The sequence below is a fragment of the Mytilus galloprovincialis genome, chromosome 14, assembly GCF_965363235.1.
Source record: "Mytilus galloprovincialis chromosome 14, xbMytGall1.hap1.1, whole genome shotgun sequence".
NCBI classification, from domain to species: domain Eukaryota; kingdom Metazoa; phylum Mollusca; class Bivalvia; order Mytilida; family Mytilidae; genus Mytilus; species Mytilus galloprovincialis.
Genome location: NC_134851.1, coordinates 9,947,221 through 10,091,399, shown reverse-complemented (window position 1 = coordinate 10,091,399; position 144,179 = coordinate 9,947,221). Strand labels below are relative to the sequence as shown.

At 33.7% G+C, this 144,179-nt stretch overlaps 1 protein-coding gene and 2 long non-coding RNA genes across 5 annotated transcripts; all 3 read right to left on the bottom strand.

Moving 5' to 3' along the window:
* Positions 1-23,730: 23,730 nt before the first annotated feature.
* On the bottom strand, positions 23,731-85,276 carry LOC143058326 (uncharacterized). Of its 3 annotated transcripts, XR_012973006.1 has the most exons (9): positions 84,839-85,276; positions 80,734-80,886; positions 68,401-68,463; positions 65,502-65,583; positions 62,008-62,097; positions 54,940-54,996; positions 38,495-38,605; positions 26,667-26,796; positions 23,731-24,663 (listed from the first exon to the last, which is right to left on the bottom strand). It is a non-coding gene; the product is annotated as an uncharacterized LOC143058326 (long non-coding RNA). The 3 variants fall into 3 exon arrangements; XR_012973008.1 differs by lacking the exon at positions 68,401-68,463; XR_012973007.1 differs by lacking the exon at positions 26,667-26,796 and having other exon boundaries at positions 23,732-24,663.
* A 3,384-nt stretch (positions 85,277-88,660) lies between these two features.
* LOC143058622 (frizzled-2-like) lies at positions 88,661-96,062 on the bottom strand. Its single transcript, XM_076232098.1, has one exon. It carries the CDS (start codon positions 95,807-95,809, stop codon positions 94,091-94,093), a length of 1,719 nt encoding a protein of 572 aa, XP_076088213.1. The 5' UTR covers positions 95,810-96,062; the 3' UTR covers positions 88,661-94,090.
* Positions 96,063-119,332: 23,270 nt separating this feature from the next.
* LOC143058865 (uncharacterized) lies at positions 119,333-121,662 on the bottom strand. The gene is made up of 2 exons (XR_012973263.1): positions 121,386-121,662; positions 119,333-119,594 (listed from the first exon to the last, which is right to left on the bottom strand). It is a non-coding gene; the product is annotated as an uncharacterized LOC143058865 (long non-coding RNA).
* Between the last annotated feature and the right edge of the window lie 22,517 nt (positions 121,663-144,179).

Below are 144,179 nucleotides of genomic sequence, written 5' to 3'. Positions count from 1 at the left end.
TACTAATGTGTAAACATTAGTTTTGTTTATTTCTGAGTATTGAACTTACAAAAATACGTTAAGATGCTTCAATTTGAAATCTTTATGCAAATTCTCAATATCTAAAGTATTTTGCAAGATCAACTATATCAAAATATATAGCAATAAGGCAATTAGGGACGACATCAAAAGTTCAAGGTAGGATAAAAAAAAATTAATTCACATAGTTTTTTCACTGACCCCCACCCCCCTCCTAACTTAATTTGGGAAAAATTGATTAATCAATAGGGATATACGTAAAAATCGATTTTAAATATACAAAACTTGCAGAATTTTAAACCCCCCTCCCCCCCCCCCCCCCCACAAACTATTTGATTTAAGTTTTTTTATCCTACATCGATCTTTTGATGTCGTCCCTTAATAAATAGAGCTGAAAGACATTTCAATTTGATAAGTATTTTTGAAAATGTTATATAATTGATAAACGTTAGAGGCGTTGATCACTCACTATAAAGAGCTCTGCCATGATAGCATGATACGCCCGTCGTTTTTGCAAAGAATAAAAGTTCCATAACCCATAACTCCTCAATGTCATAGCAGAAAATAATCAAATAAACAAGAATGTGTCCAATGTGTCCATAGTACAAGGATGTCACACTCGCACTATCATTTTCTATGTTCAGTGGATCTTGAAACTGGGGTTAAAACTCTGATTTGGCATTAAAATTATAGCATATCATAGGAATCATGTATTGTTGGGTTGTTGTCTCATTGTGTTTAATCTTAATTGCATTTGATAGCATAGCATAGGGGACCTGTGTACTAAGTTTAAAATTGAATAGACTTCAACTTCATCAAAAACTACCTTGACCAAAAATGTGCTACTGAAAAACTTTAACCTGAAACGGGAAAGACGCACGAAAGGACAGGACAGACTTACGGATTGACAGATGGACGTACAACGGTATACAATAATACGTCCCGTAAACGGGCGTATAATAATGTTTAAACCTCTATACCCTTTGTGTGTCGAAATCAAGCTAGGATCCTGCAGTCCACTGGTTGTCTTTTGTTACTGTTGCGTCTGTCCTTGTTTTTTCTTATACTATCCCGTGTCTTGCGTAGCTTTACATGCAGTACTGGTTTCGGCGAATGTCTGTACGTTGACCTGTATTTCTAAACGTTGTTCTTGCTCATCCTCAAAATCAACAGACAAACACTTTAATTAGAAAAACTATAAATTCAGAACTTATTGCGTGCATTCATTAAATTGCGATTTTGTTATTAAGGTGGTACCCAACACTTTCACTAAAATTAATTTGGCTCGTTTAATTTTCATAAAATTTTGTTAAAGTATTTACTTTTACACTTTAACAATAAAATAAAAATTAAAAAAAAAAAAATGAACCAACCGTTTGGTCAGAAAAATTACACTGATTATATAGCAATTTGACAAACACCAATTTTGATCATTGAGAAGCTTAAAATCCCTTTTACAACACAACGTAATTAAAACGTTTAGCTGACTTTACAGAGTTATCTCCCTGTAGTGTTAGGTACCACCTTAAAGACTTAAATGCGATTTTATTGTTTACGATTTCGAAAAAAAAAAATCCTGTTTAATTCATATAAAATTTTTTTTCAAATTGCGAGTTTAAATTATTGCATTTACAACTCTTTCGCATTTTGGCCTTCTTTTACTTTAGGGGTCCCAACCCTTATAGAGCATTTCTAAACTATCCTAAACCTTAAATCTTACCCTAACCCATAACCTAACCCTAACCTAAAACATTCCCTATCTTAACCATTACCATGAATTCTAATGCAACAACGTTTGTAACGTTCATTTTGATTGGACAACGTCACTTTCTTACATGGCTATGGGACGTATGCGCAAGCGCAGACGACATATGACGGATTTTAAATACATGTCAGTTTCATTAGAATGGAGATAACAATATTGTATTTTAAGCTCCGACGGCATCAATTGGGGATTTGATGGTCGCAAATACCCGTTAACTGTTTCCGCTTTGCGACCATCAAATCCCCAATTGATGCCGTCGGAGCTTAAAATACAATACAGTTATCTCCTAGTGAACCCTACCCCTAAAGTATAGCAACCCTTAAAGTAAAAGAAGGCCCGCATTTTTAGCAATAATTAAAATCTTGCAATAATTTCTGAATTTACACAGTAGTTGGAATAGTTTTCATGTATATGTTCTCGTGATGTGCGGATGAATCACTGTCTTTGGTTCGAGGGAAGGTAAAGCGCTCACAAACAAGTTCACCCCGTAACATTATGTGTATGTCTGTCACAAGTCAGGAGCCTGTAATTCATTGACTATTGTTGGTTGCTGTCGGTCATATTGTTTTTTTTTTAATTGTTTGATATAAATCAGGCCTATGTTTTCTCGTTTGAATTATTTCACATTATATCATATTTCAAGGTCTTTTATAGCATACGTACGGTGCTTGTTTATTATTTGAGGTCGTGCGTTGACCTACACGTCATTTGGTGTCTGACAAATGATGATGATAATGGATAGCTTCTTAGCGTGTAGCGGCAAATTATGCTTATTTAGGACGAGAACCTGTTCATTTAATATATATATATAAATCTGCTTTGAACTAGATCGACACGCGGATTTTAGGGTGCTAGTTCACAAGGGTAACTTTTCGCGGACCGGAGACAAGTTACCTTACCCAGACTCATTCGGTATTATGACTACGAGCCGATCAGTCTTTGTTCCAACTCCTACATGCCGCATTCTTAACGGAGAAGCAGGAAATACCATTTTTTAAGTTCTTCGTTTGATTCGGCTGGGCTTTAATCCCACGATCTACCGCACCCGAGGCGAACACGCTACCACGATATCAGAGAGGCGGTCTCTGGCTAAAAGTTTCTATATTGGCAATCTTACCACAAATCTATATTTATTTCACTTGTTATGCATATCTCATATGTTTAAACCTTTCATAAATTGTTATCAAAATCTATTAGAAAATATGCACGTCATAATAAAACTACAGGTGTTAAATTGAAATTTAATTTAAATTTGTCAAATTGTGACGATGAAATAGTATACCTGTATCATCATTACCGACAGAAAATTAAACAAAATGAGGACAAATTGTATTCTATAAATCATATGCATTATAAATTATAAGAATTTGCATATTATGAAAATTAATAGGTAAAATTACCTTAATAAATTAGATGAAAATCTGCATTTTGGATATTAAGCGCTTAATCATTGATCCCATAAATAACAGTTTTTATTCCTCTCAACACCCAAACCTTCGATATCAATTTATCCTTCACCATAAAAGTATAATTGGAAAGGGGGTTCAAACCATATCTCCCAATTCAAAAGCATTGATCGTCAAAAAAGGGTGAGGTTGAAATCCATGAACACCCTGGATCTGCCACTCACTCCTACTCCAGTGTAATACAACTTTTCAATAATTATGAAAAGGAACAACCTTATTAGTCTTGGAAACCATGCATGGTTTAGTTATTAGATGAAATTTGGGCTTTAATATGATTTTCTGTAATTAACTTAAATTTGTGTTGTTGTGTGCTTATGTACCTTCTAGGGACTTTTAAATGTTGTTCGTATTTTATTAGTTGAGGTTTAGTATTTAGCTCTGAAAAATGCGTGTATTTTTTCCACATGTGTCTGTGTCAAGCCATTGATCTAGTGGTTGTTCTTAGATTTATTATCTGTTTTCTGTTGATTGTTGTGGTATATGTCAGACAGACAAGAAGCTAGGTCTGATCTATATTTAGATGCTTAATCGTTATTGGTGCTGATAGAAACTGTATATTAGGATCTATGAAAAATCAATAATGGTTAGTCTCCTATTGTCAACTTTCCATATTTAAGTAGATACTTAACCTATTGACATCGCATTAATTTCTAGAAATATGTCAAGAAGATGTTATCCCTATTGTCGTGTGTATATCCACATCTCTAGTTTATTGAAATATCGAACTTTTATGAACTTCTATTTAGACATTTAATCGCCTGTTCAAAATTGAGTGTTTAATATATGGCATTTTTTCAATTGTAATATCTGCATCCTAAAATCAGCTGTGATTGACGTATTGGTTGTGCTGCATGTGGTTTCTCATCTCCTAACCAATAGATCCGTAATGCGGATGAAAATTACCAAATTTTTATATAAAAGTACAGTAATTAACCTTTTTATCTTGTTGAACAAATACAGTTCAAAGGAATTTCCCTGACATATGAACACAATACCAACAGTTTAAAAACAAACGTTTATATCAAGTTTGAATTACATGTAATTTTCAACTTCCGACTTATTTGTGAGGATTTGTGTTTGAAACTGTATTAAATTACATCTAAACGGATAAATACAGAAAGATTGATTGTGTAATGAAACAGAGAACGTCAACTGAATAGTTAAGCTTCACAGGTTTTTTTTTCTACGGTGAACAATTTTGTAAGGATAAATAAATAATTGTTTCCGGAGTACAAAGTTCAGGGAGTCAAATTCCTTCAAAATGAATAGAGTTACTTCCCCTTGTACCCAAGTAATGACCGACTCGTCTATAATTGACATCACTCAAGTCGATTCAATAAATATTCCACCAAAGTAATCTCTTTCTCATTAATCATGTTGTGATTGCATCTAGTTATCAATGAAGGTAAACTTTAAGAGTTGAACTTGACGAATATTGCACAAAAACTTTAACTGGCGGATCCAGCTTCATTTGGCCAAACCTGAGTACTATATATAAAAAAAAGAAGATGTGGTATGATTGCCAATGCGACAACTGTCCACAAGAGACCAAAATGACACAGATATTAACAACTATAGGCCACCGTACGGCCTTCAGCAATGAGCAAAGCCCATACCGCAGTCAGCTAAAAAAGGCCCCGATATGACAATCTAAAACAATTCAAACCAGAAAACTATATATATATAACGGCCGTATTTATATAAAATAAATGAACGAGAAACAAATACTTAACACATAAACAAACGACAACCACTGAATTACAGGCTTCCGACTTGGGACAGGCACATACATAAATAATGTGGCGGGGTTAAATAACACAGTTATAACACAGTAGTCGCAGGCCCAAGAATAACCGACCGTGGAAGCAGTGGCGGATCCAGAACTTTTCCTAAGGAGGGGGACGCTGACTGACCTAAGGGGGCCCGCTCCAGTCATGCTTCAATGATTCCCTATATAATCAACCAAATTTTTCCCACGAAAGGGAGGGGCCCGGGCCCCCAGCCCCCCCTGGATCCGCCTATGGGAAGGGCTGAATAGTCAGTCAAGGCTGTTGTAAACTTCCATAATTAACCAAAACAAACATTTTTTTTTAACATCACTAAAACATAAACACATGGAATTTACTGTGTATTGTGTTGATAAGAATGTGTCCATAGTACACGGACGCCCCGCTCGCACTATCATTTGCCATGTTCAGTGGACCGTCAAAACTTTAATTTGGAATAAAAATTAGAAAGATCATATCATAAGAAACATGTGTACTAAGTTTCAAGTCGATTGGACTTCAACTTCATCAAAAACTACCTTGACCAAAAACTTTAACCTGAAACGGGACAGACGGACGGACGAACGAACGGACAGACGGTACGACACACGGACCAGAAACCATAATGCCCCTCTACAATCGTAGGTGGGGCATAACAATGATTTACGTGTTGTAACGATACGTTTTCTCTCTAAAATATTAATATGATTACAAATCAGACAACTATCCACCAAAGTTCAAATGAAGTCAGTGGATGAAAGCTTAGCATACCACAAAAAGCAAAAATGTTTCATGTCTAAAGCTCCAATATTTGAAGGATAGAAATCACCTGAATTCAATGAAATATCACAGAGGTGGATTTAGAGGATTTTTCAGGGGGCCCAGTCTCTCCCTTTTGTGGAAAAAATGGTTGATTATATAGAGAATCAATGAGGCATGACTGGAGCGAACCCCCCTTGGAAGTTAGTGGGTCCCCCCTTAAGAAAATTTCTGGATCCACCACTGTAATATTTTAAAGTAGACTGAGTTTAATTTATAGGAAATTAATAATCTGAATGCCAATATCTATTTCAGTTCAATTCATTTCAAGCCAGCATTTGGCTGACAGACAATGTTTAAAAGAAACTAGTACTAATGATAACACACAAGGCTGGCATTGTTTTCACAGTTTTATTATTTTTTTACAATGTAAATGATCCTAAAACAACTATTTCCTAAACAATGGAGGTCACTTGGTACAGTCTAGAATTCTTTTGATGTAGTTGAATCTTCAGAAGTTTCATGTTATAACCATAACAACGCGTGCTAATTTATCGTCTGCTTAAATTGTCTGTCATTTTCAATCAGTATGTGCAACTAATAACTAATCAAGCTTCACTGAAAAAAACAATGTGTGGACATTATTGATATATTTAAACGAAGACAATATAAACTCCTTTAATACTCATCATGCTCATTTCCGTGTGCTATTTAATTGTATTAACAGCAAAAGCATCCAACAGATTAAAGTAAAACAATTTCATCTTGCTTGAATTATTTTAGGACAAATACCATAGCATATTTCACAGACATCTAATTTTTTTTTATATCATTGAAAGGGATGTTTTCTTAAAATATATATGCATTGTATCTTGTAAGACCGTGATAGCAGTTGTTTTATAGTTTACTTAATAAATAAAAGGATGGATATCAATACGACCAAACATTGCATTTCGCATAAAACATAAAATAATGAGAAACACAAATCTGGCATGAAACAGAAAGTAACTCTTGTGCCACAGCTCAAAGCCAGCAGTGTGAACTCATGTGCTACAATCCAAGGACAGCAGTGTGAATTGATGTGCCACAGCTCAAATGCAGCAGTGTGATTTCAGATGCTATAGTTCCAAGGCCAGAAGTGTGAACTCGAGTACAAGTCTAAGGTCAGCAGTGTGAACTCATGTACCACAACTCAAAAGCAGCAGTGTGAACTCATGCGTTTTACAGTTTAAGGGCAACAGTGTGAACTCATATGCCACAGCTCAAATGCAGCAGCTTGAACTCATGTGCTACAGTTCTGCAGTGTGAACGTGTACTAGAGTTTAAATTCAGCAGTGTGAACTCATGTGTCACAGCTCAAAGGCAGCAGTGTGAAATCGTGTACTTCAGTTCAAGGTCAGCAGTGTGATCTCATGTGCCACAGCTCTAATGCAGCATCTTGAATTCATGTGCTACAGTTCTAATGGCAGCAGTGTGATCTCGTGTACTATAGTTCCGAGGGCAGCAGTGTGAACACATTTGCCAGAGTGAAATGAATGAGTGAACTGATTTACTACAGTTCAATGGCAGCAGTGTGAACTCATGTACTGCAATCCAAGGGCAGAAGTGGGAACGCCTGTACTGCAATTCAAGGGCAGAAGTGTACACACATGAACTACAATTTAAGCACACTCTGAGTGAACTCATGTACTACATTTCAAGGTTCGCCGTGAACTCATATGCTACAGTTCAAAAGCAGCAGTTCACCCGTGTGCTTCATTGTTGTAACTGTTCAGCTCAGTACCTGATAGTTATGAGCAAGACTGGTTCGCCCTGAATATACTATCCGATTAAGCCGACATTGCGCCATTCTGACTGTTACCTTACGATAAACACGTCAACCATTGTCTTTGTCTGTAAGTCCAGAATAGTACTGCACATCAAAACCTATTTCTACAACCATGCTGTAAATTAAGCAGGCATCTGGAACTAAGTCTATAACACATTGTAATACGTCCAATGTTGATTCAAAGGAGATAAGCCATACGTTTACCACAATGGTGTCCATATCGTTTAGTTTATTTTCCGTGGCTTAACATTTTCTGAGGCTTAAAATTTAACATTTCATACCATTAAAAAACTGACAGTAATTTTGGAGGGTTTGTCTGTCTATGGGGTCTTCAAATTGTTTTTAGTTTGACATTCTAACAATACGTGTAAATTTGCTCCATTGTAAGCGCCGTTACCAATGTAGGATACCTCTTTTTATATTAAATTGAGTGGAAAACTTAATTATAGCTATTATAATATCTGGTCAAGATATGATTTAGTAGGTTACTTACTGTAACAGATTTAAATTAATCGGATAAAAATTACAGTAGTAAAATGCTATATAAACATGATTGATATATTTATTTTAAGTAATTTGCTTTTAAGTTGGTTTTAAATTATTGCTTTATTTGTGTCTAATATTTTTTATGTTTTTTTTTATTAGCTTACTACCGAATTTTCGAGTTTAGCCTTATTTAGACAGTTTGTGATTGTTGTTACATCGCTATTAAAAGGGAGGGTTGAACACTCACAACACCACATTGTTGGCAAGTCAGGGTATCTTAAAGCTGATGCTATGGTATAGGCTTTACTCATAGCCATTTACTCCTAATTGGAAATACAACTTTAAAATTTTGATGGATTCAGTTGAGGATTATGCCAGGCAATGGGCTAAGCGCGAGAAGGAAGACGTAGACACTCTTTCCGAATGGATTAAGGCAGTGAGGTCGTTGATACAAATCAGAATTAAGAAACTGAATGGATCTATCAATGCCCATGTTACGTCAATCTTTAAAGACACAAATGTTGCAAAACACCTATCCTACCTCCATGACAAATATGTTGTTGTCCCCGCAGATAAAGCCCCAAACAACATCGTTTTTGTATGTAAAACTCATTACATTAACTGCTTGATAAACGAATTAGGTATTGACAATTCACTTAGAAACTCAACATATACCCTCACGACACTTACCAAAGAGGAAATCCTGGATAATCATAGGTCTGTTCTGTGTTCCTTTGGAATTTCAACCAAAGATGAAGAACTGCATCTGCCATCACTGTATTGGATACCTAAACTACATAAGTGTCCTTACAAACAACGGTATATTGCTGGGTCTTCCAAGTGCTCCACGAAACCTCTTTCTAAATTATTAACATCTACTTTATCAGCAATCAAAGACGGGGTTCAAAGTTATTGTGAAACTGCCTATTCTAGAGGGGGCGTGAATCAGATGTGGATACGTAAAAATTCCAAAGATCTTTTAGAGTACATACAATCTAACTCTCTTTCATCTTGTAACAGTATTAAAACATTTGACTTTTCTACTCTGTACACTAGTATTCCACATTCCAAACTAAAAGACAAATTGAAAGAGTTGGTATTGCTTTGCTTCGTAAAAAAGAATGGCCAACGTAGATACAAGTATCTGTCTTGGGGAGGGATAAATCCTACTTTGTAAAGGATCACTCTGATTCGAACAAAAAATTCTGTGAAACTGATATTATCAAGATGCTTGATTTCTTGATTGACAACATATTTGTTACGTTCGGAGGACGTGTTTTTCAACAGACTGTCGGCATTCCAATGGGAACAAACTGTGCCCCTCTACTAGCCGACTTGTTTCTTTATTATTATGAGGCTGACTTCATGCAGAAACTTCTTAGGAAGAAAGATAAGAAGTTAGCAATATCCTTTAACTCTACTTTTCGCTAAATAGATGATGTTCTTTCTCTAAATAATTCAAAATTTGGTGACTATGTGGAACGCATCTATCTAATCGAGCTAGAGATAAAGGATACTACAGATACAGTTAAGTCGGCCTCATATCTTGACTTACATCTAGAAATTGACAATGAGGGTCGGTTAAAAACAAAACTTTACGACAAAAGAGATGATTTCAGCTTTCCAATTGTGAACTTTCCATTTCTAAGTACCAACATTCCAGCAGCACCTGCATACGGGGTATATATCTCCCAATTGATACGATATTCCCGTGCTTGCATTTCCTATCATGATTTTCTTGATAGAGGGTTGCTGCTCACAAGGAAGCTATTAAACCAAGAGTTCCAAATGGTGAAGTTGAAATCATCCCTTCGTAAATTTTACGGACGCCATCACGAGTTGGTTGACCGTTATGGAATAACCGTTTCACAAATGATTTCGGATATGTTCCTTACGTCGTAACTACAATCCCCTTCCCTTTCATGAATGTGAGCTACCGAATTAGACTATTTACCGGATTTGTTATCACATAAGCAACACGATGGGTGTCGCATGTGGAGCAGGATTTGCTTACCCTTCCGGAGCACCTGAGATCACCCCTAGTTTTTTGGTGGGGTTCGTGTTGTTTATTCTTTAGTTTTCTATGTTGTGTCGTGTGTGCTGTTGTTTGTTTGTCTTTTTCATTTTTAGCCATGGCGTTAATTGTCAGTTTGTTTTAGATTTATGAGTTTGACTGTCCCTTTGGTATATTTCGTCCCTCTTTTACATCTACGTCATTTTAACTTTCATGAATGTTTGCCTCGTTGTCAATCATAGCACATCTCCTTATTTATACTGGTTCATTTTTATAACTCAACACTTTCAGCAACAGGTTAAGTTGGGGTTATTGCCTCTTTTGTGGTAAAAATTTGGTTGGTTATATAGGGAATCACTGAGGGACGACTGAAGCGTGCAGTAAATGGGTCTTCCTAGTCGTATGAAATTTTTTTGATCCGACACTTTTTATTATCTTGCTAGTTTTATGCTCAACTAGAACACACCCGCGAAATCGCGGGCATTCAGAGCGGAGTTAAAAGTATGTAAAGTGTTGTTAGAAGTTTTATACCTCCTCCTTCATTTCCAAAATTCCCAATTTTTGGTTTTCTATCAATTTCAATATGAACATACATTTAGTATGTTATGAACATTTAAGTAAGGAGCCTGTAGTTCAGTGGTTAATTGTCGTTTGTTTGTGTGTTACATATTTGTTTTTCGTTCCTTTTTTGTACATAAATAAGGCCGCTAATTTTCTCGTTTGAATTTTTTTACATTTCGGGGCCTTTTAAAGCTGAGTATGCGGTATGGGCTTTGCTCGTTGTTGAAGGCCGTACGGTGACCTATAGTCGTTAATTTCTGTGTCATTTTGGTCTCTTGTGGAGAGTTGTCTCAACATGGCAATCATACCACATCTTTTTTTTTGTAATCAATGAATTTTGTAAAATTTCAGAAAAGGTATCAAAAGTTCACATGAATAATTTTAGCGCTTATCTGTATATTACTATATAAATAAAGTGTATTTACTTTCAATTCTTAGTTTAGTAATCGATCCATGGTGGTCAATAGACATAGTATACAGACATAAACTCTGAACAGAATTAAAATACACTTTATTCGTACTATTTTTTGTTCAAAGTATACAGAAAAACGCAAACCGGAAGTATAATCTGACTTAAAATTTCGTCCAATGACGGGACAATATCCGGATGCCTTTTTTCTCGTTTTTCTCCCAAAATAACTCAATCTGAATAATCATATGAATGGATGACAAATGCGACTATGCACTGTACATATAGGACACAGAGTCGTGTTGATTAATGTATTGTGGAAAGAAGAGAAGCGACACCAAAAATGAGGTCTTCTCGTTTAATAGTATAGATGTTCTGAAATGTATGCAGGGATATATATATAGTTCATTTCATTTGAGTAAGCATTTTATAATTGGATATTTGTGTTCTAGAGTCGACTGCTATCCAGGGTTGGCAAAAACCCGGGTTTTATGAGTATTGCCCAGCCCAGTGGGAAATACTGGGAAAACCCGGGTTTTACTGGGTTTTAGTGGGTAATACTGGGCAATACTGGGTAATATAAAATATTTGTCTGAATTTTAAAGAGGATTCAGTGATAAACACAAATGCAATACATTTAATAAGATATTTATACCCTATTTTGTTTGTTAAGCATTTGTCTAGATTGGCAAACGGTAAATAGAAAGCAAATAAATCATTTTTTTTCAAATGAAGATAGCTCCTATTAAGAATTAACAATAACATGTATTAAAGAAACATCACATTTAAATAATGTATATGTACTGTCACTAATTAAAAGTAATTATTCAGATCAGAACACAGATTTGTTTATGTAACAATAATCAGTCCTTTCAATTCTATAAGTGTTAACGGCATGACCCTGTAGGGTGTTTATTTAGCAATATGAATGTATAACAATTAAAATTAACAATTCACTTAAACACTGCAATAAAATGCATTTTTCAAATTTTGGATTATTGAAACAATACTTGGTAACTAAAAGGGATTTTGTTAAATGTGCAAATCTTGTATTCTGCCTGCATATAAAATTAATAGAGAAGAGAATGAAATTGAATTTTCTAGAAATGACTGTCAATGGTTATCTGTATAAAAAGTATATATTTAGCTGTTATACTATGAAACTATAACAAGTCTTTACTATTTTGTGTTAAAATAAGCTTAAAAAATCATATTGCCCAGTAATGCCCACTATTACCCATTTCTGGGAGTATTGCCCAGCCCGGGAAAACCCGGGTTTTCCCGCCCGGGAATTCCCGGGTGGGTAATACTTTGCCAACCCTGCTGCTATCCAAAACAAGGGGCGGAGTGGCTCCATTCCTGAAAATGGAATAGGTCAAGTAGAGCGAGTCGAAAATGTAAGCACGATTGTATGCTGAAAAATCATAGAAATCATGATAAAAATGAGATCTTATTTTGAGGTGAGATGAAGGGGCGCCTTATTCTAGACCTGCCTCAGAGAACAGTAAAGATCTCGTTTTTTTCAACAGTAAATTCGACAATACAGTCAGGTATGTATCACAGTAAACTGTATCAAGTTTATCCTCTTGTGATCCTCCTTTTCATTTTCTAAATCAATTGCCAAAGTAAATGATTATATTCTCTATACCAACTGTCACGACAAGATTACATGTAACAGCCACCTATTATCAAATAACCTATAATAAATGTGTCTGGGAATATATTATTGCAGCATCAGGAAGCTGGGAAAGTACACGATCCTGGTAATATGTTTTAACATGAACTCACCTGCATCAGGTGAACAGGTGAAATGAAATAGGTAATAGGTTTAAAGAAAATAAAGGGTAACAAATAGTGGCGGATACCGGAGGTCCGTGGGTTGTATCCCTTTTTCGGACGATCAATGCATTTGAATAGGGAAATATGGCTGGAACACCCCTTTCTCCTGGGTTGGGAACCTCACTTTTAAAATGTGACTTGATCCGCCCCCGACAAATGAAATGTTTCTCATTCTTTGCAACCTCTGGGAATAATAATGGTATAAAAAAATAAGATGATATGTAAATAGGGACGTTAATTCCAATGCTCAAAGTTGAGTAAGTGCCTTGCTGTCCTCACGTTCAAGAACACTTTAACCAAGCATGTGAGGGGTCCGCCCTAAATTTTCCGTTTGAAGGAAATATTTCCGCCGCTATCTATTAAACATATTTATTTTCGAGTGGCAGTCGAAATTCTTGTCCTCTATCCCAGTCGAGCAACTTTGCAAATTGTATACCTATTGAGTAATTGCGTCAAATATCTGTCACTGGACGTAAAGCACACAACTCTCATCGGAGTAATTGTGAAATATGACAAATCATGAAAAAGATGTTTTTTGAATCCAATACATAAACAAGTCATTGTTCGATCAATACAAACGAATTACATCGAATTCTAGATAGTCCAAAGCTTTTTGCATCAAAAAAGTACTGGAATTAGATATTTGCACGTTGCTATATTTTGAATTTCTGTTGTTTAAATATAATCTTCCTTGTAAGAATCATACCAAATAACCATGACAACAGACATTTTATTCTCCTGAGAAAATCTTTTAATAATTATATCACATTAAATTGTCATAAAACTTGTAAAGTTTCACAATGAATTCGATCAGAAAAATAGGCTTCCATCAGCATTAGCTAGACGCTTCATCATCGTCTGGCACTCGGTACCATCGAAAGAAAATTAGCTTCATTTTTTCTCCCCGGTTGAATTTAAATGGAAAACGTTGACAAAATCAAATAATCCGTGTAGTACAGGGAAATAAAATCTGCAAAATTTACGTCTATATGTCAAAAACAGAACTCATTAATTGCACGTTTCTTATATTGTATTGTCTGATTGTGTAATAAAAAAAAAGAACACGATATATACAAAAATATACATAACGGCTAACAACGGTACCGGTTAGCAAACCTTTTCAGTCTGTTGTTTAACTTTTTGGTCAATTATGTCGTATTGTTGCTGTCTCATTGGTGTATGTAATCGCTTTTAACTTATTTCTGCAAACATACATATTTGTTTTCAAGGAATGCACTACGTACCTACAGTAAAAGTATATGTTTATGTCATTTGACCTTGACCTTTTCATGCTTTTCGGTATTTTGTCCAAGCTTAAGGTTATGGTCTTTCTGATATTATTTTACATCTCACCCCTTGTTTTAGTAATATCGTATTTTAATACATTGTGTCATTGATCTAATTTATTCTTTTAGTGTATGTTCCCTTGTTTTTGTAAATATGTCTTTTGATTGAGTTAAGCTATTTCAGTTGATATTTCATATTGTAATATGGAGAATGGAAATGGGGAATGTGTCAAAGAGACAACAATCCGACCATAGAGCAGAAAACAACCGAAGGCCACCAATGGATCTTCAATACAGCGAGAAACTCCCGCATCCGGAGGAGTCATTAAGCTGGCCCCTAAATAAATATCTTACTAGTTCAGTGATAATGGACGTCATACTAAACCCCGAATTATAAACAAGATTAACAAAAGCCAGTGGCTCCAGAATTGGGACAGGTGCAACAAGTGAAACTGCGAGCTACTGCTCATGCACTGATGATACCCCCGCCGCAAGTGGATAATATTAATAGTGTAAAAATATGCAAGTGTTCGGTAAACAGGAAGTTGTTGAGTGATGAATCTGAAAACGCATCACACGGTATAGCTGACTTATAAAAATCCTGAAACCAAATTTCAGAAATCCTTGTATTGTAGTTCCTGAGAAAAATGTGACGAAAATTTTTAACTTGGTTATCATGTGTAAAATCATACAAGTGTTCGGTAAACAGGAAGTTGTCGAGTGATGAATCTGAAAACGCATCACACGGTATAGCTGACTTATATAAATCCTGAAACCAAATTTCAGAAATCCTTGTATTGTAGTTCCTGAGAAAAATGTGACGAAAATTTTCAACTTGGCTATCATGTGTAAAATCATACAAGTGTTCGGTAAACAGGAAGTTGTCGAGTGATGAATCTGAAAACGCGTCACACGGTATAGCTGACTTATATAAATCCTGAAACCAAATTTCAGAAATCCTTGTATTGTAGTTCCTGAGAAAAATGTGACGAAAATTTTCAACTTGGCTATCATGCGTAAAATCAGACAAGTGTTCGGTAAACAGGAAGTTGTCAAGTGATGAATCTGAAAACGCATCACACGGTATGGCTGACATATATAAATGTTGATACCAAATTACAGAAAGGGTGGATGTGTAGTTCCTGAGAAAAATGTGACGAAAGTTTCATGGGACGGACTGACTGACGGACGGACGGACGGACAGACAGAGGTAAAACAGTATACCCCCCCTTTTTTAAAGCGGGGGTATAAAAAGCGGTGTCTTTCTATGATGTTATGTTACACTATTGTTTCAGGTTGGGTGAAAGTTAGCGTTAATTTGCACCTGTCCTAAGTCAGGAACAATGGAGGCTTGTCACACATATTAAACCTAAGTACTTGGGGACAGGACAACATTGTTAAGCCCTCCCCCTTCATTTCTCATAAACCGTTATAAAATAACGGATGATTTCACGGATTCGTAAAAGGGGAGGGCTAAAACAAAATATCCTGTCCCAAGTACCTATGCACAAAAAATGCAAAAGTTATTAAAAAAAAAACATTGATGTTCAGGTCAGATTGATAAAAAAAAAACACCATTTGAATACTTATAAGCAAGGTTCGAAATTAATGTCACATCTCTTCCTGACTTTATGTAATATGGTTAATAAAACGCATTCTCTGCGATGTGACTCAACATACCTCCCGGATATTAAAGTCGTCATTATCGATTATGTGGCTATATTTAATCCAGTAAACAGTAACTTGTATGTATATCACACGTGTGAAACAATAAGATGGCAGGCGACATTACTAGGATCAATACGTAATAACAGACTTATACATATGTCTTTTTATTAAAAAGCCAATTAACTTTGCTGTACAAGAACTTGACAACCTGATGTCATTGCTACAGTACTGTATTTCAGCTATTGCGGGCAATTTAGAACAAAACATTTTATGAACTAGAGGCTCCCATGAGCTGGAGTGTCTCGCCATGGCCAGTATTTACCATTAAGATTACTTTTCACCTTTTTCAACTTTTTGGAACAAGAACGTGTCCATAGTACACGGATGCCCAACTCGCACTATCATTTTATATGTTCAGTGGACCGTAAAATATGGGTCACAACTCTAATAAGGCATTTAAATTAGAAAGATAATATCATAAGGAACATGTGTACTAAGTTTCCAGTTGATTAGACTTCCACTTCATCAAAAACTACCTTGACCAAACTTTTACATAAAGTGGGACGGACGGAAAAACGAACGTACAGACCTAAGAACATATTACCTTTTTTTTATATTGGGCATACGATTGGTCTTTCTATTGGATTGCTTTAATTTTTATACGACCGCAAAAAATGAAAATTTTTTGGTCGTATATTGGTATCACGTTGGCGTCGTCGTCGTCGTCGTCGTCGTCGTCGTCGTCCGAATGCTTTTAGTTTTCGCACTCTAACTTTAGTAAAAGTGAATAGAAATCTATGAAATTTTAACACAAGGTTTATGATCACAAAAGGAAGGTTGGGATTGATTTTGTGAGTTATGGTCCCAACATTTTAGGAATTAGGGGCCAAAAAGGGCCCAAATAAGCATTTTCTTGGTTTTCGCACTATAACTTTAGTTTAAGTAAATAGAAATCTATGAAATTTTAACTCAACGTTTATGACCACAAAAGGAAGGTTGGGATTGATTTTGGGAGTTTTGGTCCCAACAGTTTAGGAATTAGGGGCCAAAAAAAGGGCCCAAATAAGCATTATTCTTGGTTTTCGCACAATAACTTAAGTATAAGTAAATAGAAATCAATGAAATTTAAACACAAAGTTTATGACCACAAAAGGAATGTTGGGATTGATTTTGGGAGTTGAGGTCCCAACAGTTTAGGAATTAGGGACCAAAAAGGGGCCCAAATAAGCATTATTCTTGGTTTTCGCACCATAACTTTAGTATAAGTAAATAGAAATCTATGAAATTTAAACACAAGGTTTATGACCATAAAAGGAAGGTTGGGTTTGATTTTGGGAGTTTTGATCCCAACTGTTTAGGAATAAGGGGTCCAAAGGGTCCAAAATTGAACTTTGTTTGATTTCATCAAAAATTGAATGATTGGGGTTCTTTAATATGCCGAATCTAACTGTGTATGTAGATTCTTAATTTTTGGTCCCGTTTTCAAATTGGTCTGCATTAAGGTCCAAAGGGTCCAAAATTAAACTTAGTTTGATTTTAACAAAAAATGAATCCTTGGGGTTCTTTGATATGCTGAATCTAAATTGTACTTAGATTTTTGATTATTGGCCCAGTTTTCAAGTTGGTCCAAATCGGGGTCCAAAATTACTTTGTTTGATTTCATCAAAAATTGAATAATTGGGGTTCTTTGATATGCCAAATCTAACTGTGTATGTAGATTCTTAATTTTTGGTCCCGTTTTCAAATTGGTCTACATTAAAGTCCAAAGGGTCCAAAATTAAACTAAGTTTGATTTTAACAAAAATTGAATTCATGGGCTTTTTTGATATGCTGAATCTAAACATGTACTTAGATTTTTGATTATGGGCCCAGTTTTCAAGTTGGTTCAAATCAGGATCCAAAATTAATATATTAAGTATTGTGCAATAGCAAGAAATTTTCAATTGCACATTATTCAGCAATAGCAAGAAATCTTCAATTTCACAGTATTGTGCAATAGCAAGAAATTTTCAATTGCACAGTAATGCACAATAGCAAGAAATCTTCAATTGCACAGTATTGTGCAATAGCAAATATTTTCAATTGCACAGTATTGCGCAATAGCAAGAAATATCTAATAGCACAATATTGTGCAATAGCAAGAAATTTTCAATTGGAGTTATCTTTCTTTGTCCAGAATAGTAGTTGAATCAACTTAAATCATTGTTTTATACAATATACAATGTATATTCACTTTCACTACTGATAAATTAAAACAATCTTTACCATTCAGTGATAACAAGCACTTTATTTTACATTTTAATATTTTATGATGTATTTAAATGAGTAGTTATTGTTGCAAACTCCATTAGAAATTTGAATTGAGATCAGTTTTGGAACAAGAGGCTCTCAAGAGCCTGAATCGCTCACCTTAATTCTTTTGGTTAAATCTCTCATCAATGATTAAATTGGCTTTTCAATTTATTTAAATGTTTTTTGGATCGTCCTATTTTCTTCAAAAGCCAAAAAAAATAATCATTTTCTCCTATGTTCTATTTTAGCCATAGGAGCTATGTTTCTTGACATACAAGGAAATAAAATACAAAATTTATACTAGATACTCTGAAACTCATTTAGCCTAAGTTTGGCTGAAATTGATACAGCAGTTTCAAAGGAGAAGATTTTTTTAAAGTAAGTCAAAATGATGAACAAATTGTGAAAAAAGTCTTTAAAGGGCAATAACTCCTTAAGGGGTCAATTGACAATTTTGGTCAATTTGACTTAATTGAAGATCTTACTTTGCTGAACATTATTGCTGTTTACAGTTTATTTCTATCTATAATTATATTCAAGATAATAAACAAAAACAGCAAAATTTCCTTAAAATTATCAATTCAGGGGCAGCAACCCAACAACAGGTTGTCTGATTCATCTGAAAATTTCAGGGCAGATAGATCTTGAACTGATAAACAATATTACCCAACGTCAGATTTGCTCTAAATGCTTTGGTTTTTGAGTTATAAGCCAAAAACTGCATTTGACCCCTATGTTCTATTTTTAGCAATGGCGACCATGTTTGTTGATAGATCATAACTTCGGATACAATTTACAAACTAGATACCCTAAGGAACATTCAGTTAAAGTTTGGAAGTATTTGGCCCAGTAGTTTCAGAGGAGAAGATTTTTGTAAAAGATTACTAAGATTTATGAAAAATGGTTAAAAATTGACTATAAAGGGCAATAACTCCTAAAGGGGTCAACTGACCATTTCCGTCATGTTGACTTATTTGTAAATCTTACTTTGCTGAACATTATTGCAGTTTACAGTTTATCTCTATCTATAATAATATTCAAGATAATAACCAAAAACAGCAAAATTTCTTTAAAATTACCAATTCAGGGGCAGTAACCCAACAACAGGTTGTCTGATTCATCTGAAAATTTCAAGGCAAATAGATCTTGACCTGATAAACAATATTATCCCTGTCAGATTTGCTCTAAATGCTTTGGTTTTTGAGTTATAAGCCAAAAACTGCATTTGACCCCTATGTTCTATTTTCAGCAATGGCGACCATGTTTGTTGATAGATCACAACTTCGGATACAATTTACAAACTAGATACCCTAAGGAACATTCAGTTAAAGTTTGGAAGTATTTGGCCCAGTAGTTTCAGAGAAGAAGATTTTTGTAAAAGATTACTAAGATTTACGAAAAATGGTTAAAAATTGACTATAAAGGGCAATAACTCCTAAAGGGGTCAACTGACCATTTCCGTCATGTTGACTTATTTGTAAATCTTACTTTGCTGAACATTATTCCTGTTTACAGTTTATCTCTATCTATAATAATATTCAAGATAATAACCAAAAACAGCAAAATTTCCTTAAAATTACCAATTCAGGGGCAGCAACCCAACAACAGGTTGTCTGATTCATCTGAAAATTTCAGGGCAGATAGATCTTGACCTGATAAACAATATTACCCCTGTCAGATTTGCTCTAAATGCTTTGGTTTTTGAGTTATAAGCCAAAAACTGCATTTGACCCCTATGTTCTATTTTTAGCAATGGCGACCATGTTTGTTGATAGATCAAAACTTCGGATACAATTTATAAATAAGATACCCTAAGGAACATTCAGTTAAAGTTTGGAAGTATTTGGCCCAGTAGTTTCAGAGGAGAAGATTCTTGAAATAGTTTACGACGACAGACGACGACAGACGACAGACGACGGACGACGACGGACGCCAAGTGATGGCATAAGCTCACTTGTCCCTTCGGGACAGGTGAGCTAAAAAGGGAAAGGGGAATGTGAAAAAAAAAAATCGGGGTGGGGGGTTAAATTTTTCTCATTTCAGATTTCATAAAAAGAAAGAAAATTTCTTCAAACATTTTTTTGAGAGGATTAATATTCAACAGCATAGTGAATTGCTCAAAGGCAAAAAAAATATTTTAAGTTCATTAGACCACATTCATTCTGTGTCAGAAACCTATGCTGTGTCAACTATTTAATCACAATCCAAATTTAGAGCTGAATCCAGCTTGAATGTTGTGTCCATACTTGCCCCAACCGTTCAGGGTTCAACCTCTGCGGTCGTATAAAGCTGCGCCCTGCGGAGCATCTGGTTAAATTTCATAACACCAACCTTAAAGTACTATTTTGCAAATTGTATTTCAAATTCACATAACATAGCGTTTCAAAAGCATAATATTTTGAAAATATTAATGAAATTTAATAAATGACAAAAACAACGTTGTACCAAATTTCGCATTAGATCATAAACACCATGTGAACTAAAAGGGTTCTATAGACATTCAGACAATAGATGAATTGGGACCTGGTGGAGGGGGACAGGGAGAAAGTGTGAGGGCGAGAAAGTGGCGAAAGTGGGTGGGGAGAACTTTGGAGGAAAAAGATGAATGTGGGTTTGAAACAGGGAGCACGTTGGTTGGAAAAAAGAGAAAGTGAGTTTGAGACCGGGAGAAAGTGAGTGTGAGACAAGGAGATAGTGGGTAGGGGACAAGGAGATATTTGGGTCAGAAGCAGTAGTTGGGGATAAGGAGAAAATGGGTAGGAGACGGGGAGATAATGGTTGGGAGACAGGGGTACAGTGGGTGGTACAAAGTGGCATGAAAAAAAGGAGAAAGGTGGGGGGGGGGGGACAGGGAGAAAGTGAGTGGTAGAAAGTGGCAAGAGGAAAAAGGAGAAAGTGGATGTGAGACTGTAACTGGGGAAAATGGAGACCGGGAGAAAATGGGTTGTAGACGGTGGCTGGGGAAAAGGAGAAAGTGAGTGGTAGACGGTGGCTGTGGGGAATGATAAAGTTGGTGGGAGGCAGGATACAGTAGGTGGAAAAAAGGAAAAAGCAGGTGGCAGAAAGAAAAAACCAGGAAGAAAGATGAGGGGAAAATACCTGTCATACTTGTCATCGAAGTAATACAAACAGCTTTACGGTCAATATAAATTTAAAATGCTTTCGTGCGAGTTTTTATGATATTTGTAAGAAACATGTCTGTCATAGTCTATCTTCAATATAAGATTACAATGTTATTACATTAAGTTAATAATAAAACATGATCCTATCAATGACATCTGGTTACAGTATAATCTAAAACAGTCATGAAAAAAACAACAGTATAATCGGTCACAGCTGGTAAAAAACATACAGTACAATCTGAAACAGATAGTGAAAATATCCAACCTTGGGAAGTTACAATATAATCTAAAACAGTCTTGAAAAAAACAACAGTATAATCGCTCATAGATGGTTAAAAACCTACAGTACAAACTGAAACAGATAATGAAAAAATATACAACCTTGAAGAATTACAATATAATCTAAAACAGTTACGAAAAAAAAAAAAAAAACTACAGTATAATCAGTCACATCTGATATAAAACCTACAGTACAATCTTGGAAAGTTACAGAATGAATCTGAAATATGTGATGAAAATATCAAACTTGAGAAGTTACATTACAATCTGTCATATGTGATGAAAGTAAAAACTTATTTGTAATGGTTGTTTAAGGGTCCAGTATTTTGAAAAAGGAGCACTAAGGTGACCTAATGAGTAGGACTTATAAAAAGTCAATGCATCAACTCTATATGTGCTTTTTCGATCTAGGCTGCTTACCAACCCACTTATATAAAGCGTGAAATAAAATAACTTTCTTGTAATTAATTACCAAATAACAAGCTATGTTATCATTACTGGACCAACTATTGATGATACAATTTCCTTCCAGTACACAAGTTAAATAAGGGAAGTAGCAATTTAATTGTAATTTTTTAGGAACTCTCACTACGGTTAATGAAATAATGGAGTTTTGATTATTTTTTCAATATCTGTGCCATTCATCATTTACAATTATAGTATGAATGAATTTATTTATAGATGCTGAAAGGAAATAGAACTTTTCCCCATGTTTTCCATTAGTTTCTGATGTGACCTGTGTAAAGATAGCATTTTGAATGGAGTCATGGACATTTTAATATTTGGTATTTGTGAAGCTATAACAAATATGTTTGTTGCTTTTGAAAATCAACAAAGTTCTAAGAATGAAGAAGAATAAAAGTCTTCCTTTCAAGCATTTATGGAAACATTAATAAAGTTCCATATGAAATTAGACAATGTTTTCTTAATTGCTTGATCCACAGAGGGTGCAGTGTTACATGTATTTCATTAATATTTAATCTTTAACAAGCAAATATTTTGTCCTTGAATATACTTGTCATATTTCCGCATATCTAACCCACAATTATTATGTGGCGAGGTGGGGGTTGGAACCCCCATTTTATCTTGACATTCAATGCCGTTGAATGGGGATATATTTTGAACACTCTCTTTTAAAAAATGTCTGGATCCACCCCTGGGCCTGGTAATAAATTAGAAACCAAGGTTGAAATAATGAGGCTGAAATACCAAAATGTATTTATAGATTAAAGTAAATCTGACTAAAAACAAATATGAGGGGGAGGACAGGGGTAAGGGAGACAGGGAGAAAGGGGGTAGGAGAAAGGAGAAAGGGGGTGGGAGAAAGGAGAAAGGGGGTAGGAGAAAGGAGAGGAAGGCTGGGAGAAAGGAGAAAAAGTTGGAGAAAGGAGAAAAAATAAAATATCTCTCCTTTTAAAAAATGATCTAATATTTCAAGAAAAAATATCTCAAAAGGAGATGTTTTATTCTAATGGGAGAAAGGAGAACGGGGGTAGGAGAAAGGAGTAGAGGGGTGGGAGAAGGGAGAAGGGTACCCCCCTGTCCTCCCCCTCAAATATGTATCAAAAAAATAAATATCTTTGTGTATTGAAATATCTTGTGCATCTTGTACCATATTCCATAATGTGCATTCACAACTTCTCACTATAGCATGCTACAAATGCTCACAGTCAATTAAGCACTTAAAAAAAATCTTTTTTCATCTCATCTGCACATGTTAATAATATTCCAATTATAGAAATACATTTTAAAATCATCATTATTTATACATTATGGACACCACTAGATGTAATTAATGACAAATTGCATGTGAATCTGAATAAAAATTACATTTAGTCATGATTATAAATAATTATAACCTTACTTATTAATGAAACTATATTTGAATATCCATAACATGCTAAACTTTATTAAAATTTCATCATGTGTATTTGTATTTAATTAAATCTCGTTCACTGTCCCTTTTTAATCATCATTATGCAAGAAACATATTTGATTAGAACGATTTTTACTTTTAACAAATACATGTAGTAAAATGCAATGTTTTTTTATTCAACACTCCAAATTCATTCTTCGTGTGTCTGGTGCATTACATAACAAGTAGCAGGATGAAATCACACCATAAAAAAGATTGGGTCATTTATAAGTAAAGGTAGTGCTTTTTTCCAGTTGAAAAAGGTACATATGCAGAAGTAAAATGCAAATTTGCCAACTTTTCATGGAGACTGCAAATTTGCCAACTTTTCATGAAGACTGCAAATTTGCCAACTTTGTATGGAGACTGCAAAATTGCCAACTTTTCCCTTTTTAAAGGGACATAACTTGAGAATAACGAAAGTGATGTCAGATTAATTCAAACTGGATCTGTACTAGGTGGTTATAAGCATTTCATAGCCTTTTATGCGATGCATGTATTGTTTTTTACTAAATGAATTAGGTTCTAGGGTGACCTATAGTTTCTTTTACATCATTTGGTCTCTTGTGAAAAATTGCATAATCAGTAATCCTACCACATCTTCTTATTTTTTTACTGTCAGATCTTTATTGACAAGGAATGCCAGTTTTGTGACAAAGGTTGCAAGTGTGTTCCATTTGCTCCAGCTTCCCTTCAAATGTAAGATGGCCACCATAATATATAGCCAAGATTACTGAAAGTGGCTATAAACAAAATCAAACAAATGATTTCATTTTAATCATTTATTATTCAATTGTTTTCATTATTATATATAGACTTTTATCATATAATAACAAATACAGTGCCATTGTATTGTACAAGAACTTTATAAAACATTATCCCTCTTTAATCAACTAAAACTCTGTTTTCTTGACGCATACACTTTTTCACTCTTTGCTGTTAGCTGTTCTGTGAGATATTCCTAGACCTTTCTATCATATCATACTGGAATTTTTATTTTTCCAAATTTCAATTTTAACGCCTAAAGCAATGAAACTAACATGTTATTTAAAATGATTAACTTTTTTCACCATTTTTCCTGATACCTCAAATCCTTTGTCTAACATCAAAGATTTTTCATCATTCGCTTCCTACAGCTATACAGTCATAATTGTAATGTCAACCCTGCAGGGAACCTCCATGTTACGTAACTGTAATTATAAACAAATCTTTTATAATTACATTTGCAGCAATAAATCATTTTCAATCCATTCTAGCATGTTCAATATAATTATTTAGATACATCTGTACAACCCTGGTATACTTGGTTCATAGTGAATAGTTTACAATGAAAAAAAACAGGAAACAAAGAATAGACAGCCAGCATATATAAACTATTGTTTATAACAGATGGTTACAACATAAAAGTGAAAATAATTCAAAATATCAAACAATATGTACTTCTAAAAATATCAAAAATCCTTAAAAAAAAAGGGGGGAGGCAATTGCCAACATAAGATTCTTAACTTGTGAAAAAACATGAAGCCAGATTGTACAGAAGATAGATTCATTTGAACAGAACATAGAGGAGACAACACCATATCATATCATTGTTGGATCCATAGTTAAGCTGGCATTGCCCTTACCCCCACTTAAAAAAAACCTGATCTGTTCTTATTGATTCACTAGTATTTTTGTAATACAATTTTGGGGTAAAAATGAAAAGGGGATGAGTGAGAGTACTCAGCCGGAAAGGCTGTGTCAGTGAGAGTACTCAGCCCGAAAGGCTGTCAGTGAGAGTACTCAGCCGGAAAGGCTGTGTCAGTGAGAGTACTCAGCTGGAAAGGCTGTGTCAGTGAGAGTACTCAGCCGGAAAGGCTGTCAGTGAGAGTACTCAGCCGGAAAGGCTGTGTCAGTGAGAGTACTCAGTTGGAAAGGCTGTGTCAGTGAGAGTACTCAGCCTGAAAGGCTGTGTCAGTGAGAGTACTCAGGCGGAAAGGCTGTGTCAGTGAGAGTACTCAGCCGGAAAGGCTGTGTCAGTGAGAGTACTCCGCCGGAAAGGCTGTGTCAGTGAGAGAACTCCGCCGGAAAGGCTGTGTCAGTGAGAGTACTCAGCCGGAAAGGCTGTGTCAGTGAGGGTACTCAGCCGGAAAGGCTATGTCAGTGAGAGAACTCCGCCGGAAAGGCTGTCAGTGAGAGTACTCAGCCGGAAAGGCTGTGTCAGTGAGAGTACTCAGCCTGAAAGGCTGTGTTAGTGAGAGTACTCAGCCGGAAAGGCTGTGTAAGTGAGAGTACTCAGCCGGAAAGGCTGTGTCAGTGAGAGTACTCAGCCGGAAAGGTTGTGTCAGTGAGAGTACTCAGCCAGAAAGGCTGTGTCAGTGACAGTCATATAGTTTTCTGCCTGTCCATAGTCAGTTATCTACAGAAAAAAAATTAAGACATTCCAAAGTTTAACCTTAAATTTGAGATCCAGAATTTAGACATTTCTTGTCTTATTCCCAATTTCACTTGTCTTGGGGATGTTTAGAGATCAGCATGGTCTCTTGTTGGAGATAGTATGGTAGCAATCTCTTAATTATTGCTGTTGTGTTGCTCTCTCATTTATGTATTCACTTTATACCCTTTCATTTATTACCAACAATTAAGATAATTATTTAAAAGAGAAGGGAGGGATTCAAGGGGACATTCAAGCTCAAGTCAAAAATAAACTGACACCATCATGGCCAAATAAGTTAAAGACAAACAACACAACAACAGTACATGAATCACCATATAAACCAAAGAATCAGCAACACAAACCCAACCCAAAACTGAGGGTAATCTCCATACCTGCCAACTTTTTAAAATGCCCATGGGGGTTGTGCATGCAAGATGGATGTCCATAAAAAAAACTTTCAAGGGGGCCTTCAAATACATTTTAATGTTGTTTTTTGGCTTCTTCATACTTTTACAAGCCTAAAGTCATTGTAAAATTAATTGTTTTGTTTGAAATTGTAGACAAAATTGCTCTTTCCAAATTTCAATTTTGAAGCCTCCATGGGGGAAATTCCCAGTAAATAGTGACAGTTGGCAGGTATGAATCTCAGGTACTGAGAGGCTTAAAACAGATCCTGCTCATCATGCAGCAACCCTACCAATTCTAAATCTAACAATTTATTTAAAAATTAAAAAAAACTTATAAAAGATGAATTGATGTCCTTTAGAGTAAACTCACTTTAGTTAAGCAGGTATAACAGGGCTGTATTACAGCACTTTCTGGTTTAATGATATAACTGTCTCCACATCATAGGAAACATTTGTTGTTATAACATCTGCTAATTGTGGCTGTCTATATACTCTGGTTACTGTATTTGTTTGGATCATTATGAAATGTAAAAATTATCTGTGTTTTATTACTGCTCGTAAATTGTAATAGCTTTATAGCATTCTTAAATGTTAAGATTATCTGGAATTTATTGTTCCTAATGTTAATTAGATGTAGATTTAGAAATTAAATATTGAGTTAAACAATGAAACATGTTTAAATCAAATTCTGTGATTGGGAGATAATGCCTTTTAGGATTTGGGATAGAGAGGGGAAATATATGGGGCTGTGGGATATAGGGGTACAGAAATGTGGGTAAGTGAAATATAGGGGTAAAAAAGTTAAAGATCTAGAAAAAAGAATGGAAAAATTACAAAAATAGCAGGAAATGGGAAAATAAGCATCATAAGGCCTTGAATTGCTTATATACAATACAGTATAAATTTTGCTCGTTGTTGAAGGCTGTAAGGGGACTGGGACTGTTAACTTCTTTGTCTCTTAGTTGGAGAGTTGTATCGATTACCAAAACATTTTGAAAGTTATTTGAACTAATGCCACCCTACTCTCTGTAAATTAAAAACTGTCTAATGTAAACATGTTTCCATATTATTAGGACATTGGAATATGAATATAAAGGATGCTAACCACGTTGTACATAATATAAAAATACTTTGTACTTGGCTTGTTTAAAAAAAATATTTAAAAAAGATTTAGTTTAGCTATCTCTGATTTAGCTACTGTAAAAAACACACAAATATTGTGTTAAAAATATATTTTCTTGAATTATTCAGAAATTTAGGTCATCTTTTACTTTGAGGGTCCCTATACCTTAGAGTTAAGGATGTAGAGTTAAGGATCATTCATGGTTATAGTTAGGTTAGGGGATGTTTTAGGTTAGGGTTAGGTTTTAGAGTTATGGCTAGTGTTAGGATTAAGTATGGGTGAGGGTAAGGTTTGCGGGGTTAAGAATAGTTTAGTATAGCTCTTTATGGGTTGAGACCCCTAAAGTAAAAGGCCAGAAATTTAGGTCACTTACTCTTTGCCAAAACTGAAACATTTATTTCATTATTTAATAACAATTGCATTTCTAGAGATGCTAGGAAGTTTAAAGTTCAAAGGTTACACAACTTCCATGCAGTTATCATAATATCCAATTAAACATAATAAAAAAGATAAAGTTAAAATTTAAGGAGCCATCTGTACATACTCTGGCCACCCAGTAAATTAATATTAATGAAGGAGGACAGAATTTAAATTGAAGTTACACAGATAATATAAGGCTAAATAAAATAGTGGTTCCAGGTACATCTAAAAAAATATTGGGGTAGGTAGGTAGGAATTTTTTTGTCATTTTGTAATTTTTTATTACATTGAGTCTATTGAGGGTTTCTTATCGTCGAGTTGCAAGTTGCGAGTTAAGAAAGTCGAGTTGCGAGTTAAGAAAGTCGAGTTGCGAGTTAGGAAAGTCGAGTTGCGAGTTAGGAAAGTCGAGTTGCGAGTTAGGAAAGTCGAGTTGCGAGTTACAAACGTCGAGTTGCGAGTTACAAAAGTCGAGTTGCGAGTTACAAAAGTCGAGTTGCGAGTTAGGAAAGTCGAGTTGCGAGTTAGGAAAGTCGAGTTGCGAGTTACGAAAGTCGAGTTGCGAGTTAGGAAAGTCGAGTTGCGAGTTACAAAAGTCGAGTTGCGAGTTACAAAAGTCGAGTTGCGAGTTACAAAAGTCGAGTTGCGAGTTACAAAAGTCGAGTTGCGAGTTAAGAAAGTCGAGTTGCGAGTTAAAAAAATATTGGTTTACACCGAATTTTCAGGTTTGATTCACATTTGATAAACAAAACATGCATGTAACCGAACTTAGTTATTCCCGGTGATTGTGGGATTTGAAACAGTTATATGTGATACTTATTTATAAGAGTCTAATATAAGTTAAGTTCTGGAAGCATTTAAAAAAAATAATGTATCCTTAATGGACGAGATCGATCTTATTTAATCCAATGCGTTTACACTACAACATAAAAAGAACCGATCTGACCATAAATTACCTTTCGTAAACAAATAATCCTAAAAATAGAATAGTAAAGGAAATTCTGCATCTCGCGCGAACTATAACACATTGCAATATCATTGAGAAAATAGTTTGTTCATTGGAATTTCGTATGGACTTATTAATCATTATTTTGGATCATACATCACAATTCATTAAACAAAGATATGTGTGTAGACTATCGCTAAATAACGAACGGCCAATGCGTTTGAAGATGAGGATTTGCAGCAAACAAATAGAACTTATTGATTTAGAAGATAATAAAAAAATAGCCGAATCTATGTTTACTTTTCGTATTCCATCCATCATTTTTAAACACGCCGAACATGCGTAGATTTATTTTCATATCTGAATATAACATTCACCTGAAAAAAGCGATCTATCTAAGCATTTACACTTGAAAAAAGATCGATTCAAATAAGATTGATCTTTTTAAAACTACATCGATATCTGGAAGTAGACTTTTTAAGACCGTTTTCATTATTCCATCCATCGTTTTGAAAAACGTGTGTTTTTGCCGCCAAACATAGGTAGTAATTTCCATGCAATCGTGTGAATTATGTGCTAAAATAGACTATGTGCTTACTTCTAATTTTTATTCCCAAATTGGAGTAAACTAAGGGGATATTTTGAATCCCAACCTTTTCAAGATTTTTATAAATGAATTTTACCGGATGCATTTAATGAAACCCCAGATGCTGTTGATATCAATGGCAGCAGAATTGACTGCCTCGTGTATGCAGAGGATCTTGTTATTTTTTGTCTAGTTCCAAGGCAAGTCTTTCAAAAACGACTTGATAGTTTATCCTGTACTGTAAAATGGTGTTTAGAGGTCAAGCTATCTAAAACCAAAGTTAATATGTTTAACAAACCTGGAAAACTTTTAAAAGAATATTTGTATTGCGAAAAAGATATAATAGAATGTGTCGACAATTATAAGTATCTAGGTTTAAAATGTATATTGACTTTTTAAGCATGGAAAGGGAGAGTTATACACAAAAATCACTATAATCAATATTCAAATTGCGAAACTTCATCATCTTACAATCCAAGTAATTTTACTCTATAACATATATATATACGACCATACAATAAAACCTATTTTAATGAATGGCAGTGAAATTACAGGAATGTTCAAAACTATCTCTGCAGCATGCGAGAAAGAAAGTGAATATTTATTACAGCACCTTTACATATGAACGATTTTTTAGATGAATCCAATTTAAAATATATGAAATATATTTTAGGTTAAACAAATAGTCTTCTAACTTTATAGCTGTGTTAGGAGAGCTTGATATATTCCCTTTATATTTTTCAGTTGTATTATCAATTATGAAATACCGGTTTAGAATAAAAAAAAAAAAAAACAATATGAAAGATGGTTTACTATATGATACCTTTATGTGTAACAAAAACATGTTCACTAATAATATTGAATGCTTTAATTCATCCATACACATACATTATTTTTTTCAAAAAGCTGAAATATTCATAATTTGGAAGTAAAGCTTGACTTTGTTATCAAGTCAGTTAAGCAAAAACTTTGTTATAGTTTGGTAAAATTTTGGAACACAAACAGAATAGATACAAAGAGTAGTAAATTAGATTTTTATTTCAAATTAAAAACTTGTTTTTCTAAAGAAATGTATCTACATGAATCTTTAAACAATTTTTTGATGAAGTGTCGTCATATGTTTATCAGAATCAGTGCCCACGATCTCAAAATAGAAAAAGACAAGATATAAAACTTTGTATATAGCAAGAGACCATTTTAAAGGATTTGTAAGAAATGTAGTTGAAGACGAACAACATTTCATTACAAGTTGTCCAGCATGTACAAAGATGATCTGTAGGGAGATGTTTTTCAAGGGGATATTTTTCAGTATTTTTGCTAATTTTTCATATCTCTCAAATGAGACAAAATTTGTTTTGTTATGTATATTTGAGAATGTGTCTGTACATAAATATTTAGGGAACTACATTTGTATATTATTACAAGTCTAGATGTTAAACGAAATGTAAATGAATATATGTTACTTAACAATGATAATTGTAATGATTTTATAGTTCAGGTCCTGTCTTGAATAAAATGTATGTGACTTATTTAGAATAATATTTCGTTTCAACGTATAAAATATGGCAGTGGCTGTTTTGTCGACACCTTTCAGGGCTATTTTACCAGCTCCAGCAGAATAGCGATTTATATAGAGTTTTGCTCTTTTGCCGGTTTTATTTAAGTTAAAAATAACTTATAATTGACAATATCAAACATGTAAACACTATATAACTCAAGTTAAACCTAAGTGACTCAGTTTAATAAGTTATCCAATACTTTAAAAAAATACTTATGAAATCACGATGTAGCAATAATCATTTTATACTTTCCTATTAAATCTTACCTGTAAAATGGCGCAAACACGGCTGGTAATCTACGCACGCAGAACATTTGGTTCTGCAATGAAAACCGTGAGAGGATTTTCCGGTTGTGCTTGAGTGGAGTAATTGTCATCGCTTCAAAAGGTATGTACATTTGTAAATCGCAATTTTCTTATTCAACTGATCAAAATATTGAAAATCAGAGAATGCTTTGCTGTGGTGAATTATACGTTAACGAAGAGATACATGTATCATATACTGTTGTACATGGATTTGAACTCCTACAAAATCAGTTGTCCCACTAGAAATTGCCTAAAAAAGTGACATCTGAATTTTGAAATGGTTCTATTAACAGACCTACAAGTTCAAATTTACTTTTTTTGGTCAATGGGTATGAATGTCGTTTTGGGCGGCGTGTACGCTGTTCGGTGTTGATAGACGTCTTAATAAATCTAAAAACCTCAAATTTTCATTACTTCATGCGTGAGGGGTTCGGTTCTGATTGAGGACATCGTGAATGCGTGAGGGGACGTGAAATCACATCTTTATGTCCAAGCTATCACTCGTTGAAGGTTGGCTAAATTTGGTTAAATTGTTCATGAAAAAACACATTTGTGTGCTAGAATTTTGAAATATCAATAAATCATCAAGTTTTTATTACATGAACAAACAATCTAACCAATATGTTCCAAATATGTCTCCAAATTTGCGGATTTAAGCAAATAATCGGTCTTGTTTGGAGACTTATTTGCAATGTATTGGTTAGACTGTTTATTTATATACAGAAAACTTGGTGATTTTTTGTATAAATCAAATTGTTCCATATCAAAGAAAATTTAGTTTTTTTTTCTATATGAATGGGATTTTGAAAAAATAAGCATATTCACTTGCGGAAAAGGTATACTCACTGCGCAAAACGTCGCGTGCTTTTACTTTTACAATTTAGATAAAAAAATGTTTGATGTACAATATGTTTTGGTAAATAATTGCCATTACATACATTTCTCTCAGAATATGGAATAAAAGAATTACTGGCTTTTGTTTCGGTAAATTCGGCCGTTGGCCTGAGTGAAAATCAGTTTTTCAAAAGTCAATAAAACTATTTACTTCATCAAAAGACAGTAATTGTAGAATATTTAAACAAATGTCAAAACTTTTGTTTTAACAAGCAATTTTTTGTCAAATAAGCAATTCAAGAGAAGATAACTCTTTTCGTAAAAAATACATACTGAGATGATAGGGAAAATTTTAACTTTAAAAATTTATTTGTAGCAAGAAACAAAAACGTTGACACTTTTTTTTCTTTTTATTCTTCGTAAAGCATATTATAAAACCTATCTTCTCCAATTTATTTCAAAATTCTGTTTTATAAAATGTTTTATGCACACAAATGTATTTTTTCATGAACAATTTAACCAAATTTAGCCAACTTTCAACGACTCATAGCTTGGATATACAGATATGATTTCACGTCCCCTCACGCGTTCACGATGAGCTCAATCAGAACCGATCCCTTCAATCATGAAATAATGAAAGTATGAGGTTTTAAGATTTATTAAGATGTCTATCAACACCGGACAGCGTACATGTCGCCCAAAACGACATTCCTACCAATTGATCGAAAAAAAAAGTAAATTTGAACTTGTAGGTCTGTTAATAGAACCATTTCAAAATTCAAATGTCACTTTTTTAGGCAATTTCTAGTGGGACAACTGATTTTGTAGGAGTTCAAATCCATGTACAACAGCATATGATACATGTATCTCTTCGTTAAAGTATTCACCACAGCATAGCATTCTCCGATTTTCAATATTTTGATCAGTTGAATAAGAAAATTGCGATTTACAAATGTACATACCTTTTGAAGCGGTGACAATTACTCCACTCAAGCACAACCGGAAAATCCTCTCACGGTTTTCATTGCAGAACCAAATGTTCTGCGTGTGTAAATTACCAGCCGTGGCAAATGTAGTTTTTACAATAGTATCTTTGACAGCTACATTTATAAAATAAAGAATAAAAACGGGGAATGAGTCAAAGAGACAGCAACCAAATCAAAATATACAATTCAACCAAAGGTCATTGGGTCTACAACACAGCGAAAAATCACACACCTAGAGGGAGCCCTGAGCAGGCCCCGAAACACAATATTAGATAGATCAAGAATATAGACGCCATTCTATGCTGCTAAATATAAAGATGAACCAAAATTAAAACATATACAAAAGCAACAAAGGCTAAAGGTTTCTGACATAGGTCAGACACAAAAATGCGGCGGGTTTAAACTGGTTTTATTCACGCCCATCATATCCCCTTCATCTCTAGCCAATGTATAAGACATATATAATTTTAACATCCTCAATTTTAAGTGTCACTGACAAACAATAAAATTTCGCGGTCCCTAACGAATATTGCCCGGTTCTGCAGCTGCCCCAAAAAGCCCAGTTTAAACGACGGTTTACATATATGTACTATAGTTTAGTTGCTATCTCCCTTTACGTTTATTACGACGGTGCTATGTATGAAATTTAAAAATAATTAAACTGCAAGCCATCTGCTGTATTTCAAAAGGCTATCTGCTTCTTCAAAAAATACTATACGTAGTTATTATCTAGTCCATTTTATTTTTACAAGAGACTCAGATAAAGTCCAAACCACAAAAATAATCAACAACACTATGTACAATTCTATACGCAATCATCATTCCAAAAAGTTATACAGTTACACCAAAAAATTAAAATATTTTAGTTTCCACATTTTAACGCAATTCGACTTTTGTAACTCGCAACTCGACTTTCTTAACTCGCAACTCGACTTTTGTAACTCGCAACTCGACTTTCGTAACTCGCAACTCGATTTTCTTAACTCGCAACTCGACTTTTGTAACTCGCAACTCGACTTTTGTAACTCGCAACTCGACTTTCGTAACTCGCAACTCGACTTTTGTAACTCGCAACTCGACTTTTGTAACTCGCAACTCGACTTTCGTAACTCGCAACTCGACTTTTGTAACTCGCAACTCGACTTTCGTAACTCGCAACTCGACTTTTTTAACTCGCAACTCGACTTTCGTAACTCGCAACTCGACTTTCTTAACTTGCAACTCGATTTTTTTAACTCGCAACTCGATACTCGACAACAAGTGAATCTCGAGTCTATTGGAGCAAAATTCTGACTTAAACAGTGTTTAATGAAAAATGATAAAAAATCTATTATTATACTATTATTAGGACTAAAAAGTAGGTTACAGGGTAACTGGAACCACACAAATATTTTTATTTGGCCTATAAATGAAATTTAGAGATAATCTCCAGATGGATTTGAACTCTGACAGTGAAGTGCTGCTTTAAAGTTGTCTTGATGATAACATTAACAGCTGTAGCTTCAGTTATGTTTATGAAATGTTTCTTCTGTCAACACTTTATCTTGCTACACCCAGAGGTCTGTTCAGCATGTAATGTGATATACAGCTACTGGAAAATCAGGGGGGCATACTGGAAATTATGGGGTTGATCCATTGAATGTAGGACAGAAAGTCACATGACAAAAAGTCACGGACAAAAATTCTGAGGACAAAAAGTCAAAGTTCATTTTTTCTGATTATTTTCTTTGAATAAAAAACGCTTAGTTCTACAAAAATATTTCTGTATTTTTCTTGAACTTTTGTAGATAAATCAACTTTTCAACTATAATGACACATTTCCTAAACTTTAATATGAATATATGTATAAAAAAGTAAATATTTTAAGATATTTCTCTTACATATTCAAACAATTGTCAACAGATTATTTGTGACTTTTTGTCCTACCAAATTTGTGACTTTATGTCCTGTGATTTTTTGTATGATTGCAAATGAGACAACTCTCCACAAGAACCCAAATGACACAGAAATTAACAACTATATGTCACATTACAGCTAGATTCTATTTTCTTATGTGAACAAAGGAATGAAAAATATTCATTGTTCCTCTTATTTATTTTGGGACACATAAATTGTTCTGGAGTTATCCCCCCTTTCAAGAAATGGAACCCTTTTTCTTTAACTGCGTAGCGGTCTTTAAAAAAAAGTATATGTGGTATATGATTTCCTTGAGACATCTAGACAAAATGATGTAGAATTCAGCAACTAAAGGTCATCATAAAGCTGTCAACAATGAGCAAAACCCATACTGCTGTATATTATGGCCTTGAAACATCAAATGGACAACAATTCAAACGAGAAAACTAACAGCCTCAGATTTATGTAAAAAACTAGGAAGAGTGTTGCATGGCACTACCGGTATATCAAATGCAAACATTAAACCATTGGAGAAATTCAAGATTTCCCTCAAGAAATAATCAGTAAATCTTTCAGTGTGGTCTCCTCAATTTACATAACCTAAGATACAAACAAAATCATTTCTTGTGGGGGTTTATGCAGAATGTTTGTCTGACTTTATCAACATAAAACAATTAGAGACTAAAATTTAAGGTTTTCCAGCAGAAATAATCAGTAATACTAATCATCAGAAATCATCAGTGACTATTTCAGTGTGGTCTCCTGAATTTACATAACCAAAGAAACAAACAAAAACATTTCTCCAATCTTCTGCCAACAGAAACGCAAATTTTTCTTAGGATAAAAAAATTGTTAGACATGATAATTATTTTGGTAAGATCTGAATAAACTTCAGATAGACAGAAGATAATCTAATATCAGACTAAAGACATTAACCTCACATTCAATGTCAAGAATAGTTATGATTAATGGCGGGCTAAATTTACTTTTAATGAATCTAGTCATTCTTGTTGATTATCGTAAGCTCTTGATAATTACTGCAGGCTTATTAAAGTGTCGTCTGCTGGATACTGACACCAACCATTCAAAACTAAATTTCCCATAATGCAAAGTTCTCATTCACAAGCAAGTTATTTTTTTTCATAAGATATCTAATGAGGGTCCAGATGGGGTAACAGAATAGAGAATTGTGGGCAGAAACAATAAAGGATAGAGAAAAAAAGGATAAAAAAATAAAGAATAGCGAATAATGGGGTGCAAAGGTATAAATAAATGAGAATAATGGATAAAAAATATAAAAAATAGAGAAAAAAGAATTAAAAGACCCCGGCACTTCTCCAATCCAGACCCTCACCAATGGCTATCAGTGGAACCATCTCACACTTGACATCTTAGCTATGTAAACAGTATATAATTTAATTTTCCTTGACACTAATTTTGATTGATAAACTTTATAATTCAAAAGTAAGGATGAAGAGTATGAGACCTGTTGCAAAAATTTAAATTCCCAAACTGGCAACTCTTTACTCGAGACAATTTCTTAAAAATCATTGAACTATTTTTTTTAAGAGATATTAACAATACATAGGTATTGGTGTTGATTTTAATAATGAAAAAGTAATAATAAATAGCAGCTATCATTCAAGAGTTATTCCCCTTGAACTTGAGAAGTTGAGATCTTTAAGTTATTTATGATCATTTATTTTTTCTGAACCTTAAAACATTGCTTTTGCTATCACCATGATTTTTGCTATCAAAAAGATATAACCATGATACAGATTAAGCAAGACTTTTATTTAAACCTTATCCTTATTTGGTCCATAATAATAGGAATATTTGCTCAAATTGCAGGGGCGGATCCAGCCATTTGAAAAAGGGGGATTCCTAACCCAGGACAAAGGGGGGGTTCCAACTACATGTCCTCATTCAAATGCATTGATCGTCCAAAAAAAAGGGGGTTCCAACCCCCGGAACTCCCCCCACCCCTGGATCCGCCAATGAATTGGTAGAAGAGCTCGCCTTTGAACAATAATAATAGACCTTCTATGAGAGACCCTTAACAACCCTGTAGCAGTCCTATAAAAGACCTTCTATGAGAGACCCTTAACAACCCTGTAGCAATCCTATCATAAAATTCAGTTTCCAGATTTGCTTTATAAATATCTGCCTTTTCCAAACTCTGTAAAAGGGTAGCATTGCCATTGAAGTTTATAATATAATGGTATACATAGAATTGTCTTATAACTTGTTGTTACATGCATCTTTATTTCATTTATATGTTGTTTTAATTGTCTGTATTCGAATCACACCTCTATTGTGCTCTTTCCAATAAAATATTGAATTGAATTGAAGTTTCCCTAAAGATTTTCCTTCAAAGTTTATCTGTTTATTTCATACAATGTGAAATTTCGAAGAATCTTCAGGCTCTTGAAGCACTTAATTTGCATGTTTCTATGTAAATCAGATTTGTTTATTCTTCTTTGGATTAAGTTTGGCAGTGCAAGTAAGTGTAAAATTCTTATCAATTAATTAATTTCTGATAGTGAGAAGGAGACAATAATTAATATCATGGTGATGTTTTCTTTAATAAGGATGTCACAAATCTATATCTATATTTAATAATTCAATTGTGGTTGTGGAAAAGTCTTTATCTATCAATTCATTGGTTTAAATTACCACACAATAACTTGAGGTTTTATTTATAAATAAAGCACTAATCTTATACATAATTTGAATTATATCTGCAAATCTCTGAAAAATAATATCATTTCTAGAGTTATATCTTGAAAATCTCTGAAAATATTAGTTTTCAAATTTATTTAATTACGCAGAAAATTTACCAGACAATAATCATCCCTTTACAAACAGTATGTACAAAAAGACAAGATATATTTTTAGTTTTAACCATTGATAAAACATTAATTCAAAGTGTCATGATAACAAATGTTTAATTATTTCTGTTTTCCACAAATAACATAATTACCTCCCTTGTCTAATAACGCAGAAAGCCAATATTTAATAATCTGCATGATTCATACATAAATATCAAATTACAAGATGGGTCTTTGCTATACTTATAAGTTTTTGTCCCATTTAATAGGGAATTATTAAACCATTAGATTGGTCTGTATGAAATGTGAAATGACGCATGCCTTAATTGTTGTCATTATTTTCCTTTTTATACTTCATTTTAAAATTTCATCTAAATTTTTCTCTAAGATAAATGATCAAATGGATTACGGAAAGTTAATTTACAAATCATGAAATAATTTGAGGATTTGAGACATAAAAACATTTCTGGTAACATAGAGTTGATAGTTTACTATCCTTAACACAATCTATGTACTATTTTAGTAACCATACAAAAGAGATGAGATAACAAAATATATTTTTTTTTTTTAAATGAGGCATCATTACAGCTTATTTTTTATTCAATTTACTTTCAATAGAGAATTGCTTGAACCAAAACATTAGAAAGCATTTGTTTGACAAAAGAAGTCTCACTCAACCTAACAAAGTAGCTGGTGTTACTGTAGTGATATATACCTTCTACTTCCTTGATGCTTGACCTTTGACCTCCATATGGTAGCAAATTAAAGCATAACTTCTTGAATATAAACTTCAGTTTTCTGCTTCCAAATATCTCTACTCAGTAATCTGAAATGAGAAATTAAAACTATAGATGTGTCAAAGTGACACGAATGGCCCTGTCTAAAAAAAAAATGAAAAATCTGCAATTTCAATAACACATGTGGACACAAACATGATGGTAGTCTCACATATCATAAATCAGGTCAAAATCTTCAGGTGTATAGAAAAATGTCCATATAACTTTGATTTTTAACCATTTTCAATGTTGTAAACCCTTAATTTTGGCAAAAATTAGCGGAGCAGCACGAAACTTAAACTTCATCTGTAACTCATCATGGTTAGCTCACATACCAAAAATCAGCCCAATACCTGAAAGCATTTAGAAAAAAGGTCTGTATACTGTGATTTTCAAAAATTTATCAAAGTCCAAAGCCAGAAATTACAGCAAAAATTACGAAACGAAACAAAACTTTAATTTGATCTGTAACTCATCATGGTCAACTCACAAACCAAAATTCAGCCTAATATCTGAAGGCATTTTGAAAAAAAACTCTGTATAATGGTTTGTTGCAGAATGACGGAATATTGGAATTAAGGAATTACGGAATGACAGAATTACGTAATGACGAAATTACGGACAACTAGGGTAAAACTATATGGCACCAACAACTTCTTTGCGGTGCCATAAAAATACTACATTTTAAAGTAAAAGTAATGTTGAAACTGTTTGTATACATTTTGTAATTATACATTTTTGTAATTATACATTGTTACATTTTTTGCCCCTGTCCCAAGTCAGCAACCTCTGGTCTTTGTTTATTATCTTGTACTTTTTTTTTAAATTTTGGTTCATCTATGTTTCAGAGTTTAGTGTGACGTCCATTTTCTCAGAATTACACATATACTTGTTTAGGGGCCAGCTGAAGTCTGCCTATCATTTGGTGGCCTTGGGTAATTGTTTACTCTTTGGTAGGGTGATTGTCTCTTTGACACATTCCCCGTTTCTATTCTGAATTTCATTGAAAAATAAAACATAGAAATTCAATCCAAAAGATTTGTAATTTGTCCTTATAATGTAAACACTTCAAAGAGGTTTACCGATAAAACAAATTTAAAAATACAGATTATAAATTCCCAACCAGCATGCATGTTGCATCAGGAATTAATTCTATTTGCTTGATGAGACAAAATAATGATAGCCTACAAGAAAACTGTATAATCCTATAAGCATAATGTATTTTAAAACAATAGATCTTTGCTGAGTCATTCAGTTTTAAAAGTACAACAACCTTTAAACAAATTCTGTTATTCTTCTTGTTTGGATTTTTTCTGGTTTTTTTTTCCTTTTAAATTTTAGCCTAATTTTTCATTTTTGATTCATTCCTTTTTAAAAGTATGGTCAACCTTTATACATCTTCAGTTATAAGTCTTGTTTGGATTTTCCCAGTTTTTTTCTCTGTAAAAAGTTAGCCTAGTTTTTCATTTTAAAGGTATTAGTACATGGTAATTAATAAAGCTGACTGTTTTTTTTCCCTCAGTTTTTTTCTCTCCAATAAAAATAGCCTAATTTTTCATATAAAAGTAATAGTACATGGTAGTTAATAAAACTGACTACCTTTTCAGAAGATTTTTTCTTAAAAAAATCAACCTAATTTTTCAAAATAAAGGCAATTAATAAAGCTGGCTACCTTTTTAGAAGATTTATAGTAAGACAAGAGAAGAGGGTCTTGATGGAGTGTCCAGATTAATAAGTCAATACAGTAGAAAAATGGGCCAAAAAATAAAGAATAAATCATAATAGGGATTAGGGTGCTTAAATGTAAAGAAAAGAGAAATATGGGCAACGTTAAAAAGAATAAAAAAAATAGAGAAAAACAACAATTTACTGCTTGTGCTGATCTTTATAATTATTGTCTGAGGTCGACAGCATCAGGACTTCTTCATGTACCAAGACCTAATTCTGATTTTTTAAAAAGAACATTAAATATTCAGGTCTTATTACCTGGAATAATTTACCAAATAATATTAAAGAAATAGATATTATTTAGATACATTTAAGACCAACTGTTCAAACTATTTTCTAACTGAACAGAACAAAGATGCACAAACTATTGTATTTTTTCTTCTTCAACTGAATGCATATGAACTTATTCAATATTTAAGCTGCTTTATTTAACTGTAGTATATGTATTTTATTTTGTATGTATTTTTGTCCCTTTTCTATTTGTATTAATAGTTTTTGAAGGCCTCATGGAAGATTAACATGTAATTGTTAAATGTGTTACCTTCGTTAAATAAAGAATTTTATCATTTTTATTATTAACAAAATAATTGAAAGAAAACAAAATGAAAACCCCCCCCTCAAATCAAGACCCTCAGAGAAAGTATATAACATCTGTACAGGTGATCAGAGTCAGTGAGAGAAGATATAAATTAGGGAAATTTATTATGTCTTCTCATATCAGACATGATACATACAGATGGCAAGCTGTAAAGAATCAACTCACTTGGTAGATCATGCATTCATGAAAGAGGCCATTGGTAAATTGTAAAAAGAGAACTAGAGGCTCCAAATAGCCTGTGGCGCTCACCTTGGTCTGTGAACATATTCAACAATGGACTGTTGCCAACACTTCAGATAATAAAAGAATTCATGACAAAAATCTCCACAAGTCCTACAGCCATGGCTTGCAAAATTCCAACTAAAATTTTCGTATGATTGAGCTTCGGGTTTGTGGATTTGAAAGTTTATCTTGAAGACTGCTTTTGTATATATTGTTTTGTTGATCATTTTGTCAGTTTAACTTCTTTATTTAACTTCTTTAGTTTCAGAGGACAGAAGATTTTGTAAAAGTTTATGGACATTGATCAGGCCCGTAGCCAGGAATTTCCAAGGGGGGGGGGTCGTTGGACTCACAAACTCGACTTTAACAGTCACAATTCGAACAGAACATTGATTTTAACAGTGCTTATTTGTTTTCAAGGGGGGGTTCGTCTGAACCCCCCGAACCCCCCCTGGCTACGGGTATGTTGATCCCTTTTCCCTAGAGCCAGGTGAGCTAAAAACAAGAGGGATTTTCACTTTAAGTAAAGCAAGATGAAAATGATGAACTTTTAAAAATATGTTCATTCTATGTCAATCAAAGAGGAGAAAAAATTAGGCTGAGCTTTCCTTTTTCTGCAAGTTCATCAGGAAGAACATAAATGGTACCAACTTAAATGCACCAGATGCACATTTTGAAAATAAATGTCATCAGTGGTGCTCAAGGCCAAAATATTTTAAAATCATAACCTCAAGCAAAAATATATCGGTTCCTTTTATGCAGATGTATTTAGCTAGCATAAATCATACAAAATGTCACCCTTGTTGCAGGATGACCATCATTATATTCTTGAACATCACAGACAAAAGGGTAGAAATATCAAAATTCATTTCTGATCGAAAAGTGTCATTAATAAATAATTATGCTACTACTAAGCCTAATTTGATAAATAACAAACTAAAATGTGGTTGTGCAGATGTATTTATTATTTAGTGCCTTCAAAACTTAAAGGATTCATAATTATTAACACTACAGGGAGATAACTCTGTAAATATCAGCTGAACATTTTAATCATGTTCTATTGTTAAAGAAATATTAAGCTTCTCTATGACCATGCAAACTTGTTGTTTGTAAAATTGCTATATACTCAATGAAAATTTTCTGATAAACTGTGTAGTCCAAGTCTCATATTTTTGTTGAAAGGGTCACATCAGAAATTTTACCTAAATTTGACAAGAGTGCACACGCTGAAATATCTCGCCTTCTATACTAATCATTGATATTATGTTGGTAGTCCTAAGTATAAAGCTAAGCTTTATTACAACTGTCACATAAACTTAACATTAACCAAGATAACTAAACAACCAGATGCTCCGCAGGGCGCAGCTTTATACGACCGCAGAGGTTGAACCCTGAACGGTTGGGGCAAGTATGGACACAACATTCAAGCTGGATTCAGCTCTAAATTTGGATTGTGATTAAATAGTTGACACAGCATAGGTTTCGGACACAGAATGAATGTGGTCTTACTCTAATGAACTTAAAATATTTTTTTGCCTTTGAGCAATTCACTATGCTGTTGAATATTAATCCTCTCAAAAAAATGTTTGAAGAAATTTTCTTTTTATTTACGAAATCTGAAATGAGAAAAATTTAACCCCCCCCTCCCCATTTTTTTTTCACATCCCCCTTTCCCTTTCTCCAAAACTGATCTCAATTCAAATTTCTAATGGAGTTTGCAACAATAACTACTCATTTAAATACATCATAAAATATTAAAATGTAACAAAAGGTGCTTGTTATCACTGAATGGTAAAGATTGTTTTAATTTATCAGTTGGTAGTAAAAGTGAATATACATTGTATATTGTATAAAACAATGATTTAAGTTGATTCAACTACTATTCTGGACAAAGAAAGATAACTCCAATCAATTGAAAATTTCTTGCTATTGCACAATATTGTGCAATTAGATATTTCTTGCTATTGCGCAATACTGTGCAATTGAAAATATTTGCTATTGCACAATACTGTGCAATTGAAGATTTCTTGCTATTGTGCAGTACTGAGCAATTGAAAATTTCTTGCTATTGCACAATACTGTGCAATTGAAGATTTCTTGCTATTGCTGAATACTGTGCAATTGAAAATTTCTTGCTATTGCACAATACTTAATATAATAATTTTGGATCCTGATTTGAACCGACTTGAAAACTGGGCCCATAATCAACAAGAGGCTGTCACAACGACAGCAAACCAGATTTATTAACATTTATTTGTGTCCTGGCAATATCACAAGAACCATTACTGATGAATGGTGAAAGTGAAAATCGTCAATATCAAATTTGACCTCCATTTTGTCATCAGTATCAACATATTAAAATTTGAAAAGCTTAGATTGAATGGTTCATGAGTAAATGCAACAACGTGAATGGAAACACAATTTTACGATCTTTCAAGAACCATAACTCCTGAACGGTAAATGTCAAAATCGTTATTATTGAACTTGACCTCTATTTTGTCATCAGTAACAACATATTAAAATTTCAAAAGCTTTGGTTGAATGGTTCATGAGAAAATGCACGGACACGACGGGAAACACCATTTTTCAATCTTTCAAGAACCATAACTCCTGAACGTTAAAAGTCAAAATCGTCATTATTGAACTTGACCTCCATTTTGTCATCAGTAACAGCATATTAAAATTTCGGAAGCTTTGGTAGAACAGTTCATGCATAAATGCACGGACACGACTGGAAACTCCATTTTTCAATCTTTCAAGAACCATAACTCCTGAACGGTAAAAGTCAAAATCGTCATTATTAAACTTGACCTCCATTCTGTCATCAGTAACAACATATTAAAATTTAGGAAGCTTTGGTAGAACAGTTCATGCGTAAATGCACGGACACGACCGGAAACTCCATTTTTCAATCTTTCAAGAACCATAACTCCTGAACGGTAAAAGTCAAAATCGCCATTATTGAACTTGACCTTCGTATAGTTGTCAGTAATAACATTAAAATTTTAAAAGCTTTGGTTGAACGGTTCATGAGTTAATGCACGGACAACATTTGATTGCCGCCCGCCCGACAGCCCGACCGCCCGCCCGCCCGCCAGCCCGCCAGCCCACCCGCCCGCTGTACATCCCCAAATCAATAACCGACATTTTTGTCACAAAAATCCGGTTAAAAATATAAGTACATGTTTAGATTCAGCATATCAAAAAAGCCCAAGAATTCAATTTTTGTTAAAATCAAACTTAACTAAAGTAATGGTGCGAAAACCAAGAATAATGCTTACTTGGGCCCTTTTTTGGCCCTTAATTCCTAAACTATTCAGACCTCAACTCTCAAAATCAATCCCAACATTCCTTTTGTGGTCATACACCTTGTGTCAAAATTTCATTGATTTCTATTAACTTATACTAAAGTTATTGTGCGAAAACCAAGAATAATGCTTATTTGGGCCCTTTTTTGGCCCCTACAATTCCTAAACTGTTTGAACTAAAACTCCCAAAATCAATCCCAACCTTCCTTTTGTGGTCATAAACCTTGTGTAAAAATTTCATAGATTTCTATTTACTTAAACTAAAGTTATAGTGCGAAAACCAAGAAAATGCTTATTTGGGCCCTTTTTGGCCCCTTATTCCTAAAATGTAAGGACCAAAACTCCCAAAATCAATCCCAACCTTCCTTTTGTGGTCCTAAACCTTGTGTTAAAATTTCATAGATTTCTATTCACTTTTACTTAAGTTAGAGTGCGAAAACTAAAAGTATTCGGACGACGACGACGTAGACGAAGACGCCAACGTCATACCAATATACGACCAAAAAATTTTCAATTTTTGCGGTCGTATAAAAACCAATGAACCTTGAAAATGAGGTGAAGGTCAGATGAACCATGCCAGGCAGACATGTACAGCTAACAATGCTTCTATACAACATATATAGTTGACCTATTACTTATAGTTTTAAGAAAAATAGACCAAAACACAAAAACTTAACACTGTGCAATGAACCGTGAAAATGAGGTCACGGTCAAATAAAACCTGCGCGACTGACAAAAGGATCATAAAATATTTCCATACACAAAATATATTTGACCTATGGCATAAAGTATTAGATAAAAAGACCAAAACTCAAAAACTTTACTTTCACCACTGAACCATGAAAATGAGGTCAAGGTCACATGAAATCTGCCCGCTAGACATGTACACCTTACAATCATTCCATACAACAAATATAGTAGACCTATTGCATATAGTATGAGAAAAACAGACCAAAACACAAAAATTTAACTATAACCACTGAACCATGAAAATGAGGTCAAGGTCAGATAACACCTGCCAGTTGGACATGTACACCTTACAGTTTTCTATACACCGAATATACTAGCCCTATTGCTTATAGTATCTGAGATATGGACTTGACCACCAAAACTTAACCTTGTTCACTGATCCATGAAATGAGGTTGAGGTCAAGTGAAAACTGTCTGACAGACATGAGGACCTTGCAAGGTACGCACATATCAAATATAGTTATCCTATTACTTTTAATAAGAGAGAATTCAACATTACAAAAAATCTGAACTTTTTTTCAAGTGGTCACTGAACCATGAAAATGAGGTCAAGGACATTGGACATGTGACTGACAGAAACTTCGTAACATGAAGCATCTATATACAAAGAATGAACTGAGCTAACGCCGCTGCTGCCGTAGCCACCGCCGGATCACTATCCCTATGTCGAGCTTTCTGCAACAAAAGTTGCATGCTCGACAAAAATTAAACGAAACAAATTAATTTTAGTCAAAGGTGTTCAGTACCACCTTAATTCATTCAGACTTTGTAAATTGTACTTTCAGCAATAGATACCACATTCCCATTAGATTAAACGTGTTTATACTTGAAATATCTTCAAAAGAGATCTGTAATAGAGACAATAATTGCTGATTTGTCTACAAATTGTATTTTTCTTGGCAAAATATCTGTTATTTTTTTCTCATATTTTCATTTATTTTGCTTTTCAAATCTTAGTTATTGACAGGAAATGTTAACGTTTAATTTCTGCTATCAATTTATTTATAAATCAAAAGAAAATATATTTATTTATTTAATGAAATAGAATCTGTTATGAAAATAAACCCATGCCACGTTTTTGAATTATTCCATAAATAAGAAAAGGATTAACTACAGGCTTTGGAATTGACTTTTTCTAACTTTGAATAGTTCATTTGGTACAAATATTGTTAAAAATGACTGGACATTTGCACATCAAATAATAATATTATTTCTGTTGATTATTTTTGTTCAACAAAACAGAAAACTCATTATTTTGGTGAGTCAAAACATTATAACCCTTCTTTTATTAAATTAAAAATATGGCATAAAAATTATGAACTTAGGGGATGTGCATACCCGTAGCCAGGGGTTCTGTTTAAGTCAATGTTCTGTTCGAATTGTGACTGTTAAAGTCGAGTTTCTGAGTCCAAATAACCCCTCCTTGAAAATTTCTGGCTACGGGCCTGGATGTGGGATATAGGCGATAAACATATGGGAAAATCAGATATATATAAGGAGTAAAAAGAAATGTGAAGCTGAGAAAAAGAAGAAAAAAAAGAGGAGAAGTGACTGGTCAAGTGAGGCTGTTAAAATACAAGGGTCCCTAAGTATGTGACCTGTTCTACTTAGTTATTTATATATCAGGAAATGATTGAATTTTATTATTTGCTATAAAAAAAGAAAAAAAAGAGGGGGAAGTGTGCAAAAATTTAAGTTAGGCTTTAGGGTACAAATTTTGATAGATAAAAGCAGACAGAAAACACAACTATATTTTTGGACCTGTTTTCAGAATCATTTTTTTTTTTTATAATTCAAATTTTTCTGATTTTAATCATTTTGAGTAAAAGTATATTCCATTTCTGAGACCTGGACATGATACATGCCATTATTTGGCACTTGTCAAAAGTCTGATCTACAGTGACAGGGTGTACAGGAAATGATAAAAAGAAACCAAACCATTAACATCATACTAATGTTTCACAGCATGTAAAGAGGGTTGGGGTTACAGAAGAGAGAACTAGATATCATTGAGATGGGAGCCATCTCTGTGGGCCCCGCTGTGAATAATGTGCATTAAAAAATTGTATCTTTACCATAGGACATGGGTTTGTCAACTGAAATCAAAGTTTTTGACCTTGACCTTTGACCTATGAAGTTGTAAATAAATTATGACACACCCTTTGGTGTTGGTTTATAAACATGTCAAGTATAAACTTTGAAATGATAAAGGTTCTCAAGATATAGAGCGGACACGATCTTTACCATAGGACATGGGGTTGTCAACTGAAACCAAAGTTTTTGACCTTGACCTTTGACCTAGGAAGTTGCACATAAATTATGACACACCCTTTGGTGTTGGTTTATATACATGTCAAGTATAAACTTTGAAATGATAACGGTTCTCAAGATATAGAGCGGACACAATCTTTACCATAGTACATGGGGTTGTCAACTGAAACCAAAGTTTTTGACCTTGAACTTTGCCCTAGGCAGTCGTTCATAAATTATGACACACCCTCTGGTGTTGGTTCATATACATGTCAAGTATAAACTTTTAAATCATAACGGTTCTCAAGATATAGAGCGGACACGATCTTCACCACAGGACACAGGGTTGTCAACTGAAACCAAAGTTTTTTGACCTTGACCTTTGACCTAGGAAGTTGTACATACATCATGACATGCCCTCTGGTGGTGGTTAATAAACATGTAAAGTATAAAGTATGAAATCATAATGGTTCTCTAGATATGGAGCGGACACAAAGTGTTACGGACGGGGGACGGACGGATGGACGGACGGACAGACTGATCACTATAGGGGACCGCCTTTGGCGGGACCCTAATAAGGGCAAAGAGTGCAGAAAAAAATATATAAAGAATAGAATAAAAAATTGGTATAATGGGGTGATAAAATTTTTAGAAAAGAGAATAATGTAAAAAAATTGTCATCTATAGAGAAAAATTTATTAAAAATTAATGAAAATAGAGCACCCCATCTAGAGACTCTCTTATAGAGTGTCAGTCAAAGATTTCAACTCTTCTACACTAGTGTCAGTTGAAGATCCCTGAAGTCACTGACATTTGCATGTTTTCAATTAAATTAGAAAAAGTTATTTGTTTTAACATCACATGATTTATTCTCATTACTCACACTTCAGTAATTTCTTGCTATTTTAAAGGTTTTATTTTATAACTTATTTTGTTTTATCTGACATCTAGTATTGTTTTTAGAGTTTTAAGTTGACCTTAGATGAATTTAGCTATCATTGTACGGATAACATATATACTTCAATTGTGTTGTTTCTTATATTTCCTAGGCTTTCAAATATTCAGCATTGAGCATTCCTAATGAAGGTAGATCCAGAAAAGCATTTGGATACATTCTATTAATAATAACTGTCTTGCTAGTTCAACACTTGGATAAAATATAAAGGGAAAAACTCATCACTTAAGATTTACATAGTAGATCAGGAATGAAAACTGTACTGAGTAGTACTTAAACTTTATAGGAATAAGAAAAAAAATATTTTATTCTTTTCATATTTTCTTTAATCATTTGTCCAATTCAATTATTAATTCCAGCATTATACATTCCCTACTCTTACAAGTCTTAGGCTTCTTACTAAAAATAAAATTTAAAAACCTATAACCTTAAACTATAAAAGGAGCAGATATTTCTCATCAAATGTAAATTTTATAATTAATTCTTAACATGATCTGGCTATTTATCAGTTGATATGGTCATCCACCCTCAAATTATACCTCACAGGTGTGACTGACCATATCTAATTAACGTCTGCCAACTCCACGAGATAACCTCTGTTAGTTATCTCCTCCTTGTCAGATAAATCATTCGTCCAATTAGAATAGCCTTTGTCATTTGATAAAATACTACATTTTTCTATTTGACCAATTAGAATGACCTTTGTTATTCAGGACAAAGTCCTACATTTTTGTTGAAGTTCAAAAGTCCAGGTACAAAACGTTTCTTTTGTTACACCAGTCTCCTTAATTTAAAAAGTTTATTGTAAATCACTGACCAAGGAGGAGTAAAGGATCATTGAAGAAGTCTCTGCATTAATTTCAAGTCTTTTAAACGACTAATCGAAAAAAAAAGCTTAAGAAGTTTATTTTGACTTTAAAAAAAGAAAAGAAAAAGTCCTCATGAAAAGACTTTATTTTGTGAAAAAGATTTAGTATAGAATGGTTTTCAACTTCCATCCACAAGATTCTGGATTGGGGTTAAAAGAACAAAGAAAAATTGGCAAAAAGTGTAGAAAAAGGGCAATAATATGAAGGATATAGAAAAATAGGCCAACAAAAAAAGAGAGCAGAGAATAATAGAGTTCTGAAACATAAAGAATAGACATTAATGGGCAATTATCAAGAATAAAGAAAATTGGACGAAAAAAATTAAAAGAATACACAACTAAGATCCCCTATCCAGACCCTCTTCCAAGTCCCTGATATATCTAAGTTTTTAACTAAACTTAGAATTTGTCTTTGAGTTAGCTATCTGAACCTCTTTGAAAATGGCCAATTGTTTCTGTAAGTTTGCAAAAACACGAGCATTTCTCTTTTAATCCATTAGAAACCCTATCTCAGTTTTCCAATTGATTATCTTATAAATGATTTTCTACAAAGAGAGTCAAATTCACATTTCTATATCAAAAACACAAAAACCATGTAAAATTGACGAAAATATAATTAAATTACATCATCGAGCAATGATTTCAAATAAGTGAATCCATTTTCTCTGTTATCACTATTTCCACCCACAAAATGAAAACATTTTGGATTTCGTAGCAGCATAAAACTCTCCTACTGTGATTTAATGGTTAATAGATTCACCAGGCATGTGCCCCTGTAACTTCCAATACACATCCTTCTGGCAATACACATTACTAACACAGCATGTGCTCTCAGATCTTTTCAATTTAATTAAAATAAAAAAGATAACATGGTTTTAAGTTAGAATTAACAATTTTTGAGAACATTTTTTTTGGCTACTATAATGATTTTACCAGCAGACATGTAATTTATTAAAATTTAAGACCCATGCATAAAGGAAGCATATCTAAAGCCATTTCCGCTGATTTAAATTGGTATCATTAAGGAGATCCACAATCATTACTGCTCAATGTATAACAATGAAACACTATATTGTAACCGTACTGTATTGACTGACCATCCTAAGGGTTTAATAGCCTGTCAAGGTCGTTGAACACCCTCTAGTAGAAGAAACTGTATCATTGATGCAATATACCAAAATTTGAGATCAGTGCTGTATGAATGAAGTAGCAGTGGCGGATCCAGAACTTTTCCTAAGGGGGGGGGGGGGGGCAACTGACTGACCTAAGGGGGGCCCGCTCCAGTCATGCTCCAATGATTCCCTATATAATCAACCAATTTTTTCCCACAAAAGGGGGGGGGGGGGGGGGGCCCGGGCCCCCCAGGGCCCCCTGGATCCACCTATGAGTATTATTATCTCATCCATTTTTACATTTTTCATTTGGTGCCAAAAAGGGGAGCACACATTTTTCCTTATGTTAGTGTCACAAACAGAAACTGGGTGCATCTGTGACTGGGAAATGTGTTGGCCTGGAACCACACACACACAGAAACTGGGTGCATCTGTGACTGGGAAATGTGTTGGCCTGGAACCACACACACACAGAAACTGGGTGCATCTGTGACTGGGAAATGTGTTGGCCTGGAACCACACATACAATAAACAGTAAGACAAGTCTGCACAGACTCTAAATCTGGGACTAGCTCTTGTAACAAAAGACGACTCTGGTTAGCGCCATGTATAATTTAATAAGTTCAGCATGGAATACAATTGTACAGAGTTGGAACTGCTCAGTGTAATACTAAATCCAATCTGCCACATTAAAAATATAACAAACCAAAAGCTACTTGAATAAACTTTACAAATATATTTCTCTAAATGAGTGAGAAAATTCAATTAAGGGATTACAGAAAAATTAACACATAGATAATAATTAACATACAGACTTATACCAATAATAGATCATTTTGAAGTAAAATGTCGCTAATTGAAAAACAAATTAAACATGAAATTAGATTAGCTTAATCTTCTAAACATGACTTAAATCTTGCACAATAAAATAACAAAACACCTTAGTGAAATATTGCAAATATAACAAAACAGTGATTTAACAAAATCTTCTACAAAATGTCCGAAAAGTTTCAAAATGAATTATTGACCATTTTTCCACTGTGACATTAGTTTGTTGGATTGATTGATTGATTGTTGGTTGCTTTACGCCGCATTAGCACAAAATAGTTTGTTGGAGTATGTTGTAGTGTTTTCTATTACTTCTCTATAAAGTTATGTTGTAGTTGAGATTTTCAAAAGTTTTTAGGATATTTGAACCAAATTTCCCTAGATTATATATTATAAATTTTTTAGCATGATAACAGTGGACCAACGACTGGCACACTTTAATGTTTAGTGTTTTCTTTTCTTCAAATGCTGCTAGTACAATTAAATATTTATTTTTTTACTATGTACTTCATAGACCTGGTTATAAAAATTCAGATCTTTAGTCCATAATTGGTGATAAAAGTCCATATCAAACAATACCAATACTTTAAAACAATTTTCTACAATTATGGAAACACATTTCTTTTTAACCAATATCCTATGACAAATTATAGAAATTATTGTCACCTTTGAACTTTCTTTAACCTCATTCTCCTATTGTTTTACCCCCTAGTTCCTCAAAAGCTTTAAAATTTTATAAAATTGGTTTGTTACATTTTAAACCATAACTTCACCACTTAAATCTCATATCGTTTCATTGTATACATCTATATAATAAACAAAATGTTAACTTTTCTAAGCATGGACAAATTTATCAAATCTTTTAGACAAATTCTACTTCAAATTTTTCCGAGTTTTATCAATATTGTTAAAATAGATTTTCTCACCTTCCCGATTTAAAGTAAATTTTAAGATTAATCAAAAGAAAGATCAAAGAAATTTAAATGAATGAATTTATCTCTTTAATACATATAGACTGAAAGGATTTGTTGACAAGTCTCATTGACGGAGAAATAGGCAGTGTTTTACATAAGCCTTACTTCAATTTTGTCCACTTACACAAGGTGTGTTAAATAAATATTTGAGAGTATCAAATAGTATGATTTCTACATAATATTGTTGGTAGTGACTTATTTTTTGAAAAGGAAATAAGAACTAAAACTGGCCAATTCAAAATTTTCTTCTGTACTCGAAAAAAAATTTGATTTTAGACAAGTTTAGAGATTGTATCCTTTTTTTTTCATTTCTTGGTCTTACACACAAAAATGTTTAATCTTTTTGTACTTCATATTAAATTTTCTATGCAAGGTCATACTTAGGCTTGGTATCAAGGTCATCCCATAAAAAGAATGGCTTAATTTTAGTCTGCACTTTCTAAATGAACATATGGATATTTATTGTCCAGGAAGTAATTATTCAAAAAAACTGAACAAACTGATCAAGATCAAAAAGGGAGAGGGTTGAGAAAAACATTACTGTAACTTTACCACATCTTCATGTGTCTGTCCCAAGTCGGAAATTAATCTTGTAGTGATTGTTGTATGAATTTAAGATATATTTTGTTTATTTTTGTTGTAAGGTTTCTGTCTCATTGACATATACCCTCAAAAAAATCATACATAATTGGTTGAGGTTTGAAAATCAGGTGTAAATTCAAACTAAAACCAATTTATTTTGTCAAATAGCAAAACTATAAAAGTACATTGATTTAAATTTGTAGTAGCTACCTATAGCTATATAAATGCAAACCAATTTAATAACCACAGTGCAAAATGGTGTCTACCCTAATATATGATCGTAATCTAAAGCCATTACATGGTGAAACTTAACAGCTATTCTTTGTAGTCGAATATCAACGGTACAATGTTACTCTATCGTCCTTTTTGTTCGTTTTTTTTATGTCACATCTTTGATACAAAAAGTACTTTAAACAGACAGAAGAGATACTTTTGTTCTGTTTTTACCTAACAAAGTGTCACTGTTTGAAATATGAATATGAAAAAAGACCATTTATAACAGATATGTAATGGTAATATGCTTGAAAGCATAGTTGTTGTAAACCTGATATGTTTCACCTTTATAACACTGCTCTATCAATTTTAAAAAGGAAGGGGGACATATAATAAGAAAATAAAGCGAAAAACATGATAAGTTTTACAAGGACAAAATTTAAAAAACACAGAAATCTATGTGGTGTTTTTATCATGCAAAAAATTGAGACAGGAAAGGTTTAGAGGCCCGTTTGATTAAATGGTAAAAGAGGGGACTACTGATTCACACATAGACTTCTTTCATGTTTCACTCTTTCTCTTAACATTCTCTTGTATGGATACTCTTTCTGCTTGGATCTGGACATTTCTCTTCCCCTTACGCCTGGTGTACACAAGATTTCTAAGCGTAATATGCTTTACAATTTCATACATGCTGTCATACTTGTCATATCATGTATGTTCCTTGTTATTTTGCTAATGCAATGTTGTTGATGTAATAAAGATTGATTCATTATAATATGTTGAAAGTCTTTAATTGGGAGGGAATGTGGTACCACACAAGATGGATAATGGTAAAATAACATCGATATCACCTAGTTAACATTCCTCCCCTTTTTCTGCTGAAAGAAGCTCAAAAAGATGACATAATGAACGACAATAAGGTCAAACTATTCATGTAATTGTCAACTTTGTTTATGTCTCCTTACATGAAGACATTGTGATGTTCTCTCATTTGAGCTATGTCGATAGAAATCAACAGTATGGGATGATGATTTCAGGAACTCAATTTTCAGCTCTCCCTTGACACCATCTGTGAGAATGGTCTTGAGGAAACGATGATAGTCTGTCGGAAGAGGATGATAAATGGCTGACCAGTGTCAAGAGAGAGCCATATCTCTTGCACGTTAAAGACACCTTTGTAGATTATGAAAAAGAGTAGGCTAATGCCGCTACAAGGCAGCACTCTCACCCGCAAAGTGGAAAGGGATTTATATAAGTTGCAAAACTTGTTTCCCAATCCACTATAAATAAATATGTTTAAACTAACAGTATGTAAATGTATGTATACATGTACATGTATAAGTCTTTGAATGATTTCGGAACATTCAAATATGAAATATATATGAATTTTTTGTTTGTTCTGTAGAGTTCTTATTAACAAAATAATTTTCAAATACAATGTAGTTAGACATTCTGTAGAAATTTGATCAAACCAAATTAGGTTAACAGATGTATGTATTAATGCTATTCATTTGCATAAAGTCGATTTCTATCTAATGCAGCTCTTTTAATACATGTACACCTACAAATATAAATCTAACTAAAAGATTTTTACTCTTGTTTTTTCTGACTTATAAAAATTATTCTCCGGCATACCTGATAATGATTGATATAAGGCTGTTTAATGTTCAGCAGCAAATAGTACATGCATTTGCCTTAAGATTGTATCAGGTTGCTATAAAGATATGATCATGAAATGAAGTCCTAGAATTTCTGATAACAATCTATTGATTTATGGCTGTTTAATGTCCAGCAGCAAATATTACTGCATAATTTTGAGGGTACAAGCTTTCAATACAATATGAACATGAAACAGGTACTATTATAATGTGCAAGAATCACAATTTCTGCTTAATTTCAATGGGTCATATATAACAAATATGAATATATTAAATCAAGACAATTATTTCATCACGACTTGACGATATCTAAATTAAAGATACATATAAACTACCTTAAGAATTCCTTTTATCTGTAATCTTTCTTGGTATGTATACTCATTATTATCTATCTGTAATTCATATAATTAGTTCTTTAATTAATATTCAGTAGATTTACATACAATATATAATAGTGTTGAGAGGATTGCTAATAGAAAGTCAGCTACATTTTAACTATGTATAAACTTTCCAAGTAGGTGACAGTCACTGTAGAATAAGCAAGTTGCTCTTTTGTCTTCTTCCTCACCCTTCATTTCTCATTTTTGGAGATAAGCTGTATAAGCTTGTGCTACATGCAGAGTAGGATCTTAGCTTACCCTTCTCGAGCACCTGAGATCACCTACAATTTTTAGTTAGGGTTCTTGTTGCTATTTGTTTAGTTTTTATGGTGTGCTTTGTGTACTTTTGTTTGTCCAGTGGCGGATCCAGAACTTTTCATAAAGGGGGGGGCACTGACTGACCTAAGAGGGGGCCCGCTCTGGTCACGCTTCAGTGATTCCCTATATAATCAACCAAATTTTTCCCACGAAAGGGGGCCCGGGCCGCCCAGGCCCCCCTTGGATCCGCCTATGTTGTCTGTGTGTCTTGTTGTGCCATGGCCTCATTAAATTATTTTCGACTTATGAGTTTGAATGTCAATTTAGTATCTTTCAACTCTCTTCTTCTTTGATAGCTGTACATACTTTTCAGAATCAAATGAATTTCAATTTCCAACATCATACTTTAAAACTGGTCAATATGAAATGTACCATAAAAAGTACAAATTGTCTACCAGTAACAAAGCCAAATAAAGGCGTTGTAAAGTATTTAAAATGTAAAGACAACCATTTTGTCCATTCATATTCAAATTAAACTGATTATGTTAATGTTTATTGAAAAAATCATTATAAAAATTCAGCAATTTTAGTAAAAAATGTCGATCACATTGAAACTATAAACATGTCAAAATTGTCATTTTTTACAAAATATTATATATTAAAATCATTGTCCAAAGGGAACCACTTGAATTGCAATGACCGTTGAAAAGACAGAGTTGCAATTAAACAATTTGTTTATAATTAGGTCAGAGTACCCTGTATCAAAATATTAGTGAAAAACTTTAAATTGAGACAATTTTGTGACTATTTGACAATGTTATATGCACTAGGATTGAGGATTGCATGCTAATATGTGGAAGAATTATAATTTATTATTATTAAAATCTGACACATATTAATGTTAAATGATTACCAGAAATAGAATGATTGATTTATAGCACTTTATAATTTTAAATTGATGGCCCACATATAATTTATGGTCTAGAGGACAATTAAGTTACATAATGTTTACATATTATTTGAAATTGAAGGCTACATTTTTACCTTTAGACATATTGAGTTTTGTTGTTTTGTCGTTGTTGTTGATACACTGCCGTCTAATATTAGTTTATTCCAAGGATTCACCACATAATAATTACATTAGATGTATGTTTCATTATAATACTTTATTCTGATAGGCAAACTGCACATCACATGTTATTCCTTAAGCAATTGTATTACTCAATAAAACTTTTCATTCATGATAACACGTTGTACCACAATAAAGTGCACAGGTGAATTAAATAAAAAAATTATATAATTCGCTTTGGGGCTTCATACAAAATGTACTTCGGTCAACGAATTTACACCCCAATGAAGTTACAAAAAGAAGCATTCAATACTTAAATAAAAACCAAGAGGAGACTGGTCAACAAATAACAGATGTTTTATTAGTGTTGGATTGCATTGCCCCACAGACACAACTTGTCCCGCAGACACAACTTGTTCCATTTTGCTGCCTATTTTCTGTCCTCTAGTTGTTGGTATTATATGTATCTGATTTAGAGGGTGATTCTTGTATAATTGTTCCTATTAGATCCCAATATCCATTTTTGTTGTTTTTGGTTGAAACTTTCTTTCAAAAGAATCTCAATTTGATCTTTCAATAACATTATAAGACTCAGTTTATTGCTAAAAATCCTCCATGAGAGGATTGGAAGTGCACACTTAAATTGGAAAACATACAAAACTGTTCCTATATGGTTCCTTTATACAAAGCAGGGACACAATAAGAGCCTAAACTGCTCTGCTCATGTGTTAAAAATAGATCATTTCAACTTTTACCTGTACTACAATCAGTTATACTAATTTGTAGATTTTATTTAGTGACAGTTTATCAATAAAAAGTTTAGAGATAATTGGTTATATATGGCAAGTCAAAAGTTTTCATTTAAAGACAATGCTAAGATCCTATAAGGATTCTTAAAATTAGGCCATGATGACATTATGTTATTTTGTAATTTATTTTTTTCTATAGATACAATAGTTTTTTGACAAAATGCAAAAAAAATTGGGAATAATCATCATTCAGGGGAAATAACTCCTAATAAGGAATAATTTGAGTATTTTAGATCTGTTGAAGGGTGGAATAGAAGTGTAGAGGCCTTATGTGACTTCTGGCACAGAGAGAATTTGAAGGTTAAGATCTGTTGAAGGGTGGAATAGAAGCGTAGAGGCCTTATGTGACTTCTGGCACAGAGAGAATTTGAAGGTTAAGATCTGTTGAAATGTCCTAATGATGATCAATCTATGCAAGTAAAGTGTGAACTTGGTTCAAATGTTTCAAGGCTGTTCAAAACTGTGTTGCACTGAGAAAGTCTTGGATTCTCTTGTCTATCATTAGGTAAATAAAACGCAGATGAGACTCCTTAAACTTCAGATTCATTGAGCATCAAAATATGTAAATTGATTAAAACCTGACTTTTATAATTACTGAAATGGCTGCTTATCAAAAGGAACTAACTTCACACTGATAGTAAATGTGCAGTTTTTAATTCATGGATAACATTTCATTTAATTGTATATCCTGACCTAGTAAGAGCTGAAAATAAATTTTACCAAGGATAGAACAAAAAAGACCAGGTCGCCACAATTTTGTATAAAAGACAAAGTCAGTTTTTGTGAACCAAATATTGCAGAAAAAATAAGCAGGTGTAACAACAGATGAAAGAAAAAGTTTTTTCACAAAAAATCATCCTGCTGTATAACTAAAGATTTCAAATTGAGAATTGAGGGAATATGTCAGAGACAAAACCCAGTCAAAGAGCAGATAACAGCCAAATTGATTTGTTTGCATAATGTTCATATAACTATGTTTTAATAAATAACCAGTATACTGTGAAAATGCCTACCATAAATACTGACCTTAAATTTTGACCTAAACCAAGAAATTAGCTGGTGTAAATGTGTGTCTTATTTAATGATCTTTGATCCATAGATATTGATCAAATGAATTAAGGAATTATTTTTCACATTCTTTAACATCTTTTAAAATGAGATGAGCTGATTATGGACAAAATTAATTTACATGATTTTTTTTTCATGTTAAATGAGCTGGTTTAAAAAATTCACTTAATTTTTTCCAATTTATCCACTCTTATTAAAGATATTATTATCATTTATATTATAATATAAATTATGTTAATCTAATGTGACCATCATGATAATACAATGGCAACAAATTTTAAGCTTAGTAGTCAAGCAAATTATCAGTGAAAAAATTAGGATTTCAATTTTATATCTAGAAAAATTACACTAAAATTTAAATAATTTTGTTTGCATAAACTTGTGCAAAAACCAGTATTAAACCAATTTCTTATGGAATTAATTTGGCAAAAAGTCATTTTGCATTAATTAGTGCAAAGTCTTATACATCTAGATGTTGATTTAAGTTAAAAATAAATGGAGAATATGTCCATTAGGCACAGATGATGCCCCTGCTGGCATATAACAATATAAAGGGACATAACTCAGTAAAGTGACACAACCCAACTTTTTGATCTTGATCTGTGTTGTGTGGTAAAATACATAGTGTATCAGTTTCATATCATTTAAATGAAGCAAACTTTAAAATTAAAAACAGATGCTCCGCAGGGCGCAGCTTTATACAACCACAGAGTTCGAATGCTGAACATTGGGGCAAGTATGGACACAACATTCAAGCTTAATACAGCTCTGAATTTGGATTGTTATTAAATAGTTGACACAACACAGGTTTCTGACACATAATGAATGTGGTCTATGAACTTAAACTTAAACTTATCAAAGAACCCCAAGAATTCAATTTTTGATGAAATCAAATAAAATTCAATTTTGGACCATTTGACCTGAATGTGGGCCAATTTGATAACCGGGCCCAAACATTGAAAATCTAAATACATGGTTAGATTAAGCATATATCAAAGAACCCCATATATACAATTTTTGTTGAAATCAAACAATTTAAGTATAATTTTGGACCCCAATTTGGACCATCTATAAAACTGGGCCTATAATCAAAAATTTAAATACACAGTTTAGATTCAGCATATCAAAGAACCCCAAGGATTCAATTTTCATTGATATCAAACAAAGTTTAATTTTTGACCATGATTTGGACCAACTTGAAATTTATGGGCCCATTATAAAAAATCTAAGTACATGTTTAGATTCAGCATATCAAAGAACCCCAAGGATTCAATTTTTGTTGAAATCAAACAAAGTTTAATTTTGGACCACGATTTGGACTAACTTGAAAACTGGGCCCATAATAAAAAATCTAAGTACATGTTTAGATTCAGCATATCAAAGAACCCCAAGAATTCAATTTTTGATGAAATCAAACAAAATTTAATTTTGGACACTTTGGGCCCCTTATTCGTAAACTGTGGGGACCAAAACTCCCAAAATCAATCCAAACCTTCCTTTTGTGTTCATAAACATTGTGTTTAAATTTCATAGATTTCTATTAACTTATACTAAAGTTATTGTGCAAAAACCAAGAATAATGCTAATTTGAGCCCTTTTTTGGCCCCTAATTCCTAAACTGTTGGGAACAAAACTCGCAAAATCAATCCCAACCTTCCTTTTGTGGTCATAAACCTTGTGTCAAATTTCATAGATTTCTATTTACTTAAAGTTATAGAGTGAAAACCAGGAAAATGCTAATTTGGGCCCTTTTTGGCCCCTAATTCCTAAACTGTTGGGACCAAAACTCCTAAAATCAATCCCAACCTTCCTTTTATGGTCATAAACCTTGTGTTAAAATTTCATTGATTTCTATTTACTTATACTAAAGTTATAGTGCAAAAACCAAATGTCTTCGGACTACGACGACGACGAAGGCGCCAATGTACGTACTGAGATTCCGCCAATTAAGACGCACCCCTTGATTGACTGCAAGGGTACAGCGGATCCATGTACACTCCCTAAGGATTAATGGAGATGTGTCCTTTACAATATTATCCCACCACCAGAACAATCCCCACCCAACACCGCCCAAGGGAGCGTGTAGGACACCGGGAAGTCTGTTATTATGGTGGAGGAAGCCGAAGTACTCGGAGAGAACCACCGGGCCACTCGGTGGAAACAGACAAACCAGAGAGATATCAGAAGATTGATCTCCAGATCAAAGTAGGGGACAACTTTGACCAACCGAGGCCCCCAAAGTACCCATTCTAGTTTAAACTCCGGTCTGGGTACCAGAGATGTGTGCGAGAGGGTGAAAATTACCCTTCTGATGTACTGATATTTTTAGCACCCCGAGTGAGAATCGAACTCACCAATGTGAACCAATATACGACCAAAAAATTTTTGAATTTTTGTGGTCGTATAAAAACCTAAGTTTTGGAAGTACGTACTTATATATGAATATACAGATGGACAAGGGTAACCCTGAATGCCCCTTTAGCAGTGAAGGGGACTTAATAAAACAGGTGGCAAATAATAATAAAATTGAGAATGGAAATGGGGAATGTGGCAAAGAGACAACAACCCAACCATAGAGCAGACAACAGCAGAAGGTCACCAACAGGTCTTCAATGCAACGAGAAATTCCCGCACTCGGAGGCGTCCTTCAGCTGGCCCTTAAACAAATATATACTAGTTCAGTGATAATGAACGCCATACTAAACTCCAAATTGTACACAAGAAAGTAAAAGTTAAAATAATACAAGACTAACAAAGGCCAGAGGCTCCTGACTTGGGACAGGCGCAAAAATGCGGCGGGGTTAAACATGTTTGTGAGATCTCAACCCTCACCTCTAGCCAATGCAGAAAAGTAAACGCATAACAATACGCACATTCAAAACTCTGAATTCAAGGAAAAACTTTAAATACAGAAGGTTTCACTGTAAAATTTAACATTAAATGGTCTAGATAATTTTTGTGAATATTACTACAAGTGTACATCATTAGTTTGAATATATATGTTTAATCTGCTGAATATCAAAATACAATAAAATGCCTCGAGAAATAAATTTTAATCATAAACTTTAAAAGTGCATAACTTTGTTTATCGCATGAGAACATAGGACTAGAGTGACTACCAACACTAAAGTACACGCCAACGGCCCCAAGCCAATGATATCTTTAGGTTATTGATAACTTTTGAATTTGTGCACTTTCCTATTTGACAAATAACTTATTAGGTAATTTTCAAAGATTAGCATATTATCCTAGGCCTCCAGTTTCTGCAACCAATGAAACTTAAACCACAAAGTTTTCATTCTCTTACTATAGTTTACCTCAACCAAATGTTATGAAACTTATACACAATGCATATTAACAGAAAACACTGGGTGGCGTACTTTTCATCCTTCTTGAGTTATGTCCCATTTTAATTGTATATGCAAGTGTCTTAGGGCATCATCTGTGTACCATGGACACAATCTCCATTTATTTGCTTTGGCAGTTTAAGAGGCACATACCAGTAATGTTATGCCCACCATTATTTCCCCCTAGCAATATATTACATTTATGGATGTTTGAACCAATAACAAACAGGGTGGATCAAGGCATTTTCAAAAGAGGGGATCCCAACCCAGGATAAGGGGGTTCCAACCATATGTCCCTATTCAAATGCATTGATCGTCAAAATAAAAGTAGGTTCCAACTCGAGGAACCTCCCTGGATCTGACACTGCCTAATAACGTTTATATTGGGAGTTATTTGGGAATGTTATATCAGGAGAACACTGTGGACGAGTTTTAAAAATAATATAATCTTTTAAAACAATCAACAATTTACCTCATTAACAATTCAAAAGATGTTCAGAAAAAAACCTACGATCATCAGCCATCACAGAATGACATCTCTTTACCCGGAGGTTATGGCAGACTACAAAAGAATAATTTAATAAAATGATGTCATGTACATAAATCAAACATTATAATTAGATCTATGTTCATGAGGCAGAAACATTTATAAAAAACAAAACAATATAAAATATGATTTAAAACAATGGAGACTTTGTTTCATCAGCTAAAATATGTAATGTAAATATTAAGTTTATATCCTTTTGACCTAAATTGGTCTTTGGGACGTGGATAGCTATTTCCATAAGCAATCATACCACATTTACTTATCTTCATATAAGTATAACAATTGAAATTCAGACTTAAATTGTCTAATTTGTATCTTTCAGAGAGAACAGGGATATTCTTTATAGTTAAACATGGTTGAAATATTTTTATATTAAAGTTTGAAATTTAAAATTGTGAATGGAAATGGGGAATGTGTCAAGAGACAACAACAAAGGTCACCAACAGGTCTTCAATGTAGCGAGAAATTCCGCATATGGAGGCATCCTTTAGCTGGCCCCTAAACAAATATATACTAGTTCAGTGTTAATAAATGCATACTAACTCTAAATTGTACACAAGAAACTAAAGTTAAAAATAATACAAGACTAACAAAGGTCAGAGGCTCCTGACTTGGGACAGGCGCAAAAAAGCAGCGGGGTTAAACATGTTTATGAGATCTCAACCCTCCCCTATACCTCTAGCCAATGTAGAAAAGTAAACGCATAACAATACACACATTAAAACTCAGTTCAAGAGAAGTCTGAGTCTGATGCCAGAAGATGTAACCAAAGAAAATAAACAAAATGACAATAACACATAAATAACAACAGACTACTAGCAGTTAACTGACATGTCAGCTCCAGACTTCAATCAAACTGATTGAACGATTACGGGAGAGACTTGTTTAAGAAGAAAGGGAAACATCACCATGTGTGCAGAAAATGACATAGAAATTAACAACTATAGGTCACTGTATGGCCTTCAACAATGAGCAAAGCCCATACTGCATAGTCAGCTATAAAAGGATTTGTTGTTGAAAGTCCAACCAAAAATAATCCTTTTTGTTAAGTACATATTGTAACTGTTCAACTTGACATCATAAACTTTTCCTGGTTTGAGGATGAAATACTTGTCACTGGAAGTTCAACAAAAATAAATCAATTTTATAAAAGTACAATTTTCAACCTATAAACTTGACAAAATAAAATTATAAATTATGACATGCATGTCCTCAATTTTCAAATTACCAATTACAAATTCAAATTTGTCTTCTTACTTGTCATTACAATTGCAAATTAAAGATCATTAAACTGACACTAGTCAAATGTGAAGATCTGGTATTTAATTGGTATTCTACAATTATTACTACCTCAATAAAGTCATATGTTATATGACAACTTTTAAAGACAATTAAACAAATTAGTTGTAAGATTTTGACAGTAATAGTTTGTAAGTGTACATACGTTATGCCTTTCTGCATTAATCTTTTTGATCATAAATTAAAAGATTTTTACAAAATCCTTGAACTATCAAAAAAGAAAATTATCTATGAATCAAAGACACTTTGTGTGGTATGCTATTACCACACTGTGGTATCTATGAATCAAAAAGACACTTTGTGTGGTATGCTATTACCACACTGTGGTATCTAGGAATCAAAAAGACACTTTGTGTGGTATACTATTACCCCACTGTGGTATCTATGAATCAAAAAGACACTTTGTGGGGTATACTATTACCCCACTGTGGTATCTAGGAATCAAAAAGACACTTTGTGTGGTATACTATTACCACCTTGTGGTATCTAGGAATCAATAAGACACTTTGTGTGGTACTATTACCACACTGTGGTATCTATGAATCATAAAGACACTTTGTGTGGTATACTATTATCACACTGTGGTATCTAGGAATCAAAAAGACACTTTGTGTGGTATACTATTACCACACTGTGGTATCTATGAATCAAAAAGACACTTTGGGTGGTATACTATTACCACACTGTGGTATCTGTGAATCAAAAAGACACTTTGTGTGGTATACTATTACCACACTGTGGTACCAACTTGAAGACATGAAAACTTGAGAAGACATGTCTACTTGGTAACATAGGATCAATGGAAATATTTTATTTGCATACTTGATTCACATAGGATTTTTCAATGAAAGGCTGAAAATATGCTTTAAAGTATAAAAATGCATCTCGAAAAATAAATTTTTCACCAAATATATTTAAGTCTGATATTCTTGTCAATATCCTTTTCATATTGGATATAAATCTTATTAAGTCTGATGCAGACATTTCATAGTTATAAAGCTTCAACTGAGGTACTACACAGGCATCGAAAGGCGTCATTATGGAGTAAAGGGGGTGGTGTCAAAAGGCGTCATTATGGAGGAAAGGGTTAATAAAAGACAAGTAGTGTTTAGTCAAGCTTTTATTGTCAAGAGTGTAGAAAAATTATGATAAAAATGATCAAAGAACACTCTATACTAAGACAAATTCATCAGCTGACCATATATCACAAGGACCATGCCATAGAGCTATGGTTCCACAGCTATACTAAGACAAATTCATCAGCTGACCATATATCACAAGGACCATGCCATAGAGCTATGGTTCCACAGCTATACTAAGACAAATTCATCACTGACCATATATCACAAGGACCATGCCATAGAGCTATGGTTCCACAGCTATACTAAGACAAATTCATCAGCTGACCATATATCACAAGGACCATGCCATAGAGCTATGGTTCCACAGCAATACTAAGACAAATTCATCAGCTGACCATATATCACAAGGACCATGCCATAGAGCTATGGTTCCACAGCTATACTAAGACAAATTCATCAGCTGACCATATATCACAAGGACCATGCCATAGAGCTATGGTTCCACAGCTATACTAAGACAAATTCATCAGCTGACCATATATCACAAGGACCATGCCATAGAGCTATGGTTCCACAGCTATACTAAGACAAATTCATCAGCTGACCATATATCACAAGGACCATGCCATAGAGCTATGGTTCCACAGCTTAAACACACAGGAAAAATTGGAAATGTTTGCATGTTTTTTTTCTCTCTTTTTTCACAGTTATCATTGTCTACCATAGAATTGTCTCTGCACGAACCTTTTATTAATTGTTTCAATTGATTGAACTGATTTATGAATACAGCAGATATTTAACGTCCTCATCTAAATCCAAACAGTAACCACTAACAAAGTGTATTGTATTGAAGGGTTGCTGTCTGATGTATACCCAACATTATAACAATAAGGAGATATGGACTGATTACCTATAACTATCCATCAAAGTAACAGTCCCCAAAGGAAAGATGTATACCCAACATTATAACAATTAGGAGATATGGACTGATTACCTATAACTATCCATCAAAGTAACAGTCCCCAAAGGAAAACTTACCATAATAAAGTTCTGTTTTCACATCAAGATGAACTTGTAATGATAAATCAGGGAGCCTGAATGTATTTGCCTTCACATTTACCTGTAATAAAATAAAATTTACAACTTTATGATTTAGCTGTCTGTTTTTTCACTAAAGCATATTTTTTTTGTGAAAATACTCCAGGTTATTTGTTTGAACACAAGAATAAATGATAGTTTCTTTCACAAATGGCTCCACATAGGACAATACAATTTATTAGAAATGAAGAACAAAAATACATTAATTTAGAAACAAGAGAGGTTCCACTTCTATTCTATTATTCTTTTTATTAAAACTTACTCTCTCCATGTTCACCTCTACTCTAAGAACTTCAGGTAACTCATGGGTTAAACCTATGTCTCAAAATAAGAATTACATTTCAAGAGGGCATGTTTTCTTGTTGCTGATAAAAATAACATGGTTTAGGCCACACCAATTTAATTTCTTGTTCTACGGATTTTTGGACTCCAAAAATTGGGGCGAGCGAGCGATTTGAAAATTTTAATAAAAAAATATTTATTTTGCAAATTTTTGAGGCGTAGCTTGAAAAGTAAAGGCGAGCGATTATATTTTTTTTTTGTAAACATAAAATAGTAGGTTTTGACAATATTAAAACTTGATTTATCACTTGTACTTTGGCATTTCTTTAATTTATGAAGTATTTTTCCCTGTTCACCAATAAATAATTGAATAATTAGATTTGGTATATGTATGTGTGCCAATTAATGAGACAATTCTCCATCCAAGTCATAATCAGGTTGGGAACAACCCCTCAATTTTATAAATATCCTTTTTATGAGGGGTCAATATAAGTTGCAATATATTTTTTTGTAAATAAAACTTTTTAGTACAAAAGAGCTCATATTTTCCCAAAGAACTATATATCTATCTCTGGTATTAAATGGTCAAAACATGCCCAAGAATTTTGTAATATTCCTGGACTTAGGCCATGTTAACACATATACTTTAATATTATTTAAAATAAGTGGACCCCTCTTTAAAAATAGTATGTTGTTTAAAATATGATGTATTTCTCCTCTTTTTAAGTAAATTTTTTTAAGTTCTTCAAAGGATTTGTATAGTAACACTATGCAAATCCTTGGTATTTCTTTTTTTCTTTTTTACAACAGTAAAATGACCCCATATGCATGATATGTGCTCTGTCTGAGGGATAATAGCAAATACAGGTCATAGTACGTACGGCAGGGCTTTGACCCAGACCAAACAGCAAGCTATAAGTGACCCAAAAATTATAAGTGTATACAATTCGAACAGAAAAACCAACGATCTAATTTATATATTATATACAAACGGGAAAATACCAAATAATATTTATGAACATCAACCAACGATATCTAACTGCTGAACGACAGGCCCCTGAATCAATCAGGACAGGTGCATAAACATGCAGGGGGTATGGATAGTTTTGTATCGCCAGCATATTGCAGTTGAAGGCATTCCTTTCCGAAGTTCTTTGAAGTTTATTACTAACAACGAACATATTTTGATAGGGAATGTAAGTAAGGGGGAAGGAAACCAATGTTTTGTTCTGTACAGGTATTTTCTTCTGTTTTCTATTTATATCGGAGCACTCCCATTTGGGATAAATGGGTTTATGCTGAATCAAATATTATCACAGACATTGACACAGTGTACTTGAGTGCTTATATGTTTAAAATCGTTATAAATACAGGTTAGATTGTGATAATAAAATTAAGTGCAAATATCTGTTTATAATATTTACAAAAAACGGTGCGGGAAATGGACACGATTACATTTCCGGATGCGGGAAGCGGGAATATAAAAAAAATTAAAAAATTCTACTTTGAAAAAAATAGGTGCGGGCGGGTCCGTCGAACAAGGAATTAAATTGGTGTGGCCTTAGAAGTAAATGAAAAAAAGTTAAATATCAACATTTAAGGGGCAATAACTCTAACACAAGATAGATTTTTCCAAAAAATCTGGGTAGATAGAACTTGTGGTGCTGATCATTTCTAAGCTGCAAATTTTTAACTTACTCAATAGGAGAAAACTGTATTGTATTTTAAGCTTTACCAGGGCATCGTAAATAGTATATTTTACTGTCGCAAATTGCGTTTACCTAGCGACGTGTAGATAAACAGATATTTGCGACAGTAAAATCAAGTTTAATGAAGGCCAAGATTAAAATACAATACAGTTATCTCCATTCTAATGCAGTATATAAAATCAAATACCATTTAATAAATATGAGGCTTAAAATGAAATAAATGGAAAATTCAGTGAAACTATTGCATTAATGTCTAGAAACTAAACAATGTGATGTCATATGTATACTCACTTTGTCAAACATAAAACCTTAGACATATTTATACCTTTTCCAATGCTCAGAACAGTTTCAAAGCTGACAAAATGAAGATTTTGAGGCTTAAGGTGGTACCTTACACCTTAACCAAAATCAATTTGGCTCGTTTAATTTCTATAAAATGTTGACAAAGTATTTACTTTGACCCTTTGACAAAAAGTTTCAAAATTTCAAAAAAATTCAACCAACCATTTTATCAGAAAAATTACACTGGTTTAATATAGCAGTTTGACAAACACTAATTTTGATCATTGAGAAGCTTAATATTTCCTTAACGACACAACGTAATTAAAATTTAGCTGATTTTACAGAGTTATCTCCCTGTAGTGTTAGGTACCACCTTAATATGTGACTGTCATGTTTATTTTGTGAGAAATAACATACCCAAAAAAATCTGAATTGAAAATGGAGGCTTCCTTAGTTAAGTACTGGTAAAACATGAAATTTATCCCTTCAAAATATTTGTCAACGTCCAAGGAAAATTATTGTTACAAACAACTGCATTAGAATGTTATATTTTAAAAGATATTTACCAAAACTATAGTTTGACCACTTTGTTCTACTTTTAGATATGGTAGTTATGTTGGTGGACAAACCTGAAAAAAAATCACAAACTCATTAATTGAATTCCTGCAGATGATGCAGACACTGATATTCAAGTTAACAGAGCAGTTTTAGAGAAGCACATTTTTAAATTAAGGATGTATTCTTCTGACTTTTAAGTCTCTTTTTTTTTTGTTCTTCAAAATGAAAAAAATCACAAAAATACAAAATTGACAGCATGGTAAATTTTACACAAAAAAGCGTCAAAATATGATAAAACTTTCTTATATTAACACCTACCTATAGTTTTTGTAAGTAAAAATTATTCAGATTGGTCCACTTCAACTTTATAGAAAGCATGAAAAAAAGTTTAATTGTGGAACTGTGATTTTTTTCACGATAATAGCCCAAAAATAGGTAAAAATCGATGAAAAATGAGAAAATCATCAAAATTGGGCATTTTCAAAGGGCAGTAGCAAAAAAAGTAGTGCACCACCATAGGATTTTTTCTTCACCAATTATTTTGTTACAGTCAAAACCCAAAAATCAGGTTAAGAAAAAAAGTTTAATTCTAGAAATTATTGGCTCCTCAGAGGTGTACATCCTTAAAGTTAAAGGAGATGATATAATGGACCCAGTCACACAACAGACATAACATGATGTCAAAAGTTCACATGGCCTGTAATGCTATGTGTGTACAAGTGATTTTTTTGGGGGGATTCAACTAAGAAACTGCTATCAATGTTTCAAATGTCATTTGTTTATTTACTTTTGGAGTATAAAGTCAACTGGATGTAATTTTTGCAATAATTATAACATCACTTCAAGTTCTAAGCTTACAGTATTAATATGACACTGTGCGCTTATACAGTCAAGTGGACAGACAACAGAGCCTGAGTGTTGTTCTAATTATAGGCTCTATGACCATAAATAGCTGTACTTGTAATTGAGCATGGACCCTGCTGTGTACATGTTAAAATGTACCTTTTCTGTCCACAAGTCAAGTGCCCCTATTAAATTAAAACACAATAGAAACTCAAGCTGTGCAACAAGTTATTCAGTGTCATTCAAAAGCATTCATTAAATTCCATCTGTGTTACTACCTATAACTTTGATCAAACTGTCAAGGCCACACACTATATCAATGTTTAACATTAAAATAAAGAATAAAACGCTAAAATAACAAAATAAACAAGAATATTATATTAAAGGATATGATAGTACTGTATTAAAGAAAGCTCACAGTTACAGAATTCAAATTTAAATTACTTTAATAGAGGTGTGAAAGATAACAGAGGGACATTCAATTATATGTTGAAAATAAAACAGTCGTTAGACGGTCATGGGTAAAAAAGTAAAAGACCAATAGAACACAAAACACAACATAGAAAAATAAGACTGAGCATCACGAACCTCCTGGGAAAAAATGGGGATGATATCAGGTGCTCCAGAAGGGTAAGCAGATCCTGCTCCACATGTGGCACCCGTTGTGTTGCTCATGTTATAAAAAACCCGGTAATAAGTCTAATTTGATAGGTCCACCATGAAAGTAATTATTACTGTCATGGTCACATTCAGGAAAATGAAACCAAAGTATGGTAAACCTGCTGATATAAAATCTGTCTTTCCAAATCTCTTATAGTGCTTGCATACAGCATTTTCATACAGAGTACACAGGATATAGGAAATGATTGTGCTGACCTGGTTAATAATCTTTCCCACAAATAGAATGAAAATAAATATTTTGCACTACGAAATGCAGGCCCAGCCCCCCCCCCCCCCCCCTTTTCTGGGAATTTTTTTTTTGGTTGATTATATAGGGAATCACTGAAGCATGACCGGAGCGGGTCCCTCTTAAAAGACTAAGGCAGCCAGTGGGCCCCAAGATTTCTAGATCTGCCACGGATGAATACTTCATTTACAAAAATTCCTCACACACCCTTAATTTACCCATATATACTCAAGTAGCAAAAATATATGGACTGATGACAAGATATTATAAACAACAAATCACATCAGCCAGGCCTTAAAAGGGAGATGTGATCAGATTTAAAGAACAAAGAACTTTTGATTCAGGTAACAATTACAGGTGCACCTTACAGGTAAAAACTCAGGTATCCCAGCCTTTGTCACCAAACTATTATCTCTACCTGACCCATCAACTAACAGCCATTTATATAATTATAACATAATTACATATCTTATGACAGTCGCGACACCAAGTCTTTTGACAAACTGGTACGAAATAGTAAACATCAGTGGTGAGAAGTCACTAGGGTCAAAAGGACAGACCAACAAATCCTTGATGAACATGTATTATTATCTCAGCCTTTCAACCAAAACTGATGGAAAAAAAGACTTCATTAACGTGAGAAAATGAACTTTTTTTGTTCAATTGTCTGGTTGGAGTGAAACTGTATAGAATCTATTGAAATGATTCTGCAGTTTCTGTCGATAAATCAATATAGTTGAGAGTTTGGTCATACATCTTACAGTTGACAATAATGAATTAATATTTTCAGTGTAGAACCAGAGTTAATACAATTACGTATTATGTGTCTCCGGTAGAACTGTGACAATCATTTACTGTCTATATATTCTGCTGACGGAATGAACCCAGAGCTATTGTGGTCAATTATATAGTGCAGTCATTATTTAATAGCCCATGCAAAATATGCACAAATTACATCAAACATTCCAATTATCATTCAAAACATGCATAGTTTATCAGAAGATCTGATTGCATCTTTTTTTTAGGTAAATTTTGCCTTTCAGACAAATTGTTTATGTCTTGGTCTCTACATATAGAATTGTATTATATGTCTCTGTAGGAACAGAAACATCCATTTTCTGTCCATATTATACTGCTTTTAAATGAATACAGAGCTTAAATTCTTAAATTTTGGTCGATTATATGACACAGGGTACAAGTATATTTAATATTACATGCAAAATATGCAATTTGTTTCAAATTACATATTTAATATTCTAATCATTATTCAAATCAAACCATGCATATTTCATCAGATCATCTTATTGCATCACAAAAAAAATCAAGCAATTTATTTGTACATCACAAAGCATATCACAAAGGGGCAGTTTAGGAAGGGGGCAGGTGGCCTGGTCCCCCAGTTTTGTAGAAAAATTTGGTTGATTTCATAGCGTATCACGGAATCATAACAAGAGCAGACCGTCTTTTTCAGTCTTTTGGGCTCTCCTTTTTTGAAAATCCTACGTCAGCCTCTGTCACATGCAAAAGAGCTCCAATTTGAGGCTGCAACAACAGAATTACATTTTGGTACCACTCTTAACTCATGTATTTTATATGTAACTGCATCTGAATAAGCACAAATATGGCATGGTCTTTTATTGGACTTTCAAAAAAAGGGGGGAGAGTGACACAATTAAAAAAAGGTTGTCCAATCATCAAATACCCCCTTCTCTCCCCAAAAAATACCCAAATATACACAAAATTAGAGATAAGAAAGGGTTCTTTTGGTCCATATCTGATTATTCAACCAATTTCAAAATGTTTTTGAAACATCTGACTGCATGGCACAGCCAATGATTCCATTGTAAAAAAATAATATTTCAAATGTTTCCATTCTTTTCTGTATGGTGTATAGCTACTGTGACTTTGGACTTGGATCTAGAGCATGACTTCAATGCACTGTCAAAAATAAATACACAAAAAAATCTGAAGTTATAGTAAATAATGCACTCTTAGTTTGCACAATAAATTAACTCAGGTAAACAAAAGTAGAAGCATGGAGCCAAAAACGTCATCACTTAACAAGTAATAATATGTTAGGGGCTAGAAAAATATGTAATACGTGTATTACATAAATAAAAAAATGTGAAATTTTAAACCTTCAGTTGCAGCCTGGAGCCTCACTTTCAATATCTATTACAGATAGAAATCCATCACTAAAGGCATGTGCCTGAATTAATGAGGAGAAATTGTATATCTCTTTAATCTGAATTCTTCTATATAACTTATCAGAATGTGTAACTTGTAGATCAAAGTAACTGGCCCTACAGATGTTTACTGTGTGGGTAAAATAACATTTCATTTTGTTATTGAATAAAATAAAGTTGAATGTACTTCCAAAAACTAAATATACATAGTAGTGAATTGTAGTTTATTTTTATTTCTTATTTCTTACGTATTATAAGAATATTTATTATTCCAATCAAGGGCCCTTGATGGGCAGCATAACATGTATACATAACACAATACATCATGATTTGTAACAGAAAAACATTGTTATAAACTAAAATGAAACATTAAAAAAAAAAGTTCAGACATTAGAAATGCAAGACTACTATTAGAGAGAAAAAATATTTTATTTATTTATTTTCAAACACCATGCATCTCTAGTATTGAGTATAGTTATTCAATCATTTATATTGGATGTAATATATCTTTAAAATAACTGTATAATTAATATTATTGTATAGTAATATAATATTTCCAACAGAAAGTAACCAAAAGTTAGCATGCAATAAATTCTATTATTGCACTAGTGCAATAAATCTTCAAAATTCATGACGTCATCAATGACAAAATATTAGTTTAAACCAATTTTTACTTTCAAATATTATATTGCTATACAATAAAAGGGTTATTGCATGAATATTGGGGAATATTGTCCCTCGTAGAACATATATTGCACTCGCAAGCTCGTGCAATATAAAATTCTACTCGGGACATATTGTCCCTCGTTGAACATATATTGCACTTGTATCAGCTCGTGCAATATAAAACTCTACTCGGGACAATATTCCCAAGTATTCATGCAATAACCCTATAATATTCATATGCTCAGAAACAGGACCTTTTATCTAATAAATATTCTTATTCTTACTACCTAGAAACAGTAAAAATAAATTTATAACATTTAAGGTTAATTGATCTGAAAATTGAACTATTTATAAATGTATATATCTATTCTATAAATTTTCTGTACACCCCCCCTTTTTTTCTTGTAAATGGATGACATTAGAAATGCAAGAAATGATTTAACTTTCAAACCCTTATAGAGGACAGTGGATTTCCTGACTTCATTCAGTTTCAAAATAGATCATTTGGTTAAACCATTATGTGGAATTCCAAACATTTTTGCAATTTCTAAAGAAAAAAATATCTAGGAAAAAAATAGACTTGATTATATCTTCCATAGGGGGTATATTCCTTCTTTCTCATCTGACTCAAATTAAATTTCCTCATCATAATAAGTCTTATAACCAAAAAAAAAAAAAAATTCAAGTCATTATTTTGGCCATCTTTAACCCTATTAGATTTTCAAGATAGCTCTTTATTTCTCATTTGATATATGAAATCATATCAGTTGAGCACTTGCAATAACAATTCAAAGTTTAAGATGCCAAGTTCACATTTCAAAGGAAATAGAAGTATCAGTTTAAATGGTTTGATATTAATGAGTGGAGAACAATTCATTAAATATATGGAATACACAAATTAATCACTAATTTTCAAATTAATGGGAATACAATGCATTATAAAAAAGATTACAGAAAACAATTGTTGAATGTTTACTAGAATAGTGTGAAACTTAATTTACTTAAGTCTTAAAAAAAATAAAACTCTTAACTTTCTAAAATATTAAACGCCAAAATATCAGTAAAATATGGGAAAGATTTATTTTACAATATTCCATGAAGATATGACAAAATTCCTAATTTCTAAAATATTCTAACTCAAATTTCTGTAAATGTTAATTGCCAAAAAAATCAGTAAAATACAGGGAAAAAATATATGTTCAAATTTTGTTTCCGATGCTATCTTTTAATGATGAAGCAGCCTTTTTACAAGTTTAAAAACATTAAATGTAGCATTGACAAAGTTATGGATGTCTAAAAAAACCTTTTAAAGTTAAACCCATACTTAATCTAAACATCAACAGCAAACCTATCAGTAAAATAGGGAAAAAACAACTTTTTCAAACTGTTACTTCAGATGCTATCATTTAATGATGAAGAAGCCTGTCTTCAAGTTTAATAGTTTGACAAAAGTTAGGGATATCTTGAATTCTGTAGTCATAGACAACATTTTAATACTAAGGTAACGTTAATTTAAAAAAAAAATAGACCATTTATTGGTAAAGTGAAGTGTTGTAAAATTCATTAAATGTTTGACATGCATAGCTTAAAAACTTAAACCATATAGACTGAACAAAATTGATAGAACATTGAGGATCAACAAATTTGGGAAGGCTTCGGGTTAGTCTATAGCTAATCTATTGGACTTAGTCACAGTCATCACCAGCAAATATTTAATTGAAAGTACTTTTAATTCTTTCTTTTACACATCATTTCATTAATTCATAATTTGTTTCCATTGAGTGACTATTAGCCAATTCAAAATCTCAAAGATAAGTTATCTCCCCTTGTTGTTTTTATACATTAGCAAGTGATACAATTTCCTGAGTGTGATCACCCCCGCCCCCTAAAAAAATATAATAATACTGTCTAAAGTACCTTTTTATTTAAATAACAATCAATTTCTGTTACACCAAATTTTTAAGAGGATATTGAAGTGTCCAACCATTAGGCAGCAACCATTTGATTTTCTGGGGGGGGGGCTATGGTTTTTTTTGGAAAAAAAAGTTTGTTTCCAGTTTTTGGAGAAAAAAATAATTTGTTTTTGATTCTGAGAAAAAAAAATTGTTTGTTTCACCCTCAGCTGCCACTATATGTAATGCTAAAATTGAAAGAAAAAAATTGTTTTCGACTTGTCGCGAAAAAAATAGATTGTTTTTCGCCGCAGGCGAAAAAAAAAATTTGTCCAGAAAAAAAAACCATAGCCCCCCCCCCCCAGAAAATCAAATGGTTGCTGCCTTATAGCTAGCCTATATTCCTTTGAAAATATTTTAAGCAAAGCAAATTATATGGTGTACTTCAACTGAACCCTTTTGAGGGTGCCAGACTCAAATACTTCAAAAACAGAAGAAAAAAAACATCTGCACTTCACCCTTTATAATCTCCCCATCCTTCAACTCCAGACCTCCCCAAGAAAATAAAATAAATACAAAATAATGAAAAACATAAAATTCAGAAGCAAAAAAAAGCTGACAACAGGAACAAAGAATTATTACATGCCTAGCTGAGCAGGATGCACTATGGTATAAATCAGTATTCTGTTTACAGTATGATGTTTATAATAGCACCCCACCCAGCACAAATCATAAAACCTAGCTAAGATTATGACAGACTTCCGTAAGAATTATTTCTAACACAAAAGAGTTAACCTGATGAAAACAATCACTTTTACCACAATATGTTCAACATCTGAAGATCTTGGCAAATTAGCAAAACTTTGTCAAAATCAACATTAACCTTATTGCTTAAGATTTGTAGGAATCTTAACATTGTATTCTGTGAAGAAAAGAAAGAATGATAATTGAAGATTCTGACCTAAGTTAGGAAATGATTAAAAGAAAGATCATGTAAATTGCACAACCTGATAAAATGTTAAATATCTAATAACAGAACTTTTTCAATATTTATAATTTTTCTGACAAACAAAATTTTATCAATGACAATAGCTTATTAAATGCAAGCACCTGCAGCTAATTATGGGGAAAGAAGTATGTTTAGTATGAAAATATCTAGTCAGAAGTTATATGTTAAATATCCTACAACAAAACTTATCCAATATTTATAATTTTTCTGACAAACAAAATTTCATCAATGACAAAAGTGTGCAAGGCTGTAACACCTGCATCAAATTACTGGTAAAGTTACGTTTCAGTATAAATATATCAAGTCAGAAGTTTATATATTCATTTCAGTATTTCTAAAGCCAGTTGAAGAACAATAAAAACAAGAGGCTCTCAAGAGCCTGAATCGCTCACCTTAATTTTTTTGGTTAAATCTCTCACCAATGATTATTTTGGCTTTTCAATTTATTTAAATGTTCTTTGAATCGTCCTATTTTCTTCAAAAGCAAAAAAAAAAATCATTTTCTCCTATGTTCTATTTTAGCCATAGGAGCTATGTTTCTGACATACAAGGAAATGAAATATAAAATTTATACTAGATACTCTGAAACTCATTTAGCCTAAGTTTGGCTGAAATTGATACAGCAGTTTCAAAGGAGAAGATTTTTTAAAGTAAGTCAACATGATGAACAAATTGTGAAAAAAGTCTTTAAAGGGCAATAACTCCTTAAGGGGTCAATTGACAATTTTGGTCAAATTGACTTATTTGTTGATCTTACTTTGCTTAACATTTTTGCTATTAACAGTTTATCTGTATCTATAATAATATTCAAGATAATAACCAAAAACTGCAAAATTTCTTTAAAATCATCAATTCAGGGGCATTATACCTGAAAAACCAGTTATCCAATTCGGCTGAAAATTTCAGGACAGGTAGACCTTGACCTTATAAATATTTTAACTTCAGTCTTATTTGCTCTAAATGCTGGAGTTTTTTTAGATATAAGCCAAAAACTGCATTTTACCCTGTGTTCTATATAAAACACGAACTTTATTTTATACACCCTACTGATCATTCAGTTGAAGTTTGGTTGAATTTGGTTGAGTAGTTTTAGAGGAGAAGATTTTTTAAAGTTAGCAAATATGATGAACAAATTGTGAAAAAATTGTCATTAAAGGACAATAACCCCTTAAGGGGTCAATTGACAATTTCGGTCATATTTAACTTATTTGTAGATCTTACTTTGCTGATCATTTTTGCTGTTTACAGTTTATCTTTATCTATAATGATATTCAACATAATGACCAAAAACTGCAAAATTTCCTTAAAATTACCAATTAAGATGGCAGCAACCCAACAATGGTTTGTTTGATTCGTCTGAAAATTTCAGGGCTGATAGATCTTGACCTAATGAACATTTTTACCCCATGTCAGATTTGCTCTAAATGCTTTCGTTTTTGAGATATAAGCCAAAAACTGCATTTGACCCCTTTGTTCTATTTAAAGTAAGGGCGGCCATATTTTTTGACGGATCAAAAATCGAAGCACACACTTTGTGCAGAATAATCTAAGGAACTATCATGCTAAGTTTCATCCAAATCCATTCAGTAGTTTCAGAGGAGAAGATTTTTTAAAGTTAGCAAATATGATGAACAAATTGTGAAAAATTGTCATTAAAGGACATTTACCCCTTAAGGGGTCAATTGACAATTTTGGTCATATTAACCTATTTGTAGATCTTACTTTGCTGATCATTTTTGCTGTTTACAGTTTATCTTCATCTATAATAATATTCAAGATAATGACCAAAAACTGCAAAATTTCCTTAAAATTACCAATTAAGTGGCAGCAACCCAACAATGGTTTGTTTGATTCATCTGAAAATTTCTGGGCTGATAGATCTTGACCTAATGAACATTTTTACCCCCATGTCAGATTTGCTCTAAATGCTTCCGTTTTTGAGATATAAGCCAAAAACTGCATTTGACCCCTATGTTCTATTTTAAGTAACGGCGGCCATGTTTTTTGACGGATCAAAAATCGAAGCACACACTTTGTGCAGGATAATCTAAGGAACAATCATTTTAAGTTTCATTCAAATCTATTCAGTAGTTTCAGAGGAGAAGATGTTTGAAAAATTGTTAACGACGACAGACGACGACGACGACGACGGACGCCAAGTGATGAGAAAAGCTCACATGGCCTTTTAGGCCAGGTGAGCTAAAAATAATTATGTTTTAAGTCCATGAAAAATTGGTTCTTTTTTGGACTAACTGCACAGTATCTTCTACCAGAGTGGAAAATTTTCAACTGAGAAAGTCCAATCAGAAAATAACCTGGTCCTTCAGATGCTGAATATTTTCTAGACCAACTTTTGAACAACTAAAATCAGAGATCTTTAATCAGCAACATGCACGAAAATATTAAAACAGAGATACAATGAAGAAAAGAAGATGCTCAAGTCTGCTAGAATTAACGTCCTTGGTACTACAGAACCTAAAACCTACATCAATTGATTTTTTAATTAGATTAACAGCATTTATATCTATACCTACACTGTACTGTTGATGTGCAGTGGAAATCCATCACATAGATATATATGTTTAACATTATCTGAGAAAGTAATGAAAAACCGAAACATTTTGATTTATGAGAAACCAAAACGTTTCAACGTTTTTAAAAAAAACGATGGTACGTACCTTAGGTTTTGACCACCAAATTTTGTAAACATTTTTTTGCAATTAATGTATCAGATTTTCTTCAAGAACTACCAGGAAAAAAAAGATTTTGAGAAGTCTGACTTATTAGGGACCAAATCTATAAAAAAAAAATCTGATGATTAAAGCATTAAACTCAAAGTGTAGCATAGTCAATGTTCAACACTTACAATTTACACTGTAAAAAAATTACCAGTAGTTAGTTCAATTGTTTTTTTATCAGTCTCTCACAGATCATCAAAATCAAGGCATTAAGGGTTTTCATACAGTGGAGGAACAAATGATTGTTGGTTGCTTAAAGTCCAGTGGCAAATATTTCATGCATTTTCAGGACGTAAAAGTGAAGAAAGGGAAGACTTTGGTAAAGTCTGCTACAAGTTATCTGGGTTAATATCTGACTACTTTTTTGTTATTAGGTAACATCATCCTAACATCAGTGATGCAACCTATAAATCCCTTCAGTGGCAAATATTTCATGCTTTCTGTGGACAACAGTGAAGAAAAGGAAGAAGTCCATTATCAAAGTACTAGAGTTACTAAGTTCATTTTTGACTACTTATTTTTTAATAGTAAACATAATCATCACATAAGTGATGAAATCCATACATCCCGTCAGATCAAAGATCGCCTATCAAACATCTCTCTTCTTAAAATAAACATCTCAGTAAATACCTTGACCAAAAACTTTAACCAAAACTTTAAACCGGAAAAGGACAGATCAACTGATGAACGAACAACAAACCAACGTAAAGCCCCTAGGTGAGGCATAAAAAGTGTAATTCCACAACAATAATGACCCAGTCCTGACATACCGAACAAATATCCTTCAGTCCCTCAGTAAAGGAAAACGTTAACAAATATAAAAACAAAGAAGATGTGGTATGATAGACAATGAGACAACTCTTCACATGAAACATTTAAAATCTGCTACAAGTGATCCAAGTACTGGAGCTACTAAGTTCATTTTTGAATATTACTTATTTTTTATCAGGAAACATAATCATCACAAACGTGATTAAACCCATCCCATCAGTGGCAAATATTTCATGCTTTTTGTGGACAAAAACTAAGAAATGAAAGAAGTTCAGAAAGTCTATTTTCAAAATACTGGAGCTACTAAGTTCCATTTTGAATACTGATTTTAATAGTCCTCCAAAATAATCCTTCAGTTTTTTTGTTTTGAAATAGAAATTGAGGATTTTATTTTTTCACTGTTGCTTAAAGTCCAGTGCCAAATATTTCATGCATTTTGAGGACAAAAGTAAAAGAAAGTGAAGATTTTGGTAACGTCTGCTACAAGTGATCCAAGTACTGGAGTTACTAAGTTCATTTTTGAATACTTATATTTTATCAGGAAACATCATCATCACATTAGTGATGAAATCCATACATCCCGTCAGATCAAAGATCGCCTATCATACATCTCTCTCCTTAAAATAAACATGCATATCTCAGTAAAAACTGCACTTTTTCTACAATGGTAGATAAGACAAGTTCCATCTCTCATTCTTAATGGCTGGTAGATCAAAGCTTGTAAAAACAGACTTCACCAAGCACCTGCTGGTTTTCTTTTGATCTTGGTTAACAATTAAACATATTCTATGTATACACAAAGAACTTTTAGTTGTGTTTCTTGGCACTTCTTGTAATTTATAGAATATAAGTATTATCAATAATCAAAACTAATTTTTTTCTTCAAAATAGTGTACTGAATGGATAGGTTATAAATAAAATTGTCTTGCAGGCAATTATCTAGAAATTTAAAAAAAAAGTTGGTTGGATGGGTCCTTCCATTATGTCTAGGAATCTGAATTGTTATTAATTGCATTAATTTGTAAGATTTAAAAAAAAAATTTAAACCACTTTTCCTCTCTTGAACTACATGTACCACCTTAAATACATGTACATGTAGCCTACATTTAAGTACTTCATTACCAAATGTGTGAGGGTTTTAAAGGGCTTTTAAGCCAGTTAAGGTCATTAAAAAAAAACAGAAGTAAGCTGAAGTGTTGGGTAATTGAAAAAAAAAACAAGTTCAACTTTTTGGATCTGCCTGTGTCCTCACAATTTGGTCTGTGTTGATAGTTGTGTCATAGGCAATCATAATACATCTCCTAAATTTTATAAATATGAACCAGATACCTTCATCCAAAGTCAGCCTCTTGTTACTAAATCAGTCTAATTCATACTGATGACTCACATCAACCAAAGCAATAGTTGTCTGACTGTTTAACTCATCTCAATATAGTCGAAATCAATGTAACGTTCTTCTCTTCATCTGTTTCTCGTTTTAGACTGGAAAAAAATGAACATTTATTCATATACCTCTGTGATCACTTCACAAATATTATGTAATATGTTCTGCTAATGTTTTGAAATAAGACATTTATATAATGAGGAGTGAAAAGGATTGTCCTATACATCTGAAAAATAGAGAAATGATAGACATTAACTGATTCATACATGTTTGATATCAATTAAAGATGTTGTGAGGTACACATTTATAAGACAGAAACCCAACAAAAGAAGTTAATTGTGATAGAGGTAGTCTTTTACTTTATGGGGACTGACCTTTTATAGCTATACTGAATTTAACCTTTACTAAAATCTAACCCAACACCTAACCCTAATGTTACCCTATCCTTAAAACCTAACTCTCCTGAACCTAAGACTAACTATTACTCTCATTTAAACCTATTCCACACCTTATCCTAAAATAAGCCCTGATAACCCCTAAAGCCTAGCTAGCTAATTCTAAACTCCCAGGCCTAACCGTTACTCACATCTTACACTAACCCACACCTAATCCTAACGTAAGCCCTTATCCCTGAAGCCTAAACTAAAACAAACCCCATTATAACCTTTGGTAACCATTCTAACCCTAAAATACAGGGACCCGTGACTAATAAAAAGAAGGCCTATATGGACATCGAGAAATCATTATATTCACAAAGGTTTGGCTATGAACAATAACTCAACACCTTATGTCTAGTCCATGATTGGCATGAATAAGACAATGGAACAGGCCATTATTTCAAGCTTCATAGTATGTCACTAGTATATATCATCTTTACTTTTATAACTTATATTTATTTCATAAACAGGGGCAGATTAAGCCATTTTGAAAAGAAGGAGGGGTTTAAACAAATACAAGTCACATAACAAGCGGGTGTTCTAACAGTATGTCTCAATAAGAAAACATTAGTTTTCTAACAAAAAGGGGGAGGGGTTCCGTCACTAATAAATGAAAATATGGTGCAGTTTATATCTTTTAACATAAATAATATTTGTATGAAAAGGTGTGGTACTTGAATGGATTGAAGCAATGCCCCAAGATGGATTAAAGCAGTGCCCCCAAGATGGATTAAAGCAGTGCCCCTAAGATGGATTGAAGCAGTACCCCAAGATGTATTGAAGCAGTGCCCCCAAGATGGATTAAAGCAGTGCCCCCAAGATGGATTAAAGCAGTGCCCCCAAGATTGATTAAAGCAGTCCCCCCCTCAAGATGGATTGAAGCAGTGCCCCCAAGATGGATTAAAGCAGTCCCCCCCAAGATGGATTAAAGTAGTCCCCCCCCCAAGATGGATTAAAGCAGTCCCCCCAAGATGGATTAAAGCAGTCCCCCCAAGATGGATTATTTAAAGCAGTCCCCTAGGATGTCAAGTTCTGATTCATCCCAAGTCTAGACAACTAGCCAATTAATTCAATGAAGATGACAAAATAATTCTAATACATAGAACAAATTCTCTACAGACACAAAAGTTGTTAATCTAAAAAGTGTTGGTGTAGCCCATCTGCACTGTAGACATAATTATTATTCAACAAATATGAATTGCATCAAAACATATTTTTTCCGCTCTATGCTATCAGAATGCAAAAGATATAACTATCATCCTGCAGTATTTGCTCAGCTGTTTAATACACTACCGATATATTAAATGGAATTTTAATTTCTTTTGACTGTATTTTCTATCAGTTTGTAATTATAAACCATGATAAAAGCTTTCGGCTCTTAAAGTTTTAATTTTAACATCTGTTTATACTTTCTTACATAATTCTTTGATATACAACAACAAAAATATAGTATCTCAGAAAGTTTATCCTCTTTTACATAATTCTCTGATATACAACAGCAAAAAAATATAATATCTCGGAAGGAATTTAAATATATTTTACTGAATGGTATACTATAATAACATACTTTTTCAGATTTGAAAAAAAATTGGGCTTAAAAATGCAAAACAGAATTACATCTGAAAGTTATTAGGGGGGGGGGGGGGTGTCACATTTTAGCTTTTTTAACTTTTTGTTTTATTAAAATTGCACTCTTTTTCAATGAAATTTGGTCCATTAAGGTGGTACCCAACACTTTCACTAAAATTTATTTGGGTCGTTTAATTTTCATAAAATTTTGTCAAAGTATTTACTTTGACCCTTTAACGAAAATATAAAAAATTTAAAAAAAACGTTTTGTCAGAAAAATTACACTGGTTATGTAGCAGTTTGACAAACACCAATTTTGATCATTGAGAAGCTTAATATTCCTTTTACAACACAACATAATTAAAACGTTTAGCTGACTTTACAGAGTTATCTCCCTGTAGTGTTAGGAGAGTGACTGCTACAAATTGCTCAAACATATTGCCCATACTTAGTTTCATGATGTTGCCATTTCTCTTCAGGGTTATTATATATACATGTATTGGGTTAGGTAGCACTTTGAATGGTTTTTGTTTGGGTGTGGGCACTCACTGGTGGTCAGTTCAAACTGCTAGTTATAATATAAGCAAAGTTAAACCCAGTTGTAAAGCTGGTGACATAAAAAAAAGCTGCCTTTTACCCCACCCCCTCTTTAACTTATGAGTAGTGTTTGGTTCTTTTGTAAATTCTGTCTGATCTGCATATTTATTAACCTGAAACCAATTAAAAGGATGGAGAACATTCTTATTTACTTTTTAAAGGTAATACTATATTCATTATCAATTTTTGATGAATAACTTTTAAAAAAAGATGGAAACAAACCTTAGGATAAAGGTGAGGTGTTGGACACACTTTTCTTGATTAATGGAATTATCTTTATCAGGAAGGCTCAGTCAATTATGTAAAAGCCAAGGATATAATTGACTCATACAATATTAGAGCTAAAATGATATATGTGACAAATTGATTAAAATAATATACAAGTATGCAAATCTGAATTGATTCAGAATGCCTGATTGCATAGACAACTGACTTTACAGGAAACAGGTTGAGCTCAGACATATTTTCTAATCTATTCAAATCCATCACACTATTAAAATTAAAGAGCTTCTTTTTCATATTCAGTACCTATAGATCTACTTTAAAAAAAAATTAAAGCTGTCCATGTTTGTGCCAGTTCAGAGTGGATCCAGCCATTTAAAAAAAAGGGTGTGTGTCTCCCAACCCAGGATAAAGGGGGCTCCAACTATATGTCCCCATTTAAAAACAATGATCGTCCAAAAAAAAGGGGGGTTCCAACCCCTGGAACACCCCCACTGGATCTGCCACTGCAGTTATCTCCCCATGTCATATTTAGAACAGCGAATTTACAAAGCATTGTGTTACTACATAATGTATGACATTGTTATTTTTCTATGTGTATATTGAGCCTCATTGTAATATTTTTCTGTGAACATCATGAACATTGTTATAATGTTGTTTCACTGTGTATCTTGTATCAAACATTGAAATTTTGTTTCATTGAGTGTGCATTGTACCCCACTAATTATGTTTACCTATGTGTGCAGAGGCGGATTTAGGGGGGGGCAGGGGGCCCGGGCCCCCCCTTTTTGGGAAAAAATTTGGTTGCTTATATAGGGAATCATTGAAGCGTGACTGGAGCGGGCCCCCTCTTAGGTCAGTCAGTGGGCCCCCACTTAGGAAAATTTCTGGATCCGCCACTGGTGTGCATTGTACCACACACTGTAATTTCGTTTTTACTGTGTGCATTGTACCACACTAATTTTGTGCAGTGGCGGATCCAGGGGGAGGGTTCAGGGGGTTGGTACCCCCCTTTTTTTTGGACGATCAATGCATTTGAATGGGGACATGTAGTTGGAATACACCCCCCCCTTTTTTGTACTGTTTTGGGAACCCCCTTTTTTTATATGGCTGGATCCGTCCCTGTTGTGTTTACTGTGTATGTATAATTTTAGTTTAACTAAGCACTACTTTTATTCATATTTTTTATAAAAATCAACAAGAAAGTCTGAAAATCATTACTTACTGTACTGGTTTTCTGTTCTCAACTGGTATTTTCTTTCCATCCATTTGCAAGACCATATCCATCCTTTCTTGGAAACCCAACCTTGTATCTTTAGATCATTAGTCTTTTTTAAACTGCAGCCACATTTTTCACATAAAAATCTTACTAGTAAAAATAATCCAAATCTAGAACAACTAATTATCAGTATAATAGTCACAATGTTGCAAATTTTACAATTTTTTTTATTTTTTGTGTGAAAAAGGATTATGTTTTGCAAAAAAAATCAGAATGTATTGTATTTTTGTTAAAAAAGCTATATTTAACTACATTAAGGTTCTAGTTTTGTGGTCCATGAATGGAAATTTGACCTACATGCACACTCCTTCTAACCAATTGTTTTGACACACAGAAAAAGTCCAAGGACCATAACTCTGCAGAAAATTATCACACCAGAACAAAATTTGAACTTAATGTTTTACTTGGCATGATAAAACAATACACCAAACATTAAATTAATATCTTCAAGCATGAAATAAAACTAGAGGCTCTAAAGAGCCTGTGTCACTCACCTTGGTCTATGTGAATATTCAACAAAGGACACAGATGGATTCATGACAAAATTGTGTTTTGGTGATGGTGATGTGTTTGTAGATCTTACTTTACTGAACATTCTTGCTGCTTACAATTATCTCTATCTATAATGATTGGCCCAGTAGTTTCAGTGGAAAATGTTAGTAAAAATTTACAAATTTTATGAAAATGTTAGTAAAAATTTACAAATTTTATGAAAATTGTTAAAAATTGACTATAAAGGGCAATAACTCCTTCGTAGGTCAATTGACCATTTAGGTCATGTTGACATATTTTTAGGTCTTACTTTGCTGTAAATTATTACTGTTTACAGTATCTCTATCTATAATAATATTCAAGATAGTAACAAAAAACAGCAAAATTTCCTTCAAATTACTAATTTCGGGGCAGCAATCCATTAACGGGCTGTCCAAATCATCTGAAAATTTTACAGCAGATAGATCTTGACCTGATTAACAATATCACCCCGTCAGATTTGCTCTAAATGCTTTAGTTTTTGAGTTATAAGCCAAAAACTGCATTTTACCCCTATGTTCTATTTTTAGCCATGGTGGCCATCTTGGTTGGTTGGCCGGGTCACTGGACACAATTTTTAAACTAGATACACTAATAATGATTTTGGCTATGTTTGTTTAGATTTGGCCCAGTAGTTTCAGAGGAGAAGATTTTTGTAAAAGTTAACAGACGACGGACGCCGAGTGATGAAAAAAGCTCACTTGACCTTTCAGGTGAGGTGAGCTAAAAATGGGAAAAACTTATTTGCCGGCTGGAAGGACAGAGCAGTCTTCCCGCTTAACAACGAACATCCCTGGGGCATGTAAAATTGCTTTCCAACTTGTGAAATTATTCTCTGCTAGCCAACAGACAGACAAATTGATGAACAATGGAAATGAAATTAAGGTAAAATTAGACTGCTGGTATCACATACATGTAAACCTTACACTGAATATAATTTTCCTATTGCCTGTAGAATTTGATATCATGGATACACCGACTTAACCACAAAACTTTACCTTCATCCATGAAATGAGGTCAAGGTAACAGGTTAGAATAGGTGAACCTGAAAGACATGTAGACTTAGCAAGGATCATATATATACCAAATATAGTTATCCTTTTACTTATAATAAGTGAGAAATGCACATGGCATAAGCTGTACACCTTTTTGAGGCAGTTGCTGAACCATAAAATTGAGAACAATGGGCACCCCTTATACATTTTTATGTGCTGTAGTTAACCAACAACAATTTTATAATTGACCTCCAGCTCCATAATCCTGGTCAACTAGAGAGTTCCCTTGGACATACTTTGGATCTTCACAAGTTACTTCTGGTTGAGTTATAACATGTATAACATTTTGGTTTGACAGAAGATTGGTATTTAATGATAAGTGGCAAATATCACACATATTGGGACAAAACATGACAAGCTTCTGGCTGAGCTTTGATCTAGACTGTCAAGTTCATCATCTCCATTAGTAGAGCAGGATTTTTAATGTGCTTTTCATTCCCAAAGTAACAGTACAACTTAGAAGAGAAGTCACCTTATCCAAATACAATGTTCTGACACAGACCCGTCTTTGCTCTTTGTTTGAAATGCCATGCGTACATGTATGTTGAAGACCTCACCAACCAATAACAGAAATATTTCTATAATACAGGTTTCTTCTAAAATAACAAATCATCTCACAGGCTCACTGAACAAGTGTATTTGCTCTTTCACCTTGTTAATGCTCCTTCCCCTTGTTCCATTTCTTATGTACACCATTTTGTTTGTCATACATTAATTTGCTGTTTATGAATATGACTCAACTCAGAACAAGGTCACCATTTTAAGTTGTATTGTATTTCACAAATACTGCTAATTTCAATCTAATGTGAAGATCCAACGTCATGAAACCTTTGAGGACTGTTGTCTCTGTTCTTATAGTTTTCTTTTAACACAGTATCCAACCAAAAGCTGTAGTTCCCTACAAGCTAGATTATTGAAGAAGTGACCATAATTTGACCATGATTTCTAATTGATGAAGTCAGTAGCTGCAGTGTGCATGTTTTTGAATCCGATATGTTTTACCAAATATGATCCTTGAGATAAAAGTAGTTTTTTTGTCCCTGCTACATGTAACAGGTTCATGTACATATTTTGAATTTCATGTTGATCAGAACACAAACTTCCTTAAACCTATTTGTTCAGTGAATCATGAACCCTTGGACCAAACGCTAATTTGACAACTATTTCATTTCCTTTTGCTATGATATACATATGTAAGTTGCTTTTCCCAGTCACGTTTTGTATATATCTGTTCATTGGATACATTTGTCATGTCAGGACTTGTATAGCTTGCTATAAGTTCATGTTTTGCTCATTGTTGAAGCCTGTGCAGTCAACTTCTACATCATCTGTTTGAAATCAGTATCATTGCCAATTATTAACTATATCTTCTTGTTTTAAAATGTATAATATATCTATTTCCACATGCAGCAATTCATGAATCCCTGGTCAAAACCCTTATTTGACACTTAAATGTATAAAATAATTCTCTTCTCATACATATGTTTAATAATGAACATTTTAGTTGGTCATCTGTGGAAAGTTATCTCATTAGCAATATATCATACCACATTTTTTCAAGCGTACCAAACTAACACCTCTCAAAATGATGTGACCATAAACTACCCTAACCAAAACTGAAACCTATAGTTGTAGTACAGGACTGAGTTAAGTAATCATTGACAATAAAAAGAGTTTGTCAAAGGTGACAGCAACCTTGTAACACAACCAAGACATTTGTATTGTTACAACACTCTATTATAGCCAGTACAAATTATTTACATGTACATTACATGTTTGTTTTCTTGTTGGTATTGTTTTACTTTTGTTATTTCGGTGCCTTTTATAGCTAACTATGCGGTATGGGCTTTGCTGATTATTAAAGCTGTACAATGACCTATACTATGCTGTTAATTTCTGTTATTTGCTCTCTTGTCAGTTGCCTCATTGGCAATCATACCTTATCTTCTTTTTTATATGTACGTATACATAGGCAGGTATGAATTAACATTCATGTAAGTGTTGTGTAATAAGTAGGTAGACAGCAATCTCACAACAGAACAAAGACAACTGTATTGTTACAACATTCTAGTATCATAGGCATGGGGCATAAAACCTATGATATGAATCAAGTCTGACCGTCATGAAAGTGTGTGTGGTGTTCAGATCAATGAGACAGCAGCCTGACATCAGAACAAAGACATTTGTATTGTTACAACATATTTTATTTTGTTGTAAAGAACATTCATCAGCACTATCTTTCTATCATACCATCATTTACAATACAAATACTCAATACATCCAATACATTCAATCATATTCTCATGTATACATATATATCATCACACAATTTGTTACATGTATATTTGATCAAAATACATATCCTTAGTCCACACTGTGATAATAAGGATCTTACAACACCTTATTTTATATTGTCTTTTGATAATGTTTAATTTTGTCAGTTTACAAATGTATATTGAATTTACCAAAAATTGGAGTTTAGTATTTTTGTATGTTTGTTATTTCAGCTTTCACTAAGGTACAAACGTGTACCATAGAGTTTTTCGTGATTATACACAAAACTTCAAAAATTTGGAGGCTGAAATGTCTTCGACTGCTGTTAAAATAACCAGGACAAAACAAAGAATGGAAAAGTTGTGATGGAAGTTTTTAAAGACCTCGAATGGCTATAGAGCCCTTTCACTGTGTGTCAGATCCTTGTACATTTTATATGCAAAGCATGGAAATAAGACCTGTATTCTAATCAAATTGACATTTTGTTACAACCATCAGTTAACTCATACAGAACAACCTTAGATACTGACAATAAAAATTTAATGTTAAACAAGGTTAAATTGTAAAAAAATACTGTAAAATGTCATCCATATGACTTTGTTGAAGTTACACCTTCACATGCATTTGGTTGTAAATAAACAAATTAAAAAAAATGTTAATTTTTAATGGGGTTTTATCCATTTTTCCTAATCAACAGCTACATGTAATTATTCAAATAAAAGAAAAATTTAAAACAAGAATAATAAAAAGGTACAATACAATTTCCCCTAACAATGTGAAATAGAACTAAAAAATAAATATTTAAACTTCCGTCAGGTTAAATGGAGCGGTTTTCTTATATAACTAAGGAAAACTATCAAAATATGTGTAAATACATGAAATATGGCACTTACTATGTTTAATTCTACATTTGTATTCAGCAATTGCTAGTGACAACTAAGAATATTATTAAAAAGGTTTTGTTCATCAAAAGACATGTTAAATTATAGATGATCATGAGCTGTTGGCAATAAGATATACATGTTCACAACCTCAGCATAAATTCTGTAAATATTTCGTTATTTTACCAACATAACATCAATATGCACATACGGCATTAAAATTCAACATTTCACAAAAAAAACATGTTATTATACTTGAACATCATACAATTTGACCTAAAAGAATATAAAAGTTAACCAGTAATATATAAAATATGCAAAATAAATAATTTGCATAATAAAGTAGCCCAATGTTTCTTTGATCACTAACCAAATAAGAAAAGGTAAAATAATAATTAGTCTAGATCTAAATAAAAGGAAAAGGTATATTAAAATACTTTTTCCTTGCTTTAATATATATCATGTAAATAGGAACTTGATCATTGTGTGTTTTTTTTAACACGTTTTTTTTAAAACAACCATTAATTCTTTCGCCACTCTTAACACATTCATTCCAAGTTTCTTACACACAGTAATCTTACAACCATTAATCATTTGTTAATTCTCATACAAACTTCACTTATTTTCCCATTTAATATGAACCAAGTCATGATTATTCATGAAGATTGCAATGCAAACACACATGCTGCACATTCAAAGCTCTGTACATGTTTTTTTCTATACATACATGTGTACATTTACAAAATTTCTATACAATAATAAGAACTATTTACATGACAAACATGCTTGTGCCTTCTTATCACACTGGCTATGCAATTCTAACACTTAAAAGTTTCAATTAAAATGAAAAGACCCACTATATGTTTAATTTTTGTATCGATTAATCATATATTGACTTTTTCATGGTTTAATTCAAGCATACAGCATATTTACACTACTTGTTAAACGAATTTATCCTAAAATTTATACACAAAAAAAGTTACATCCAACACTGAATGATATGTTTCTTTATTTTTTTGGCACCACAAATAGATGACATTAAAAATGATCTCCCCTGACGAGAAATATGACATTTTCAATTCATGATCCTAGCTAGCTAACACCTTTAAAGCAACAAACAAAAAAAATTCAAATTTCTAAAGGACAAAAATATAATATGCTCTAACCAATGAAGAAATCAGCTGAAAAATGTAGACAATTTAAATTTTCCACAAGGTAACCATGGTAATTACTTAATACAGTATTTTTCCAAAATAAAAAAATAATAAGATTTAGAAGCGTTAACAAAATGGAGAACAATTAAGTACACAAATCACCCTAATACTAATTATACATGTAAGTACAGTGTTACTTTTGCATCGTAATTAGTGTACAATGAAAATGAACGAAAAGCTTGAATCATGGAGTACAATAAATTTACTGACCACTTAATATAAATTATATAAAAATGGTTTATTTTGATAAACCTCTATAGCCATGATAGGTACTGTGTGGTCAACTTCAGGTTTATATTCAAGTCAGTTTATTGAAACTTAATTTATTCCAAACTGGCTAGTGGATATGAATAACAAATGGAGCTACATTTGAATGTAAATTTTTTGTACCATAACTAATTTTCCAGGTGACTGAATAACTGTATGAAATAACAAAATGGAAAAATGCCAGGATTTTAAACTTTTGAGAGTCTAGTGCAAATTTATGACTGACATGTAAAACTTGCCTATCATAAAATTCACATTAAATTGCAATAAAGTTACATGTATCTACTATAAAGAGTAAACATGGAAATTTAATGTATTAACTTTACACACAATGTACCTAGATGTGTACAGTATACATGGTACAATTGTACAATATGAATTTGTAGCTTAAAGAAGATGAGATGTGTAATGTATGCACATTGTAAATGAAAATGGCAACACTCAAAAGAATCAACCCCCAAAATAGTTTGTCTGCAAAAAATGAACCCCCCCCCCCCCCCTTTCCCATCCCGATATCAAATGGTTGTCCCATATTCATTTTTGCTTATTATGTCTGACGAAAAGTGACTGGATGTTAATTTCGATTCACTGTTTACTCATAGGCATTGATTTTCTTGACTGTGTTCAAATGAGTCATCTGCTTGCTAATACACATTCTGATTAAATAACAAGAACCCTAACATTGTACATTAATTTGACATGGATAATAATTATCAAATGCATGCAAATGGTTAAATATGTACATGTACATGTACACATTCATTTTGATACATTTTACATCAATGACTTTTTATTGATGGTTTTCTGTTATCTATGTGGGGTTTCTTTCCAGTTATATGGTACATGTATTTCTTTGATGTATTCGATTTTTCATGAAATGCAGTAGATTTTAAGGAACCAGGTTTAGTTTAAATAAACTCATCATAGATACCAGGACTAAATTTTGTACATTCGCCAGCTGCGCGTTTCATCTACAAAAGACTCATCAGTGACGCTCGAATCCAAAAAAGTTAAAAGGGCCAAATAAAGTAAGAACTTGAAGAGCATTGAGGACCAAAATTCCGAAAAGTTTTGCCAAATACAGCTAAGGTAATCTTTGCCTGCGGTAGAAAAGCCTTAGTATTTCAAAAATTCAAACTTTTGTGAACAGTAAATTTATAAATATAACCATATCAATGATAATTCATGTTATTATCTGTGTGGTTCAATGTTTTATAACTAAACTGGTCTGATGTTGGTACTCTACAAATTTGTGCAACTGATTTCCCCATAGCAATATTCATCTGTAACACTTTAATAGGGAAATGTTTTAACCAATCAAATCAAATTAGTTATATAATAACATGTAAATCTTTTAGAAATGAGACACAAAATTTAAACCTAAACCAAAGAAAAACAAAGAAAGCACCAGGAACAATTTCATACATGTACAGGAGTTTTTGAAAATGAATGTCCAAATTCAAGGTAAAAATGACCACCAAAATTTGACAATTATGATATTTTGCAATATGAATAAAAGCAACATATAGGCACGGCAGATTATTACCAAGGACAACCTAAGAGAAGATAAACCAAATTTTGTTTTCAAATACATCAAGAACAACAAGACCTTTGACCATGTTGACTTAATGAATGAATGAATAAATGGTCATGATCAGGTTTCATATTCTGCCAAAAAGAGGGGTTGATGAAAAATATCAATTGCTTTAAAGAAATCAGTGACACAAACTCGTTGGATGAAATACACACTTGTACATCTAGAAATAACATGTACATGTATTAAGGCCTAAAAAAAAAAGATATGTGTTTCCGGTAACATCATTTTGAAAAATAGGGTCGGTAGGTCGGAATTCTTTTTTTTTTTTTTTTTTTTTTTTTTTTTTGACATCGTAAATGAAATCCGGAAAATTATCATGTTTTTTCCAAGTCCGGATCTGTAATTAGTTTCAAAAAATGGAAGTGTGCCATTTGCAATGTTTTTGAAGCACCTGCTGTGCAAATTTCTTGGATTTTAGCCTATTTGGAATACCTTTTGACATTAATAAAATGTTTTACTGGCTTTCTATGCAAGAGGAAGCAAGAGAGAAAAAATATTATGTCATCTATCAGAAGCCTGTGTCAAAAACAGGGTCGGTTGATAAATTTTTTTTTTTTTTTTTTGGAAGATCCAATAAAAAAGTTAGGGTCGGGGCTAAAAAACAGGGTTGGTCGGGTTACCGGAAACACGGATCTTTTTTTTCTCTGCCTAAATATCTACATTGTACATACATGTACAAAACCTCATCATTTATAAAATGACTTCCATTTAATAGAAAATGGTTTGACTCATGTCTGACTTGTGACTATATTATCATAATGATATAGATCATTGTAAAATCAATTAAAAAAAATATCTACAATATATACACTATTTATTGTAAAAGTTAGAAGGTACTAACAGCAACAAAATAAAAACAATCATAAAACAAAAATAATGTTAAAACGTCACAATGTTATTGCAAATAAATATGTCTTTATAATTCAGAGATGCAAATTTTTCACAGTTTCAATGACCTTTCTAATATGGATACATGTTGATGAGAATGATGACCCCTATATATGACTAATGCTGTGTTGTACAAAAATGTATCCTTATCAGATTGCAGTGACTTCTATAATTGTTAAAAAAACACTCATCTTCATCAATTATACTGTACTATACATAAATTAAACATGCAAGATGGAGTTTGCAAAAAACAATTCTTTTCTTTTTTTTCCCTAAAATTCCCTTTTTTTCACTGACTGTTAAATGTTTAAATACCATGTTAAAACAATAAAAGAAATTTAATCCCTGAATTTTCATTCAAATTAATCTCAATTTCAAAAGTTCTTAAATTCTTTATCAGAAAAGATGAGAGAAAAAGTAACTGTGCTAAAGAATAAGGTCATTGAAACTATGAAATAAACATGCTTAGTTCTTTATCTTAATATGCTTTCTCATACAACACTTTCATTTTTAGGAGCTCCGCAAAAAACTGTACACAACCCTCTATAAAAGCCCCGCCATGATCCAAGTGTTTTACCTGTCCATATCCAACCTCCAGAGGTAATACCCACAATAACAGTCATCAAATATTTAATCATGAATACATTGAACTCTGGTGTAGCTTCTTTTGGCCCAGGAGGGCAAATAATTTTTCCTTTTGTCGTAAATTCTTTCCAGCACCAGTTATTCATCCACTCGTCTCTGAATGATTGTTCGTAAAAGTAACATGCGATAACAATTGTGGCTGGTACAGTATAAAGTACAGAAAATATTCCAATACGCACCATTAACTTTTCTAACTTGTCTGTTTTAGTGCCATCGTTTTTCATAATTGTTCTAATTTTGAAAAGGGAGATAAATCCAGCTAATAAGAATGAGGTTCCAATGACCAGATACAGAACTAACGGTGCGAGTACAAATCCACGTAAAGCATCCACATCCGAAATTCCAGTAAAACACACTCCACTTAAAACATCCCCATCGACTTGTCCCATGGCTAGAATGGCAATTGTTTTGATTGCTGGTACGGCCCAGGCAGCTAGATGAAAATACTGTGAATTTGCTTCTATGGCCTCGTGACCCCATTTCATTCCTGCAGCAAGAAACCAAGTGAGGGTCAAAATGACCCACCAAATAGAACTTGCCATGCTAAAGAAATAGATTGCCATGAATAATACTGTACATCCTTCCTTTTTAGTTCCTTGTGTAATGAATAATAAATCAGAATCGGCACCGTCACGAAATTTAGTGCACTCTACATCAGTCTCTTTTAATGCAAATCCAACAACGTAAGATAACGCAACCATGAAATAACATCCAGAAAGGAATATAATCGGTCTTTCTGGATACCGAAATCTTGTCATATCAATGAGAAATGTCATGACAGTAAAAAGAGTAGATCCTAAACAGATACATGACCACACACCTATCCATAGTGATGCGGTTTGTCTTTGATCGTCACTAAAAAACATATCCTTGCACGGAGCACCACAATCTTGTATAAAATGATTCCCGATTTTTAAACGATAATCATGACCAGCTTTTACTTCATATGTACTTAGGCATTGAAATGATGCTTTGAAATGATTATTCGGAAAACTTGAGTTTGTGAGTATTACTCCTGGATTAATTTTTTCTATTCCAGGGTTTGGGTTCCAAGGGTAGTATCCTCCAAAATCGTTTCCTCCTCCACTTCCAGGTTTCAAAGTAGTGCCACTAGGTAAGGGTTCGGTATTATTTTCTCCTACACAAAGACCATCTGGAGGAAATTGATCACACTGCAAGCTTTCTGGCCAGTAAAATCCAAATTTGTTCATTAAACTTTCACATCCATTCCTGGCTTGATTACATAGTGACCGACATGGAGGAATGGCTTCCTCTAGAACGGTACATACTGGTACATACATTGTACACAAGAAAAACTTCAAATGTGGACTACACTTGACTTTTACTAATGGAAAGAACTGATGAACTTCTAAACCGGCATCGTCTTGCTTCTGATGTTGCAGTAGATTCGGCATGATAGTCTGATTATAAGCGATATCTTTACAAAGAGGTATCGAAATCGGTTCACATTTTCCATGCTCAGGTTTTTGCTGCGCGATTACAACTGTCAGTAAGACGAACACATGAAAAGCACATAAATGCAGTGCTGTTTGAGTAGCCGCCATTGTTATTTATATTTCCAATACACTCTTCAATTTAATTTATCGACAATCATCGACTGGTAAATAATTCACTTAGTATTTTGAATTGACAACCTTGTTTTAAACTGCCTTTTAATTAGAAACACTTACATATATCCATGTTCGATCGTAGCACATATTACTCAAATCGCTCAGCCTTTGTGTTTCTCAACATTGGAATACAATTAGCTCGTTTCAATGTTCCCCTTGAGCATTTCTCGTTGTTTGACAGTAATGGGGATCTAGAAACGTACAACCAATTATCGACTTCTGTTCAAGTAATCTTTGATGTGATTGGTTAATCTTAGAAAGCTATTCTGATGACCTCCTCTGGAATAAACACGGCTAGAGTAAATCTCGGACCGGTTGAATGATTATTTGCAATTAACACTCCGAGAAAGTAACATGTCAAATCCATTTCGGATTTAATTAGCGACAAAGGAAACTTGTCAGGTGAAATAACAATTCACTAATTAAATTACGGATCATAGTTGCATTCTGAGATTTTATGACATGCAATTAACTGAATCGTGTGAAATGCATTGAATTTTTTTTTTTCACTACTATATTTCTTGAATGTAGTTATTTAACGGTTATAATAATACCAAAAGAGGTATGATTCACCTGTAATTTTCTAATTGAAATATTAAAAAAAAACCTGCTTGAATTTGATAATATTTTTATAGTATAAATATAGTATAGTAATCAAATATGTGAAGAAGAAAAAAATTAGCGCCTTTTTTTAATTAATAAGTAAACTCAGTGAGAAGACAGAACAATTTTTCATACAAGTGACTTTGGGTGTTTTTATTTTTACCTCATTGGGGTGATTATTTTTATTTGTGAATATCGTGAAGAAGAATGCTGAAATATGAGGGACTAGTTGGGGATGACAGTGGCGGGTCCAGAACTTTTCATAAAAGGGGGGGGGGGGGCTGTCAACGTATATTTGTTCCGCCTAACAGAAGTTCCAATGGAAACTTTGTTATAAACATTGTCATAATATCTATTCCTGTTGGAACAAATATTCTATACCATTTATTCCGTTAGGAGTATATACTGTAATATTTGTTCCTGTGGAAATAATATTCCAGAATAAATTTTCCTTTTTGGAACTTATATTATGAAGGAACTTCTATTCCGTGACAGGGCTCCAGTCATGCTTCAGTGATTCCCTATAAAATCAACAAAATTTTTCCCGCGAAAGGGGTGATGCCCTCCTCCCTGGATGCGACTATGCTGATCATACAAAGAATATGAACAATTTTATTTTTGAAATAAAAAACTGCTACATTATCAAAACATGGTTCATTCGTATTTCTTTAATACCTAACGATATTTGTTAAAGAAAATTTAAGTATTTTTTTAATTCATTATAATTTCTATTTTTTATATATATTATATAGTTTATTGGTTGTCTTGTTATTTTAAGTTTGCATGGGAGAGTGACAGTCAGACTTGGGCCAGCAAGGTCATGATTTTATTTGCTTTGTAATATTTGGTCGGAATTATTTATATAATATATCTAGATATACAATTCCTTGCATTCACCACATACAAAAAATGCACGGTCTTTGAGTTTCTAATCATACTGGTATTTATACGATATCCTGGGATCCTGGGCGACCCCCTTTTTTCCGCGCTTCACCAACTGACTTCGGAATATTTTTACGCTATAGATAGTCTTAATACCTCTTGGGCTATCATTACCACATATTGAAAAATCAAATTTAAGATAACTGATTACATGTTAGTTTTGCTTAGTCACAAAGTTTAAGTAAATATTTTTGTATTACCCGGGTACTTAGCGGTAACCAGATACATAAAAAATGTCATGTTTATAAGATATGACAAGTGTTGTCTTCTAAAAATATCCCAAAGGCAAAATGTCAACATATATATTTGTGAATATTCATTATTTTTTTACTTGATAACGAGAAAGATAATAGAATGAAACAATAACATGTTGATCAACTGTTTCGCCCCGAAGAATTTCTGTCTCCTGTCACTTCGTATGCTCCTTTTTTTATGTCAATCGAAGACTATATATTTACTTGGCCCTTATATATATGATCAGTAGCTGCGTCCATATTATAACCAACCAGTATAGTTGTATTTTCCATCATAGGTCGCCTAAAGTTGTTTGTACGTGCCTGCATGTAACTCTATTTAAATAAGAACGAGTGAAAACGTGTAAACAGGAGAGAATAAATGGTTTTACATGGTCTGGGGAGTAGCGACATTCCATCTTCAACTGCCGAAGTGTTTAGCTAACTTATAAGTTAATTGGTCTCTGATAATATCGCATCGTTGCATCATTGCATTATTACCATTTTCTTATGTTTTATAGTCGTTCACATGTTTGGTTTGTAAAATCATCGGAAAATAGAGATATTTAAGAATTAGATAACGTGTGCAAAGACGATTTTGGGGACCGAGAATTTACATTGTTTGGCTAATCTATTAGGCCTAATATATATATATATATATATCATATAATATTGTCGAGTTTTCATTATGTTTGATCATGTTTGTTTTGTCAATGTATTTGCCATAACCAAAATTGGTTTTTGTCTGTTTTGCAAATAAAGCATTATTATTATTATATATGTATGAGTATGTTTTAGAAAATTATCCATAAAAAAATATATTTGGTATAACCTCTTGATAAGTTTCTCAAATGAAGGATATGAGCATACAGATTAGGCTATAGCTAAGATTACTATAACTAAAACTATGTGTTGTTAGTAGTAATCCAAGGCTATAGAAAACCCTTCAGAGGTATAGAAACAAAAAAAGTTTGTTTTTATAAGAAAAAGATATTTCTATAAAAAAAAAACAGCTTATCTATTATGTAATTCATACATTTTTCAAATTAAAACTGAATAGAAGGATTATATAGTAAATATATATATAATAACAATTACTTCGATCTACAAAAAAAGAATAATAGCTGCTTACAATTCCGACTGATCTTTTGAAAGCGCGCATTTGAGCTATTATATATTCCGACTGATCTTTTGAAAGCGTGCATTTGAGCTATTATATATTCCGACTGATCTTTTGAAAGCGCGCATTTGAGCTATTATATATTCTGATTGGTCTTTTGAAAGCGCGCATTTTATTGGTTATATATATAAACGTTTACATAATCTCTATATTGTTTATAAATATTATTTTATTTTTAATAAAAAAAAAGACTTAATTTGTTTGACATAATCTGGAATATACAAGTTAGGCGGAACAATTTTTTTATCATACATCCAATAATATTTTCCATATTTTCAGGGTTACCATAATTCTAAGTTTGATAGATATTAAAAGTATAAGTCTAAAAGTTTCTTGACGGACCCGAAAAGTATCTCGGAAAACGCAGATACAGACGGACGGGGAAATCGCTCTATCTGTCTCTCGTCGAATATTTTATCAATAACATCTTCTTTTCGTTAAAATTTCTTTAGGCCATCAAAATCTGACTAATGTCATTTCGGTCTAATACGACTTCGCTCATGGATTTTATAAAATATATATTACCCAATTCGGTAATCTAAAGCATAAACTTCCCGAACGTATAAACTTCTCCCAAGTGTCCTGAACGGGAAGACCAAGTTTCTACAAGAATATTTGCTTCGACCGAGAATGTCACTTTACTTTGGCACATGTGGAGCAGGTTATTCTTTAGTTTTCTATGTTGTGTCATGTGTGCTGTTTTTTGTTTGTCTTTTTCATTTTTAGCCATGGCGTTGTCAGTTTGTTTTAGATTTATGAGTTTGACTTCCCTTTAGTATCTTTCGTCCCTCTTTTTTTACTAGTATACTCGTTAGGCATGCACTTATTAACTTCTCGGTTTGTTTTTATCATTCATATCTTCTTACGACCGCAACAATATTTTAATACAAACTTTGCAACAAAAAAGAAACAGATTTTCTATACCAACAAGATAGTTCAGATAAAGGATACCTCTAAAGTTGAATAGATTTAAACAATGCTCAAGTCAAGTGGAGCATTAAAGTCATACCTTATCAAGTAATCCAACACTCCAAAGAGACATAAAATACGTAGATCAATCTACCAAGTTTGACTGCAATCCATTCAGTAATTTGTTGTAACTGACCATGTGAAGTATAGAACCATGTTATCAGTAATATCGCATACCATCTGGGATCATCTGGAAAAGACTAAAGTGCACATTGTCATAATGTGTGTGGTACTGGAGATGGAAAATTTGACCAATATATACGAGTATATATATATGACACAGCAATTCTGATGAATAAACAAAATACTGTTGAAAAATTAACGAGAGAGAGAAACCTTTTCTTCTGTACATTGAAAATCTTACTAATTTCAGGATTTGAGAAGTATCGAATGAGAGAGTGAGAGAAAGAGGTAAAAATCTATATCTTTTGGAAATCTTTTTTCAAGATTCAAGACTTAGAGTCTCCAATAAGAAAAAGAGCTACAGGAAGAGGAAGTGTTATTCATGACAGCCGAATGAACATGCAAAGAAAATATTAAATATATAGAAAACTCTACAGGGTAACTTTGGTGTTCATTACAAACGAAAGGGCTTACATTTAAATTAGGCTAGGTAAAACATCTAAAGCAAGAGAGAGAGACATGCAACTACTAAACATATGTCTTTGAATACATCTTCACCCCTCTCTCCCCCAAAAAGAAATAAAATATTTTTTTTAATATGTTACTATATTTACTCGTATAACTAAGAATAAGGAGGTGTGGTATATAAAAAAGAAGATGTGGTATGATTGACAATGAGACAACTATCCACAAAAGACCAAAATGACACAGAAATTAACAACTATAGGTCACCGTACGGCCTTCAATAATGAGCAAAGCCAATACCGCATAGTCAGCTATAAAAGGCCCCGATAAGACAATGTAAAACAATTCAAATGAGAAAACTAACGGTCTTATGATTGCTAAGCCGACAATTTTCGACCACAGAAACTATACCTGTATGATTGCTCAGAATATAATGGTATAATGAGCAAACCCATACCGTATACGTTATTGTATGAGATAAATCTTTTTAAAACATTCGTGAACCGCAAACTTAAACGTGGAACTAAACATTAACGAATACATAAATTCAAAGATATACATTGTATAGTTCTATAAAACTTGTGAACATGATACCGACTGTGTTTATTGAATATAGAGCCTTAAAGAGATTGTATTCCACGAGAATCTCATTTAGATTTGACGATAGTCTCGGTTTACAGGCAAACCCATTCAACTAAATAATTTCATTACGGCATTGAAATGACGAAGATTAAAATCATAATTTCAAATTAGAGGCATTTATCTCATTTAAAGACGCATTCTTATTTAAAATGATTATGAAATTAGATATTTAGTAAATAATTATGACAACGAAATACTTTTAAAAGAAAAGGTGGGAGGAAATATGAAATTTCAAAGAGAAAACTTTGGTCTTTTTTCTTTTGCTTATATATAGCCAATGTGTTTAAAGGGCATGTTTTCAGTTTTGTTATTAAAGATAAACGATTGAAATATGGAGAGGATTTAATCTATAAACACAGTCACATATTAACGTGTCTGTCTCAAGAGAGAAATCACGTCAGAGGTAGTGGATGATTTCTTATTGTAATGGTTATTGTGGTGTTACAGTCTTGCTTATTGTTGAAGGTCGTACAGTGACCTTTGAATAGTTGTTAATTTCTATGTCATTTGGTCTCTTGTGGACAGTTGTCTCATTAGCATTCATACCACATCTTCTTTTTTATATTGACAAAGGCATATTTTTTATAAAGTGAGGAAGTGTTTCATCACCAATTGCGGAAAAGAAATTTTCTTAAGGGGCATTGCCTTCTTTAGAGGGGCCCGAGTCCAGTCATACTTCAGTGATTTCCTATAATCTATAAACTGTTTCAAAGTGATTTCCTATAATCTATAAACTGTCTTAAGTGAGGAATCACGTTAGTGGTGGTCTATATAGGAAGATGTGGTGTGAGTGCCAATGAGACAACTCTCCATCCAAATAACAATTTAAAAAATTAAACCATTATAGGTCAATGTACGGCCTTCAACACGGAGCCTTGGCTCACACCGAACAACAAGCTATAAAGGGCCCCAACATTACTATAGTGTAAAACCATTCAAACGGGAAAACCAACGGTATTTATTAGTCTGTTACCAACGAAATGGAAGTGGACCTTTGGTTTGCACCCCGTTTGTCTGTCTGTCCATCCGTAAGTCAAGCAACTCAGTTTTTTACAATTTGCAATTGTCTTCGTGCTTGAACATATTGATTTAATATTTTGTGTTTTGTTTTATCAAGACAAATTATAGATCAAGCTCGAATTTTGTTCCGGTCTAACAATTTGTGCAATATTTATGGTCTTCTTAAATAATCAGCTCTCCGCACTTTTTTTTGTCATGCTAGAAGATATCGATTTAATAATTAGTAAATAGTTTTCTCATGGCAAGTTACAGACCAAGACCAAGACCAAGAACAAATTTTGTTCTGGTCTAATTGTAATTGTTATTGTGGTGTAACAGTGTTGTCTGAAGCATATTTTGTCTGAAGCGAGGAAGTGTTTCATTACTACAATGTGAGCACGAGCATTACAATATTATCAACCTTCTAAAGTTACATAAATGTGTTGAATTCAAATGTTTTTTTTCTCATTTTTAGGTGTTAGATATACACACTTGATAATTGATAGATGGATTGATAAAATCTCATTCACGTTCATATACAGATTTAGAAAGATGAATAGATTGCCTGCTTGGTTGAACTATAGATATAACACAATAGTATAGAAACATAAGAAATAAGCCACCGAGGGTTTGAGGGGGGACATCAGTTATTCGTATGGACAAATTTTTTTTCCGACTTTGTTTAAAAAAAAACAAATTATGTTTTCAATGAAATAAATGAACAAGAATTGTTTTTTACACTCGGTGTCGTATTTATTTTCCTCCTTTTAATTTAACCATTGGAATTATTTTTTTCACTTCTCATCTGTAACAATATTATTTTGTTTCAAATTTATATTTTTAAAAATGCATGAAAGCCCCACCCCCCCTCCCACCCCCTGCAACACTCATCAGACAAAAAGACAACTGGTCGGTGCCTAAGCCACTAAAGTATTTCAACATTTTAAGTACTACTAACGACAATCAAACACGCTTATACGTGTCTACAAATTGCTTTTAAATAAACAAAGCTTGATTTCACATTAGTACATGTATTTGGACCAAGATTTTGAATGTCATATCTTTACGACATATCCCTCAATAATCTGATACAAGGGCCCATTGAATCGGTTTAACGACGTCATTCAGTAGTGGAAAATTGGATTTCCTCTAACGTAATACAATCTAATACATTTAAAAGGAGCCATTCAGTACACAAGTATATATGGATTAAGTTTTGAACTTTTGAATTCTAATAATAACAGAGTTTTAAGATGTGTATACCAATCTTATGTTAGATATAATGCCGTTTCGTTTGAAATGTTACCCTATACAGATTTATATAAAGACTAGAACACACCCGCGAAATCGCGGGCATATACAGCTTGTAAACTGTTGTACGATGAATTTTTGTAAAAGATATTATGACTGGAGAATTTCATATAAGGTATCAAATCAAAAACCCACTCACTTTTTTCCAAAGTCCGTTATGTGTTTCCTTTCTGTTAAATTCAATTATTTTTCGTGTTTCTGGCCTAATACCACAATTATTCTTTCCCTTTGCTACAATGCATTTTTTGGTAAAAGTCAAATTAAATTAAAAATTTGCACCGCTTCAAACATGAAATAAATGAAACTGCTTATAGACCATTATTATTCTAACAAAATGTGCTTCTAGGACAATCCATCAGTGCTTATCCCTTTGAGAGCATTATTAACATGCCAATGGATTTGAGGCTCATTTGAGGGGTGGTCTGAGGGGCCCTGATCCCGAAATCCCGGGCTTAAAACATGAAATCCCGAGGTGCGTATTTTAACGAAATTCATATCCTGACATCCTAATAATAAAAAAAAAATATTCCCGCATCCCGTAAAGATCAATCCAGAAATCCCGAGCTTAAAAACACCCGATCCAGACGTCCCGAATAAGTCCTGCCTCCCTCTAATCTCTAACCTACTTTTATTTTGGTCAAATCACTACTTTCACTTACAACAATACATTTTTATGTCCCATTTATGGGAATTATGTTTTCTAGTCTGTTTGTCCGTTCATTCGTTCGTCCGTCCGTCCGTCCGTCCGTCCGTCTCGCTTCAGGTTAAAGTTTTTTTCGAGGTACTTTTTGATGAAGTTGAAGTCCAACCGAAACTTTGTAAATATGTTCCCTATGATATGATCTTTCTAATTTTAATGCCAAATTAGAGATTTTACCCCATTTCCGACACGGTCCACTAAACATAGTAAATGATAGTGCCGATGTTGCATTCGTATACTATAGATACATTCTTGTTTCCACATATTTTACTTTTTTTAATATATATGCAACTGGTATGACCCCTTAGATAGTAAATATTTCAGAAAAAAGAAGACAGAATACAGAGAGTCTCTGTATATTATAGTAGTATAAATCATCGTAGTTTACAGGTGGATTAACGCGAAAACATAATTGTCTCTAAGGAGGTATAATAGTTGTGGTTCTTGCGATCTAAAAACCATGATATGGAGAACGCTATGATTGGCTTATTTATTTTTCATTTTTGTAATCTATCTTACGATTGGTTGTTCTTGTGCATGTTTAAAACCGGAAGTCCTATCTATGACTAAAAGTCAGTCTGATAACGGAACCAATATCCGGACACCTATTTTGTCGTTTTTCTCCCAAAATAACTCAATCTGAATAATCAAAAGAATGGATGACAAATGCGACTATGCATGTTACCTAAAGAACACAGAGTCATGATGATTAATTTATTCTGGAAGGAAGAGAAGCGACACACAAAATGAGGTCTTCTCGTTTAATAGTATAGAAGATACCCTCGCCATATTCATTCAGAAACTTCAATGTCTTGTAATAAATAAGGTCTCCCCCCCCCCTCTCTCTCTCTCTCTCTCTCTCTCTCTCTCTCTCTGTCTCATAGAAAACTCTTTCTTTTTCTCTCTCTCTCTCTCTTTCTTTCTCCCTCTCTGAAAAAGATTCCCGAAAGAAAGGAAACCACCTCTCTCTCTCTTTCATTCTCCCTCCTTGGGCTTCAGTCTTGAGATAATTTTGATTTCCGATTTAATTAGCCTGGCAGATGACTGTTCACCACATTTGATACTGGTATAACCATGGTATAACTAGCTATTTAAAGTATAGCCCAGCTGGATACGGATTTATATGGTATAGGAGTCCTGTAGTATCACACCTTGACAATATAAGAATGTATCACCCGATGAAACGCTAACACACTTATAATGTTAGTAAATACAGACCCCATGACCCTAAATTCCTTGGGGCCCATCGTAAATATCGAACAAAATGTCCACATCAAAGAAGGAGGCGGGAAAATACTCAGCGTGGAGACTTTTCACGTACTAAGGCCTTAGACCCATAGTTTGTCATTAATGATAAATTATGACAGTTCTTTTATACTCTTTCTTTCTTCTTTATTTGAATATCAAACCAGAAAATTGACTGAATTAGTTCTTTCTTGTCAATACCTGTAGTGCTATAAACAAAGCAAAAAATATTACAAAACGGGTGAGAAAGACCTGCCTGATGTAAATTGTATTTTTAATGGAACAATTCGTTATTTTTGGATTAGCCACGTGGTCTAATATTTCCACTGTTTAAATTTAAATGAGTATGTGTGTGTGAGTTTTTTTTTTTTTTTTTTTTTTGGGGGGGGGGGGGGGGAAGGGGGGGGTGTTATACTGTCAAATGTGTACTTTGCTTATTGTTGAAGGCCGTAAGGTGACCACTTGTTGTTAATTTCTGTGTCATTTTGGTCTCTTGTGGATAGTTGTCTCATTGGCAATCATACCACATCTTCTTTTTTATATAGTACAAGACTAGGTAAAATGCTATTAACCTTTTTTTTATTTCTCTTTATAGACGAAACCTTATCATTACATACGTATTTTCGAACTTTTAATTTTATAACTTCGTTCAAAACACTTACAATATATTGTAATAGGGAGTGACTCTTGATTACGTATGTAGAACTACTAGAGTAAACATGGCTTTTCATTAACAGAGAGACTCAAACTTTGTAAAATAGGCTAATTTGAAAGAAACAGTCTTCAATCATGTTGTACAAACACGTACTTGAATCGTTTTAAATGTATTATTTTCAAGTAGTTCGAAAATATTTTAAATGACTTAGCGTTTTCAGTTCCATTATTTGTTTTACGGCTCTAAGTTTTCTATATTTTGATGATTAAGTTACCTGATAAGTCCATTAAGGCATACCGTTCATTTGGTCATACTTTTCTTAATGATAAACAAATTCTTTTTGAAGAGATTGGGAGCTTTGAAGATAATATTTATATAACTAATATAATACTGGAGTCTCTGTTTCACATTTGGAATGGACTTAGTGAACTATATGCGGTATGGGCTTTGCTCATTGTTGATGGCCGCATGGTGACCTATAGCTTATATAATTTCTGTGTCATTTGGTCTCTTCTTTTTTATATAGACAACTTTAAACTGAGAATGGAAAGAAAAACACACACCAGTGACAGATCTCCTTATAAACACACACATCCATACCCAATTCTATCATTTCCTTACCACTCAAACAATTGATTACAATTATCATTTCCATCTGTATATATAATGATTGATATTTATCCTCTAGTCTTAATTTGAATGATCAATTTCAATCAAAACGCATCTAAAAAGCAGAATTAGACTGATTTTGTGCAAAACTTCTCCAATGTTTTCGTAATTTAACATTCTTAGAATGTTACGAAGGTATGATAAGAAAATGCAGCGAAACTGACAGCGTTTTTTTTTACGACGGCCCAATCAATCTAGAGAAGAATGGCCTTTATTTTTTATTTGTGTTACCCCTGTAAGTTTTCAGATGACTCTTGATAAAACAAACGATGCTTATTGCTAAAAAATAAGTCGTAAACATAACTCTATCAAAACAAGAAATGCGCCAATTGTGATTTGTAAAAGGAATACCGTAGGAAAGACAACTTTTTAATTTAATCTCCATAATTTGGACATTTCCTCATCATTTTTATTGTAATTTTCATATCTCAAATAATAATGGGCGATAAATATGATTGACCACTGGACTGTATGTCCTTGGTTAAAGTGACAGTGACAGCTGAGGTGTAAACTGGTCCGCCGTTCTATCTATAGCTTCGCATCGAACCTGTTGTCAGTGTAGCGATAAGTGAACACAACAGGGGTCCAGTTTAGCTGAGGTGTGGATAACCGTTTCATGGATAAGTTAATAGAAAACCATCGATACAGTCATACTAGTATAGATGGTGACTTTTTATCCTGTGACTTTTTGTCCGTGACTCTATGTCTATGACTTTTTGTCCTGTGACTTTTTGTCCGTGACTTTTTGTCCTGTGACTTTTTGTCCGTGACTTTTTGTCTGTGACTTTTTGTCCTGTGACTTTCTGTCCGTGACTTTTTGTCCTGTGACTTTTTGTCCGTGACTTTTTGTCTGTGACTTTTTGTCCTGTGACTTTCTGTCCGTGACTTTTTGTCCTGTGACTTTTTGTCCGTGACTTTTTGTCTGTGACTTTTTGTCCTGTGACTTTCTGTCCTACATTCAGATGGGACAATCCTCCAATAGGATACTGGTGTAAATGAGACAACCTCAAAATGAAAACAACCATATGATGATATTTCCTTCATTATCATACTATTGTACAGTCACTTACTGTATTAACGTAACGACTTCTTGATTTGCAAATGTACATTTTAATCGATTTAACCATTGATTAGAACAGGAACATATATATATATATATATATATATATATATATATATATATATATATATATATATATATATATATATATATATATATATATATATATATATATATATATATATATATTAGGTATACTGTTCCCAGATTAGAAGAAGATATTCACATACCTTCAAACTTTTCAAAATGACCATGGGGGTTTTGTGTGCAAGATGGCTGTCATAGTCCTAAAAATCTTCAAGGGGGTCGCAAATACATTTTAATGTTGTGTTTTGGCTTCTTCATACTTCCATAAGCCTGAAGTCATTGTAAAATTAATTGTTTTGTTTAAATTGTGGACAAAATTGCTCTTTCAAAATTTCAATTTGGGAGCCTCCATGGGGAAATCCCCAACAAATAGTGACAGTTGGCAGGTATGTATATACTGTCTTGTAGTGTTTTCCAAATCGTCTTTAAATCTTATAGTTTCTTCGATGGCTATTTCCATTCAACTTCGGGAATGTCCGGAGAGCCGACAACCTTGCTTCGGAAGTAAGAATAACTTGGTAACATATTTTTCAATCTTTCAATGAATGTCAACTGTGTCTGATGATTTTACCGGAGGCAGTACAACTTTTTAATTAAATCGCCATTATTTGGACATTTTCTCATCATTATTATTGTAATTTTCATATCTCACCTCATAACGAGAGATGATTATAATTTGACCACTCGACTGTATGTCCTTGATTGAGGTGACGATGACAGGTGTCAGACAGGTGACATGCTTAGAAACTTCTTATTTTAGTTTTAACGTTGATAACCTGCTAAACAATTGACACGATAAATACCTAATAATCGTTGTGTGATAGTAGACGTAAAAACAAACAAGAAAATAAAATCACTGATTATTTAAAAGAAATAATCTTGATATAGGTTAACACGGTCATTTTTATCTATTTTAAGTATGTAAACATATAAAAAGTTTATGAATGGGAAATACAAACATTGTGTAATAGGATAAAATGATTTAATCTTTGTCGAAATAAAGAAAAACGTTTAATTCATAGAAAATTGATATCGACTCAATTGTCTGTGTTTTGTCTGATCGTAACAATCCAGAACAAACTTTCTTTTATAATGTGTTTGCATTTTTAATGGATCAGTTAATCAACCTTATCATTCTGAATTTTGGCATAAGGTTTCAAATAATATCAATTATTGCTATTTAACGAAATTTTCTTTTGATCTTCATGACTGCTTATATATATTTTCTCAGCACAGTAGAGTACTATGAAAAAAATATCACTAGAAAATTGTAAAGGCGCACGTGCCGTTGTGAAAGAAATTAATAACGTCGTCGTCGGTTATATAGCGATATACAGATTATAATTGGTCATGTCAACTCAATTGCTTTTCTCACTTTCGCCCAACGGGCTCAAGCGAGAAAAATCATTCTCGTTGAGATGACAAACGATTATCTATAACAATTGTAGATCCGCATTTCGACGATTCATTTATGTTCAATGACAAACTATTTGAAAGTCCAAGAACTTTCGGAGAGCAGACAAATAATTTAATAGAGAAGAGAAACACATGAACATTTCTGTTAAACGTCAGCTGTTGCAAAATTATCGTGTATAAAAGTGGTAACTTAGTAACAAAGTAAGAAGGATAACTCTAATTGACAGAAACATTTAAGGTCAACAGAGTTATCGAACTTTTATACATTCCAAACACGTAAGATTAAAATTAGCTTATCCTCTTATCGTTGTTTAAGCCACATCAATAGATTAATATTTTCTTGTTATCTCGAAACCATAATATTTACATTTTGATACATCAAAAATACTCGGATAAGACGACAAAATATCCAGCAAATGTACTGCCATAACTTAAATTTGTAGGGGTCAGTATCGAATGATGAGTCAATTAGTTATGAATAATATTTTTTTTGTGAAACTACAAAATCTCCTCAAGAAATAAATGTGTGTGGAAAATATCAGTAATGTGAGATTGATAACTTATCCACACCATAGTTTTTAAGGGTTTTTTCAATGTATTGTTCAGAATGTCACACGGCTTTGTTTTTTTTTCTTCTTTTTTTGGTCATTAATATTTGGTCGATCTAAATTTAATTCTCGCATTGGTATCTTCCACCCCTTATCGTATAAGTGTCGCTGAAGTGCGATAGTAAGGGGGTTTAAACAAATTGTAATGGTCATGCTAAAAAACAGTTCACACGGAAATTCTAGCTATTTATTTAACCTATTCATCCAAATAGTCTCCCTTGGAAATATTACAAATGTTATTGATATTAAAGATTGCAATACATGCAACGTTAAAAAACTACTGATGAAAGTTATATACTATTGAACAATAAAAGTATACTAGTATTCAAAAAAGAGAGCAAACATTATCACGACATTTTTCGTTAGTGTTGTAAAACTCTGGCTATTTTAAACTTTCCCGTAAAATTTATTTGCAATCGGTAAATAGAAACAGCAGCCATTGCTGATATCTCAGTGTAATAACTTCGCGTGCATGTAAAATATACTTTTGCAGATAGGAGATTAGCAAATCTCCTAAATTTCTGTCAATAAAAGGAAATGGAGGGTTGGATATGGCTTACAGGATATTGAACAACGGTCAAAATAACAACGAAGACAAACTAATCCGGCATAATATATATCTAGCAACACAGAAATAAAGACCCAACCGTCATTTAGACTCTCGTGTAAAATATATATCAATCATGTGAAGCTTGTTAAGGGGAACACCATCTCCATTGTTTTGAAAAAAGTCCAAAAGTAATTTCAATGAATTTTGAGGCAGTTTAACTTGCAATTTCACGTGGCATATCAATAGTACCTAAGTACTACAATTACACTTTCATTTTAAAAGTGCTTCTTAATGAATTTTAAGCCGTTTGTTTTATGCGTACTAGTATAGGTGAATGATGCAGTCCCATTAGATCTTCTCAATTATGTCTTTTCGGTTAATTAATAGGTATAACATGCTCAGCAAGAATCCTCACTATGAAATTTTACAAATGATATACTTTTAACAGGTCTTCTTAAATAATGCACAAACCAGACGAAAAAAACATAGTGCTGCACGAGAGGTCAGTAATACGCTATACAGTATACTGCATGCACGAGATGAGTTACACGTTGTACTGCACGAAATTAGTAGTATGTTGTACTGGATGAGATCAGTCATACGCTGTACTCGACAAGATCATTCAGTTGCTTTACATCTATGATGTAACACGCCGGCTTTTCAGACCAGTGAAATACGCGAGATCAGTGATACACTTTGCTGAACGAGATAAGCGATACATTCTGATGGAAGAGATCAGTGATACACTCTTTGGGCGAGATCAGTGATACACTCTGATGAAGATACCAGCGATACACTCTGCTGGACGATATCAGTGTTACACTCTGCTGGAAGAGATCATTGATACACTATGCGGGACGAGATCCTTGATACTCTCTGTTGGATGAGATCAGTGATACACTCTGCTGGACGAGTTCAGTGATACACTCACATGGACGATATCAGTGATGCATTCAGCTGGACAATATCAATGATAAACTCTCTGTGCGAGATCAGTGATACACTCTGATGACGATACCAATGATTCACTATGCTGGACGATATCAGTAATACATTCTGCTGGACGAGATAATTGATACACTCTGCTGGACGAGATCAGTGATGCGCTCTGCTGGACGAGTTCAGTGATACACTCACATGGACGATATCAGTGATGCATTCAGCTGGACAATATCAATGATAAACTCTCTGTGCGAGATCAGTGATACACTCTGATGACGATACCAATGATTCACTATGCTGGACGATATCAGTGATACATTCTGCTGGACGAGATAATTGATACACTCTGCTGGACGAGATCAGTGATGCGCTCTGCTGAACGAGATCAGCGATACACTATGTCGGACGGAACATTTTTACACTCTGCCGGACGATATCATTGATACACTCTGCTGGACGAGACCAGCGATACACTCTATTCCAACAAGGAGGTAGAAGTGGGATTTTGAGCAGGATAAGACCGTTTTATTATGCACAAGCACTTATTCCTAGAAATGAATACAGATAAAAATGTTGAAATTTTAAAACATAACTAATCTTAAAAGAAAAATACAGAGAGTACATGAAAGTCTGTTAACTTCTCCATCCTGGTATTTAAGAATTGCTTCATCAAATAATCTTTTGTTCTCTTTTTCACTTCTATGCACTACTGCTGATGTATCAAGCCCTCTTAGTTTGATGTATGTGTTTTTATTCTTCTAATATTAGAATAGTGTCAAGAAACACAAACATTGATGGATGTGTAGAGTAAAATTGCTCGTTATAGTGAGCACGATTCTTCTGATAATAGTGATGCTTTTGGTTAAATATATTTAGGGAAATATGGACTCTGGTGAAATGATCACTTTATATTTTGGTTTAGAGTTCTATATGAACAATACATAATGTCAATTGACAAATATTTTCAAAATTAATAATTTATAGTGATATTTGTTATGAAAATTAACTAATTATAATCATTTATATTTTTTATATTATTTTTATTTATATTACCTGAGTTTACCTGTAAAATAAATGCGCGCAAATGTAATCAAAAGCGGCGTGCAAACGTAATTTTTTTTAATCCCCAAATGAGCGCAAACGTAGTGCACCCCTTTTTGGAACTTAACTTAGCTTCCTTTACATTACTTAAAGTATCTCTTTATCTTTCACAAGTGAATACTGAAATTTTGGAAGATTTTATTTGATGTTTTCTATTTTTATCCTTTAATACCCTACTAAACTGTACAAATTGGCTACCATATTTATATCAAATCAAAATTTCTAAAATGTTTCAAGTTTATACTGTTGGACTTATGATAAATTATTTGTTTAAAGGGAAAGTTTTGTTGTAGTCAGGAAATAGGCCAAGGTAGAATAATGATTTGTACAAGTTATTATCTTTTTCTCAATAAAAATTGGACAAGTAATTACTTGTACAATTGTATATGTACAAGCAATAACTTGTATGATGGCTTCATACAAGTAATTACTTGTACAAAATGTCTGTACAAGTAATAACCTACACAAAATAATAACATGTACACGAAATATATAAACTATGCGGTATGGTTTTCCTCATTGTTGAAGGCCGTACGGTGATCTGTAGCTGTTAACGTACATCTGCATCATTTTGTGTCTGGAAATCGTACCACATCTTCTAAGATTTACATTTCCATGATCATTGAAAAAAAGCTTGTTTTATGAACGAACATACGGTTCTAATGAAGTCTTGGTGATTATGTTTTCGAATTTATTTAAATCGTTAATTAAGAGAAAATACTGACATGTTCTATGTCTGGTAGCGTTTTCCGCTCTTCTTCAAATCTTTCCAATGGAGTTAGAATAACTTTGTAGCGTATTTGACAATCTTTAAATGATGTCAACTATGTCTTGTGACCTTACCTGATGATTTTACCGGAGGCAGTACAACTTTTTAATTAAATCGCCATTATTTGGACATTTTCTCATCATTATTATTGTAATTTTCATATCTCACCTAATAACGAGACATAATTATAATTTGACCACTGGGCTGTATGTCCTTGATTAAGGTGACGGTGACAGGTGTCAGACACGTGACATGCTTAGAAACTTCTTTATTTTAGTTTTAACGTTGATAAAACTGCTAATCAATTGACATGATAAATATTAAATAATGATTTTGTGATAGTCTTCGAAAAAACAAACAAGAAAATTAAGGCTCAGATTATCGAAAATAAATAATCTTGATTTAGGTTAACGCGGTCATTTATATCTATTTTAAGTATGCAAGCATACAAAAGGTTTATTAATGGGAAAAACAAGTATTGTGTAATAGGATAATATGATTTAATCTTTATCGAAATAAAGAAAAACGTTTAATTCATAGAAAATTCATATCGACTCAATTGTCTGTGTTTTGTCTGATCGTAACAATCCAGAACAAACTTTCTTTATAATTTGTTTGCATTATTAATGGATCCGTTAATCTACCTTATCATTCATAATATAGGCATATGGTTTCAAATAATATCAATTATCGCTATTTAACGAAATTTTCTGTTGGTCTTCCTGACTGCTTATGTCCTTTCTCATCACTGTAGAGTGATATTATCAGATTATTACATGGCATTTTTCATATCGCTTATATTATCAGCCCTAGGTTCAATATCAGCCCAAGAGCCGCATGGCTCGAGGGCTGATATTGACCGAGGGCAGATAATACATACGATATGAAAAATGACATGCTATGATCTTTTTATCATATGCTTCAACAATGGAGAAAAATAACAATTCATATATTGAATACAGATCCTTTCATGTGGTTCTCAAATAGAAGTTCAAAGAGTGAACGTTCACGAACGTCGGACCCCAAATTTAGTACATTCGATATAAAATCATTCTATCATATGCATCAAAAGAGAAGAAAAACATTTTAATATGGACGAATCGACAAAAACAAATAGTTTAATAAAAATCTACATAATGAACACTGTTTGGAAAAGTCAAATTTTATAAAAGTTACTTTCTAAATTATGTTTGAAACTTTTAAAAAATGCATTTGTTTTGGTTTTTTTTTACGCAATATACTTTCCACTATCCAAATAATTGTTTTGTACACTACTTTGTTATGTTTTTCACTGAAAACGTAGCATTGAAGTGTATTTTCCGGAATTTGCCGAGTATCACCGGAATGCCATGCGATAACGTTACGGAAAGGCATGTGATAACGTTCGAAGCATGTGATACACTTTTCATATCAGCCCGCTAAACACCAATTCGAAAAATATGAAATTTACGTTAATTTTATGCTATTATCAGACAGTAAAAATCATATGTTATTTAGTCTAAGTATATGATAAGAAAAAATATCGCTTGGAACTAGAAAACGCACACGTCCCCGTTGTCAACGAAATTTACAACGTCGTCATAGGTAAAATAGCGATATACAGATTATCATTGGTCATGTCAACTCGATTTATTTTCTCACTTTCTCCGTACTGGCTCAAGCGAGAAAAATCAATCTCGTTGAGATGACAAATAATTATCTATAGCCATTGTAGATCCGCATTTCGACGATTCAGTGATGTGCAAGGAAAAACAGACAAATAATTTATTAGAGAAAAGAAACACATGAATTTTTCTGTCAAACGTCAGCTGTTGCAAAATTATCGTCTATAAAATGGGTTACTTAGTAATAAAGTAAGACGGATAACTCTAATTGACAGAAACATTTAATGTCAACAGAGTTATCGAACGTTTTAACATTTCAATCTTACAAGATTAAAATGACATAGCTTATACTCTAATCGATGTTTTAGCCACATCAATGGAGAACTATTTTCCTCCTATCTCGAAACCATAATATTTACTTTTTTTTTTATCTCAAGATTACTCGGATAAGACGACAAATATCTAGAAAATGTACAACGATCCATAAATTGTAGGGGTTGGTATCAAAATCAATCTGATAAGTCAATTCGTTAAGTAATGTTTTGTGAAAATACAAAATCTCCCCAATAGTTAAAAATAAATGTGTGTGGAAAATATCAGCGTTGTGAGACTCCTACTTAGCCATAGTTTTAAGGGTGTTTGTGTTGCACATTCCGGCTTTATTTTCACATGTACAAAAACATGTATTGTTTAGAAGGTCACAGTGTTTTGTTTTGTTTTGTTTTACATTTTTTGCCCTAAATATTTGGTCGATCGAAATTAAATTCTTGCATTTGTATCTTTTTTTAAATTTTATCTTAAATAGTCATTGCTATGCTTAGATACAGAACCACGTAAATTCTAGTTATTAATATAACCTATTCGTCCAAGTAGTTTCCCTTGTAACCTATTCGTCCAAGTAGCCTCCCTTGTAACCTATTCGTCCAAGTAGTCTCCCTTGTAACCTATTCGTTCAAGTAGTCTCCCTTGGAAATATTACAAATGTTGTTGATATCAAAGATTGCAATACAGGCAACATTGAAATACTATTGATGAAAGTTATTTACTATAAAACAATAAAAGTATACTAGTATTCAAAATAGAGAACAAACATTATCACGACATTATTCGTTAGTGTTGTAAAACTCTGACTATTATAAACTTTCCCGTAAAATTCATTTGCAATTGGTAAATAGAAACAGCAGTCATCGCTATCATCTCAGTATAATAACTTCGCGTGCATGTATGATATACTTTTGCAGATAGGAGATTAGCAAATCTCCTAAACTTATCACAATAAAAAAGAATGAAGGGTTGGATATGGCTTACAGAGTATTGAACAACGGATACAATAACAACGAATGATAAACCAATCCAGCATAAAATATATTTAGCAACACAGAAACAAAGACCCAACCGTCTTTCAGACTCTCATGTAAAATACATATCAATCACGTGAGGGTTTTTAGGGGAACACCAACTCCATTGTTTAAACAAAAGTCCAAATGTAATTTCAATGAATTTTGAGGCAATTTTTGCAATTTCACGTTGCGTTTAAATGGTCTCAGTACTGCATTTACACCTTTATCTTAAAAGCTCATCTAAGTGATTCATTTAATAGAAATTTGTTTTATGCGTACTAGTATTGGTGAATGATGCAGTCCCATTATATCTTCTCAATCACGTCTTTTCGGTTAATTAATAGGTATAATGTGCTCAGCAAGTAGTCTCACTAGGAAATTTTACAAACGTGATTCTTTCAACAGGTCTCCTTTAACAGTACACAAACCAGACGAATAAAACATAGTGCTGCACATGAGATCAGTAATACGCCATACTGCATGCACGAGATGAGCTATATATATACGCTCTACTGCACGAGATTAGTTGTATGTTGTACTGGATGAGATCACCAATAATCTGTACTGGATGAGATCACCCACAATCTGTACTGGACAAGATCAACAATTTGCTTTACAGCTATGATGTACAGCTCGAGAACCGTGATACGCCGGCTAATTATCAGGACGATACCAGTGATATGCTATGCTAAACGGGATAAGTTATAGGATGTACCGCACGAAACTTGAAATAGTTACAAGTTGTACTGAAAATGATCAGTGATATGCTATACTGCACGTGATCGGTTATGCAATCTGACTGACGTTATCATCGATACACTCTGCTGGACGAGATCAGTGACACACACTGCTGGACGAGATCAGTGATACACTCTGCTGAACGAGATCAGCGATACATTAACACGGACGAGATCATTTTACACTCTGCTGGACGAGATCAGTGAAACACTCTGCTGGACGAGATCAATGATACACTGTGGTGGACGAGATCATTGATACACTGCAGTGTGGTGGACGAGATCATTGATACACTCTGCTGGACGAGATCAGCGATGCACTCTGCTGAACTAGATCAGCGATACACTATGCCGGACGAGACCATTTTTACACTCTGCTGGACGATATCAGTGTGACACTGTATTTCGAGGTGGTCAGTAAGACACTATACGTACATATATAATAGGATCCCGGAGTCGATGCATCTTTTTGAATAAATCGGAATTATGTAGACATTTTTCATCACTGTAATTGTGTAATTTTCATTTCTCAAATAATAATGGGAGATAATTATTAGTTTTGCATTGGGCTTTAAGTACTCAGTTAAGGTGACGGTGACCGACGAGGATGTTGTTTTGACAGTCACGGTGCATTACATTCGTGCATAATAATCTTAAATGTTGGTGCTTTCATTTTTGAAGATAGAGAGATACATTATTAACATCCATAATACACAGAAATTAAATGAATATTCGAAATTAAAATATTTTGAAATATGTGTATAATATACTAGATGTAAGTGAGAAAATCGTCCAATGGGAAACTGATGAAAGCAATACATGTATGTCAAAGAACCAACAAAACATTGCTGTTCTCCATCGGTTTAATTTTAAAATGTAGCCTTGTATACATAAACTCTCTGGTATGGTTTTCCTCATTGTTGAAGACCGAACGGTGATCTGCAGTTGTTAATCTTTTCGTTTCGTCTCTGGAAATCATACCACATCTCCTAAGATTTAACTTGCCATGATCATTGCAAAAAAGCTTGTTCTATGAACGAATTAACATGCAGTTCTAATGACGTCTTGGTGATTATGTTTTAGCTAAATCGTTAATCAGGGGAAAATACATGTACTATTATTTATTAAAGTCTCACTGTACTATGTCTGGTAGCGTTTTCCGCTCTTCTTTAAATCTTTCCAATGTAGTTAGAATAACTTTGTAGCGTATTTTTCAATCTTTCAATGAATGTCAACTGTGTCTGATAATTTTACCGGAGGCAGTACAACTTTTTAATTAAATCGCCAATATTTGGACATTTTCTCATCATTATTATTGTAATTTCATATCTCACCTAATAACGGGATATAATTATAATTTGACCATTGTTTGTCCTGAATTAAGGTGACGGTGACAGATGTCAAACAGGTGACATGCTTAGAAACTTCTTCATTTTAGTTTTAACTTTGATAACTCTGTCAACAGTGGCGGATCCAGGGGGGGGGGGGGGGGTTCCGGGGGTGCGCACCCCCCCTTTATTTTTGCCGATCAATGCATTTGTATCGGGACATATGTTTTGCACCCCCCCTTTGCCCTGGGTGCCCTGGGTTAGCACCCCCCCTTTCGAAAATTCCTGCATCCGCCCCTGGTCAATCAATATAATAATGGTTTAGTGATAGACGAAAAAATAAACAAGAAAATAAAGACTCCGGTAATCGAACAGAAATAATCTTGATTAAGGTTAACATGGTCAAATAATTTAATTTTGAATGTAACGCGTCTTCTGATTGGCTGACGTTACCAGCCCATAGACAAAATAATAAGACCGTGACGTCATCAACGTTTTTGTCATGGTTTTAACGGTCTAAAATGGAATTTAGAAATAAATTATAAGAAATGACTGTAATATTTTTTCTGTCTATTCGAAATAACATAAAAAATGTGGTGCACACTGTTAAATAACCCGCTACGCGCGTTATTCAGTGTGCACCATTTTTTTTAATGTTATTTTTTCATAGACAGAAAAAATATTACAGTCATTCCTTAAATAATATTAACGGTACTAATTTTATTAATGCACCAAATGTGCATTTCGGTAATTAATTTCTCTTCAGTAATCAAGGCCGAAATATATGAAAGACCAATAATTTAGAGCGCATTAAAGTAATTAAAAAACAAGAGAGAAAAGAAACACGTGTTTTTTTTCTGTCAAACGTCAACTGTTACAAATTTATCGTGTATAAAATTGTAAAAAATAAAGTAAGAAGGATAACTCTAATTCATAGCAACCTATAAGAAGAAAAAGAATTCAAACAGCTTATCTTAGATCGCCTGGACAATTTGGAAACCGAAAACCCAAAAGAATACTGGTCTCTGGTAAACTCCTTAAGAGATGAACAACAAAATAATAACACAAACAATATAGATGGAGATAATTGGTTCAAATATTTTTCTAATTTGGCATCTGTTTCTCCAAATCTGTCAAACAAAGTAAACGAAATTACAGAAAAACTAAAGAAATTAGAAAAAAATGTTGGAAGCTTTATTCCACTTGATTTTGAAAATTCTTTGTCTGAATTACAAAAGGCTTTGAAAAAGTTCAAATCTGGAAATAGTCCTGGATTGGACAACATAAGTAATGAAATGCTGAAAGTGTCACAATCCCACATGGTCCCATGTTCTCTAAAACTATTCAATGCAATATTTAGATGTGGTCACTATCCGAAGTCTTGGTCTCAAAGTTTTATATGCCCTTTGTACAAATCTGAAGATCCCAATAAACCTGAAAACTATAGAGGCATAGCAATTAATAATAGTATTGGCAAACTGTTGAACATTATTTTAAACACCAGACTTGATAATTTTTTGTCTGAAAACAGGATTATACATCAAACTCAAATTGGGTTCTCTAAGAAATCCAGGACTTCAGATCATGTCTTCGTTCTAAAATGCATTATTGATAAATATTTAAACTGTGGTAGCAAAAAACTATATACATGTTTTGTGGACTTTCGTAAAGCCTTTGATAAAGTGCTTCACGTTGGTATCATGTTGAAATTGTTAGAGGGAAATATTGATGGTTTTTTCTATAGAATTCTAAATAGTATGTATAACAATGACAGACTCTGTGTGAGGGTAGATAATAAAATAACTGATTTTTTTAGCTCAAAAGTTGGAGTCCGTCAAGGGGATGTTTTAAGTCCTAACATGTTTAAATTTTTCATAAACGCAAAGTTTTAGAGGACAACTGTGACTGTTTACAATTAAATAATAAATGTGTACCTTGCCTTCTCTATGCGGATGACCTGGTGTTATTTTCAGATAATAAAAAGGGGTTACAAACCCAACTTAATACTTTATACCAATATTGTAATGACTGGTGTCTTGAAATAAACACAAAGAAAACACAAATTATAATCTTTAATAAAAATGGGAGATTACTGTCAGATGAATTTAATATAGGTGCAAACAAAATAGAGTGTGTGAAATTCTATAAATACTTAGGATTAGTTCTTACTAATACTGGAAAATTTAATGCAGCTAGAAAAAACCTATATGATAAAGGACTAAAGGCTTCTTTTAAATTTTACAAAAACATAAAGTCATGTTCTCCATCTATTAAGACTTTACTTCATATATTTGATCACACCATCAAACCAATAGCTTTATATGGCTGTGAAATATGGAGTATGTTAAATTTGACTCCAAAAAGAAGAGCCATGCATCTTGTTGAAATCTTCAAAGATTGGGAACCTGATAAATTAAATCTTAAATTTTGCAAGTATGTTCTTGGTGTCTCCAAAAATTGCACAAATATTGGAGTTATATCAGAGCTAGGTAGATTTCCTTTATACATAAACATAGTAATTCAAATGTTTATGTATTGGCACCGTCTTGAAAACTCGCCCACTGATCTCTTAAGTGATGCTTATATTGAAAGCTCCTCTGATAAAGCTGTGGCTAATCAATCGTGGTATGCAAACATAAAGTGTTTTAGTGAAAAACTTGGTTTAAATTTAGCGCTTTGTAAAGAACTCAATAAAAATAAATTCAAAATTTTACTTAGAAAATGTATCAAAACTGATTTTTTAACATATTGGAGCCATCAAAAAGACTTAATAAAAAAAGATGATCACAGTAAATTGAGCAACTACTTTAAATTTAAACATAATTTCACTTTTGAAGACTACTTTAATATTAAGAACAGAGATAAGAGAGTTATACTAATTAGATTTAGAATAAGCAATCATTGTCTCCGCATAGAGAGAGGCCGTTACGAACGAAAAATTGATGAACATGGAAAAAATATTACACTGCCAAGATCAGAGAGAACATGCCAGTTTTGTTCAATGAACTCGGTTGAAGACGAAGAACGTTTTTTATTTAAATGTACCCTTTATAATAAGGAAAGAAAACCCTTTCTGGATGAACTCTTTACAAAATACCCATATTTATCCCAAATATCCGATAGTAATCTGCTTATTTGGTTCATGTCAAACGATAGCCTTCATTTTTATAACTCTAAATTATGTGAATTACTATCCTCATTTTACACATTGAGAAACTAAATATTTACTTACCTTAAACTTATAAAACTTATTTATAGTCTTCACCAGTTCATTGTCACATTATACTTGAATTGGTTTATTTTCTTTTCTGGGCAGTAAGAGTTATCCTTCGTTCCATATATACAATGTAGGCAACTGACTCTCCTCATAAAATTAAAAGAAAAAATACATTTGTATATGTATTTTTATCTGTATTTTATTTTTCATTTACATGTTGTACTGTTAAATCAATCATCCTTAATCAGAACGATAGTTGTATGTGTGAGTGTATGCGAGTGGGAGAGAACGGCTTTTTATTTTCACTTTATGTGATTACATGCTTGTTATGAGCCCTATGATTAGGAAATAAAATATCTTTATCTTTATCTTTATCTTATAATGCAAACAGAGTTGTCGAACTTTTATACATCGCAATCACCCAATATTACAATGACATAGCTTATCCTCTTATCGAAGTTTAAACCACATCAATAGAGTAATATTTTCTTCTTATCTCGAAACAATAATATTTACATTTTTTTTTATCTCAAGATAACTCGGATAAGACGACAAATATCCAGAAAATGTTATAATTTAAATATGTAGATGTATCATTACTGATTTGATGACTCAACTACGGTGACCTATAGTTGTTAATTTCTGTTTCATTATGGTCTTTTGTGGCGGAAAGTTGTCTCATTGACAATCATACCACATCTTCCTTTTTTATAGTTATGTCTAATAATTTATTTTATGAAATTACAAAGTGTCACCAAAAAGGGGTTTGTGTTGCAAATTTTTTATTTTGTATGTATTGTTTAGAATGTCACAGTGCTTTTTTTTTCGTTCTTTTTATGGCATAAATATTTGGTCGATCGAAATTAAAATTGGTCGATCGAAATTAAATTCTTATATTGGTATTTTCCGCCTCTTATCTTATTAGTTTCATCAAAGTTTTATTTTTTTTTAAATTGACATTTGATGGTTACTGAGATAAGGGTCCACTGGGACCTTCTAGTTATTTATTTAACCTATTCACACAAGTAGTCTCCCTTGGAAATATTACAAATATTATTGATATTCAAAATTGCAATACAGGCAACATATAAATACTATTTATGAAAGTTATATACTATAAAACAATAAAAGTATATTCTCAGTATTCAAAATAGAGAACAAACATTATCACGACATTATTCTTTAGTGTTGTGAAACACTGGCTATTATTAACCTTCCCGTAAATATTATTTGAAATGGTAAAATAGAAACAGCTGCCATAACATCTTTCTCAGTAAAGGAACTTCACGTGTAAACTATACTTTTGTAGTGTGGAGATCAGCAAATCTCCTAAATATTTCAAAGTGGTCAAGTTAGAAACACAGAAGTAAGGATCCATCCCTCATCCATGTTATGTGTTGCAGTATATACATGTCCACTACACTGCACTGCACTGCACTGCACTGCATGAGATGTAAAATACACTGTACAGCAAATAATTTCATCAAAGATACCGGGCTGAAATTTTGTATTTACGCCAGACGCGCGTTTCGTCTACAAAAAGACTCATCAGTGACGCTCAAATCTAAAAATGTTAAACAAGCCAAATAAGGTACGAAGGTGAAGAGCATCGAGGACCAAAGTTCTCAAACGTTTTGCCAAATACAGCTAAGGTAATATATTCCTGAGGTAGAAAAAAAGATTTGAAGTACTCTATACTGCAAAAGACCAGTAAGATATTCTGCACTACAGGAGATAATTAATACACTGTACCCTAAAAGATGTAGTACACTGTACTGCAATACATCAGAAATACACTTTACTGCCCTTGATCAGTTAAAAACTGTACTTCACATTATACTACACGAGATCAGTGATACTGTACTTCATGAGATCAGTTAAACACTGTACTTCACACTTTACTACACGAGATCAGTGATACTGTACTTCACACTATACTACACGAGATAAGTGATACTGTACTACACACTATACTATACGAGATCAGTGATACTGTACTTCACACTATACTACACGAGATTAGTGATACTGTACTGCACACTATACTATACGAAATCAGTGTCACTGTACTTCACACTATACTACACGAGATCAGTGATACTGTACTGCACACTATACTACACGAGATTAGTGATACTGTACTGCACACTATACTACACGAGATCAGTGATACTGTACTACAAACTATACTACACGAGACCAGTGATACTGTACTACAAACTATACTACATGAGATTAGTGATACTGTACTGCACACTATACTGTACGAGATCAGTGTCACTGTACTTCACACTATGCTATACGAGATCAGTGATACTGTACTACAAACTATACTACATGAGATTAGTGATACTGTATTTAACACTATACTACACGAGATAAGTGATACTGTACTGCACACTATACTATACGAGCTCAGTGTCACTGTACTTCACACTATACTATACGAGATCAGTGATACTGTACTACAAACTATACTACATGAGATTAGTGATACTGTACTTAACACTATACTACACGAGATAAGTGATACTGTACTGCACACTATACTATACGAGCTCAGTGTCACTGTACTTCACACTATACTATACGAGATCAGTGATACTGTACTACAAACTATACTACATGAGATTAGTGATACTGTACTTAACACTATACTACACGAGATAACTGATACTGTAGTGTACACTATACTATACGAGATCAGTGTCACTGTACTGCACATTATACTATACGAGATCAGTGATACTGTTTTTCACACTATACTACACGAGATAAGTGATACTGTACTGCACACTATACTATACGAGATCAGTGATACTGTTCTTCACAATATACTACACGAGATTAGTGATACTGTACTGCACACTATACTATACGAGATCATTGGCACTGTACTTCACACTATACTACACGAGATCAGTGATACTGTACTTAACACTATACTACACGAGATCAAAGATACTGTACTTCACACTATACTACACGAGATCAGTGATACTGTACTACAAACTATACTACACAAGATCAGTGATACTGTATTTCACGAGATCAGTTAAACACTGTACTTCACGCTATACTACACGAGATCAGATAAACATTGTAGTTCACATTATACTACACGAGTTCAGTGACACTGTACTTCACGAGATCAGTTAAACACTGTAGTTCACATTATACTACACGAGATCAGTGATACTGTACTTCACGAGATCAGTTAAACACTGTAGTTCACATTATACTACAAATTACAAATATTATCAATATTAATGATTGTAATACAGGCAACATTGAAAAGGTAACTCGTGAAAATTATATTATAAAACATCATAAGTTTACTAGTATTAGAAATAGAGAACAAGTATGGTCATAAGATTTTTCTTTAGTGGTGTAAAGCTGTGGCTATTATTTTACTATTCAGTGTCATTAATTTGCAATCGTCAAATAGAAAAAAAAACCAGCCATTAAATATATCTAAGTTCTTTGACTTTGGTGTAAAACTTACTTTTAAAAATCGGAGATTAGCAAATCTCCTTAACAAATAACAGAATAGCGTTTTTAATATAGTCTACTAAATATTGAACAACGGGCATTACTATATGTATATAGTAAATAAACAAAAAGGGCATAAAGAATCGTATTGGATGATATCAGTTATATATACGCTGTTCTGCGCGAGATTAGTTATACGTCGTACTAGATAAAATCAGTAATACGCTGTACTGCACGAGATCAGTTATACATCGTATTGGATGAGATCAGTTATACGTCGTACTGGATGAGATCAGTAATACGCTGTACTGCACGAGATCAGTTTTACGTCGTACTGGATAAGATCGGTAATACGCTGCACCACACGAGATCAGTTATACATCGTACTGGATGAGATCGGTAATACGCTGCACCACACGAGATCGTTTAAATACTGTACTTCACACTATCCTACACGAGATCAGTAATACCATACTTCACGAGATCATTTATACACTACACCATATAAATGTGTAAATATGAAAGTTCGGAGGTAAAATAATACTGATAGCTTAGTGCGGCGTTTTAAAAGGGACAACAACCCTGCTATCACATAGCATATGAAAAGAGTATTGCTAGTCTTTAAAGGCATCCTTGTTGCTCATTCTTTGGTTTGTTGTGTAGTTTTCTAAAGACTTATTTCCTTTCTCCCCAATGATATCTTGGTCGTTTGATTGTCGAGTATTCTTTCGATATCTTCTGCTCTGTTTTTACTTAAGTGCCATAGTGCTATGATTTATTTGTCATTGTTTCACATACGTGTGGGCTCCTCGGAACTTCTTGTTATCTATTTAAACTCTTTCACCGAGTAGTCTCCCTTGTGAATATTACAAATATTATCAATATTAATGATTGTAATACAGGCAGCATTGAAAAGATAGCTCGTGAAAATTATATTATGAAACATCATAAGTTTACTAGTATTAGAAATAGAGAACAAGTATGGTCATAAGATTTTTCTTTAGTGGTGTAAAGCTGTGGCTATTATTTTACTATTCAGTGTCATTAATTTGCAATCGTCAAATAGAAAAAAAAACAGCCATTAAATATATCTAAGTTCTTTGACTTCGGTGTAAAACTTACTTTTAAAAATCGGAGATTAGCAAATCTCCTTAACAAATAACAGAAGAGAGTTTTTAATATAGTCTACTAAATATTGAACAACGGGCATTACTATATGTATATAGTAAATAAACAAAAAGGGCATAAAGAATCGTATTGGATGATATCAGTTATATATACGCTGTTCTGCGCGAGATTAGTTATACGTCGTACTAAATGAGATCAGTTATACGTCGTACTAGATAAGATCAGTAATACTCTGTACTGCACGAGATCAGTTATACATCGTACTGGATGAGATCAGTAATACACTGCACCACACGAGATCAGTTATACGTCGTACTGGATGAGATCAGTAATACGTTGTACTGCACAAGATCAGTTTTACGTCGTACTGGATAAGATCGGTAATACGCTGCACCACACGAGATCAGTTATACATCTTACTGGATGAGATCAGTAATACGCTGCACCACACGAGATCAGTTATACATCGTACTGGATGAGATCAGTAATACGCTGCACCACACGAGATCAGTTATACATCGTACTGTATGAGATCGGTAATACGCTGTACTGCACGAGATCAGTTTTACGTCGTACTGGATGAGTTCAGTAATATGCTGTACTGCACGAGATCAGTTTTGCGTCGTACTGGATGAGATCAGTAATACGATGCACTGCACGAGATCAGTTATACGTCGTACTGGATGAGATCAGTAATACGATGTACTGCACTAGATCAGTTATACGACGTACTGGGTGAGATCAGTAAAACACAATACTGCACGAGATCAGTTATGTGTCGTACTGGATGAGATCAGTAATACACTGTACTGCACGAGATCAGTTTTACGTCGTACTGGATGAGATCAGTAATACGCTGCACCACACGAGATCAGTTATACATCGTACTGGATGAGATCAGTAATACGCTGCACCACACGAGATCAGTTATACATCGTACTGGATGAGATCAGTAATATGCTGTACTACACGATATCAGTTATACATTGTACTGGATAAGATCAGTAATACGCTGTACTGCACGAGATCAGTTATACGTCGTACTGGATGAGATCAGTAATACGATATACTGCACGATATCAGTTATAAGTCGTACTGCAAGAGATCAGTAATACGCTGTACTGCACGAGATCACTTATACGTCGTACTGATGAGATCAGTAATTAACACTGTTCTGCACAATATCAGTTATATGTCGTACTGGATTAGATCAGTAATACTTGTACTGTTCTAAATATGGGGAAGTTTATATTAGGAATGGTTACCCCGTTTTTAATAGGACCCGAAAATGCAGTGCTATATCATTCTCGTTTTTAAGGGGTTCATCAGGCTCGTTCTTTTATTGTTTTTGCCATAATTTCTTGGTCGTTTCACTTACGCGCTTATTTTGATATCTTCTGTTTTGTTTATACTAAAGTGCCATAGTGTGGGGATTTGCTTACCATTGTTTGACATAGGTGCGGGCTCCTCGGACTTTCTTGTTATCTATTCAAACTCTTTCTCCGAGTAGTCTCCCTTGTGAATATTACAAATACTATCAATATTAATGATTGTAATACAGGCTACATTAAACATGTGGCTCATAAAAACAAGAGTGCACACACTAAAATGTCTCGCCTTCTTTACTAATCATTGATATTATGTTGATACTCCTAAATATAAAGCTTTATTACGACTGTCACATAAACTTAACATGAACCATGAAAATGAGGTCAAGGTCAGTTGAACCATATGCCAGGCAGACATGTACAGCTAACAATGCTTCCATACAACAAATATAGTTGACCTATTGCTTATAGTTTAAGAAAATAGACCAAAAACACAAAAACTTAACACAGAGCAATGAACCGTGAAAACCAGGTCAAGGTCAAATAAAACCTGCACGACTGACATATAGATCATAAAATATTTCCATACACCAAATATAGTTGACCTATGACATATAGTATAAGATAAAAAGACCAAAACTCAAAAACTTAACTTTGACAACTGAACCATGAAAATGAGGTCAAGGTCAGATGACATCTGCCCGCTAGACATGTACACCTTACAATCATTCCATACAACAAATATAGTAAACCTATTGCATAAAGTATGAGGAAAACAGACCAAAACACAAAAACTTAACTATAACCACTGAACCATGAAAATGAGGTCAAGGGCAGATGACATCTGCCCGCTAGACATGTACACCTTACCTTACAATCATTCCATACAACAAATATAGTAAACCTATTGCATAAAGTATGAGAAAAACAGACCAAAACACAAAAACTTAACTATAACCACTGAACCATGAAAATGAGGTCAAGGTCAGATGACATCTGCCAGTTGGACATGTACACCTTACAGTCCTTCCATACACCAAATATACTAGACCTATTGCTTATAGTATCTGAGATATGGACTTGACCACCAAAACTTAACCTTGTTCACTGATCCATGAAATGAGGTCGAGGTCAAGTGAAAACTGTCTGACGGGCATGAGGACCTTGCAAGGTACGCACATACTAAATATAGTTATCCTATTACTTACAGTAAGAGAGAATTTAACATTACAAAAAATCTGAACTTTTTTTTCAAGTGGTCACATGAAAATGAGGTCAAGGACAATGGACATGTGACTGACGGAAACTTCGTAACATGAGGCATCTATATACAATATATGAAGCATCCACGTCTTCCACTTTCTAAAATATATAGCTTTTAAGAAGTGAGCTAACACCGCCGCCGCCGCCGCCGTAGCCGCCGTAGCCGCCACCGCCGGATCACTATCCCTATGTCGAGCTTTCTGCAACAAAAGTTGCAGGCTCGACAATTATAGTAAAAGACATCATAAGTGTATACTAGCATTCAAAATAGAGAACAAATATGGTCATCAGATGTGTCTTTAGTGTTGTAAAATTGTGGCTATTATTTACTATCATAGAGCCATTCATTTGTAATCGTCAAATAGGAAAAAGCAGCCGTGACCATTAATCATCTTCTTTGTCATTGGTGTAAAATCTTGCTATTTAAGATTGGAGATTAGCAAATCTCCTACACATATACCACACTAAAACAGCTGACTTAATAATGAACAACGGGCCTTACTATATAGTAATTCAACAAAACGGACATACAGAATCGTATTGGATGGTATCAGTAATACGCTGCACAGCACGATATTAGATCTACATCGTACTGGATGATACCAGTAACACGCTGTACTGCACAAGATTATTCGATATCAGATATATTCTGTACTTCACGAGATTAGTTATACGGTGTACTGGATGAGATAAGTAATACGTTGTACTGCAAGATATTAGTTGTACATCGTACTGGATGAGATCAGTAATACGCTCTTCTTCGCAAGGTAAGTTGATATCAGAAATATGCTGTCAGACTGCAAGAGATTTGTTACACGTCGTACTGGATGAGATCAGTAATACGCTGCTCTGTGCGACATAAGATGATATCAGAAATATGCTATCAGACTGCAGGAGATTTGTTTTACGTCGTATTGGGATGAGATCAATAATACGCTGTTCTGCGCGAGATAAGTTGATATCAGAAATATGCTGTCAGACTACAGGATATTTGTTTTACGTCGTATTGGGATGAGATCAATAATACGCTGTTCTGCGCGAGATAAGTTGATATCAGAAATATGCTGTCAGATTACAAAAGATTTGTTATACGTCGTACTGGATGCGATCAGTAATACGCTGTTCTGTGCGAGATAAGTTGATATCAGAAATACGCTGGCAGACTGCAAGAGATTTGTTATGCGTCGTACTATATGAAATCAGTAATACGCTGTTCTGCGCGAGATAAGTTGATATCAGAAATATGCTGTCAGACTGCAAGATATTTGTTACACGTCGTACTGGATGAGATCAGTAATACGCTGTTCTGTGCGAGATAAGTATATATCAGAAATATGCTATCAGACTGCAGGAGATTTTTTTTACGTCGTATTGGGATGAGACCAATAATACGCTGTTCTGCGCGAGATAAGTTGACATCAGAAATATGCTGTCAGTCTGCAGGAGATTTGTTTTATGTCGTATTGGGATGAGATCAATAATACGCTGTTCTGCGCGAGATAAGTTGATATCAGAAATATGCTATCAGACTGCAAGAGATTTGTTATACCTCATACTGGATGAGATCAGTAATACGCTGTTCTGCGCGAGATAAGTTGATATCAGAAATATGCTGTCAGACTGCAAGAGATTTGTTATACGTCGTACTGGATGAGATCAGTAATACTCTGTTCTGCGCGAGATAAGTTGATATCAGAAATATGCTGTCAGACTGCAGGAGATTTGTTCCACGTCGTACTGGATGAGATCAGTAATACACTGTTCTGTGCGTGATAAGTTGATATCAGAAATATGCTGTCAGACTGCAGGAGATTTGTTCCACGTCGTACTGGATGAGATCAGTAATACGCTGTTCTGTGCGTGATAAGTTGATATCAGAAATACGCTGTCAGACTGCAAGAGATTGGTTATACGTCGTACTGGATGAGATCAGTAATACGCTGTTTTGTGCGAGATAAGTTGATTTCATAAATATGCTGTCAGACTGCAAGAGATTTGTTCCACGACGTACTGGATGAGATCAGTAATACGCTGTTCTGCGCGAGATAAGTTGATATCAGAAATATGCTATCAGACTGCAGGAGATTTGTTATACGTCGTATTGGATGAGATAGGTAATACGCCGTTCTGTGCGAGATAAGTTGATATCAGAATATGCTGTTAGACTGCAAGAGATTTGTTATACGTCGTACTGGATGAGATTAGTAATATTTTGTACTGTTCTAAATATGGGGAAGTTTTTATTAGGAATAAATACCCCGTTTTAATTAGGACCCGAACATGCAGTGCTGTATCATCTTCGTTTTAAGGGGTTCAACAGGCTCGTTCTTTTTATTATTTTTTACCATAATTTCTTGTTCGATCGACTTATGGGTCGTCAAGATCGATTCTCACTTTGGTATATCCTATCTGTTTTTTATTTTTTGCTAGATTTACAAAAGCGCCGTAAGTTGTTGATATCCAAATAATTAAGATAGATAATATACTGAGAAGATGTGGTATGAGTCAGTGCCAATGAAACAACTTTTCAATGCATAGATACAGGCTTCTCAGAACCTCTAATGGCTTAGAAAGGTCTTTTATACGTGAACACTTGAACCTCAACGGCATAAAGGCCTCAGTGGCCCAAGGACAGAGAGCCCTCTGGTAGCATAGGTACTTGGGGATAGGACATATTTTTTAAAACCTCCCCTTTTATTTGTGACAGTATTTTGCTATTTCCAGTGACTTCTGTGGATAGTAAACTTGGAATTGATAGTAAATAGCAAATACAAGTTGTTTTTAGTTTATTTATGTTCATATTATGCAGTAAAAGACGAAAATAATTGAAATTAACGTAAAACAAAAAATAACAGATTTTGGAAAAAAGGGAGGGCCAAAAAAATTTTACACTGAGTCTCCCCATGTATCTATGCCGTGTAGGGGCGACACCCCGGAACCTCACGGTTTGGACTCTGAGTCTCCCCATGTATCTATGCCGTGTAGGGGCGACACCCCGGAACCTCACGTTTTGGACTCTGAGTCTACCCATGTATCTATGCCGTGTAGGGGCGACACCCCGGAACCTCACGTTTTGGACTCTGAGTCTCCCCATGTATCTATGCCGTGTAGGGGCGACACCCCGGAACCTCACGTTTTGGACTCTGAGTCTCCCCATGTATCTATGCCGTGTAGGGGCGACACCCCGGAACCTCACGTTTTGGACGTATGAGTTTGAATATCCCTTAGTTATCAATCGCCTCTCTTTTTAAGTTTTATTTTTTTTTCATTATGATTTCCATATGACTGTGTTGATTTGGAATCTAATGATATTTTGTTTAATTTTCAAACCAGTTACTTTTAATGTCTTGGTAACCAATCAATCCACCAAAAAATCAAAATTATATAAAGAAAAAAAGAAATGTCAATTCATTATTTTAACTTCATATACTTTCGAGAATCTCAGTCGAGAATAGCTAGACTTTTCGTAGATGGTCAGGGGTCATAAAAACATAAAAATGCAAGCCACGCACATTGTATCCTAGCAGATACTAAACTGAATTGCAAGTTAAACAATAGTAATCCACTGACGGATTCACCTATTTTAAAAGGGAGAGTTCCCAACCTAGAGTAAGGGACCGGTCAAAATTTATCGTCACATAGGACCGGTGCAAAAAATGAAAACATTTAATAAAAGTTACAACCCTATGGCTTTCTGACTGGAAAAAACATGATGTCCTATGCCAACTTAGTAATAAAAAGTTGGTGTCCTATCCTACTTTTCCAATGTATTGTAAATAAAAGTATACTTAATAGAGGCATTGAACATATGTTGTCTTTATAATATGATCAAAAGCAACAGTTTCATGTTTTATTTTGTTGATTGACATACAATTACAGGCATGGCATTATCATAAATTATATTATGAATATAGCATTGAAAAAAAACAAAGACATTGCATAATGCAATCAAATTAATGAAGCTGCATGTATCTTATAAAGAATTTTATCAATACCTTTAAATATTAATTATAAAAACAAGCTCCAGGAGAAACATGAAACTCAATAGCATTTGGTTTAACCTTCTTTATATATTTTAACCTGAAGACCCATAGGTTGCCTTGAAATGTGTTTTTTTTGTTAGGAATGGTAATAATTGCTTTAACATTTTCCCATTTACAGAAAATGTACCTGATGTGACCCCCGAATGATTTTTGCTACTTTGTTGGTTGATGAAATGTACATGATGTACATGATGTATGTTTGTTGCACTTCACCATATAAGTGAAATTAAATTTTACAGCAAAACATAAAAAAAATAAATGACATGGGATTCAGTAAGCTTGATATATATCTAAGATAGCTGCATAGTTTGATGAAAATCCAAGTTGAATTTAAAAAGTTATTAAAAGAATTAAAGTGTACTATCTCTATTTTGTTCGAACTGCAAATTCTAGCTTTTTTGATCTAAATTACTTTAATTCTTGAATTTGACAGCAATACAACAACAAAAACAAAATGACCTGGGATTCAGTAAGCTTGATATATATCTAAGATATCTGCATAGTTTGATGAAAATCCAAGTTGATTTGAAAAAGTTAATAAAAAAATTAAAGTGTACTATCTCTATTTTGTCCGAATTGCAAATCCTAGCTTTTTTTACCAAAATTACTTTAATTCTTAAATTTTACAGCATGCAATCGACAAAAAACTAAATGAAATGGGATTCAGTAAGCTTGATATATATCTAAGATAGCTGCATAGTTTGATGAAAATCCAAATTGATTTGAAAAAGTTATAAAAAAATTTAAAGTGTACTATCTCTATTTTGTCTGAATTGCAAATCCTAGCTTTTTTTTTTACCAAGATTACTTTAATTCTTAAATTTTACAGCAATACAACAAAAAACTAAATGAAATGGGATTCAGTAAGTTTGATATATATCTAAGATAGCTGCATAGTTTGATGAAAATCCAAGTTGATTTGTAAAAGTTATAAAAAAATTAAAGATGCCTATCTGAATTTTATATAATAATTTTTATTTTTACATCATATTGTATATTATACTTGTTATTTCAAGTTTTGTTATAAATGTTAATACAAATTATTTCAAAGTAATCGTTTGAAAAAAAACTTGTGTCCTATGTATATTATCTGTAAAAAAAGTGATGTCCCAACAAAAGCGATTCCAGAAAAAAGTATCTGTCCTACTGCACTTTGCACCGGTCCTATGTGTAGATAAATTTTGACCGGTCCCTAAAAAAAGGGGGGGGGGCGGGGTTGTTCCAACTATATACAAAAATTGGGGTTCCAATCCCGGAACACCCCCTCCCGTATCCTTAAAGTTCCTTAAATTTATTTAGATCAGAATATTTTCAATCTTAAATTCGTGTGCACGCCTGGGCGTTTTAATTTGACTGACAAAAGCGTAGCTACACGCCTTACAGTATAAAGATAAAGATAAGATAAATATATTTTATTTCCTAATCATAGGGCTCATAACAAGCATGTAATCACATAAAGTAAAAATAAAAAGCCTTTCTCTTCCACCCCCATACACTCACACATACTGTAACTCTCGTTCCATATAATTATTGGTCATCAGAGCGCCGTGATTGTCTCCCTTTGATATAATACAAATTATATTAATATCTAAGATTTAACGTCATGCAACATAAAAATATAATTAAGGAAGGTTATGTTGTTATATGATAACAGTACACTAGTATTTAAATAGAATAAAAAATGAATAAAACTTTTTAATTTTGTAAAACTGTAATTATTATAAACCTTTTGGGATCATTAATTTTTAAATGAATAGCACAATCACTGAATGATTTACTAATTTGTTTTCGAACAATAACTTTAGTTTAAGTAATTTGTTTAAGGATGGAGATTTAAGTTAAACTCCTTAATAAATATAATAAACGGCAGATAAATGACTTGAGTGTAAATGAAGTATATACGATGTAGATGTCACGTATGTGACTACTTCACCGAAGACAATACAACTTTTTAATTAAATTGCCATTATTTGGACATTTTCTCAAATAATTATTATATTAATTTTCATATCTCACCTCATAACGAGAGATGATTATAATTTTACCACTGAACTGTATGTCCTTGATTAAGGTGACGGTGACAGGTGTCAGACATGTGACATGATTAGAAACTTCTTCATTCCAGGTTTAAAGTTGATAGCACTCACAATCAATTTACATTATACATATTTATCAATGGGGATAATAGCTAAGAAAATCAGCAGGAAAATAAAACAATATTATCGATAAAATTATTTTTCAATACGGACATTAAAGACATTAAATAGCCGACTATGCGGTATGAGCTTAGTATAATATAGTTGTTAATCTATGTGTTATTTGGTCTCTTGTGAATAGTTGTTTCATTGGCAATCGTGCCACTTTTTTATATTAAAAACCCTAACTTATTCTTAAATAAATACTTAAAGATTGCCCCCCCCCCAAAAAAAAAAAACAAACCCCAAACCAAACAAACAATTACAGTAAAAAGTACATACTAACTGAAATATATGCAATTTTCTGATCGTTACATTCAAAACATACTTTTTACGATTGTTTGCCTTCGTATATATATAATCCCTGAATTTACTTCGTCGCCGACTCGGTAAGTATAAATGTTTTCCTCATAGTCGAGTGATAATAAGGAATGACATTTCTAAATGATAAAGCAAATTTTACACCACTGGGTCGATGCCACCTCTGGTGGACGTTTCGTCCCCGAGGGTATCACCAATGTGGTCATTTTTATAAATTTCCTGTTTACAAAACTTTGAATTTTTCGAAAAACTAAGGATTTTCTTATCCCAGGCATAGATTACCTTAGATGCATTTGGCACAACTTTTTGGAATTTTGGATCCTCAATGCTCTTCAACTTTGTACTTGTTTGGCTTTATAAATATTTTGATATGAGCGTCACTGATGAGTCTTATGTAGACGAAACGCGCGTCTGGCGTACTAAATTATAATCCTGGTACCTTTGATAACTATTTACAAGAGAGTAGGTACCATTGTCGATTTGCCAAAGTTTTGTTCCAATTATCAGTTGCTTCAATATTTAACATTTAATAATGAGCTAAGAAGGATAACTCAAATTGATAAAAAAAACCTTGATGCCTTTAAAATTTTTATCTTTTATAAAACGACCAAATAGAGTCCATTATATACTGTTTACATTTTTATATGGCGATAAAACCCTGATAAGCTTAAACAAAATATGTATAAAATGTTACTTCTACCAATCAATTTCATCCTGAATATAAACAATTGAGTGAACAAAAAAACCCAAGAATGTCTCCCCAGTACACGGATGCCCCACTCGCACAATCAATTTTTATATTTAGTGCACCGTGAAATTGGGGGTAAAAACTCTAATTTTAGAAAGATCATATCATATGAAACATGTGTACTTAGTTTCAAGTTGATTGGACTTCAACTTCACCAAAAACCACCTTGACCAAAAACTACCTTGACCAAGGCTTAATGTTCACTACACTGGACGAGATCAAGTGTTCACTACACTGGACGAGATCAAGTCTTCACTAGACTGGACGAGATCAAGTGTTCACTACACTGGACGAGATCGAGTGCTCACTACACTGGACGCGATCAAGTGTTCACTACACTGAACGAGATCAAGTCTTCACTACACCAAACGAGATCAAGTGTTCACTACACTAGCAAGTAGTCTCCCCTGGCAATATTACATTTTTTTTCTTTTATACGATTGCCATACATGCAACATGAAAAGAAAATACAATTTATTAAAGAGATTTAATAGCAAACAAAATATTTATAAGTATAATGCATAAAAATAGAGTATGAAATACCCTTTATATAGATTGTTGTTAAAAAAGCGGTCAGTCATAACATTTTAGAATTGTTTTTTAAATGATTAAACAGGAAACACCCTTCAATAGTTGACGATATACAATACAATACTATTCAATACAATGAATAAAGATAAAAAAATACAATGCTCAAAGTTCTTTGAAGAACTGGAGATTAGAACATTTCCTAATAAAGTAAAATTGTAAATTGAAATGTTACACTGAAATTGTTTAAAAAAGTCACAATTCTGCATGATATCAATAATACTGTACGAATGTTTTTCATGAAATGTAATGAATTACACTACACAACATTGGTAATACCAAAAAAAAAAAATGCAAACGACTTTGTCTCTGTTCTACTTTAGATCAGTAGATGCTTTCAGTGAGACATTTATTTTACAGGACGAGATAAGATATACACCGTGCTGGACGAGATCAGTAATACCTTGTGCTGGACTAGATCAGTAATACCCTTTGTTCGACGACATCAGAATATCTTCTGCTTGATTCTATCAGTAATACCCTGTGATTGACGAGATCAGAATACCCTGTGTTTGACGCTATCAATAATACCTTGTGCTGGACGATCGAGATCAGTTATACTCTGTGCTGGACAAGACCAGTAATACCCTGTGCTGGACGAGATCAGAAATACCTTCCTCTGCACGAGATAAGTAATACACTGTGTTGGAAGAGATCAGTAATACCCTGTGCTGGACGAGATCAGTAATACCTTCCACTGGATGAGATAAGTAATATTCTGTTTTGGAAGAAATCATTAATACCTTGTGCTGGACGCTATCAGCAATACCCTGTGTTGGACGTTATCAGTAATACCCTGTGTTTGACGCTATCAGTTATATCCTGTGTTGAACGATATTAGTAATAACCTGCGCTGGAGTAGATGAGAAATAACCTGTGTTGGACGCTATCAGTAATACCCTGTGCTGGACGCTATCAGTAATACCCTGTGCTGGACGAGATCAGTAATACTCTGTGCTGAACGAGACCAGCTTTTCACTGCACTGGAGACAAACTGTAATTCACTGCACTGGACTACATCAATAATACTTTGTGTTGAACTAGATCAGTAATACCCTGTTCTGGACCAGATCAGTTATTCACTGCACTGGACGCTATCAGTAATTCTCAGTGCTGGACTAGATCAGTGATACCGTGTACTTGACTAGATCAGTAATACTCTGTGCTGGACTAGATACGTATTACCCTGTGCTGGACCAGATCAGTTATTCACTGCACTGGACTCGAACAGAAATTCACTGTGCTGGAATAGATCAGTAATACTATGTGCTTGACTAGATCAGTAATACTATGTGCTAGACAAGTTAAGTTATTTATGTTCTGGACGAGATCAGTAATACACTGTGCTGAACTCGGTCAGTAAATAACTGTGGTGGACAAGATCAGTAATTCAATGTGCTTGACTAGATCAGTAATTCCCTATGCTGACGAGATCAGTAATATTCTGTGCTGAACTAGATCAGTCATACCTGTGCTTGACTCTATTAGTAATACTCTGTGATGGACGAAATCAGTTATTCACTGCACTGGACTCCAACAGTAATTCACTGTGCTGAAATGGATCAGTAATACACTGTGCTGGACTAGATCAGTAATTCACTGTGCTGAACTAGATCATCAATACCCTGTGCTGGACTAGGTCAGTAATACCCTGTGCTGAATGCTACCAGTTATACAAGTGTGCTGGACGAGATTAGCTATTCACTGCACTGGAGTCAAACTGTAATTCACTGCACTGGACTACATCAATAATACTTTGTGTTGGACTAGATCAGTAATACACTGTGCTGGACCAGATCAGTTATTCACTGCACTGGACGCTATCAGTAATTCTCTGTGCTGGACTAGATCAGTGATACCGTGTACTTGACTAGATCAGTAATACTCTGTGCTGGACTAGATACGTATTACCCTGTGCTGGACCAGATCAGTTATTCACTGCACTGGACTCGAACAGAAATTCACTGTGCTGGAATAGATCAGTAATACTATGTGCTTGACTAGATCAGTAATACTATGTGCTAGACAAGTTAAGTTATTTATGTTCTGGACGAGATCAGTAATACACTGTGCTGAACTCGGTCGGTAAATAACTGTGGTGGACAAGATCAGTAATTCAATGTGCTTGACTAGATCAGTAATTCCCTATGCTGACGAGATCAGTAATATTCTGTGCTGAACTAGATCAGTCATACCTGTGCTTGACTCTATTAGTAATACTCTGTGATGGACGAAATCAGTTATTCACTGCACTGGACTCAAACAGTAATTCACTGTGCTGAAATGGATCAGTAATACACTGTGCTGGACTAGATCAGTAATTCACTGTGCTGAACTAGATCATCAATACCCTGTGCTGGACTAGGTCAGTAATACCCTGTGCTGAATGCTACCAGTTATACAAGTGTGCTGGACGAGATTAGCTATTTACTGCACTGGAGTCAAACTGTAATTCACTGCACTGGACTACATCAATAATACTTTGTGTTGGACTAGATCAGTAATACACTGTGCTGGACCAGATCAGTTATTCACTGCACTGGACGCTATCAGTAATTCTCTGTGCTGGACTAGATCAGTGATACCGTGTACTTGACTAGATCAGTAATACTCTGTGCTGGACTAGATACGTATTACCCTGTGCTGGACCAGATCAGTTATTCATTGCACTGGACTCGAACAGAAATTCACTGTGCTGGAATAGATCAGTAATACTATGTGCTTGACTAGATCAGTAATACTATGTGCTAGACAAGTTAAGTTATTTATGTTCTGGACGAGATCAGTAATACACTGTGCTGAACTCGGTCAGTAAATAACTGTGGTGGACAAGATCAGTAATTCAATGTGCTTGACTAGATCAGTAATTCCCTATGCTGACGAGATCAGTAATATTCTGTGCTGAACTAGATCAGTCATACCTGTGCTTGACTCTATTAGTAATACTCTGTGATGGACGAAATCAGTTATTCACTGCACTGGACTCCAACAGTAATTCACTGTGCTGAAATGGATCAGTAATACACTGTGCTGGACTAGATCAGTAATTCACTGTGCTGAACTAGATCATCAATACCCTGTGCTGGACTAGGTCAGTAATACCCTGTGCTGAATGCTACCAGTTATACAAGTGTGCTGGACGAGATTAGCTATTCACTGCACTGGAGTCAAACTGTAATTCACTGCACTGGACTACATCAATAATACTTTGTGTTGGACTAGATCAGTAATACACTGTGCTGGACCAGATCAGTTATTCACTGCACTGGACGCTATCAGTTATTCACTGCACTGGACGCTATCAGTAATTCTCTGTGCTGGACTAGATCAGTGATACCGTGTACTTGACTAGATCAGTAATACTCTGTGCTGGACTAGATACGTATTACCCTGTGCTGGACCAGATCAGTTATTCACTGCACTGGACTCGAACAGAAATTCACTGTGCTGGAATAGATCAGTAATACTATGTGCTTGACTAGATCAGTAATACTATGTGCTAGACAAGTTAAGTTATTTATGTTCTGGACGAGATCAGTAATACACTGTGCTGAACTCGGTCAGTAAATAACTGTGGTGGACAAGATCAGTAATTCAATGTGCTTGACTAGATCAGTAATTCCCTATGCTGACGAGATCAGTAATATTCTGTGCTGAACTAGATCAGTCATACCTGTGCTTGACTCTATTAGTAATACTCTGTGATGGACGAAATCAGTTATTCACTGCACTGGACTCCAACAGTAATTCACTGTGCTGAAATGGATCAGTAATACACTGTGCTGGACTAGATCAGTAATTCACTGTGCTGAACTAGATCATCAATACCCTGTGCTGGACTAGGTCAGTAATACCCTGTGCTGAATGCTACCAGTTATACAAGTGTGCTGGACGAGATTAGCTATTCACTGCACTGGAGTCAAACTGTAATTCACTGCACTGGACTACATCAATAATACTTTGTGTTGGACTAGATCAGTAATACACTGTGCTGGACCAGATCAGTTATTCACTGCACTGGACGCTATCAGTAATTCTCTGTGCTGGACTAGATCAGTGATACCGTGTACTTGACTAGATCAGTAATACTCTGTGCTGGACTAGATACGTATTACCCTGTGCTGGACCAGATCAGTTATTCACTGCACTGGACTCGAACAGAAATTCACTGTGCTGGAATAGATCAGTAATACTATGTGCTTGACTAGATCAGTAATACTATGTGCTAGACAAGTTAAGTTATTTATGTTCTGGACGAGATCAGTAATACACTGTGCTGAACTCGGTCGGTAAATAACTGTGGTGGACAAGATCAGTAATTCAATGTGCTTGACTAGATCAGTAATTCCCTATGCTGACGAGATCAGTAATATTCTGTGCTGAACTAGATCAGTCATACCTGTGCTTGACTCTATTAGTAATACTCTGTGATGGACGAAATCAGTTATTCACTGCACTGGACTCCAACAGTAATTCACTGTGCTGAAATGGATCAGTAATACACTGTGCTGGACTAGATCAGTAATTCACTGTGCTGAACTAGATCATCAATACCCTGTGCTGGACTAGGTCAGTAATACCCTGTGCTGAATGCTACCAGTAATACAAGTGTGCTGGACGAGATTAGCTATTTACTGCACTGGAGTCAAACTGTAATTCACTGCACTGGACTACATCAATAATACTTTGTGTTGGACTAGATCAGTAATACACTGTGCTGGACCAGATCAGTTATTCACTGCACTGGACGCTATCAGTAATTCTCTGTGCTGGACTAGATCAGTGATACCGTGTACTTGACTAGATCAGTAATACTCTGTGCTGGACTAGATACGTATTACCCTGTGCTGGACCAGATCAGTTATTCATTGCACTGGACTCGAACAGAAATTCACTGTGCTGGAATAGATCAGTAATACTATGTGCTTGACTAGATCAGTAATACTATGTGCTAGACAAGTTAAGTTATTTATGTTCTGGACGAGATCAGTAATACACTGTGCTGAACTCGGTCAGTAAATAACTGTGGTGGACAAGATCAGTAATTCAATGTGCTTGACTAGATCAGTAATTCCCTATGCTGACGAGATCAGTAATATTCTGTGCTGAACTAGATCAGTCATACCTGTGCTTGACTCTATTAGTAATACTCTGTGATGGACGAAATCAGTTATTCACTGCACTGGACTCCAACAGTAATTCACTGTGCTGAAATGGATCAGTAATACACTGTGCTGGACTAGATCAGTAATTCACTGTGCTGAACTAGATCATCAATACCCTGTGCTGGACTAGGTCAGTAATACCCTGTGCTGAATGCTACCAGTTATACAAGTGTGCTGGACGAGATTAGCTATTCACTGCACTGGAGTCAAACTGTAATTCACTGCACTGGACTACATCAATAATACTTTGTGTTGGACTAGATCAGTAATACACTGTGCTGGACCAGATCAGTTATTCACTGCACTGGACGCTATCAGTTATTCACTGCACTGGACGCTATCAGTAATTCTCTGTGCTGGACTAGATCAGTGATACCGTGTACTTGACTAGATCAGTAATACTCTGTGCTGGACTAGATACGTATTACCCTGTGCTGGACCAGATCAGTTATTCACTGCACTGGACTCGAACAGAAATTCACTGTGCTGGAATAGATCAGTAATACTATGTGCTTGACTAGATCAGTAATACTATGTGCTAGACAAGTTAAGTTATTTATGTTTTGGACGAGATCAGTAATACACTGTGCTGAACTCGGTCAGTAAATAACTGTGGTGGACAAGATCAGTAATTCAATGTGCTTGACTAGATCAGTAATTCCCTATGCTGACGAGATCAGTAATATTCTGTGCTGAACTAGATCAGTCATACCTGTGCTTGACTCTATTAGTAATACTCTGTGATGGACGAAATCAGTTATTCACTGCACTGGACTCCAACAGTAATTCACTGTGCTGAAATGGATCAGTAATACACTGTGCTGGACTAGATCAGTAATTCACTGTGCTGAACTAGATCATCAATACCCTGTGCTGGACTAGGTCAGTAATACCCTGTGCTGAATGCTACCAGTTATACAAGTGTGCTGGACGAGATTAGCTATTCACTGCACTGGAGTCAAACTGTAATTCACTGCACTGGACTACATCAATAATACTTTGTGTTGGACTAGATCAGTAATACACTGTGCTGGACCAGATCAGTTATTCACTGCACTGGACGCTATCAGTAATTCTCTGTGCTGGACTAGATCAGTGATACCGTGTACTTGACTAGATCAGTAATACTCTGTGCTGGACTAGATACGTATTACCCTGTGCTGGACCAGATCAGTTATTCACTGCACTGGACTCGAACAGAAATTCACTGTGCTGGAATAGATCAGTAATACTATGTGCTTGACTAGATCAGTAATACTATGTGCTAGACAAGTTAAGTTATTTATGTTCTGGACGAGATCAGTAATACACTGTGCTGAACTCGGTCGGTAAATAACTGTGGTGGACAAGATCAGTAATTCAATGTGCTTGACTAGATCAGTAATTCCCTATGCTGACGAGATCAGTAATATTCTGTGCTGAACTAGATCAGTCATACCTGTGCTTGACTCTATTAGTAATACTCTGTGATGGACGAAATCAGTTATTCACTGCACTGGACTCAAACAGTAATTCACTGTGCTGAAATGGATCAGTAATACACTGTGCTGGACTAGATCAGTAATTCACTGTGCTGAACTAGATCATCAATACCCTGTGCTGGACTAGGTCAGTAATACCCTGTGCTGAATGCTACCAGTTATACAAGTGTGCTGGACGAGATTAGCTATTTACTGCACTGGAGTCAAACTGTAATTCACTGCACTGGACTACATCAATAATACTTTGTGTTGGACTAGATCAGTAATACACTGTGCTGGACCAGATCAGTTATTCACTGCACTGGACGCTATCAGTAATTCTCTGTGCTGGACTAGATCAGTGATACCGTGTACTTGACTAGATCAGTAATACTCTGTGCTGGACTAGATACGTATTACCCTGTGCTGGACCAGATCAGTTATTCACTGCACTGGACTCGAACAGAAATTCACTGTGCTGGAATAGATCAGTAATACTATGTGCTTGACTAGATTAGTAATACTATGTGCTAGACAAGTTAAGTTATTTATGTTCTGGACGAGATCAGTAATACACTGTGCTGAACTCGGTCAGTAAATAACTGTGGTGGACAAGATCAGTAATTCAATGTGCTTGACTAGATCAGTAATTCCCTATGCTGACGAGATCAGTAATATTCTGTGCTGAACTAGATCAGTCATACCTGTGCTTGACTCTATTAGTAATACTCTGTGATGGACGAAATCAGTTATTCACTGCACTGGACTCCAACAGTAATTCACTGTGCTGAAATGGATCAGTAATACACTGTGCTGGACTAGATCAGTAATTCACTGTGCTGAACTAGATCATCAATACCCTGTGCTGGACTAGGTCAGTAATACCCTGTGCTGAATGCTACCAGTTATACAAGTGTGCTGGACGAGATTAGCTATTTACTGCACTGGAGTCAAACTGTAATTTACTGCACTGGACTACATCAATAATACTTTGTGTTGGACTAGATCAGTAATACACTGTGCTGGACCAGATCAGTTATTCACTGCACTGGACGCTATCAGTAATTCTCTGTGCTGG

Excerpts from the sequence above, each read along its gene's own strand:
- LOC143058622 (XM_076232098.1), bottom strand. The coding sequence starts at position 95,809 with ATGGCGGCTACTCAAACAGCACTGCATTTATGTGCTTTTCATGTGTTC.